Genomic DNA, 144,179 nt, shown 5'->3' with positions numbered 1-144,179 from the left:
GTGTGGCCTTCCGTTGTATCTGGGGGGCACCGTCCGGGTTCCCGCTATGTTTAGATGGCTACGTGGGGCCTCCCACTGTGTAAAGATGGCTACGAGTGGCCTCCCACTGTGAGTAGATGGCCATGTGCGGCCTCCTGCTGTGTATAGATGGCGCTTTGCGGCCTCCCGCTGTGTATAGATGGCGCCGTGCTGCCTCCCGCTGTGTATAGATGGCTACGTGCGGACTCCTGCTGTGTGTAAATGACTACATGCGGCGTCCCGCTGTGTATAGCTGGCTGCATGCGGCCTCCAGCTGTGTATAGATAGCTACGTGCGGCCTCCTGATGTATATAGATGTCTACGTGTGGCCTTCCTTTGTATCTGGGGTGCGTCGTCCGGCCTCCTGCTACGTAAAGATGGCTACGTGTGGCCTCCCACTGTGTATAGATGGCTATGTGCGGCAACTCGCCCTGTATAGATGGCGCCGTGCGGCCTTCTGCGGTGTATAGATGGCTACATATGGCCTCCAGCTGTGTATAGATGGCTTCGTGTGGCCTCTCGCTGTGTATAGATAGCTATGTGCGGCCTCCCGCTGTGTATAGATGGCTACATGCGGCCTCCTACTGTGTATGGATGGCTACATGTGGCCTCCTGCTGTGTATAGATGGCTACGTGCAGCCTTCCGCTGTTTATAGATGGATACTTGCGGCCTCCTGCTATGTATAGATGGCTATGTGTGGCCTCCTGCTGTGTATAGATGGCTACATACGGCCTCCCGCTGTGTATAAATAGCTACATGCGGCCTCCTGCTGTATATAGATTTCTACGTGCGGCCTTCTACTGTGTATAGATGGCTACGTGCGGCCTCTGGCTGTGTAAAAATGGCTACTTGCGGCTTCCTGCTGTGTATAGATGGCTATGTGCGGCCTCCTGCTGTGTCTAGCTGCCTACACGCGGCCCCCGCCGTGTATAGATGGCTCCTTGCGTCCTCCTGCTGTGTATAGATGGCTACTTGCGGCCTCCTGCTGTGTATAGATGGCGCCGTGTGGCCTCCCACTGTGTATAGATGGCTACGTGCGGCCTCCCGCTGTGTATATATGGGTACGTGCGGCCTCCCGCTTTGTACAGATGGCTACGTGCGGCCTCCTGCTGTGTATAGATGCTACAAGTGGCCTTCCGCCGTGTATAGATGGCTACTTGCGGCCTCCCGCTGTGTATAGATGGCTACTCGCAGCCACCCGCCCTTTATAGATGGTGCCGTGTGGCCTTCTGCTGTGTATAGATGGCTACATGCGGCCTCCCGCTGTGCATAGATGGCTACGTGCGGCCTACCGCTGCGTATAGATGGCTACGTGCGGCCTCCCACTGTGTATAGATGGCTACGTGCGGCCTCCCGCTGTGCATAGATGGCTATGTGCGGCCTACCGCTGCGTATAGATGGCTACATGTGGCCTCCTGCTGTGTATAGATGGCTACGTGCGGCCTCCTGCTGTGTATAGATAGGTACTTGCGGCCTCCTGCTGTCTATAGATGGCTACTTGCGGCCTCCTCCTGTGTATAGATGGCTATGTGCGGCCTCCAGCTGTGTATAGATGGCTGCGTACGGCCTTCTGCTTTGTATAGATGGCTATGTGCGGCCTCCTGCTGTGTTTACATGGCTACGTGTGGCCTCCTGCTGTGTATAGATGGCTATGTGGGGCCTCCTGCTGTGTATAGATGGCTACGTGCGGCCTCCTGCTGTATATACACTGTGTTCCAAATTATTATGCAAATAATATTTTCTCAGATTTTCCCAAATTACCTATATGAATTGCAGTTATTGTAATTTTCCAGTCAAGTAACTATTAGAGTACAATTGAAAGGTTTTTGTACAAACTGCCTATTATAAAAGTATATTTTTGCTGCACATAACACATCTGCATCTCTGGCTGTTATGGGCATAAAAGGGGACAAACTTATGGTGTGGCCCCCATGCTCCCCTGACCTCAACCCCATTGAGAACCTCTGGAGCATCATCAAAAGGAGTGTCTATGATGGCTGGAGGCAGTTCACATCTAAGCAACAGCTCTGGGAGGGTATTCTGTCCTCATGCAAAACAATTATAGCAGAAACCATCCAAAACCTGACAAATTCAATGGACGAGAGAGTTCAAAAGCTCCTTTCGAACAAGGGGTCCTATGTGCAAATGTAACATCACCTAGAATAAAGTTTTGGGTTGAAAACTGTTTGATTTCAGTTTGTAATAACCTGCTAATGCTTATAATTTCAAAAATGACCATTTTTTTGTTCTTTATTAAAATGAAAAGGTTGAAAACTCTGCTGTGCATAATAATTTGGAACATGCATTTTGAGTGCAGTTTGAGTTTTTTATTTTTTTTAAAATATACTGTTATCATAGGCAGCTTGTACAAAAACCTTTCAATTGTACTCTAAAAGTTATTTGACTAGAAAATTACAATGACTGCAATTCATATAGGTAATTTGGGAAAATCTGAGAAAATATTATTTGCATAATAATTTGGAACACAGTGTAGTTGGCTACGTGCGGCCTCCTGCTGTGTATAGATGGCTATGTGCGGCCTCCAGCTGTGTATAGATGGCTATGTACGGCCTTCTGCTGTGCATAGATGGCTATGTGCGGCCTCCTGCTGTGTATAGATGGCTACGTGCGGCCTCCTGCTGTGTATAGATGTCTACGTGCGGCCTCCTTCTGTATATAGATGGCTACTTGCGGCCTCCTGCTGTATGTAGATGGCTACGTGCGGCCTCCTGCTGTATGTAGATGGCTACGTGCGGCCTCCCGCTGTGTATAGATGTCTACGTGCGGCCTCCTGCTGTATATGTATAGCTACGTGCGGCGTTCCATTGTATCGGGTGGACGCTGTCCGGCCTCCCGCTATGTAAAGATGGCTAAGTGCGGCGTCCTGCTGTGTAAAGATAGCTACATGCGGCCACCCGCCCTTTATAGATGGCGCCGTGCGGCCTTCTGCTGTGTATAGATGGCTTCATATTGCATCCCGCTGTGTATAGATGGCTACGTACGGCCTCCCGCTGTGTATAGATGGCTAAGTGCCGCCTCTCACTGTGTATAGATGGATACGTGCGGCCTTCTGCTGTGTATAGATGGCTATGTGTAGCCTCCTGCTGTGTATAGATGGCTACATGTGGCCTCCTGCTGTGTATAGATGGCTATGTGAGGCCTCCTGCTGTGTATAGATGGCTACGTGCGGCCTCCCGCTATCTATAGATGGATACTTGCGGCCTCCTGCTGTGTATTGATGGCTATGTGTGGCCTCCAGCTGTGTATAGATGGCTACGTACGGCATTCTGCTGTGTATAGATGGCTTAGTGCGGCCTCCTGCTGTGTATAGATGGCTGCGTGCGGCCTCCTGCTGTGTATAGATGAGTTTGTGCAGCCTCCTGCTGTATATAGTTGGCTACGTGTGGCCTCCCGCTGTGTATAGATGGCTACGTGTGGCCTCCTGCTGTCTGTAGATGGCTATGTGCGGCCTCCTGCTGTTTGTAGATGACTCCTTGGGGCCTCCTCCTGTATATAGATGGCTACTTGTGGCCTCCTGCTGTGTATAGATGGCGCCGTGCGGCCTCCCACTGTGTATAGATGGCTACGTGCGGCCTCCCGCTGTGTATAGATGGGTACGTGCGGCCTCCCGCTTTGTACAGATGGCTACGTGCGGCCTCCTGCTGTTTATATATGCTACATGTAGCCTTCCGCCGTGTAAAGATGGCTACATGCGGCCTCCTGCTGTGTATAGATGGCCACTCGCAGCCCCCCGCCCTGTATAGATGGCGCCGTGTGGCCTTCTGCTGTGTATACATGGCTACGTGCTGACTCCCGCTGTGTATAGATGGCTTCGTGCGGCCTCCCGCTGTGTATAGATGGGTACATGCGGCCTCCTGCTGTGTATAGATGGCTACGTGCGGCCTCCTGCTGTGTATAGATGGTTACTTGCGGCCTCCCACTGTCTATAGATGGCTACTTGCGGTCTCCTGCTGTGCATAGATGGCTAGGTGCGGCCTCCAGCTGTGTTTAGATGGCTACGTATGGCCTTCTGCTGTGTACAGATGGCTATGTGCGGCCTCCTGCTGTGTATAGATGGCTACGTGCGACCTCCTTCTGTATATAGTTGGCTACGTGCGGCCTGCCGCTGTGTATAGATGTCTCCTTGCGGCCTCCTGCTGTAAATAGATTGCTACGTGCGGCCTCCTGCTGTATGTAGATGGCTATGTGCGGCCTCCCGCTGTGTATAAATGTCTACGTGCGGCCTCCTGCTGTATATAGATAGCTATGTGCGGCCTCCTGCTGTATATAGATGGCTGCGTCCGGCCTCCCGCTATGTATAGATGGCTACATGCGGCCTCCTGCTGTGTATAGATGGCTATGTGCGGCCTTCTGCTATGTGCAGATGACTACTTGCGGCCTCCCGCTGTGTATAGATGGCTACTTGCGGCCTCTTGCCGTGTATAGATGGCTATATGAGTCCTCCTGCTGTGTATACATGGCTGCGTACGGCTTCCCGCTGTATATAGATTGCTACGTGTGGCCTCCTGCTGTGTATAGATGGCTACGTGCGGCCTCCTGCTGTGTATAGATGGCTACGTGTGGCCTCCTTCTGTGTATAGATGGCTACGTACGGCCTCCCGCTGTGCATAGATGTCTATGTGTGGCCTCCCGCTGTATATAGATGACTACGTGCGGCCTCCTGCTGTATATAGATGGCTAAGTGCGACCTCCTGCTGTGTATAGATGTCTATGTGCGGTCTCCTGCTGTTTATAGATGGCTACGTGCGGTCTCCTGCTGTATAAAGATGGCTATGTGCGACCTTCCGCTATGCATAGATGTCTACGTGCGACCTTCTGCTGTACCTGGGGGGCACCGTCCGGCCTCCCGTTATGGCTACGTGCGGCCTCCCACTGTGTATAGATGGCTACGTGAGGCATCACACTGTGTTTAGATGGCTATGTGCGGCCTCCTGCTGTGTATAGATGGAGCCGTGCGGCCTCCCACTGTGTATAGATGGCGCCGTATTGTCTCCTGCTGTTTATAGATGGCTATGTGCAGCCTCCCGCTGTGTATAGATAGCTATGTGCGGACTCCTGCTGTGTATTATTGGCAACGTGCGGCCTCCCGCTATGTATGGATGGCACTGTGCAGCATCCCACTGTGCATAGATTGCTACATGCGGCCTCCTGCTGTGTATGGATGGCTAAGTGCGGCCTCCCTCTGTGTATAGATGGCTACGTGCGGCCTCCTGCTGTGTATAGATGGCGCCGTGCGGCCTCCTTCTGTTAATAGATGGCTACATGCGGCCTACTGCTGTGTATAGATGGCTACGCGCGGCATGCTGCTGTGTATAAATGGCTACGTGCGCCCTCCTGCTGTGTATAGATGGCTACATTCGGCCTACTGCTGTCTATAGATGGCTACTTGCGGCCTCCTGCTGTATATAGATTGCTATGTGCAGCCTCCTGCTGTGTATAGGTTGCAACGTGCGGCCTCCTGCTGTGTAGAGATGGCTACGTGCGGCCTCCAGCTGTGTACAGATTGCTACGTATGGCGTTCTGCTGTGCATAGATGGCTATGTGCGGCCTCCTGCTGTGTCTAGATGGCTACGTGCGGCCTCCTGCTGTGTATATATGGCTATGTGCGGCCTCCTACTGTGTATAGATCGCTACATACGGCTTACGGCTGTAAATAGATGGCTACGTGCAGCCAAATGCTGTGTATAGTTGGCTACGTGCAGCCTCCTGCTGTGTGTAGATGGCAACATGCGGTCTCCTGCTGTGTACAGATGGCTTCATGCGGCCTCCTGCTGTATGTAGATGGCTACGTGCGGCCTCCCGTTGTGTATAGATGTCTACGTACGGCCTCCCGCTGTATATAGATGGCTACTTGCGGCCTCCTGCTGTATATACAAGGCTAAGTGCGGCCTCCTGCTGTGTATAGATATCTATGTGCGGCCTCCTGCTGTTTATAGATGGCTACGTGCGGCCACCTGCTGTGCATGGATGGCTACGTGCGGCCTCCCGCTGTGTATAGATGGCTACGTGCGGCCTCCTGCTGTGTATAGATGGCGCTGTGCGGTCTCCCGCTGTGTATAGATGGCGCCCTGCAGCCTCCTTCTGTAAATAGATGGCTACATGCAGCCTGCTCCTGTGTATAGATGGCTACAAACGGCCTCCTGCTGTGTATAGATGGCTACGTGCAGCCTCCTGCTGTGTACAGATGGCTACATGCGGCCTAGTGCTGTGTATAGATGGCTACTTGCGGCCTCCTGCTGTGTATAGATGGCTATGTGCCGCCTCCTTCTGTGTAGATGGCTACGTGCGGCCTCCTGCTGTGTATAGATGGCTACATGCGGCCTCCTGCTGTATAGAGTTGGCTACGTGCGGCCTCCCGCTGTGTATAGATGTCTACGTGCGGCCTCCTGCTGCATATAGATGGCTACTTGCGGCCTCCTGCTGTATGTAGATGGCTACGTGCGGCATCCCGCTGTGTATAGATGTCTACGTGCGGCCTCCTGCTGTATATGTATAGCTACGTGCGGCGTTCCATTGTATCGGGTGGACGCTGTCCGGCCTCCCGCTATGTAAAGATGGCTAAGTGCGGCGTCCTGCTGTGTAAAGATAGCTACATGCGGCCACCCGCCCTTTATAGATGGCGCCGTGCGGCCTTCTGCTGTGTATAGATGGCTTCATATTGCATCCCGCTGTGTATAGATGGCTACGTACGGCCTCCCGCTGTGTATAGATGGCTAAGTGCCGCCTCTCACTGTGTATAGATGGATACGTGCAGCCTTCTGCTGTGTATAGATGGCTATGTGTGGCCTCCTGCTGTGTATAGATGGCTACATGTGGCCTCCTGCTGTGTATAGATGGCTATGTGAGGCCTCCTGCCTTGTATAGATGGCTACGTGCGGCCACCCGCTATCTATAGATGGATACTTGCGGCCTCCTGCTGTGTATTGATGGCTATGTGTGGCCTCCAGCTGTGTATAGATGGCTACGTACGGCATTCTGCTGTGCATAGATGGCTTATTGCGGCCTCCTGCTGTGTATAGATGGCTGCGTGCGGCCTCCTGCTGTGTATAGATGAGTTTGTGCAGCCTCCTGCTGTATATATTTGGCTACGTGTGGCCTCCCGCTGTGTATAGATGGCTACGTGTGGCCTCCTGCTGTCTGTAGATGGCTATGTGCGGCCTCCTGCTGTTTGTAGATGACTCCTTGGGGCCTCCTCCTGTATATAGATGGCTACTTGTGGCCTCCTGCTGTGTATAGATGGCGCCGTGCGGCCTCCCACTGTGTATAGATGGCTACGTGCGGCCTCCCGCTGTGTATAGATGGTACGTGTGGCCTCCCGCTTTGTACAGATGGCTACGTGCGGCCTCCTGCTGTTTATATATGCTACATGTAGCCTTCCGCCGTGTAAAGATGGCTACATGCGGCCTCCTGCTGTGTATAGATGGCCACTCGCAGCCCCCCGCCCTGTATAGATGGCGCCGTGTGGCCTTCTGCTGTGTATACATGGCTACGTGCGGCCTCCCACTGTGTATAGATGGCTACGTGCTGACTCCTGCTGTGTATAGATGGCTTCGTGCGGCCTCCTGCTGTGTATAGATGGGTACATGCGGCCTCCTGCTGTGTATAGATGGCTACGTGCGGCCTCCTGCTGTGTATAGATGGTTACTTGCGGCCTCCCGCTGTCTATAGATGGCTACTTGCGGTCTCCTGCTGTGCATAGATGGCTAGGTGCGGCCTCCAGCTGTGTTTAGAAGGCTACGTATGGCCTTCTGCTGTGTATAGATGGCTATGTGCGGCCTCCTGCTGTGTATAGATGGCTACGTGCGGCCTCCTTCTGTATATAGTTGGCTACGTGCGGCCTCCCGCTGTGTATAAATGTCTCCTTGCGGCCTCCTGCTGTAAATAGATTGCTACGTGCGGCCTCCTGCTGTATGTAGATGGCTATGTGCGGCCTCCCGCTGTGTATAAATGTCTACGTGCGGCCTCCTGCTGTATATAGATAGCTACGTGCGGCCTCCTGCTGTATATAGATGGCTGCGTCCGGCCTCCCGCTATGTATAGATGGCTACATGCGGCCTCCTGCTGTGTATAGATGGCTATGTGCGGCCTTCTGCTGTGTGCAGATGACTACTTGCGGCCTCCCGCTGTGTATAGATGGCTACTTGCGGCCTCTTGCCGTGTATAGATGGCTATATGAGTCCTCCTGCTGTGTATAGATGGCTGCGTACGGCTTCCCGCTGTATATAGATTGCTACGTGTGGCCTCCTGCTGTGTATAGATGGCTACGTGCGGCCTCCTGCTGTGTATAGATGGCTACGTGTGGCCTCCTTCTGTGTATAGATGGCTACGTACGGCCTCCCGCTGTGCATAGATGTCTATGTGTGGCCTCCCGCTGTATATAGATGACTACGTGCGGCCTCCTGCTGTATATAGATGGCTAAGTGCGACCTCCTGCTGTGTATAGATGTCTATGTGCGGTCTCCTGCTGTTTATAGATGGCTACGTGCGGCCTCCTGCTGTATAAAGATGGCTATGTGCGACCTCCCGCTATGCATAGATGTCTACGTGCGACCTTCTGCTGTACCTGGGGGGCACCGTCCGGCCTCCCGTTATGTATAGATGGCTACGTGCGGCCTCCCACTGTGTATAGATGGCTACGTGAGGCATCACACTGTGTTTAGATGGCTATGTGCGGCCTCATGCTGTGTATAGATGGAGCCGTGCGGCCTCCCACTGTGTATAGATGGCGCCGTATTGTCTCCTGCTGTTTATAGATGGCTATGTGCAGCCTCCCGCTGTGTATAGATAGCTATGTGTGGACTCCTGCTGTGTATTATTGGCAACGTGCGGCCTCCCGCTATGTATGGATGGCACTGTGCAGCATCCCACTGTGCATAGATTGCTACATGCGGCCTCCTGCTGTGTATGGATGGCTAAGTGCGGCCTCCCGCTGTGTATAGATGGCTACGTGCGGCCTCCTGCTGTGTATAGATGGCGCCGTGCGGCCTCCTTCTGTTAATAGATGGCTACATGCGGCCTACTGCTGAGTATAGATGGCTACGCGCGGCATGCTGCTGTGTATAAATGGCTACGTGCGGCCTCCTGCTGTGTATAGATGGCTACATTCGGCCCACTGCTGTGTATAGATGGCTACTTGCGGCCTCCTGCTGTATATAGATTGCTATGTGCAGCCTCCTGCTGTGTATAGGTTGCAACGTGCGGCCTCCTGCTGTGTAGAGATGGCTACGTGCGGCCTCCAGCTGTGTACAGATTGCTACGTATGGCGTTCTGCTGTGCATAGATGGCTATGTGCGGCCTCCTGCTGTGTCTAGATGGCTACGTGCGGCCTCCTGCTGTGTATATATGGCTATGTGCGGCCTCCTACTGTGTATAGATCGCTACATACGGCTTACGGCTGTAAATAGATGGCTACGTGCAGCCAAATGCTGTGTATAGTTGGCTACGTGCAGCCTCCTGCTGTGTGTAGATGGCAACATGCGGCCTCCTGCTGTGTACAGATGGCTTCATGCGGCCTCCTGCTGTATATAGATGGCTACGTGCGGCCTCCCGTTGTGTATAGATGTCTACGTACGGCCTCCCGCTGTATATAGATGGCTACTTGCGGCCTCCTGCTGTATATACAAGGCTAAGTGCGGCCTCCTGCTGTGTATAGATATCTATGTGCGGCCTCCTGCTGTTTATAGATGGCTACGTGTGGCCTCCTGCTGTGCATGGATGGCTACGTGCGGCCTCCCGCTGTGTATAGATGGCTACGTGCGGCCTCCTGCTGTGTATAGATGGCGCCGTGCGGTCTCCCACTGTGTATAGATGGCGCCCTGCAGCCTCCTTCTGTAAATAGATGGCTACATGCAGCCTGCTCCTGTGTATAGATGGCTACAAACGGCCTCCTGCTGTGTATAGATGGCTACGTGCGGCCTCCTGCTGTGTACAGATGGCTACATGCGGCCTAGTGCTGTGTATATATGGCTACTTGCGGCCTCCTGCTGTGTACAGATGGCTATGTGCCGCCTCCTGCTGTGTATAGGTTGCTATGTGCTGCCTCCCGCTGTCTATAGATGGATACTTGCAGCCTCCTGATGTGTATAGATGGCTACATGCAGCCTTCTGCTGTGTATAGATGACTACATGTGGCCTCCTGCTGTATATAGATGGTTTCGTGCGGCCTCCCGCTGTGTATATATGGCTACGTGCGGCCTCCTGCTGTGTATAGATGGCTATGGGCGGCCTCCTGCTGTGAATATATGGCTACGTGCGGCCCCCCGCCGTGTATGGATGGCTCCTTGCGGCCTCCTACTGTATATAGATGGCTACTTGCGGCCTCCTGCTGTGCATAGATGCGCTGTGCGGCCTCCCGCTGTGTATAGATGGCTATGTGCGGCCTCCTGCTGTATGTAGATAGCTATGTGTGGCTTCCCGCTGTGTCTAGATGGCTACGTGCGCCCCCCGCCATGTATAGATGGCTCCTTGCGGCCTACTGCTGTATATAGATGGCTACTTCAGGCCTCCTACTGTGTATAGATGGCTCTGTGTGGCCTCCCGCTGTGTATAGATGTCTATGTGCGGTCTCCTGCTGTATATATATGGCTACGTGCGGCCTCCTGCTGTATGTAGATGGCTACGTGCGGACTCCCACTGTGTATAGATGTCTACTTGCGGCCTCCTGCTGTGTATGGATAGCTACGTGCCGCCTCCTGCTGTATATAGATGGCAACATGCGGCCTCCCGCTGAGTATAGATGTAGACATGCGGCCTTTCTTTGTATCTGGTGGATGCCGTCTGGCCTCCCACTTTGTAAAAATGGCTACGCGCGGCCTACTGTGTATAGATGGCTACGCGCGGCCACCTGCCCTGTATAGATGACGCCGTGCGACCTTCTGCTGTGTATAGATGGCTACGTGCGGCCTCCCGCTGGGTATAGATGGCTATGTACGGCCTCTCGCTGTGAATAGATGGCTATGTGCGGCCTCCTGCTGTATATAGTTGGCTACGTGCGGCCTCCCGCTGGGTATAGTTGGCTACTTGCGGCCTCCTGCTGTGTATAATTGGCTACGTGCGGCCTCCTGCTGTATATAGATAGCTACGTGCGGCCTCCTGCTGTATATAGATGGCTACGTACGGCCTCCCGCTGTGTATAGGTGTCTATGTGTGGCCTTCCGTTGTATCTGGGGGGCACCGTCCGGGGTTCCCGCTATGTTTAGATGGCTACGTGGGGCCTCCCACTGTGTAAAGATGGCTACGAGTGGCCTCCCACTGTGAGTAGATGGCCATGTGCGGCCTCCTGCTGTGTATAGATGGCGCTTTGCGGCCTCCCGCTGTGTATAGATGGCGCCGTGCTGCCTCCCGCTGTGTATAGATGGCTACGTGCGGACTCCTGCTGTGTGTAAATGACTACATGCGGCGTCCCGCTGTGTATAGCTGGCTGCATGCGGCCTCCAGCTGTGTATAGATAGCTACGTGCGGCCTCCTGATGTATATAGATGTCTACGTGTGGCCTTCCTTTGTATCTGGGGTGCGTCGTCCGGCCTCCTGCTACGTAAAGATGGCTACGTGTGGGCTCCCACTGTGTATAGATGGCTATGTGCGGCAACTCGCCCTGTATAGATGGCGCCGTGCGGCCTTCTGCGGTGTATAGATGGCTACATATGGCCTCCAGCTGTGTATAGATGGCTTCGTGTGGCCTCTCGCTGTGTATAGATAGCTATGTGCGGCCTCCCGCTGTGTATAGATGGCTACATGCGGCCTCCTACTGTGTATGGATGGCTACATGTGGCCTCCTGCTGTGTATAGATGGCTACGTGCAGCCTTCCGCTGTTTATAGATGGATACTTGCGGCCTCCTGCTATGTATAGATGGCTATGTGTGGCCTCCATCTGTGTATAGATGGCTACGTACGGCCTACTGCTGTGTATAGATGGCTATGTGTGGCCTCCTGCTGTGTATAGATGGCTACATACGGCCTCCCGCTGTGTATAAATAGCTACATGCGGCCTCCTGCTGTATATAGATTTCTACGTGCGGCCTTCTACTGTGTATAGATGGCTACGTGCGGCCTCTGGCTGTGTAAAAATGGCTACTTGCGGCTTCCTGCTGTGTATGGATGGCTATGTGCGGCCTCCTGCTGTGTCTAGCTGCCTACACGCGGCCCCCCGCCGTGTATAGATGGCTCCTTGCGTCCTCCTGCTGTGTATAGATGGCTACTTGCGGCCTCCTGCTGTGTATAGATGGCGCCGTGTGGCCTCCCACTGTGTATAGATGGCTACGTGCGGCCTCCCGCTGTGTATATATGGGTACGTGCGGCCTCCCGCTTTGTACAGATGGCTACGTGCGGCCTCCTGCTGTGTATAGATGCTACAAGTGGCCTTCCGCCGTGTATAGATGGCTACTTGCGGCCTCCCGCTGTGTATAGATGGCTACTCGCAGCCACCCGCCCTTTATAGATGGTGCCGTGTGGCCTTCTGCTGTGTATAGATGGCTACATGTGGCCTCCCGCTGTGCATAGATGGCTACGTGCGGCCTACCGCTGCGTATAGATGGCTACCTGCGGCCTCCCACTGTGTATAGATGGCTACGTGCGGCCTCCCGCTGTGCATAGATGGCTACGTGCGGCCTACCGCTGCGTATAGATGGCTACATGTGGCCTCCTGCTGTGTATAGATGGCTACGTGCGGCCTCCTGCTGTGTATAGATAGGTACTTGCGGCCTCCTGCTGTCTATAGATGGCTACTTGCGGCCTCCTCCTGTGTATAGATGGCTATGTGCGGCCTCCAGCTGTGTATAGATGGCTGCGTACGGCCTTCTGCTTTGTATAGATGGCTATGTGCGGCCTCCTGCTGTGTTTAGATGGCTACGTGCGGCCTCCTGCTGTGTATAGATGGCTATGTGGGGCCTCCTGCTGTGTATAGATGGCTACGTGCGGCCTCCTGCTGTATATACACTGTGTTCCAAATTATTATGCAAATAATATTTTCTCAGATTTTCCCAAATTACCTATATGAATTGCAGTTATTGTAATTTTCCAGTCAAGTAACTATTAGAGTACAATTGAAAGGTTTTTGTACAAACTGCCTATTATAAAAGTATATTTTTGCTGCACATAACACATCTGCATCTCTGGCTGCTATGGGCATAAAAGGGGACAAACTTATGGTGTGGCCCCCATGCTCCCCTGACCTCAACCCCATTGAGAACCTCTGGAGCATCATCAAAAGGAGTGTCTATGATGGCTGGAGGCAGTTCACATCTAAGCAACAGCTCTGGGAGGGTATTCTGTCCTCATGCAAAACAATTATAGCAGAAACCATCCAAAACCTGACAAATTCAATGGACGAGAGAGTTCAAAAGCTCCTTTCGAACAAGGGGTCCTATGTGCAAATGTAACATCACCTAGAATAAAGTTTTGGGTTGAAAACTGTTTGATTTCAGTTTGTAATAACCTGCTAATGCTTATAATTTCAAAAATGACCATTTTTTTGTTCTTTATTAAAATGAAAAGGTTGAAAACTCTGCTGTGCATAATAATTTGGAACATGCATTTTGAGTGCAGTTTGAGTTTTTTATTTTTTTTAAAATATACTGTTATCATAGGCAGCTTGTACAAAAACCTTTCAATTGTACTCTAAAAGTTATTTGACTAGAAAATTACAATGACTGCAATTCATATAGGTAATTTGGGAAAATCTGAGAAAATATTATTTGCATAATAATTTGGAACACAGTGTAGTTGGCTACGTGCGGCCTCCTGCTGTGTATAGATGGCTATGTGCGGCCTCCAGCTGTGTATAGATGGCTATGTACGGCCTTCTGCTGTGCATAGATGGCTATGTGCGGCCTCCTGCTGTGTATAGATGGCTACGTGCGGCCTCTTGCTGTGTATAGATGGCTATGTGCGGCCTCCTGCTGTGTATAGATGGCTACATGCGGCCTCCTGTTGTATAGAGTTGTCTACATGCGGCCTCCCGCTGTGTATAGATGTCTACGTGCGGCCTCCTGCTGTATATAGATGGCTACTTGCGGCCTCCTGCTGTATGTAGATGGCTACGTGCGGCCTCCCGCTGTGTATAGATGTCTACGTGCGGCCTCCTGCTGTATATGTATAGCTACGTGCGGCGTTCCATTGTATCGGGTGGACGCTGTCCAGCCTCCCGCTATGTAAAGATGGCTAAGTGCGGCGTCCTGCTGTGTAAAGATAGCTACATGCGGCCACCCGCCCTTTATAGATGGCGCCGTGCGGCCTTCTGCTGTGTATAGATGGCTTCATATTGCATCCCGCTGTGTATAGATGGCTACGTACGGCCTCCCGCTGTGTATAGATGGCTAAGTGCCGCCTCTCACTGTGTATAGATGGATACGTGCGGCCTTCTGCTGTGTATAGATGGCTATGTGTAGCCTCCTGCTGTGTATAGATGGCTACATGTGGCCTCCTGCTGTGTATAGATGGCTACGTGCGGCCTCCCGCTATCTATAGATGGATACTTGCGGCCTCCTGCTGTGTATTGATGGCTATGTGTGGCCTCCAGCTGTGTATAGATGGCTACGTACGGCATTCTGCTGTGTATAGATGGCTTAGTGCGGCCTCCTGCTGTGTATAGATGGCTGCGTGCGGCCTCCTGCTGTGTATAGATGAGTTTGTGCAGCCTCCTGCTGTATATAGTTGGCTACGTGTGGCCTCCCGCTGTGTATAGATGGCTACGTGTGGCCTCCTGCTGTCTGTAGATGGCTATGTGCGGCCTCCTGCTGTTTGTAGATGACTCCTTGGGGCCTCCTCCTGTATATAGATGGCTACTTGTGGCCTCCTGCTGTGTATAGATGGCGCCGTGCGGCCTCCCACTGTGTATAGATGGCTACGTGCGGCCTCCCGCTGTGTATAGATGGGTGCGTGCGGCCTCCCGCTTTGTACAGATGGCTACGTGCGGCCTCCTGCTGTTTATATATGCTACATGTAGCCTTCCGCCGTGTAAAGATGGCTACATGCGGCCTCCTGCTGTGTATAGATGGCCACTCGCAGCCCCCCGCCCTGTATAGATGGCGCCGTGTGGCCTTCTGCTGTGTATACATGGCTACGTGCTGACTCCCGCTGTGTATAGATGGCTTCGTGCGGCTTCCCGCTGTGTATAGATGGCTACATGCGGCCTCCTGCTGTGTATAGATGGTTACTTGCGGCCTCCCGCTGTCTATAGATGGCTACTTGCGGTCTCCTGCTGTGCATAGATGGCTAGGTGCGGCCTCCAGCTGTGTTTAGATGGCTACGTATGGCCTTCTGCTGTGTATAGATGGCTATGTGCGGCCTCCTGCTGTGTATAGATGGCTACGTGCGACCTCCTTCTGTATATAGTTGGCTACGTGCGGCCTCCCGCTGTGTATAGATGTCTCCTTGCGGCCTCCTGCTGTAAATAGATTGCTACGTGCGGCCTCCTGCTGTATGTAGATGGCTATGTGCGGCCTCCCGCTGTGTATAAATGTCTACGTGCGGCCTCCTGCTGTATATAGATAGCTATGTGCGGCCTCCTGCTGTATATAGATGGCTGCGTCCGGCCTCCCGCTATGTATAGATGGCTACATGCGGCCTCCTGCTGTGTATAGATGGCTATGTGCGGCCTTCTGCTATGTGCAGATGACTACTTGCGGCCTCCCGCTGTGTATAGATGGCTACTTGCGGCCTCTTGCCGTGTATAGATGGCTATATGAGTCCTCCTGCTGTGTATACATGGCTGCGTACGGCTTCCCGCTGTATATAGATTGCTACGTGTGGCCTCCTGCTGTGTATAGATGGCTACGTGCGGCCTCCTGCTGTGTATAGATGGCTACGTGTGGCCTCCTTCTGTGTATAGATGGCTACGTACGGCCTCCCGCTGTGCATAGATGTCTATGTGTGGCCTCCCGCTGTATATAGATGACTACGTGCGGCCTCCTGCTGTATATAGATGGCTAAGTGCGACCTCCTGCTGTGTATAGATGTCTATGTGTGGTCTCCTGCTGTATAAAGATGGCTATGTGCGACCTTCCGCTATGCATAGATGTCTACGTGCGACCTTCTGCTGTACCTGGGGGGCACCGTCCGGCCTCCCGTTATGTATAGATGGCTACGTGCGGCCTCCCACTGTGTATAGATGGCTACGTGAGGCATCACACTGTGTTTAGATGGCTATGTGCGGCCTCCTGCTGTGTATAGATGGAGCCGTGCGGCCTCCCACTGTGTATAGATGGCGCCGTATTGTCTCCTGCTGTTTATAGATGGCTATGTGCAGCCTCCCGCTGTGTATAGATAGCTATGTGCGGACTCCTGCTGTGTATTATTGGCAACGTGCGGCCTCCCGCTATGTATGGATGGCACTGTGCAGCATCCCACTGTGCATAGATTGCTACATGCGGCCTCCTGCTGTGTATGGATGGCTAAGTGCGGCCTCCCGCTGTGTATAGATGGCTACGTGCGGCCTCCTGCTGTGTATAGATGGCGCCGTGCGGCCTCCTTCTGTTAATAGATGGCTACATGCGGCCTACTGCTGTGTATAGATGGCTACGCGCGGCATGCTGCTGTGTATAAATGGCTACGTGCGCCCTCCTGCTGTGTATAGATGGCTACATTCGGCCTACTGCTGTCTATAGATGGCTACTTGCGGCCTCCTGCTGTATATAGATTGCTATGTGCAGCCTCCTGCTGTGTATAGGTTGCAACGTGCGGCCTCCTGCTGTGTAGAGATGGCTACGTGCGGCCTCCAGCTGTGTACAGATTGCTACGTATGGCGTTCTGCTGTGCATAGATGGCTATGTGCGGCCTCCTGCTGTGTCTAGATGGCTACGTGCGGCCTCCTGCTGTGTATATATGGCTATGTGCGGCCTCCTACTGTGTATAGATCGCTACATACGGCTTACGGCTGTAAATAGAAGGCTACGTGCAGCCAAATGCTGTGTATAGTTGGCTACGTGCAGCCTCCTGCTGTGTGTAGATGGCAACATGCGGCCTCCTGCTGTGTACAGATGGCTTCATGCGGCCTCCTGCTGTATGTAGATGGCTACGTGCGGCCTCCCGTTGTGTATAGATGTCTACGTACGGCCTCCCGCTGTATATAGATGGCTACTTGCGGCCTCCTGCTGTATATACAAGGCTAAGTGCGGCCTCCTGCTGTGTATAGACATCTATGTGCGGCCTCCTGCTGTTTATAGATGGCTACGTGCGGCCACCTGCTGTGCATGGATGGCTACGTGCGGCCTCCCGCTGTGTATAGATGGCTACGTGCGGCCTCCTGCTGTGTATAGATGGCGCTGTGCGGTCTCCCGCTGTGTATAGATGGCGCCCTGCAGCCTCCTTCTGTAAATAGATGGCTACATGCAGCCTGCTCCTGTGTATAGATGGCTACAAACGGCCTCCTGCTGTGTATAGATGGCTACGTGCAGCCTCCTGCTGTGCACAGATGGCTACATGCGGCCTAGTGCTGTGTATAGATGGCTACTTGCGGCCTCCTGCTGTGTACAGATGGCTATGTGCCGCCTCCTGCTGTGTAGATGGCTACGTGCGGCCTCCTGCTGTGTATAGATGGCTACATGCGGCCTCCTGCTGTATAGAGTTGGCTACGTGCGGCCTCCCGCTGTGTATAGATGTCTACGTGCGGCCTCCTGCTGCATATAGATGGCTACTTGCGGCCTCCTGCTGTATGTAGATGGCTACGTGCGGCATCCCGCTGTGTATAGATGTCTACGTGCGGCCTCCTGCTGTATATGTATAGCTACGTGCGGCGTTCCATTGTATCGGGTGGACGCTGTCCGGCCTCCCGCTATGTAAAGATGGCTAGTTGCGGCGTCCTGCTGTGTAAAGATAGCTACATGCGGCCACCCGCCCTTTATAGATGGCGCCGTGCGGCCTTCTGCTGTGTATAGATGGCTTCATATTGCATCCCGCTGTGTATAGATGGCTACGTACGGCCTCCCGCTGTGTATAGATGGCTAAGTGCCGCCTCTCACTGTGTATAGATGGATACGTGCGGCCTTCTGCTGTGTATAGATGGCTATGTGTGGCCTCCTGCTGTGTATAGATGGCTACATGTGGCCTCCTGCTGTGTATAGATGGCTATGTGAGGCCTCCTGCCTTGTATAGATGGCTACGTGCGGCCTCCCGCTATCTATAGATGGATACTTGCGGCCTCCTGCTGTGTATTGATGGCTATGTGTGGCCTCCAGCTGTGTATAGATGGCTACGTACGGCATTCTGCTGTGCATAGATGGCTTATTGCGGCCTCCTGCTGTGTATAGATGGCTGCGTGCGGCCTCCTGATGTGTATAGATGAGTTTGTGCAGCCTCCTGCTGTATATAGTTGGCTACGTGTGGCCTCCCGCTGTGTATAGATGGCTACGTGTGGCCTCCTGCTGTCTGTAGATGGCTATGTGCGGCCTCCTGCTGTTTGTAGATGACTCCTTGGGGCCTCCTCCTGTATATAGATGGCTACTTGTGGCCTCCTGCTGTGTATAGATGGCGCCGTGCGGCCTCCCACTGTGTATAGATGGCTACGTGCGGCCTCCCGCTGTGTATAGATGGTACGTGTGGCCTCCCGCTTTGTACAGATGGCTACGTGCGGCCTCCTGCTGTTTATATATGCTACATGTAGCCTTCCGCCGTGTAAAGATGGCTACATGCGGCCTCCTGCTGTGTATAGATGGCCACTCGCAGCCCCCCGCCCTGTATAGATGGCGCCGTGTGGCCTTCTGCTGTGTATACATGGCTACGTGCGGCCTCCCACTGTGTATAGATGGCTACGTGCTGACTCCCGCTGTGTATAGATGGCTTCGTGCGGCCTCCCGCTGTGTATAGATGGGTACATGCGGCCTCCTGCTGTGTATAGATGGTTACTTGCGGCCTCCCGCTGTCTATAGATGGCTACTTGCGGTCTCCTGCTGTGCATAGATGGCTAGGTGCGGCCTCCAGCTGTGTTTAGAAGGCTACGTATGGCCTTCTGCTGTGTATAGATGGCTATGTGCGGCCTCCTGCTGTGTATAGATGGCTACGTGCGGCCTCCTTCTGTATATAGTTGGCTACGTGCGGCCTCCCGCTGTGTATAAATGTCTCCTTGCGGCCTCCTGCTGTAAATAGATTGCTACGTGCGGCCTCCTGCTGTATGTAGATGGCTATGTGCGGCCTCCCGCTGTGTATAAATGTCTACGTGCGGCCTCCTGCTGTATATAGATAGCTACGTGCGGCCTCCTGCTGTATATAGATGGCTGCGTCCGGCCTCCCGCTATGTATAGATGGCTACATGCGGCCTCCTGCTGTGTATAGATGGCTATGTGCGGCCTTCTGCTGTGTGCAGATGACTACTTGCGGCCTCCCGCTGTGTATAGATGGCTACTTGCGGCCTCTTGCCGTGTATAGATGGCTATATGAGTCCTCCTGCTGTGTATAGATGGCTGCGTACGGCTTCCCGCTGTATATAGATTGCTACGTGTGGCCTCCTGCTGTGTATAGATGGCTACGTGCGGCCTCCTGCTGTGTATAGATGGCTACGTGTGGCCTCCTTCTGTGTATAGATGGCTACGTACGGCCTCCCGCTGTGCATAGATGTCTATGTGTGGCCTCCCGCTGTATATAGATGACTACGTGCGGCCTCCTGCTGTATATAGATGGCTAAGTGCGACCTCCTGCTGTGTATAGATGTCTATGTGCGGTCTCCTGCTGTTTATAGATGGCTACGTGCGGCCTCCTGCTGTATAAAGATGGCTATGTGCGACCTCCCGCTATGCATAGATGTCTACGTGCGACCTTCTGCTGTACCTGGGGGGCACCGTCCGGCCTCCCGTTATGTATAGATGGCTACGTGCGGCCTCCCACTGTGTATAGATGGCTACGTGAGGCATCACACTGTGTTTAGATGGCTATGTGCGGCCTCATGCTGTGTATAGATGGAGCCGTGCGGCCTCCCACTGTGTATAGATGGCGCCGTATTGTCTCCTGCTGTTTATAGATGGCTATGTGCAGCCTCCCGCTGTGTATAGATAGCTATGTGTGGACTCCTGCTGTGTATTATTGGCAACGTGCGGCCTCCCGCTATGTATGGATGGCACTGTGCAGCATCCCACTGTGCATAGATTGCTACATGCGGCCTCCTGCTGTGTATGGATGGCTAAGTGCGGCCTCCCGCTGTGTATAGATGGCTACGTGCGGCCTCCTGCTGTGTATAGATGGCGCCGTGCGGCCTCCTTCTGTTAATAGATGGCTACATGCGGCCTACTGCTGAGTATAGATGGCTACGCGCGGCATGCTGCTGTGTATAAATGGCTACGTGCGGCCTCCTGCTGTGTATAGATGGCTACATTCGGCCCACTGCTGTGTATAGATGGCTACTTGCGGCCTCCTGCTGTATATAGATTGCTATGTGCAGCCTCCTGCTGTGTATAGGTTGCAACGTGCGGCCTCCTGCTGTGTAGAGATGGCTACGTGCGGCCTCCAGCTGTGTACAGATTGCTACGTATGGCGTTCTGCTGTGCATAGATGGCTATGTGCGGCCTCCTGCTGTGTCTAGATGGCTACGTGCGGCCTCCTGCTGTGTATATATGGCTATGTGCGGCCTCCTACTGTGTATAGATCGCTACATACGGCTTACGGCTGTAAATAGATGGCTACGTGCAGCCAAATGCTGTGTATAGTTGGCTACGTGCAGCCTCCTGCTGTGTGTAGATGGCAACATGCGGCCTCCTGCTGTGTACAGATGGCTTCATGCGGCCTCCTGCTGTATATAGATGGCTACGTGCGGCCTCCCGTTGTGTATAGATGTCTACGTACGGCCTCCCGCTGTATATAGATGGCTACTTGCGGCCTCCTGCTGTATATACAAGGCTAAGTGCGGCCTCCTGCTGTGTATAGATATCTATGTGCGGCCTCCTGCTGTTTATAGATGGCTACGTGCGGCCTCCTGCTGTGCATGGATGGCTACGTGCGGCCTCCCGCTGTGTATAGATGGCTACGTGCGGCCTCCTGCTGTGTATAGATGGCGCCGTGCGGTCTCCCACTGTGTATAGATGGCGCCCTGCAGCCTCCTTCTGTAAATAGATGGCTACATGCAGCCTGCTCCTGTGTATAGATGGCTACAAACGGCCTCCTGCTGTGTATAGATGGCTACGTGCGGCCTCCTGCTGTGTACAGATGGCTACATGCGGCCTAGTGCTGTGTATATATGGCTACTTGCGGCCTCCTGCTGTGTACAGATGGCTATGTGCCGCCTCCTGCTGTGTATAGGTTGCTATGTGCTGCCTCCCGCTGTCTATAGATGGATACTTGCAGCCTCCTGATGTGTATAGATGGCTACATGCAGCCTCCTGCTGTGTATAGATGACTACATGTGGCCTCCTGCTGTGTATAGATGGTTTCGTGCGGCCTCCCGCTGTGTATATATGGCTACGTGCGGCCTCCTGCTGTGTATAGATGGCTATGGGCGGCCTCCTGCTGTGAATATATGGCTACGTGCGGCCCCCCGCCGTGTATGGATGGCTCCTTGCGGCCTCCTACTGTATATAGATGGCTACTTGCGGCCTCCTGCTGTGCATAGATGCGCTGTGCGGCCTCCCGCTGTGTATAGATGGCTATGTGCGGCCTCCTGCTGTATGTAGATAGCTATGTGTGGCTTCCCGCTGTGTCTAGATGGCTACGTGCGCCCCCCGCCATGTATAGATGGCTCCTTGCGGCCTACTGCTGTATATAGATGGCTACTTCAGGCCTCCTACTGTGTATAGATGGCTCTGTGTGGCCTCCCGCTGTGTATAGATGTCTATGTGTGGTCTCCTGCTGTATATATATGGCTACGTGCGGCCTCCTGCTGTATGTAGATGGCTACGTGCGGACTCCCACTGTGTATAGATGTCTACTTGCGGCCTCCTGCTGTGTATGGATAGCTACGTGCCGCCTCCTGCTGTATATAGATGGCAACATGCGGCCTCCCGCTGAGTATAGATGTAGACATGCGGCCTTTCTTTGTATCTGGTGGATGCCGTCTGGCCTCCCACTTTGTAAAAATGGCTACGCGCGGCCTACTGTGTATAGATGGCTACGCGCGGCCACCTGCCCTGTATAGATGACGCCGTGCGACCTTCTGCTGTGTATAGATGGCTACGTGCGGCCTCCCGCTGGGTATAGATGGCTATGTACGGCCTCTCGCTGTGAATAGATGGCTATGTGCGGCCTCCTGCTGTATATAGTTGGCTACGTGCGGCCTCCCGCTGGGTATAGTTGGCTACTTGCGGCCTCCTGCTGTGTATAAATGGCTACGTGCGGCCTCCTGCTGTATATAGATAGCTACGTGCGGCCTCCTGCTGTATATAGATGGCTACGTACGGCCTCCCGCTGTGTATAGGTGTCTATGTGTGGCCTTCCGTTGTATCTGGGGGGCACCGTCCGGGTTCCCGCTATGTTTAGATGGCTACGTGGGGCCTCCCACTGTGTAAAGATGGCTACGAGTGGCCTCCCACTGTGAGTAGATGGCCATGTGCGGCCTCCTGCTGTGTATAGATGGCGCTTTGCGGCCTCCCGCTGTGTATAGATGGCGCCGTGCTGCCTCCCGCTGTGTATAGATGGCTACGTGCGGACTCCTGCTGTGTGTAAATGACTACATGCGGCGTCCCGCTGTGTATAGCTGGCTGCATGCGGCCTCCAGCTGTGTATAGATAGCTACGTGCGGCCTCCTGATGTATATAGATGTCTACGTGTGGCCTTCCTTTGTATCTGGGGTGCGTCGTCCGGCCTCCTGCTACGTAAAGATGGCTACGTGTGGCCTCCCACTGTGTATAGATGGCTGTGCGGCAACTCGCCCTGTATAGATGGCGCCGTGCTGCCTTCTGCGGTGTATAGATGGCTACATATGGCCTCCAGCTGTGTATAGATGGCTTCGTGTGGCCTCTCGCTGTGTATAGATAGCTATGTGCGGCCTCCCGCTGTGTATAGATGGCTACATGCGGCCTCCTACTGTGTATGGATGGCTACATGTAGCCTCCTGCTGTGTATAGATGGCTACGTGCAGCCTTCCGCTGTTTATAGATGGATACTTGCGGCCTCCTGCTATGTATAGATGGCTATGTCTGGCCTCCATCTGTGTATAGATGGCTACGTACGGCCTACTGCTGTGTATAGATGGCTATGTGTGGCCTCCTGCTGTGTATAGATGGCTACATACGGCCTCCCGCTGTGTATAAATAGCTACATGCGGCCTCCTGCTGTATATAGATTTCTACGTGCGGCCTTCTACTGTGTATAGATGGCTACGTGCGGCCTCTGGCTGTGTAAAAATGGCTACTTGCGGCTTCCTGCTGTGTATGGATGGCTATGTGCGGCCTCCTGCTGTGTCTAGCTGCCTACACGCGGCCCCCCGCCGTGTATAGATGGCTCCTTGCGTCCTCCTGCTGTGTATAGATGGCTACTTGCGGCCTCCTGCTGTGTATAGATGGCGCCGTGTGGCCTCCCACTGTGTATAGATGGCTACGTGCGGCCTCCCGCTGTGTATATATGGGTACGTGCGGCCTCCCGCTTTGTACAGATGGCTACGTGCGGCCTCCTGCTGTGTATAGATGCTACAAGTGGCCTTCCGCCGTGTATAGATGGCTACTTGCGGCCTCCCGCTGTGTATAGATGGCTACTCGCAGCCACCCGCCCTTTATAGATGGTGCCGTGTGGCCTTCTGCTGTGTATAGATGGCTACATGCGGCCTCCCGCTGTGCATAGATGGCTACGTGCGGCCTACCGCTGCGTATAGATGGCTACGTGCGGCCTCCCACTGTGTATAGATGGCTACGTGCGGCCTCCCGCTGTGCATAGATGGCTACGTGCGGCCTACCGCTGCGTATAGATGGCTACATGTGGCCTCCTGCTGTGTATAGATGGCTACGTGCGGCCTCCTGCTGTGTATAGATAGGTACTTGCGGCCTCCTGCTGTCTATAGATGGCTACTTGCGGCCTCCTCCTGTGTATAGATGGCTATGTGCGGCCTCCAGCTGTGTATAGATGGCTGCGTACGGCCTTCTGCTTTGTATAGATGGCTATGTGCGGCCTCCTGCTGTGTTTAGATGGCTACGTGCGGCCTCCTGCTGTGTATAGATGGCTATGTGGGGCCTCCAGCTGTGTATAGATGGCTACGTACGGCATTCTGCTGTGCATAGATGGCTTATTGCGGCCTCCTGCTGTGTATAGATGGCTGCGTGCGGCCTCCTGCTGTGTATAGATGAGTTTGTGCAGCCTCCTGCTGTATATAGTTGGCTACGTGTGGCCTCCCGCTGTGTATAGATGGCTACGTGTGGCCTCCTGCTGTCTGTAGATGGCTATGTGCGGCCTCCTGCTGTTTGTAGATGACTCCTTGGGGCCTCCTCCTGTATATAGATGGCTACTTGTGGCCTCCTGCTGTGTATAGATGGCGCCGTGCGGCCTCCCACTGTGTATAGATGGCTACGTGCGGCCTCCCGCTGTGTATAGATGGTACGTGTGGCCTCCCGCTTTGTACAGATGGCTACGTGCGGCCTCCTGCTGTTTATATATGCTACATGTAGCCTTCCGCCGTGTAAAGATGGCTACATGCGGCCTCCTGCTGTGTATAGATGGCCACTCGCAGCCCCCCGCCCTGTATAGATGGCGCCGTGTGGCCTTCTGCTGTGTATACATGGCTACGTGCGGCCTCCCACTGTGTATAGATGGCTACGTGCTGACTCCCGCTGTGTATAGATGGCTTCGTGCGGCCTCCCGCTGTGTATAGATGGGTACATGCGGCCTCCTGCTGTGTATAGATGGCTACGTGCGGCCTCCTGCTGTGTATAGATGGTTACTTGCGGCCTCCCGCTGTCTATAGATGGCTACTTGCGGTCTCCTGCTGTGCATAGATGGCTAGGTGCGGCCTCCAGCTGTGTTTAGAAGGCTACGTATGGCCTTCTGCTGTGTATAGATGGCTATGTGCGGCCTCCTGCTGTGTATAGATGGCTACGTGCGGCCTCCTTCTGTATATAGTTGGCTACGTGCGGCCTCCCGCTGTGTATAAATGTCTCCTTGCGGCCTCCTGCTGTAAATAGATTGCTACGTGCGGCCTCCTGCTGTATGTAGATGGCTATGTGCGGCCTTCCGCTGTGTATAAATGTCTACGTGCGGCCTCCTGCTGTATATAGATAGCTACGTGCGGCCTCCTGCTGTATATAGATGGCTGCGTCCGGCCTCCCGCTATGTATAGATGGCTACATGCGGCCTCCTGCTGTGTATACATGGCTATGTGCGGCCTTCTGCTGTGTGCAGATGACTACTTGCGGCCTCCCGCTGTGTATAGATGGCTACTTGCGGCCTCTTGCCGTGTATAGATGGCTATATGAGTCCTCCTGCTGTGTATAGATGGCTGCGTACGGCTTCCCGCTGTATATAGATTGCTACGTGTGGCCTCCTGCTGTGTATAGATGGCTACGTGCGGCCTCCTGCTGTGTATAGATGGCTACGTGTGGCCTCCTTCTGTGTATAGATGGCTACGTACGGCCTCCCGCTGTGCATAGATGTCTATGTGTGGCCTCCCGCTGTATATAGATGACTACGTGCGGCCTCCTGCTGTATATAGATGGCTAAGTGCGACCTCCTGCTGTGTATAGATGTCTATGTGCGGTCTCCTGCTGTTTATAGATGGCTACGTGCGGCCTCCTGCTGTATAAAGATGGCTATGTGCGACCTCCCGCTATGCATAGATGTCTACGTGCGACCTTCTGCTGTACCTGGGGGGCACCGTCCGGCCTCCCGTTATGTATAGATGGCTACGTGCGGCCTCCCACTGTGTATAGATGGCTACGTGAGGCATCACACTGTGTTTAGATGGCTATGTGCGGCCTCATGCTGTGTATAGATGGAGCCGTGCGGCCTCCCACTGTGTATAGATGGCGCCGTATTGTCTCCTGCTGTTTATAGATGGCTATGTGCAGCCTCCCGCTGTGTATAGATAGCTATGTGTGGACTCCTGCTGTGTATTATTGGCAACGTGCGGCCTCCCGCTATGTATGGATGGCACTGTGCAGCATCCCACTGTGCATAGATTGCTACATGCGGCCTCCTGCTGTGTATGGATGGCTAAGTGCGGCCTCCCGCTGTGTATAGATGGCTACGTGCGGCCTCCTGCTGTGTATAGATGGCGCCGTGCGGCCTCCTTCTGTTAATAGATGGCTACATGCGGCCTACTGCTGAGTATAGATGGCTACGCGCGGCATGCTGCTGTGTATAAATGGCTACGTGCGGCCTCCTGCTGTGTATAGATGGCTACATTCGGCCCACTGCTGTGTATAGATGGCTACTTGCGGCCTCCTGCTGTATATAGATTGCTATGTGCAGCCTCCTGCTGTGTATAGGTTGCAACGTGCGGCCTCCTGCTGTGTAGAGATGGCTACGTGCGGCCTCCAGCTGTGTACAGATTGCTACGTATGGCGTTCTGCTGTGCATAGATGGCTATGTGCGGCCTCCTGCTGTGTCTAGATGGCTACGTGCGGCCTCCTGCTGTGTATATATGGCTATGTGCGGCCTCCTACTGTGTATAGATCGCTACATACGGCTTACGGCTGTAAATAGATGGCTACGTGCAGCCAAATGCTGTGTATAGTTGGCTACGTGCAGCCTCCTGCTGTGTGTAGATGGCAACATGCGGCCTCCTGCTGTGTACAGATGGCTTCATGCGGCCTCCTGCTGTATATAGATGGCTACGTGCGGCCTCCCGTTGTGTATAGATGTCTACGTACGGCCTCCCGCTGTATATAGATGGCTACTTGCGGCCTCCTGCTGTATATACAAGGCTAAGTGCGGCCTCCTGCTGTGTATAGATATCTATGTGCGGCCTCCTGCTGTTTATAGATGGCTACGTGCGGCCTCCTGCTGTGCATGGATGGCTACGTGCGGCCTCCCGCTGTGTATAGATGGCTACGTGCGGCCTCCTGCTGTGTATAGATGGCGCCGTGCGGTCTCCCACTGTGTATAGATGGCGCCCTGCAGCCTCCTTCTGTAAATAGATGGCTACATGCAGCCTGCTCCTGTGTATAGATGGCTACAAACGGCCTCCTGCTGTGTATAGATGGCTACGTGCGGCCTCCTGCTGTGTACAGATGGCTACATGCGGCCTAGTGCTGTGTATATATGGCTACTTGCGGCCTCCTGCTGTGTACAGATGGCTATGTGCCGCCTCCTGCTGTGTATAGGTTGCTATGTGCTGCCTCCCGCTGTCTATAGATGGATACTTGCAGCCTCCTGATGTGTATAGATGGCTACATGCAGCCTCCTGCTGTGTATAGATGACTACATGTGGCCTCCTGCTGTGTATAGATGGTTTCGTGCGGCCTCCCGCTGTGTATATATGGCTACGTGCGGCCTCCTGCTGTGTATAGATGGCTATGGGCGGCCTCCTGCTGTGAATATATGGCTACGTGCGGCCCCCCGCCGTGTATGGATGGCTCCTTGCGGCCTCCTACTGTATATAGATGGCTACTTGCGGCCTCCTGCTGTGCATAGATGCGCTGTGCGGCCTCCCGCTGTGTATAGATGGCTATGTGCGGCCTCCTGCTGTATGTAGATAGCTATGTGTGGCTTCCCGCTGTGTCTAGATGGCTACGTGCGCCCCCCGCCATGTATAGATGGCTCCTTGCGGCCTACTGCTGTATATAGATGGCTACTTCAGGCCTCCTACTGTGTATAGATGGCTCTGTGTGGCCTCCCGCTGTGTATAGATGTCTATGTGCGGTCTCCTGCTGTATATATATGGCTACGTGCGGCCTCCTGCTGTATGTAGATGGCTACGTGCGGACTCCCACTGTGTATAGATGTCTACTTGCGGCCTCCTGCTGTGTATGGATAGCTACGTGCCGCCTCCTGCTGTATATAGATGGCAACATGCGGCCTCCCGCTGAGTATAGATGTAGACATGCGGCCTTTCTTTGTATCTGGTGGATGCCGTCTGGCCTCCCACTTTGTAAAAATGGCTACGCGCGGCCTACTGTGTATAGATGGCTACGCGCGGCCACCTGCCCTGTATAGATGACGCCGTGCGACCTTCTGCTGTGTATAGATGGCTACGTGCGGCCTCCCGCTGGGTATAGATGGCTATGTACGGCCTCTCGCTGTGAATAGATGGCTATGTGCGGCCTCCTGCTGTATATAGTTGGCTACGTGCGGCCTCCCGCTGGGTATAGTTGGCTACTTGCGGCCTCCTGCTGTGTATAAATGGCTACGTGCGGCCTCCTGCTGTATATAGATAGCTACGTGCGGCCTCCTGCTGTATATAGATGGCTACGTACGGCCTCCCGCTGTGTATAGGTGTCTATGTGTGGCCTTCCGTTGTATCTGGGGGGCACCGTCCGGGTTCCCGCTATGTTTAGATGGCTACGTGGGGCCTCCCACTGTGTAAAGATGGCTACGAGTGGCCTCCCACTGTGAGTAGATGGCCATGTGCGGCCTCCTGCTGTGTATAGATGGCGCTTTGCGGCCTCCCGCTGTGTATAGATGGCGCCGTGCTGCCTCCCGCTGTGTATAGATGGCTACGTGCGGACTCCTGCTGTGTGTAAATGACTACATGCGGCGTCCCGCTGTGTATAGCTGGCTGCATGCGGCCTCCAGCTGTGTATAGATAGCTACGTGCGGCCTCCTGATGTATATAGATGTCTACGTGTGGCCTTCCTTTGTATCTGGGGTGCGTCGTCCGGCCTCCTGCTACGTAAAGATGGCTACGTGTGGCCTCCCACTGTGTATAGATGGCTATGTGCGGCAACTCGCCCTGTATAGATGGCGCCGTGCGGCCTTCTGCGGTGTATAGATGGCTACATATGGCCTCCAGCTGTGTATAGATGGCTTCGTGTGGCCTCTCGCTGTGTATAGATAGCTATGTGCGGCCTCCCGCTGTGTATAGATGGCTACATGCGGCCTCCTACTGTGTATGGATGGCTACATGTGGCCTCCTGCTGTGTATAGATGGCTACGTGCAGCCTTCCGCTGTTTATAGATGGATACTTGTGGCCTCCTGCTATGTATAGATGGCTATGTGTGGCCTCCATCTGTGTATAGATGGCTACGTACGGCCTACTGCTGTGTATAGATGGCTATGTGTGGCCTCCTGCTGTGTATAGATGGCTACATACGGCCTCCCGCTGTGTATAAATAGCTACATGCGGCCTCCTGCTGTATATAGATTTCTACGTGCGGCCTTCTACTGTGTATAGATGGCTACGTGCGGCCTCTGGCTGTGTAAAAATGGCTACTTGCGGCTTCCTGCTGTGTATGGATGGCTATGTGCGGCCTCCTGCTGTGTCTAGCTGCCTACACGCGGCCCCCCGCCGTGTATAGATGGCTCCTTGCGTCCTCCTGCTGTGTATAGATGGCTACTTGCGGCCTCCTGCTGTGTATAGATGGCGCCGTGTGGCCTCCCACTGTGTATAGATGGCTACGTGCGGCCTCCCGCTGTGTATATATGGGTACGTGCGGCCTCCCACTTTGTACAGATGGCTACGTGCGGCCTCCTGCTGTGTATAGATGCTACAAGTGGCCTTCCGCCGTGTATAGATGGCTACTTGCGGCCTCCCGCTGTGTATAGATGGCTACTCGCAGCCACCTGCCCTTTATAGATGGTGCCGTGTGGCCTTCTGCTGTGTATAGATGGCTACATGCGGCCTCCCGCTGTGCATAGATGGCTACGTGCGGCCTACCGCTGCGTATAGATGGCTACGTGCGGCCTCCCACTGTGTATAGATGGCTACGTGCGGCCTCCCGCTGTGCATAGATGGCTACGTGCGGCCTACCGCTGCGTATAGATGGCTACATGTGGCCTCCTGCTGTGTATAGATGGCTACGTGCGGCCTCCTGCTGTGTATAGATAGGTACTTGCGGCCTCCTGCTGTCTATAGATGGCTACTTGCGGCCTCCTCCTGTGTATAGATGGCTATGTGCGGCCTCCAGCTGTGTATAGATGGCTGCGTACGGCCTTCTGCTTTGTATAGATGGCTATGTGCGGCCTCCTGCTGTGTTTAGATGGCTACGTGCGGCCTCCTGCTGTGTATAGATGGCTATGTGGGGCCTCCTGCTGTGTATAGATGGCTACGTGCGGCCTCCTGCTGTATATACACTGTGTTCCAAATTATTATGCAAATAATATTTTCTCAGATTTTCCCAAATTACCTATATGAATTGCAGTTATTGTAATTTTCCAGTCAAGTAACTATTAGAGTACAATTGAAAGGTTTTTGTACAAACTGCCTATTATAAAAGTATATTTTTGCTGCACATAACACATCTGCATCTCTGGCTGCTATGGGCATAAAAGGGGACAAACTTATGGTGTGGCCCCCATGCTCCCCTGACCTCAACCCCATTGAGAACCTCTGGAGCATCATCAAAAGGAGTGTCTATGATGGCTGGAGGCAGTTCACATCTAAGCAACAGCTCTGGGAGGGTATTCTGTCCTCATGCAAAACAATTATAGCAGAAACCATCCAAAACCTGACAAATTCAATGGACGAGAGAGTTCAAAAGCTCCTTTCGAACAAGGGGTCCTATGTGCAAATGTAACATCACCTAGAATAAAGTTTTGGGTTGAAAACTGTTTGATTTCAGTTTGTAATAACCTGCTAATGCTTATAATTTCAAAAATGACCATTTTTTTGTTCTTTATTAAAATGAAAAGGTTGAAAACTCTGCTGTGCATAATAATTTGGAACATGCATTTTGAGTGCAGTTTGAGTTTTTTATTTTTTTTAAAATATACTGTTATCATAGGCAGCTTGTACAAAAACCTTTCAATTGTACTCTAAAAGTTATTTGACTAGAAAATTACAATGACTGCAATTCATATAGGTAATTTGGGAAAATCTGAGAAAATATTATTTGCATAATAATTTGGAACACAGTGTAGTTGGCTACGTGCGGCCTCCTGCTGTGTATAGATGGCTATGTGCGGCCTCCAGCTGTGTATAGATGGCTATGTACAGCCTTCTGCTGTGCATAGATGGCTATGTGCGGCCTCCTGCTGTGTATAGATGGCTACGTGCGGCCTCCTGCTGTGTATAGATGGCTACGTGCGGCCTCCTGCTGTGTATAGATGGCTACATGCGGCCTCCTGTTGTATAGAGTTGTCTACATGCGGCCTCCCGCTGTGTATAGATGTCTACGTGCGGCCTCCTGCTGTATATAGATGGCTACTTGCGGCCTCCTGCTGTATGTAGATGGCTACATGCGGCCTCCCGCTGTGTATAGATGTCTACGTGCGGCCTCCTGCTGTATATGTATAGCTACGTGCGGCGTTCCATTGTATCGGGTGGACGCTGTCCGGCCTCCCGCTATGTAAAGATGGCTAAGTGCGGCGTCCTGCTGTGTAAAGATAGCTACTTGCGGCCACCCGCCCTTTATAGATGGCGCCGTGCGGCCTTCTGCTGTGTATAGATGGCTTCATATTGCATCCCGCTGTGTATAGATGGCTACGTACGGCCTCCCGCTGTGTATAGATGGCTAAGTGCCGCCTCTCACTGTGTATAGATGGATACGTGCGGCCTTCTGCTGTGTATAGATGGCTATGTGTAGCCTCCTGCTGTGTATAGATGGCTACATGTGGCCTCCTGCTGTGTATAGATGGCTATGTGAGGCCTCCTGCTGTGTATAGATGGCTACGTGCGGCCTCCCGCTATCTATAGATGGATACTTGCGGCCTCCTGCTGTGTATTGATGGCTATGTGTGGCCTCCAGCTGTGTATAGATGGCTACGTACGGCATTCTGCTGTGTATAGATGGCTTAGTGCGGCCTCCTGCTGTGTATAGATGGCTGCGTGCGGCCTCCTGCTGTGTATAGATGAGTTTGTGCAGCCTCCTGCTGTATATAGTTTACTACGTGTGGCCTCCCGCTGTGTATAGATGGCTACGTGTGGCCTCCTGCTGTCTGTAGATGGCTATGTGCGGCCTCCTGCTGTTTGTAGATGACTCCTTGGGGCCTCCTCCTGTATATAGATGGCTACTTGTGGCCTCCTGCTGTGTATAGATGGCGCCGTGCGGCCTCCCACTGTGTATAGATGGCTACGTGCGGCCTCCCGCTGTGTATAGATGGGTACGTGCGGCCTCCCGCTTTGTACAGATGGCTACGTGCGGCCTCCTGCTGTTTATATATGCTACATGTAGCCTTCCGCCGTGTAAAGATGGCTACATGCGGCCTCCTGCTGTGTATAGATGGCCACTCGCAGCCCCCCGCCCTGTATAGATGGCGCCGTGTGGCCTTCTGCTGTGTATACATGGCTACGTGCTGACTCCCGCTGTGTATAGATGGCTTCGTGCGGCCTCCCGCTGTGTATAGATGGGTACATGCGGCCTCCTGCTGTGTATAGATGGCTACATGCGGCCTCCTGCTGTGTATAGATGGTTACTTGTGGCCTCCCGCTGTCTATAGATGGCTACTTGCGGTCTCCTGCTGTGCATAGATGGCTAGGTGCGGCCTCCAGCTGTGTTTAGATGGCTACGTATGGCCTTCTGCTGTGTATAGATGGCTATGTGCGGCCTCCTGCTGTGTATAGATGGCTACGTGCGACCTCCTTCTGTATATAGTTGGCTACGTGCGGCCTCCCGCTGTGTATAGATGTCTCCTTGCGGCCTCCTGCTGTAAATAGATTGCTACGTGCGGCCTCCTGCTGTATGTAGATGGCTATGTGCGGCCTCCCGCTGTGTATAAATGTCTACGTGCGGCCTCCTGCTGTATATAGATAGCTATGTGCAGCCTCCTGCTGTATATAGATGGCTGCGTCCGGCCTCCCGCTATGTATAGATGGCTACATGCGGCCTCCTGCTGTGTATAGATGGCTATGTGCGGCCTTCTGCTATGTGCAGATGACTACTTGCGGCCTCCCGCTGTGTATAGATGGCTACTTGCGGCCTCTTGCCGTGTATAGATGGCTATATGAGTCCTCCTGCTGTGTATACATGGCTGCGTCCGGCTTCCCGCTGTATATAGATTGCTACGTGTGGCCTCCTGCTGTGTATAGATGGCTACGTGCGGCCTCCTGCTGTGTATAGATGGCTACGTGTGGCCTCCTTCTGTGTATAGATGGCTACGTACGGCCTCCCGCTGTGCATAGATGTCTATGTGTGGCCTCCCGCTGTATATTGATGACTACGTGCGGCCTCCTGCTGTATATAGATGGCTAAGTGCGACCTCCTGCTGTGTATAGATGTCTATGTGCGGTCTCCTGCTGTTTATAGATGGCTACGTGCGGCCTCCTGCTGTATAAAGATGGCTATGTGCGACCTTCCGCTATGCATAGATGTCTACGTGCGACCTTCTGCTGTACCTGGGGGGCACCGTCCGGCCTCCCGTTATGTATAGATGGCTACGTGCGGCCTCCCACTGTGTATAGATGGCTACGTGAGGCATCACACTGTGTTTAGATGGCTATGTGCGGCCTCCTGCTGTGTATAGATGGAGCCGTGCGGCCTCCCACTGTGTATAGATGGCGCCGTATTGTCTCCTGCTGTTTATAGATGGCTATGTGCAGCCTCCTGCTGTGTATAGATAGCTATGTGCGGACTCCTGCTGTGTATTATTGGCAACGTGCGGCCTCCCGCTATGTATGGATGGCACTGTGCAGCATCCCACTGTGCATAGATTGCTACATGCGGCCTCCTGCTGTGTATGGATGGCTAAGTGCGGCCTCCCGCTGTGTATAGATGGCTACGTGCGGCCTCCTGCTGTGTATAGATGGCGCCGTGCGGCCTCCTTCTGTTAATAGATGGCTACATGCGGCCTACTGCTGTGTATAGATGGCTACGCGCGGCATGCTGCTGTGTATAAATGGCTACGTGCGCCCTCCTGCTGTGTATAGATGGCTACATTCGGCCTACTGCTGTCTATAGATGGCTACTTGCGGCCTCCTGCTGTATATAGATTGCTATATGCGGCCTCCTGCTGTGTATAGATGGCACCGTGCAGCGTTCCGCTTTGTATAGATGGCTACGTGCGGCCTCTCGCTGTGTATAGATGGCTACGTGCGGACTCCTGCTGGGTATAGTTGGCTACGTGCGGCCTCCTGCTTTGCATAGATGTCTATGTGCGGCCTCCTGCTGTTTATAAATGGCTGCGTGCGGTCTCCTGCTGTATATAGACGGCTATGAGCGGCCTCTCGCTGTGTATAGATGTCTACGTGCTTTCTTCCGCTGTACCTGGGGGGCGCCGTCCGGCCTCCAGCTATGTATAGATGGCAACATGCGGCCTCCCACTGTGTATAGATGGCTACGTGTGGCATCCCACTATGTATAGAAGGCTATGTGCTGTCTCCTGCTGTTTATAGATGGCTATGTGCAGCCTCCCGCTGTGTATAGATAGCTACTTGCGGACTCCTGCTGTGTATAGTTGGCTACGTGCGGCCTCCCGCTGTGTATAGATGGCACAGTGCAGCCTTCCGCTTTGTATAGATGGCTACATGCGGCCTCTCGCTGTGTATAGATGGCTACGTGCGGACTCCTGCTGGGTATAGTTGGCTACGTGCGGCCTCCCGCTGTGTATAGATGGCACCGTGCAGCCTCCCGCTTTGTATAGATGGCTACGTGCGGCCTCTCGCTGTGTATAGATGGCTACGTGTGGTCTCCCGCTATGTAACGATTGACTGCATGTGGCCTCCTGCTGTGTATAGATGGCTACGTGCTGCTTCTCGCTGTGTATAGATGGCTACGTGCGGCCTCCCGCTGTTTATAGATGGCTACATGTGGCCGCCTGCTGTGTATAGATGGCTACGTGCGGCCTCCTGCTGGGCATAGATCGCTACGTGCGGCCTCCCGCTAACTATATATGGATACTTGCGGTCTCCTGTTGTGTATAGACCGCTATGTGCTGCCTCCTGCTGTATATAGATGGCTACGCGCGGCCTCCTGCTGTATGTGGATGGCTACGTGCGGCTTCCCGCTGTGTATAGATGTCTATGTGCGGCCTCCTGCTGTATGTAGATGGCTACGTGTGGCCTCCCGCTGAGTATAGATGTTTCCGTGCGGCCTTCCGTTGTATCTGGGGGACGCCGTCCGGCCTCTGCTCTGTATGGATGGCTGCATGCGGCCTCCTGCTGTGTATAGATGGCTACGTGCGGCCTTCTGCTGTGTATAGATGGCTACGTGCAGTCTCCTGCTGTCTATAGTTGGCTACGTGCGGCCTCCCGCTCTGTATAGATGTCTACGTGCGGCCTCCTGCTGTATGTTGATGGTTACGTGCGGCCTCCTGCTGTATATAGATGACTACGTGCGGCCTCCTGCTGTATGTAGATGGCTACGTGCGGCCTCCTGCTATGTAAAGATGGCTACGCGCGGCCTCCTGCTGTGTATAGATGGCTAGGCGCAGCCACCCACTCTGTATAGATGGCGCCGTGCGGCCTTCTGCTGTGTATAGATGGCTACATACGTCCTCCTGCTGTGTATGGATGGCTATGTGCAGCCTACTGCTGTGTATAGATGTCTACGTGTGGCCTCTCGCTGTCTATTGATGGCTACGTGCGGCCTTCCGCTGTGTATAGATGGCTACATACGGCCTTCTGCTGTGTATAGATGACTTCGTATGGCCTCTGCTGTGTATAGATAGCTACGTGCGGCCTCCTGCTGTGTATAGATGGTTACGTGCGGCCTCCTGCTGTGCATAGATTGCTACGTGCGGCCTCCTGCTGTATATAGTTGGCTACGTGCGGCCTCCCGCTGTGTATAGATGTCTGCGTGCGTCCTCCTGCTGTATATAGATGGCTACGTGCGGCCTCCTGCTGTATGTAGATGGCTACATACGGCCTCCCGCTGTGTATAGATGTGTATGTGTGGCCTCCTGCTGTATTTAGATAGCTACGTGTGGTCTCCTGCTGTATGTAGATGGCTACGTGCGGCATCCTGCTCAGTATAGATGTCTCCGTGCGGCCTTCCATTGTATATGGGGGACGCCGTCCGTACTCTGCTGTGTATAGATGGCTACGTGCGGCCTCCTGCTGTGTATAGATGGCTACGTGCGGCCTCCTGCTGTATATATTTGGCTACGTGCGGCCTCCCGATGTGTATAGGTGTCTACGTGCGGCCTCCTGCTGTCTATAGATGGCTACAGGCGGCCTCCTGCTGTGTGTAGATGGCTACGTGCGGCCTCCCGCTATGTAAAGATTGCTACGTGCGGCATCCTGCTGTGAATAGATGGCTAGGCACGGCCACCCACTCTGTATAGATGGCGCTGTGTGGCCTTCTGCTGTGTATAGATGGCTACATGCGGCCTCCCGCTGTGTATATATGTCTATGTGAGGCCTCCCGCTGTGTATAGATGGCTACGTGCGGCCTCTCCCTGTGTATAGATGGCACCGTGCGGCCTGCCGCTGTGTATAAATGGCTACATGCGGCCTCCTGCTGTGTATAGATGGCTCCGTGCAGCCTCCTGCTGGGTATAGATGGCTACGCGCGGCCTCCCGCTGTGTTTAGATAGATACTTGTGGCCTCCTGCTGTGTATAGATGGCTATGTGCGGCCTACAGCTGTGTATAGATGGGTACGTACGGTCTTCTGCTGTGTGTAGATGGCTATGTGCGGCCTCCTCCTGGGTATAGATGGCCATGTATGGCCTCTCGCTGTGAATAGATGACTACATGCGGCCTTCCGCTGTATATAGATGGCTACATGCGGCCTCCTGCTGGGTATAGATGGCTACGTGCGGCCTCCTGCTGTGTATAAATGGCTATGTGCGTCCTCCCGCTGTCTATAAATGGATACTTGCGGGCTCCTGCTGTGTATAAACGGCTATGTGTGGCCTCCAGCTGTGTATAAATGCCTACGTACAGCCTTCTGCTGTGTATAGATGGCTTCGTGCGGCCTCCTGCTGTGTATAGATGGCTATGTGCGGCCTCCTGCTGTGTATAGATAGCTATGTGCGGCCTTCCGCTGTCTTTAGATGGCTACTTGCAGAATCCTGCTGTGTATAGATAGCTATGTGGGCCTCCAGCTGTGTATAGATTGTTACGTATGGCTTTCTGCTGTGTTTAGACGGCTATGTGAGGCCTTCTGTTGTGTATAGATGGCTACGTGCGGCCTCCCGCTGTGTATAGATGGCGACTTGCGGCCTCCTGCTGTGTATAGATGGCTATGTGCGGTCTCCTACTGTTTATAGATCTCTACGTGCGGCCTCCCGCTGTAAATAGATGGCTACGTGCAGCCTCCTGCTGTGTATAGATGGCTACGTGCAGCCTCCTGCTGTGTATAGATGGCTATGTGCGGCCTCCTGCTGTATATAGATGGCTATGTGCGGCCTCCCGCTGTGTATAGATGTCTATGTGCGGCCTCCCGCTGTATATAGATGGCTACGTGAAGCCTCCTGCTGTATGTAGATGGCTAAGTGCGGCCACCTGCTGTGTATAAATGTCTATGTGTGCCCTCCTGCTGTTTATAGATGGTTACGTGCGGCCTCCTGCTGTATATAGATGGCTATGTGCGGCCTCCCGCTGTGTATAGATGTCTATGTGCGGCATTCCTCTGTACCTGGGGGGCACCGTCCGGCCTCCCGCTATGTATAGATGGCTACCTGCGGCCTCCCACTGTGTATAGATGGCTAGGTGTGGCATCCCACTGTGTATAGATGGCTATTTGCGGCCTCCTGCTGCATATAGATGGAGCCGTGCGGCCTCCCGCTGTGTATAAATGGCGCCGTGCTGTCTCCTGCTGTTTATAGATGGCTATGTGCAGCCTCCCGCTGTGTTTAGATAGCTACGTGCTGACTCCTGCTGTGTATAGTTGGCTACGTGTGGCCTCCCGCTTTATATGGATGGCACCGTGAAGCCTCCCGCTGTGTATAGATGGCTACAGGTGGCCTCCTGTTGTGTATGGATGGCTACGTGCGGCATCCCACTGTGTATAGATGGCTAAGTGCGGCCTCCTGCTGTGTATAGATGGCGCCGTGCGGTCTCCCGCTGTGTATAGGTAGTGCCCTGCGGCATCCTGCTGTTAATAGATGGCTACATGCAGCCTCCTGCTGTGTATAGATGCCTACGATCGGCCTCCACCTGTCTATAGATGGCTACGTGCGACCTACTGCTGTGTATAAATGGCTACGTGCGGCCTCCTGCTGTGTATAGATGGCTACGTGCGGCCTCCTGCTGTCTATAGTTGGCTACGTGCGGCCTCCTGCTGTGTATTGATGTCTACGTGTGGCCTCCTGCTGTATGTAGATGGCTACGTGTGGCCTCCTGATGTATATAGATAGCTACGTGCGGCCTCCTGCTGTATGTAGATGGCTACGTGCGGCCTCCCGCTATGTAAAGATGGCTACGCGCGGCCTCCTGCTGTGTATAGATGGCTAGGCGCAGCCACCCACTCTGTATAGATGGCTACGTGCGGCTTCCTGCTGTGTATAAATGGCTACGTGCGGCCTCCTGCTGTCTACAAATGGATACTTGCAGCCTCCTGCTGTGTATAGACGTCTATGTGTGGCCTCCAGCTGTGTATAGATGCCTAAGTGCGGCCTCCTGCTGTGTACAGATGGCTACGTGCGGTCTCCTGCTGTATATAGTTGGCTTCGAACGACCTCCCGCTGTCTATACATGGATACTTGTGGCCTCCTGCTGTATATAGATAGCTATGTGCGGCGTCCTGCTGTGTATAGATGGCTACGTGCGGCCACCTGCTGTGTTTAGATGGCTACGTGCGGCCTCCTGCTTAGTATAGATGGCTTCGTGCGGCCTCCTGCTGTATATAGTTGGCTACGTGCGGCCTCCCACTGTGTATAGATGGCTATGTGCGGCCTCCCGCTGTGTATAGATGGCTACATGCGGCCTACTGCTGTGTATAGATGGCTACGTGCGGCTTCCGCTGTGTGCAGGTGGCTACATGTGGCCTCATGCTGTCTATAGATGGATACTTGTGGCCTCCTGCTGTGTATAAATGGCTACGTGCGGCCTCCTCCTGTATATAGATAGCTACGTGCGGCCTCCTGCTGTATATAGATGGTTACTTCCAACGTCCCGCTATGTATAGATGGCTACATGCGGCCTCCTGCTGTGTATAGATGGCTACGTGCGGCCTCCTGCTGTGTATAGATGATTGTGTGCGGCCTCCCACTCTGTATATATGGCTACTTGCGGCCTCCTGCTGTGTATAGATGGCTATATGCGACCTCCTGCTGTGTATAGATGGCGACGTACGGCTTCCCGCTGTATATAGATGGCTACGTGCGGCCTCCTGCTGTGTATAGATGGCTACTTGCGGCCTCCTGCTGTGTATAGATGGCTACGTACGGACTCCCTCTGTATATAGATGGCTATGTGTGGCCTCCTGCTGTGTAGAGATGCCTACGTGCGTCCTCCTGCTGTGTATATATGGCTACGTGCGGCCTCCTGCAGTGTATAGATGTCTACGTGCGGCCCCCTGCTATATATAGATGGCCACGTGCGGCCTCCTGCTGTGTATAGATGTCTATGTGCTGCCTCCTGCTGTATATAGATGGCTGCCTGTGGCCTCCTGCTGTGTATAGATGTCTATGTGTTGGCTCCGGCTGTTTATAGATGTCTACGTGCGGCCCCCTGCTATATATAGATGGCCACGTGCGGCCTCCTGCTGTGTATAGATGTCTATGTGCTGCCTCCTGCTGTATATAGATGGCTGCCTGTGGCCTCCTGCTGTGTATAGATGTCTATGTGCTGCCTCCTGCTGTATATAGATGGCTGCCTGTGGCCTCCTGCTGTGTATAGATGTCTATGTGTTGGCTCCGGCTGTTTATAGATGTCTATGTGCGGCCTCCTGCTGTTTATAGATGGCTACGTGCGGCCTCCTGCTGTATATACATGGCTAAGTGCGGCCTCCTGCTTTGCATAGATGTCTATGTGCGGCCTCCTGCTGTTTATAGATGGCTACGTGCGGTCTCCTGCTGTATATAGACGGCTATGAGCGGCCTCTCGCTGTGTATAGATGTCTACGTGCTTTCTTCCGCTGTACCTGGGGGGCGCCGTCCGGCCTCCAGCTATGTATAGATGGCAACATGCGGCCTCCCACTGTGTATAGATGGCTACGTGTGGCATCCCACTATGTATAGATGGCTATGTGCTGTCTCCTGCTGTTTATAGATGGCTATGTGCAGCCTCCCGCTGTGTATAGATAGCTACTTGCGGACTCCTGCTGTGTATAGTTGGCTACGTGCGGCCTCCCGCTGTGTATAGATGGCACCGTGCAGCCTTCCGCTTTGTATAGATGGCTACGTGCAGCCTCTCGCTGTGTATAGATGGCTACGTGCGGACTCCTGCTGGGTATAGTTGGCTACGTGCGGCCTCCCGCTGTGTATAGATGGCACCGTGCAGCTTCCCGCTTTGTATAGATGGCTATGTGCGGCCTCTCGCTGTGTATAGATGGCTACGTGCGGTCTCCCGCTGTGTAACGATTGGCTGCATGTGGCCTCCTGCTGTGTATAGATGGCTAAGTGCTGCCTCCCGCTGTGTATAGATGGCTACGTGCTGCCTCTCGCTGTGTATAGATGGCTACGTGTGGCCTCCCGCTGTGTATAGATGGCTACATGTGGCCTCCTGCTGTGTATAGATGGCTACGTGCGGCCTCCTGCTGGGTATAGATCGCTACGTGCGGCCTCCCGCTAACTATATATGGATACTTGCGGTCTCCTGTTGTGTATAGACCGCTAAGTGCGGCCTCCTGCTGTATTTAGATGGCTACGCGCGGCCTCCTGCTGTATGTGGATGGCTACGTGCGGCCTCCCGCTGAGTATAGATGTTTCCGTGCGGCCTTCCGTTGTATCTGGGGGACGCCGTCCGGCCTCTGCTCTGTATGGATGGCTGCATGCGGCCTCCTGCTGTGTATAGATGGCTACGTGCGGCCTTCTGCTGTGTATAGATGGCTGCGTGCAGTCTCCTGCTGTCTATAGTTGGCTACGTGCGGCCTCCCGCTCTGTATAGATGTCTACGTGCGGCCTCCTGCTGTATGTTGATGGCTACGTGCGGCCTCCTGCTGTATATAGATGACTACGTGCGGCCTCCTGCTGTATGTAGATAGCTACGTGCGGCCTCCCGCTATGTAAAGATGGCTACGCGCGGCCTCCTGCTGTGTATAGATGGCTAGGCGCAGCCACCCACTCTGTATAGATGGCGCCGTGCGGCCTTCTGCTGTGTATAGATGGCTACATACTTCCTCCTGCTGTGTATGGATGGCTATGTGCGGCCTCCTGCTGTGTATAGATGTCTACGTGCGGCCTCTCGCTGTCTATTTATGGCTCCGTGCGGCCTTCCGCTGTGTATAAATGGCTACATACGGCCTTCTGCTGTGTATAGATGACTTCGTATGTCCTCTGCTGTGTATAGATAGCTACGTGCGGCCTCCTGCTGTGTATAAATAGTTACGTGCGGCCACCTGCTGTGCATAGATTGCTACGTGCGGCCTCCTGCTGTATATAGTTGGCTACGTGCGGCCTCCCGCTGTGTATAGATGTCTGCGTGCGGCCTCCTGCTGTATATAGATGGCTACGTGCGGCCTCCTGCTGTATGTAGATGGCTACATGCGGCCTCCCGCTGTGTATAGATGTGTATGTGCGGCCTCCTGCTGTATTTAGATAGCTACGTGCGGCCTCCTGCTGTATATAGATGGCTACGTGCGGCATCCTGCTCAGTATAGATGTCTCCGTGCGGCCTTCCATTGTATATGGGGGACGCCGTCCGGCCTCTGCTGTGTATAGATGGCTACGTGCGGCCTCCTGCTGTGTATAGATGGCTACGTGCGGCCTCCTGCTGTATATAGTTGGCTACGTGCGGCCTCCCGATGTGTATAGGTGTCTAGGTGTGGCCTCCTGCTGTCTATAGATGGCTACAGGCGGCCTCCTGCTGTGTGTAGATGGCTACGTGCGGCCTCCCGCTATGTAAAGATTGCTACGTGCGGCATCCTGCTGTGTATAGATGGCTAGGCACGGCCACCCGCTCTGTATAGATGGTGCTGTGTGGCCTTCTGCTGTGTATAGATGGCTACATACGGCCTCCCGCTGTGTATATATGTCTATGTGAGGCCTCCCACTGTGTATAGATGGCTACGTGCGGCCTCTCCCTGTGTATAGATGGCACCGTGCGGCCTGCCGCTGTGTATAAATGGCTACATGCGACCTCCTGCTGTGTATAGATGGCTCCGTGCGGCCTCCTGCTGGGTATAGATGGCTACGTGCGGCCTCCCGCTGTGTATAGATAGATATTTGCGGCCTCCTGCTGTGTATAGATGGCTATGTGCGGCCTCCAGCTGTGTATAGATGGGTACGTACGGTCTTCTGCTGTGTGTAGATGGCTATGTGCGGCCTCCTCCTGGGTATAGATGGCTATGTACGGCCTCTCGCTGTGAATAGATGACTACATGCGGCCTTCCGCTGTATATAGATGACTACATGCGGCCTCCTGCTGGGTATAGATGGCTACGTGCGGCCTCCTGCTGTGTATAAATGGCTACGTGCGTCCTCCCGCTGTCTATAAATGGATACTTGTGGGCTCCTGCTGTGTATAAACGGCTATGTGTGGCCTCCAGCTGTGTATAAATGCCTACGTACAGCCTTCTGCTGTGTATAGATGGCTTCGTGCGGCCTCCTGCTGTGTATAGATGGCTACGTGCGGCCTCCTGCTGTGTATAGATAGCTATGTGCGGCCTTCCGCTGTCTTTAGATGGCTACTTGCAGAATCCTGCTGTGTATAGATAGCTATGTGGGCCTCCAGCTGTGTATAGATTGTTACGTATGGCTTTCTGCTGTGTTTAGATGGCTATGTGCGGCCTTCTGTTGTGCATAGATGGCTACGTGCGGCCTCCCGCTGTGTATAGATGGCGACTTGCGGCCTCCTGCTGTGTATAGATGGCTATGTGCGGTCTCCTGCTGTTTATAGATCTCTACGTATGGCCTCCCGCTGTAAATAGATGGCTACGTGCAGCCTCCTGCTCTGTATAGATGGCTACGTGCAGCCTCCTGTTGTGTATAGATGGCTATGTGCGGCCTCCCGCTGTATATAGATGGCTATGTGCGGCCTCCCGCTGTGTATAGATGTCTACGTGCGGCCTCCCGCTGTGTATAGATGTCTTGCTGCGGCCTCCCGCTGTATATAGATGGGTTCGTGCAGCCTCCTGCTGTATATACATGGCTAAGTGCGGCCTCCTGCTTTGCAGAGATGTCTATGTGCGGCCTCCTGCTGTTTATAGATGGCTACGTGCGGTCTCCTGCTGTATATAGACGGCTATGAGCGGCCTCTCGCTGTGTATAGATGTCTACGTGCTTTCTTCCGCTGTACCTGGGGGGCGCCGTCCGGCCTCCAGCTATGTATAGATGGCAACATGCGTCCTCCCACTGTGTATAGATGGCTACGTGTGGCATCCCACTATGTATAGATGGCTATGTGCTGTCTCCTGCTGTTTATAGATGGCTATGTGCAGCCTCCCGCTGTGAATAGATAGCTACTTGCGGACTCCTGCTGTGTATAGATGGCTTCGTGCGGCCTCCTGCTGTGTATAGATGGCTACGTGCGGCCTCCTGCTGTGTATAGATAGCTATGTGCGGCCTTCCGCTGTCTTTAGATGGCTACTTGCAGAATCCTGCTGTGTATAGATAGCTATGTGGGCCTCCAGCTGTGTATAGATTGTTACGTATGGCTTTCTGCTGTGTTTAGATGGCTATGTGCGGCCTTCTGTTGTGTATAGATGGCTACGTGCGGCCTCCCGCTGTGTATAGATGGCGACTTGCGGCCTCCTGCTGTGTATAGATGGCTATGTGCGGTCTCCTGCTGTTTATAGATCTCTACGTACGGCCTCCCGCTGTAAATAGATGGCTGCGTGCAGCCTCCTGCTCTGTATAGATGGCTACGTGCAGCCTCCTGTTGTGTATAGATGGCTATGTGCGGCCTCCCGCTGTATATAGATGGCTTTGTGCGGCCTCCCGCTGTGTATAGATGTCTACGTGCGGCCTCCCGCTGTATATAGATGGGTACGTGCAGCCTCCTGCTGTATGTAGATGGCTAAGTGCGGCCTCCTGCTGTGTATAGATGTCTTTGTGTGCCCTCCTGCTGTTTATAGATGGCTACATGCGGCCTCCTGCTGTATATAGATGGCTATGTGCGGCCTCCCGCTGTGTATAGATGTCTATGTGCGGCATTCCTCTGTACCTGGGGGGCACCGTCCGGCCTCCCGCTATGTATAGATGGCTACCTGCGGCCTCCCACTGTATATAGATGGCTAGGTGTGGCATCCCACTGTGTATAGATGGCACCGTGCAGCCTCAAGCTGTGTATAGATGGCTACAGGCGGCCTCCTGTTGTGTATGGATAGCTACGTGCGGCATCCCACTGTGTATAGATGGCTAAGTGCGGCCTCCTGCTGTGTATAGATGGCGCCGTGCGGTCTCCCGCTGTGTATAGGTAGTGCCCTGCAGCCTCCTGCTGTGTATAGATGGCTACCAGCGGCCTCCACCTGTCTATAGATGGCTACGTGCGACCTCCTGCTGTGTATAAATGGCTACGTGCGGCCTCCTGCTGTGTATAGATGGCTACGTGCGGCCTCCTGCTGTCTATAGTTGGCTACGTGCGGCCTCCCGCTGTGTATAGATGTCTACGTGCGGCCTCCGGCTGTATGTAGATGGCTACGTGCGGCCTCCTGCTGTATATAGATGGCTACGTGCGGCCTCCTGCTGTATGTAGATGGCTACGTGCGGCCTCCCGCTATGTAAAGATGGCTACGCGTGGCCTCCTGCTGTGTATAGATGGCTAGGCGCAGCCACCCACTCTGTATATATGGCGCCGTGCGGCCTTCTGCTGTGTATAGATGGCTACATACGGCCTCCTGCTGTGTATGGATGGCTACGTGCGGCCTCCTGCTGTGTATAGATGTCTACGTGCGGCCTCTCGCTGTGTATTGATGGCTACGTGCGGCCTTCTGCTGTGTCTAGATGGATACATATGGCCTCCCGCTGTGTATTGAAGGCTACATGCGGCCTCTTGCAGTATATAGACGGCTACGTGCGGCTTCCTGCTGTGTATAAATGGCTACGTGCGGCCTCCCGCTGTCTATAGATGGATACTTGCATCCTCCTGCTGTGTATAGACGGCTATGTGTGGCCTCCAGCTGTGTATAGATGCCTAAGTGCGGCCTCCTCCTGTATATAGTTGGCTTCGTGCGACCTCCCGCTGTCTATAGATGGATACTTGCGGCCTCCTGCTGTATATAGATAGCTATGTGCGGCCTCCTGCTGTGTATAGATGGCACCGTGCAGCGTTCCGCTTTGTATAGATGGCTACGTGCGGCCTCTCGCTGTGTATAGATGGCTACGTGCGGACTCCTGCTGGGTATAGTTGGCTACGTGCAGCCTCCCGCTGTGTATAGATGGCACCGTGCAGTCTCCCGCTGTGTATAGATGGCTACATGTGGCCTCCTGCTGTGTATAGATGGTTAAGTGCGGCCTCCCGCTGTGTATAGATGGCTACGTGCTGCCTGTCGCTGTGTATAGATGGCTACGTGCGGCCTCCCGCTGAGTATAGATGGCTACATGTGGCCTGCTGTGTATAGATGGCTACGTGCGGCCTCCTGCTGGGTATAGATGGCTACGTGCGGCCTCCCACTGTGTATAGATGGCTAGGTGTGGCATCCCACTGTGTATAGAAGGCACCGTGCAGCCTCCCACTGTGTATAGATGCCTAAGTGCGGCCTCCTGCTGTGTATAGATGGCTACGTGCGGTCTCCTGCTGTATATAGTTGGCTCCGTGCGACCTCCCGCTGTCTATAGATGGATACTTGCGGCCTCCTGCTGTATATAGATAGCTATATGCGGCCTCCTGCTGTGTATAGATGGCACCGTGCAGCGTTCCGCTTTGTATAGATGGCTACGTGCGGCCTCTCGCTGTGTATAGATGGCTACGTGCGGACTCCTGCTGGGTATAGTTGGCTACGTGCGGCTTCTCGCTGTGTATAGATGGCTACGTGCGGTCTCCCGCTGTGTATAGATGGCTACATGTGGCCTCCTGCTGTGTATAGATGGTTAAGTGCGGCATCCCGCTGTGTATAGATGGCTACGTGCTGCCTCTCGCTGTGTATAGATGGCTACGTGCGGCCTCCCGCTGTGTATAGATGGCTACATGTGGCCTCCTGCTGTGTATAGATGGCTACGTGCGGCCTCCTGCTGGGTATAGATGGCTACGTGCGGCCTCCCATTATCTATATATGGATACTTGCGGTCTCCTGTTGTGTATAGACGGTTATGTGCGGCCTCCTGCTGTATACAAACAGCTACGTGCGGCCTCCTGCTGTATGTAGATGGCTACGTGCGTCCTCCCGCTGAGTATAGATGTTTCCGTGCGGCCTTCCGTTGTATCTGGGGGACGCCGTCCGGCCTCTGCTCTGTATGGATGGCTGCATGCGGCCTACTGCTGTGTATAGATGGCTACGTGCGGCCTCTGCTGTGTATAGATGGCTACGTGCGGCCTCCTGCTGTCTATAGTTGGCTACGTGCGGCCTCCCGCTGTGTATAGATGTCTACGTGCGGCCTCCTGCTGTATGTAGATGGCTACGTGCGGCCTCCTGCTGTATATAGATGGCAACGTGCGGCCTCCTGCTGTATGTAGATGGCTACGTGCGGCCTCCCGCTATGTAAAGATGGCTACGCGCGGCCTCCTGCTGTGTATAGATGGCTAGGCGCAGCAACCCACTCTGTATAGATGGTGCCGTGCGGCCTTCTGCTGTGTATAGATGGCTACATACGGCCTCCTGCTGTGTATGGATGGCTACGTGCGGCCTCCTGCTGTGTATTGATGGCTACGTGCGGCTTTCCGCTGTGTATAGATGGCTACGTACGGCCTTCTGCTGTGTATAGATGACTTCGTATGGCCTCTGCTGTGTATAGATAGCTACGTGCAGCCTCCTGCTGTGTATAGATGGTTACGTGCGGCCTCCAGCTGTGCATAGATTGCTACGTGCGGCCTCCTGCTGTATATAGTTGGCTACGTGCGGCCTCCCGCTGTGTATAGATGTCTGCGTGCGGCCTCCTGCTGTGTATAGATGGCTACGTGCGGCCTCCTGCTGTATGTAGATGGCTACGTGCGGCCTCCCCCTGTGTATAGATGTGTATGTGCGGCCTCCTGCTGTATTTAGATAGCTACGTGCGGCCTCCTGCTGTATGTAGATGGCTTCGTGCGGCATCCTGCTGAGTATAGATGTCTCCGTGCGGCCTTCAGTTGTATCTGGGGGACGCCGTCCGGCCTCTGCTGTGTATAGATGGCTACGTGCGGCCTCCTGCTGTGTATAGATGGCTACGTGCGGCCTCCTGCTGTATATAGTTGGCTACGTGCGGCCTCCCGATGTGTATAGGTGTCTACGTGCGGCCTCCTGCTGTCTATAGATGGCAACAGGCGGCCTCCTGCTGTATGTAGATGGCTACGTGCGGCCTCCCGCTATGTAAAGATGGCTATGCGCGGCATCCTGCTGTGTATAGATGGCTAGGCGCGGCCACCTGCTCTGTATAGATGGCGCCGTGCGGCCTTCTGCTGTGTATAGATGGCTACATACGGCCTCCCGCTGTGTATATATGGCTATGTGCGGCCTCCCGCTTTGTATAGATGGCTACGTGCGGCCTCTCGCTGTGCATAGATGGCACCGTGCGGCTTGCCGCTGTGTATAATTGGCTACATGCGGCCTCCTGCTGTGTATAGATGGCACCCTGCAGCCACCCGCTTTGTATAGATGGCTACGTGCGGCCTCTCACTGTGTATAGATGGCTACGTGCGGTTTCCCGCTGTGTATAGATGGCTACATGTGGCCTCCTGCTGTGTATAGATGGCTAAGTGCTGCCTCCCGCTGTGTATAGATGGCTACGTGCGGCCTCTCGCTGTGTATAGATGGCACCGTGCGGCGTGCCGCTGTGTATAATTGGCTACATGCGGCCTCCTGCTGTGTATAGATGGCACCCTGCAGCCACCCGCTTTGTATAGATGGCTACGTGCGGCCTCTCACTGTGTATAGATGGCTACGTGCGGTTTCCCGCTGTGTATAGATGGCTACATGTGGCCTCCTGCTGTATATAGATGGCTAAGTGCGGCCTCCCGCTGTGTATAGATGGCTACGTGCTGACTCTCGCTGTGTATAGATGGCTACGTGCGGCCTCCCGCTGTGTATAGATGGCTACATGTCGCCTCCTGCTGAGTATAGATGGCTACGTGCAGCCTCCTGCTGGGTATAGATGGCTACGTGTGGCCTCCCGCTATCTATATATGGATACTTGCGGTCTCCTGTTATGTATAGACGGCTATGTGCGGCCTCCTGCTGTATATAGATGGCTACGTGCGGCCTCCTGCTGTATGTAGATTGATACGTGCGGCCTCCCGCTGTGTATAGATGTCTATTTGCGGCCTCCTGCTGTATGTAGATGGCTACGTGCGGCCTCCCGCTGAGTATAGATGTTTCCGTGTGGCCTTCCGTTGTATCTGGGGGACGCCGTCCGGCCTCTGCTCTGTATGGATGGCTGCATGCGGCCTCCTGCTGTGTATAGATGGCTACGTGCGGCCTCCTGCTGTGTATAGATGGCTACGTGCGGCCTCCTGCTGTCTATAGTTGGCTACGTGCGGCCTCCCGCTGTGTATAGATGTCTACGTGCGGCCTCCTGCTGTATGTAGATGGCTACGTGCGGCCTCCTGCTGTATATAGATGGCTACGTGCGGCCTCCTGCTGTATGTAGATGGCTACGTGCGGCCTCCCGCTATGTAAAGATGGCTATGCGCGGTCTCCTGCTGTGTATAGATGGCTAGGCGCAGCCACCCACTCTGTATAGATGGCGCCGTGCGGCCTTCTGCTGTGTATAGATGGCTACATACGGCCTCCTGCTGTGTATGGATGGCTACATGCGGCCTTCCGCTGTGTATAGATGGCTACGTACGGCCTTCTGATGTGTATAGATGACTTTGTATGGCCTCTGCTGTGTATAGATGGTTACGTGCGGCCTCCTGCTGTGCATAGATAGCTACGTGCGGCCTCCAAATGTCTATACATGGCTACGTGTGGCCTCCTGCTGTGTATAGATAGCTACGTGCGGCCTCCCGCTGTGTATAGATGGCTGTGTGCGGCCTCCAGCTGTGTAAAGATGGCTAAGTACGGCCTTCTGCTGTGTATAGATGGCTACGTGCGGCCTCCTGATGTATATAGTTGTCTACGTGCGGCCTCCCGCTGTGTATAGATGTCTACATCTGGCCACCTGCTGTATATAGATGTCTATGTGCGGCCTCCTGCTGTATATAGTTGGCTATGTGCGGCTTCCCGCTGTGTATATTTGCCTACGTCCGGCATCCCGCTGTATATAGATGTCTATGTGCGGCCTCCTGCTGTGTGTAGATTTCTACATGCGGCCTCCCGCTGTGTATAGATGTCTACGTGGGGCCTCCTGCTGTATATAGATGGCTACGTGCGGCCTCACGCTGTGTATAGATGCCTACGTGCGGCCACTCACTGTGTATAGATGGCTACGAGTGGCCTCCCATTGTGTGTAAATGGCTATGTGCGGCCTCCTGCTGTGTATAGATGGCTACGTGCAGCCTCTCACTGTGTATAGATGGCTACGAGTGGCCTCCCACTGTGTGTAAATGGCTATGTGCGGCCTCCTGCTGTGTATAGATTGCTACGTGCAGCCTCCCACTGTGTATAGATGGCTACGTGCGGCCTCCTTCTGTGTATAGATGGCCACGTGTGGCCTCCTGCTGTGTATAGATAGCTACGTGCGGCCTCCCGCTGTATATAGATGGCTACATCTTGCCTCACGCTTCATATAGATGACTATGTGCGGCCTCCAGCAGTGTATAGATGGCTAAGTATGGCCTTCTGCTGTGTATAGATGGCTACGTGCAGCCTTCTGCTGTGTATAGATGGCTTCGTGCGGCCTCCTGCTGGGTATAGATGGCTACGTGCGGCCTCCTGCTGTATATAGTTGGCTACGTGCGGCCTCCTGCTGTATGTATATGGCTACATGCGGCCTCCCGCTGTGTATAGATGTCTACGTGCGGCCTCCTGCTGTATATAAATAGCTACTTGCGGCCTCCTGCTGTATAAAGATGGCTACGTGCGGCCTCCCGCTGTGTCTAGATGTCTACGTGCTGCCTTCAGTTGTATCTGGGGGGCGCCGTCCGGTCTCCCGCTATGTATAGATGGCTACGTGCGGCCTCTCACTGTGTATAGATAGCTACGAGTGGCCTCCCACTGTGTGTAGATGGCTACGTGCGGCCTCCTGCTGTGTATAGATGGCGCCGTGCGGCCTCCCGCTGTATATAGATGTCTACGTGCGGCCTTTCGTTGTATCTGCGGAGCGCCGTCCGGCCTCCCGCTATGTATAGATGGCTACGTACGGCCTCTCACTATGTATAGATAGCTACGAGTGGCCTCCCACTGTGTGTAGATAGCTAAGTGCGGCCTCCTGCTGTGTATAGATGGCGCCGTGCGTCCTCCCGCTGTGTATAGATGGCGCAATGCTGCCTCCTGCTGTTTATAGATGGCTATGTGCAGCTTCCCGCTTTGTATACATGGCTACGTGCGGACTCTTGCTGTGTATAAATGGCTACGTGCAGACTCCCCCTTTGTATAGATGGCTACGTGCCGCCTACTGCTGTGCATAGATGGCGCCGAGCGGCCTCCCGCTGTGTGTAGATGGCGCCTTGCGGCCTCCTGCTGTTTATAGTTGGCTACATGTTGCCTCCTGCTGTGTGTAGATGGCTATGTGGAGACTCCTGCTGTGTATAGATGGCTAAGTGCAGCCTCCTGCTGTGTATAAATGGCTTCGTGCGGCCTCCTGCTGTGTATAGATGGCTACATGCAGCCTCCTGCTTTGTATAGATGGCTACGTGCGGCCTCCTGCTGTGTATAGATGGTTTAGTGCGGCCTTCCGCTGTGTATAGATGGCTACGTGCGGCCTCCTGCTGTGTAAAGATGGCTATGTGCAGCCTCCTGCTTTGTATAGATGACTACGTGCGCCCTCCTGCTGTGTATTAATGGTTTCGTGCGGCCTCCCGATGTGTATAGATGGCTACGTGCGGCCTACTGCTGTGTATAGATGGCTATGAGCAGCCCACTGCTGTGTATAGATGGCTACGTGCGGCCTCCTGCTGTGTATAGATGGCTACACACGGCCTCCCGCTGTTTACAGTTGGCTTCATGTGGCCTCCGGCTCTGTTTACATGGCTACGTGTGGCCTCCCGCTGTATATAGATGGCTACGTGCGGCCTCCCGCTGTGTATACATGGCGCCGTATGGCCTCCCGCTGTATATAGATGGCTATGTGGGTCCTCCCGCAGTGTACAGATGGCTACGTTCGGCCTCCCGCTGTGTTTAGATTGCTACGTGTGGCCTCCAGAATTGCATAGATGGCTACGTGTGACCTTCCGCTGTGTATTGATGGCTACGTGTGGCCTCCCGCTGTCTGTAGATGCCTACGTGTGGCCACCCGCTGTGTATAGAAGGCTACGTGCGACCGCCTGGTTTGTATAGATGGCTCCTTGAGGCCTCCTGCTGTGTATAGATGGATACCTGCGGCCTCCAGCTGTGTATAGATGGTGCTGTGCGGCCTCCCGCTATGTATAGATTGGTACGTGCGGTCTACCACTGTGTATAGATGGGTACATGATGCCTCCCGCTATGTATAGATGGCTACGTGCGGCCTCCTGCTGTGTATAGATGCTATGTGCGGCCTCCCGCCGTGTATAGATGGCTACGTGCTGCCTCCCGCTGTGTATAGATGGCTACACACGGCCTCCCGCTGTTTACAGTTGGCTTCATGTGGCCTCCGGCTGAGTTTACATGGCTACGTGTGGCCTCCCGCTGTATATAGATGGCTACGTGCGGCCTCCCGCTGTGTATACATGGCGCCGTATGGCCTCCCGCTGTATATAGATGGCTACGTGGGTCCTCCCGCAGTGTACAGATGGCTACGTTCGGCCTCCCGCTGTGTTTAGATTGCTACGTGTGGCCTCCCGAATTGCATAGATGGCTACGTGTGACCTTCCGCTGTGTATTGATGGCTACGTGTGGCCTCCCACTGTCTGTAGATGCCTACGTGTGGCCACCCGCTGTGTATAGAAGGCTACGTGCGACCGCCTGGTTTGTATAGATGGCTCCTTGAGGCCTCCTGCTGTGTATAGATGGATACCTGCGGCCTCCAGCTGTGTATAGATGGCGCTGTGCGGCCTCCCGCTATGTATAGATGGCTACGTGCGGTCTACCACTGTGTATAGATGGGTACATGATGCCTCCCGCTATGTATAGATGGCTACGTGCGGCCTCCTGCTGTGTATAGATGCTATGTGCGGCCTCCCGCCGTGTATAGATGGCTACGTGCTGCCTCCCGCTGTGTATAGATGGCTACGTGTGGCCCCCCGAATTGCATAGATAGCTACGTGTGAGCTTCCGCTGTGTATTGATGGCTATGTGTGGCCACCCGCTGTGTATAGAAGGCTACGTGCGACCGCCTGCTTTGTATAGATGGCTCCTTGAGGCCTCCTGCTGTGTATAGATGGATACGTGCGGCCTCTTGCTGTGTATAGATGGCGCTGTGTGGCCTTCCGCTATGTATAGATGGCTACGTGCGGTCTCCCACTGTGTATAGATGGGTACCTGATGCCTCCCGCTATGTATAGATGGCTACGTGCGGCCTCCTGCTGTGTATAGATGCTACGTGCGGCCTCCCGCCGTGTATGGATGGCTACATGCGGCCTCCCGCTGTGTATAGATGGCTACGTGCGGCCACTCGCCCTGTATAGGTAGTGCCGTGCGGCCTGATGCTGTGCATAGATGGCTACGTGTGGCCTCCTGCCGTGTATAGATGGCTACGTGTGGCCTCCCGCTGTGTATAGATGGCTACATTTGGCCTCCTGCTGTGTATGGATGGCTACTTGCGGCCTCCCACTGTGTATAGATGGCTACGTGCGGCCTCCCGCTGTGTGTACATGGCACCGTGTAGCCTCCCGCTGTGTATAGATAGATACGTGCGGTCTGCTGCTCTGTATAGATGGCGCTGTGCGGCCTCCCGCTGTGTATAGATGGCTACATCCCGCCTCCCACTGTGTATAGATGGGTACCTGATGCCTCCCGCTAGGTAGAGATGGCTACGTGTGGCCTCCTGCTGTGTATAGGCACTACGTGCGGCCTCCCGCCGTGTATAGATGGCTACGTGCGGCCTCCCGTTGTGTATAGATAGCTACGTGCGGCCACCCGCCCTGTATATGTAGCGCCGTGCGGCCTGATGCTGTGCATAGATGGCTACGTGTGGCCTCCTGCTGTGCATGGATTGCTTCGTGCGGCCTCCCGCTGTGTGTAGATGGCTATGTGCAGCCTCCCGCTGTGTATAGATGGCTATATGCGGCCTCCCGCTGTGTATAGAGGGCTACGTGCGGCCTCCCGCTGTGTATAGATGGCTATGTGCGGCCTCCCGCTGTGTATATATGGCTACATATGGCCTCCTGCTGTGTATGGATGGTTATGTGCGGCCTCCCGCTGTGTATAGATGGCACCGTAAGGCCTCCCACTGTATATGGATCGCTACGTACGGCCTTCCGCTGTGTATAGATGGCTACATGCGGACTCCCGCTGTGTATAGATGGCTACGACCGGCCTCACGCTGTGTGTAGATGGCACCGTGTGGCCTCCCGCTGTGTATAGATGGCTATGTGTGTCCACCCGCTGTATATCGATGGCTACGTGCGGCCTCGTGCTGTGTATAGATAGGTGCGTGCGGCCTCCCGCTATGTATAGATGGCTGCGTGTGGCATCCAGCTGTGTATAAATGCTACGTGCGCCCTCGCGCCATGTATAGATGGCAACCTGCGGCCTCCCGCTGTGTATAGATGGCTACGTGCGGCCTCCCGCTGTGTATAGATGGCTACGAGCGGCCACCCGCCCTATAAAGTTGGCGCCGTGCGGCCTTCTGCTGTGTAGAGATGGCGTCGTGCGGCCTCCCACTGTGTATAGATGGTTACTTGCGGCCTCTTGCTGTGTATAGATGGCTACGTGCGGCCTCCCGCTGTGTATAGATGGCTACGTGCGGCCTCCCTCTGTATATAGAGGGCTACGTGCGGCCTCCCACTGTACATAGATGGCTACTTGCGGCCTCCCGCTGTGTATAGATGGCTACGTGCGGCCTTCTGCTGTGTATAGATGGCTACGTGCGGCCTCCCAATGTCTATAGATGGCTACTTGCGGCCTCCCGCTGTGTATAGATGGCTATGTGCGGCCTCCAGCTGTGTTTAGATGCTATGTACGGCCTACTGCTGTGTATAGATGGCTACGTGCGGCCTCCTGCTTTGTATAGTTGGCTACGTTCATCCTCCTGCTGTGTATAGATGGCTATGTGCGGCCTACTTCTGTGTATAGATGGCTACGTGCGGCCACCTGCTGTATATAGTTGGTTACGTGCGGCCTCCCTCTGTGTTTAGATGTCTACGTCCGGCCTCCTGCTGTATATAGATGTCCACATGCGACATCCTGCTGTATGTAGATGGCTACGTTCGGCATCCCGCTGTGTATAGATGGCTACGTGCGGCCCTCTGCTGTATATAAAGAGCTGCGTGTGGCCTCCTGCTTTATATAGATGGCTACGTGCGGCCTCCCGCTGTGTATAGATGTCTACGTGCGGCCTTCCGTTGTTTCTGGGGGGCGCCTTCTGGCCTCCTGCTGTGTATAGATGAGTACGTGCGGCATCTCACTGTATATAGATGGCTATGAGTGGCATCCCACTGTGTGTAGATGGCTACGTGCGGCCTCCTGCTCTGTATAGATGGCGCCGTGCGGTCTCCCGCTGTGTATAGATGGCTACGAGCGGACACCCGCCCTATATAGATGGTGCCGTGCGGCCTTCTGCTGTGTAGAGATGGCGTCGTGCGGCCTCCCACTGTGTATAGATGGCTACTTGCGGCCTCCTGCTGTGTATAGATGGCTACGTGCGGCCTCCCTCTGTGTATAGATGGCTACGTGCGGCCTCCCGCTGTATATAGATGGCTACGTGCGGCCTCCCACTGTCTATAGATGGCTCCTTGCGGCCTCCCACTGTCTATAGATGGCTTCTTGCGGCCTCCTGCTGTGTATAGATGGCTATGTGCGGCCTCCAGCTGTGTATAGATGCTATGTATGACCTACTGCTGTGTATAGATGGCTACGTGCGGCCTCCTGCTTTGTATAGTTGGCTACGTTTGGCCACCTGCTGTGTATAGATGGCTATGTGCGGCCTTCTTCTGTGTATAGATGGCTACATGTGGCCACCTGCTGTATATAGTTGGTTACGTGCGGCTTCCCTCTGTGTTTAGATGTCTACATCCGGCCTCCTGCTGTATATAGATGTCTACGTGCGACCTCCTGCTGTATGTAGATGGCTACGTTCGGCATCCCGCTGTGTATAGATGTCTACGTGCGGCCTTCCGTTGTTTATGGGGGGCGCCTTCTGGCCTCCCGCTGTGTATAGATGGCTACGTGCGGGATCTCACTGTGTACAGATGGCTATGTCAAGCCTCCCGCTTTGTATAGATGGCTACATGCGTACTCTTGTTCTGTATAAATGGCTACGTGCTGCCTCCCCCTGTGTATAGATGGCTACGTGCGGCCTCCTGCTGTGTATAGATGGCTACGTGCGGCCTTCCGCTGTGTATAGGTGGCTACGTGCGGCCTCCTTCTGTTTATAGATGGCTACGTGCGGCCTCCTGCTGTGTATAAATGGATACGTGCGGCCTCCCTCTGTGTGTAGATGGCTATGTGCGGCCTCCCGCTCTGTATAGATGGATACGTGCGGCCTCCCGCTGTTTATAGATGGCGACGTGCAGCCTCCCGCTTTGTACAGATGGCTATGTGCTGCCTCCCGCTGTGTATAGATGTCTCCGTGCGGCCTCCTGCTGTGTATAGATGGCTACGTGCGGCCTTCTGCTGTGTATAGGTGGCTACGTGCGGCCTCCTGCTGTTTATAGATGGCTACATGCGGCCTACTGCTCTGTATAAATGGCTACGTGCGGCCTCCCTCTGTGTGTAGATGGCTATGTGCGGCCTCCCGCTCTGTATAGATGGCTATGTGGGGCCTCCCGCTGTTTATAGATGGCGACATGCAGCCTCCCGCTGTGTATAGATGGCTATGTGCTGCCTCCCGCTGTGTATAGATGGCTACGTGCGGCCTCTCGCTGTGTACAGATGGCGCCATATGGCCTCCCGCTGTATATAGATGGCTACGCGCGGCCTCTCACAGTGTATAGATAGCTACGTGCAGCCTCCCACTGTGTATAGGTGGCTACATGTGGCCCCCCGAATTGCATAGATGGCTACTTGCGGACTTCCGCTTTGTAAAGATGGCTACGTGCGACCCCCCGCTGTATATAGATGGCTATGCTCGGCCTCCTGATTTCTATAGATGGCTACGTGCGGCTTCCTCCTGTGTGTAGATGGCTACGTGCGGCCTCCCACTGTGTATAGATATCTACGTTTGGCCTCCTTCTGTGTATAGATGGCACCGTGCAGCCTCCTGCTGTGTATAGATGGGTATGTGTGGCCTCCTGCTGTGTATAGATGCCTACGTGAGGCCCCCCGCCGTGTAAAGATGGCTCATTGCGACCTCCTGCTGTGTATAGATGGCTAAGTGAGGCCTCCGGCTGTGTATAGATGGCTACGTGTGGCCTCCCGTTGTGTATAGAAGGCTACGTGCGGCCTCCTGCTGTGTATATACAGCACCCTGCGGCCTCCTGCTGTGTTTAGATGGCTACGTGCGGCCCCCTGCTGTATATAGATGGCTACGTGCAGCCTCCTACTGTGTATAGATGGCTACGTGCGGCCTCCTGCTGTGTATAGATGTCTACGTGAGGCTTCCTGCTGTGTATAGATGTCTACGTGCGGCCACCTGCTGTGTATAGATGGCACCGTGCGGCCTCCTGCTATGTATAGATGGAGCAGTTAAGCCTCCCGCTGTGTATAGATGTCTACGTGTGGCCCCCCACGTGTATAGATGGCTCATTATGGCCTCCTGCTGTGTATAGATAGCGCCGTGCGGCCTACTGCTGTGTATATATAGCTATGTGTGGCCTCCCGCTGTATATAGATGGGTACGTGCGGCCTCCTGCTATGTATAGATGGCATAATGCATCCTCCTACTGTATATAGATGTCTACGTGCGGCCTCCTGCTGTGTATAGATGGCTACGTGCGGCCCCCCGCCATGTATAGATTGCTCATTGCGGCCTCCTGCTGTGCATAGATGGCTGCGTGCGACCCCCGCTGTGTATAGATGGCTACGCGCGGCCTCCTGATTTGTATAGATGGCTACGTGCGGCTTCCTCCTGTGTGTAGATGGCTACGTGCGGCCTCCCGCTGTGTATAGATATCTACGTATGGCCTCCTTCTGTGTATAGATGGCACTGTGCGGCCTCATGCTGTGTATAGATGGGTACGTGTGGCCTCCTGCTGTGTATAGATGCCTACGTGAGGCCCCCCGCCATGTAAAGATGGCTCATTGCGACCTCCTGCTGTGTATAGATGGCTAAGTGAGGCCTCTGGCTGTGTATAGACGGCTACGTGCGGCCTCCCCCTGTGTATAGATGTCTATGTGCGCCCCCTCGCCGTGTATAGGTGGCTCATTACGGCCTCCTGTTGTGCATAGATGGCTGCGTGCGGCCCCCCGCAGTGTATAGATGGCCACACGCGGCCTCCTGCTGCGTATAGATGGCTACGTGCGGCCTCCTGCTGTGTATAAATGGCACCGTTTGGCCTCCTGCTGTGTGTTGATGGCCACGTTTGGCCTCCTGCTGTGTATAGATGGCGCCGTGCGGACTCCCGTTGTGTATAGATGGCGCCGTTCTACCTCCTTCTGTTTATAGATGGCTATGTGCAGCCTCCTGCTGTGTATAGATGGCTTCGTGCGGACTCTTGCTGTGTAAAAATGGCTACGTGCGGCCTCCCGCTTTGTATAGATGGCACCGTGCGGCCTCCCGCTGTGTATAGATGGCTACGTTTGGCCTCCTGCTGTGGATAGATGGCGCTGTGCGGCCTCCCGCTGTGTAGAGATGGCGCAGGGCGGCCTACTGCTCTTTATGGATGGCTACATGCGGCCGCCTGCTGTGTATAGATGGCTACGTGCGGCATCCTGCTGTGTATAGATTGCTACATGCGGCCTCCTGCTGTGTATAGATGTCTATGTTCAGACACCTCTTTTGTATTGATGGCTTTGTGCGGCATTCTGCTGGGTATAGATGGCTACGTGCGGTCTCCCGCTGTGTATAGATTGCTACTTGCGGCCTCCTGCTGTGTATAGATGTCTATGTTCAGACACCTCTTTTGTATAGATGGCTATGTGTGGCCTCCTGCTATGTATAGATGGCTACGTGCGGCCTCCTGCTGGGTATAGATGGCTACATGCGGCCTCCTGCGTTCTATGGATGGCTACGTGCGGCCTCCTGCTGTGTATAGATGGTTTCGTGCGGGCTCCTGCTGTGTATACATGGCTATGTGGGGCCTCCTGCTTTGTATAGATGGCTATTTGTGGCCTCTTGCTGTATATGGAGGGCGCTGTGAAACCTCCTGCTGTGTATAGATGGCTATCTGTGGCCTCCCGTTGTGTATAGAAGGCTACGTGCGGCCTCCTGCTGTGTATATATAGCACCCTGCGGCCTCCTGCTGTGTTTAGATGGCTACGTGCGGCCTCCTGCTGTGTATAGATGTCTACGTGAGGCTTCCTGCTGTGTATAGATGTCTACGTGCAGCCACCTGCTGTGTATAGATGGCACCGTGCGGCCTCCTGCTATGTATAGATGGAGCAGTTAAGCCTCCCGCTGTGTCTAGATGTCTACGTGCGGCCCCCCACCGTGTATAGATGGCTCATTGTGGCCTCCTGCTGTGTATAGATAGCGCCGTGCGGCCTACTGCTGTGTATATATAGCTATGTGTGGCCTCCCGCTGTATATAGATGGGTACGTGCGGCCTCCAGCTGGGTATAGATGGTTACGTGCGGCCTCCAGCCATGTATAGATGGCATCATGCATCCTCCTGCTGTGTATAGATGTCTACATGCGGCCTCCTGCTGTGTATAGATGGCTATGTGCGGCCCCCCGCCATGTTTAGATTGCTCATTGCAGCCTCCTGCTGTGCATAGATGGCTGCGTGCGACCCCCCTCTGTGTATAGATGGCTACGCACGGCCTCCTGATTTGTATAGATGGCTAAGTGCGACTTCCTCCTGTGTGTAGATGGCTACGTGCGGCCTCCCGCTGTGTATAGATATCTACGTATGGCCTCCTTCTGTGTATGGATGGCACCATGTGGCCTCCTGCTGTGTATAGATGGGTACGTGTGGCCTCCTGCTGTGTATAGATGCCTACGTGAGGCCCCCCCGCCGTGTAAAGATGGCTCATTGCGACCTCCTGCTGTGCATAGATGGCTAAGTGAGGCCTCCGGCTGTGTATAGACGGCTACGTGCGGCCTCCTCCTGTGTATAGATGTCTATGTGCGCCCCCCCGCCGTGTATAGGTGGCTCATTACGGCCTCCTGCTGTGTATAGATGCCTACGTGAGGCCCCCCGCCGTGTAAAGATGGCTCATTGCGACCTCCTGCTGTGTATAGATGGCTAAGTGAGGCCTCCGGCTGTGTATAGATGGCTACGTGTGGCCTCCCGTTGTGTATAGAAGGCTACGTGCGGCCTCCTGCTGTGTATATATAGCACCCTGCGGCCTCCTGCTGTGTTTAGATGGCTACGTGCGGCCTCCTGCTGTATATAGATGGCTACGTGCGGCCTCCTACTGTGTATAGATGGCTGCGTGCGGCCTCCTGCTGTGTATAGATGTCTACGTGAGGCTTCCTGCTGTGTATAGATGTCTACGTGCGGCCACCTGCTGTGTATAGATGGCACCGTGCGGCCTCCTGCTATGTATAGATGGAGCAGTTAAGCCTCCCGCTGTGTATAGATGTCTACGTGTGGCCTACTGCTGTGTAAATATAGCTATGTGTGGCCTCCCGCTGTATATAGATGGGTACGTGCGGCCTCCTGCTATGTTTAGATGGCATCATGCATCCGCCTGCTGTGTATAGATGTCTACGTGCGGCCTCCTGCTGTGTATAAATGGCTACGTGCGGCCCCCCGCCATGTATAGATTGCTCATTGCGGCCTCCTGCTGTGCATAGATGGCTGCGTGCGACCCCCCGCTGTGTATAGATGGCTATGCGCGGCCTCCTGATTTGTATAGACGGCTACGTGCGTCTTCCTCCTGTGTGTAGATGGCTACGTGCGGCCTCCCGCTGTGGTTAGATATCTGCGTATGGCCTCCTTCTGTGTATAGATGGCACCGTGCGGCCTCCTGCTGTGTATAGATGGGTACGTGTGGCCTCCTGCTGTGTATAGATGCCTACGTGAGGCCCCCCCGCCGTGTAAAGATGGCTCATTGCGACCTCCTGCTGTGCATAGATGGCTGCGTGCGACCCCCCGCTGTGTATAGATGGCTATGCGCGGCCTCCTGATTTGTATAGACGGCTACGTGCGTCTTCCTCCTGTGTGTAGATGGCTACGTGCGGCCTCCCGCTGTGTATAGATATCTGCGTATGGCCTCCTTCTGTGTATAGATGGCACCGTGCGGCCTCCTGCTGTGTATAGATGGGTACGTGTGGCCTCCTGCTGTGTATAGATGCCTACGTGAGGCCCCCCCCGCCGTGTAAAGATGGCTCATTGCGACCTCCTGCTGTGCATAGATGGCTAAGTGAGGCCTCCGGCTGTGTATAGACGGCTACGTGCGGCCTCCTCCTGTGTATAGATGTCTATGTGCGCCCCCCCGCCGTGTATAGGTGGCTCATTACGGCCTCCTGTTGTGCATAGATGGCTGCGTGCGGCCCCCGCAGTGTATAGATGGCTACGCGCGGCCTCCTGCTGCGTATAGATGGCTACGTGCGGCCTCCTGCTGTGTATAAATGGCACCGTTTGGCCTCCTGCTGTGTGTAGATGGCCACGTTTGGCCTCCTGCTGTGTATAGATGGCGCCGTGCGGACTCCCGTTGTGTATAGATGGCGCCGTTCTACCTCCTTCTGTTTATAGATGGCTATGTGCAGCCTCCTGCTGTGTATAGATGGCTTCGTGCGGACTCTTCCTGTGTAAAAATGGCTAAGTGCGGCCTCCCGCTTTGCATAGATGGCACCGTGCGGCCTCCCGCTGTGTATAGATGGCTACGTTTGGCCTCCTGCTGTGGATAGATGGCGCTGTGCGGGCTCCCGCTGTGTAGAGATGGCACAGTGCGGCCTCCTGCTGTTTATGGATGGCTACATGCGGCCGCCTGCTGTGTATAGATGGTTACGTGCGGCATCCTGCTGTGTATAGATGGCTATGTGCGGCATTCTGCTGGGTATAGATGGCTACGTGCGGTCTCCCGCTGTGTATAGATTGCTACTTGCGGCCTCCTGCTGTGTATAGATGTCTATGTTCAGACACCTCTTTTCTATAGATGGCTATGTGTGGCCTCCTGCTGTGTATAGATGGCTACGTGTGGCCTCCTGCTGGGTATAGATGGCTACATGCGGCCTCCTGCTTTCTATAGATGGCTACGTGCGGCCTCCTGCTGTGTATAGATGGTTTCGTGCGGGCTCCTGCTGTGTATAGATGGCTATGTGGGGCCTCCTGCTTTGTACAGATGGCTATTTGTGGCCTCTTGCTGTATATGGAGGGCGCTGTGAAGCCTCCTGCTGTGTATAGATGGCTACGTGTGGCCTCCCGTTGTGTATAGAAGGCTACGTGCGGCCTTCTGCTGTGTATATATAGTACCCTGCGGCCTCCTGCTGTGTTTAGATGGCTACGTGCGGCCTCCTGCTGTATATAGATGGCTACGTACGGCCTCCTACTGTGTATAGATGGCTACGTGCGGCCTCCTGCTGTGTATAGATGTCTACATGAGGCTTCCTGCTGTGTATAGATGTCTACGTGCGGCCACCTGCAGTGTATAGATGACACCGTGCGGCCTCCTGCTATGTATAGATATAGCAGTTAAGCCTCCCGCTGGGTCTAGATGTCTACGTGCGGCCCCCCACCGTGTATAGATGGCTCATTGTGGCCTCCTGCTGTGTATAGATAGCGCCGTGCGGCCTACTGCTGTGTATACATAGCTATGTGTGGCCTCCTGCTGTATATAGATGGGTACGTGCGGCCTCCAGCTGGGTATAGATGGTTACGTGCGGCCTCCTGCCATGTATAGATGGCATCATTCATCCTCCTGCTGTGTATAGATGTCTACGTGCGGCCTCCTGCTGTGTATAGATGGCTACGTGCGGCCCCCCGCCATGTATAGATTGCTCATTGCAGCCTCCTGCTGTGCATAGATGGCTGCGTGCGACCCCCCGCTGTGTATAGATGGCTACGCACGGCCTCCTGATTTGTATAGATGGCTACGTGCGACTTCCTCCTGTGTGTAGATGGCTACGTGCGGCCTCCCGCTGTGTATAGATATCTACGTATGGCCTCCTTCTGTGTATAGATGGCACCGTGCGGCCTCCTGCTGTGTATAGATGGGTACGTGTGGCTTCCTGCTGTGTATAGATGCCTACGTGAGGCCCCCCCGCCGTGTAAAGATGGCTCATTGCGACCTCCTGCTGTGTATAAATGGCTAAGTGAGGCCTCCGGCTGTGTATAGATGGCTACATGTGGCCTCCCGTTGTGTATAGAAGGCTACGTGCGGCCTCCTGCTGTGTATATATAGCACCCTGCGGCCTCCTGCTGTGTTTGGATGGCTACGTGCGGCCTCCTGCTGTATATAGATGGCTACGTGCGGCCTCCTACTGTGTATAGATGGCTACGTGCGGCCTCCTGCTGTGTATAGATGTCTACGTGAAGCTTCCTGCTGTGTATAGATGTCTACTTGGGGCCACCTGCTGTGTATAGATGGCACCTTGCGGCCTCCTGCTATGTATAGATGGAGCAGTTAAGCCTCCCGCTGTGTATAGATGTCTACGTGCGACCCCCTGCCGTGTATAGATGGCTCATTGTGGCCTCCTGCTGTGTATAAATAGCACCGTGCGGCCTACTGCTGTATATAGATGGCTACGTGTGGCCTCCTGCTGTGTATAGATGGCTACGTGCGGCCTCCTGCTGGGTATAGATGTCTACATGCGGCCTCCTGCTTTCTATAGATGGCTACGTGTGGACTCCTGCTGTGTATAGATGGTTTCGTGCGGGCTCCTGCTGTGTATAGATGGCTATGTGGGGACTCCTGCTTTGTATAGATGGCTATTTGTGGCCTCTTGCTGTATATGGAGGGCGCTATGAAGCCTCCTGCTGTTTACAGATGGCTACATGCAGCCTCCCGCTGTGTTTAGATGGATAAGTACGGCCTCACGCTGTGTATAGATGTCTACGTATGGCCTCCCACTGTGTATAGATGGCTATGTGCGGCCTCCCGCTGTATATAGATGGCGCCGTATGGCTTCCCGCTGTATATAGATGGCCAGGCGAGGCCTGCCGCAGTGTATAGATGGCTACGTGCGGCCTCCCGCTTTGTATAGATGGCTAAGTATGCCCCACCGAATTGCATAGATGGCTACGTGCGGCCTTCCACTGGGTATTGATGGCTACGTGCAGCCTCCCTCTGTGTGAAGATGGCACCGTGCGGCCTCCCGCTGTGTATATATGGCTACGGCTGGCCACACGCTGTGTATAGATGGCTACGTGCGACCTCCTGCTGTGTACAGATGGCTCCTTGCGACCTCCTGCTCTGTATAGATGGCTATGCGCCATCTAAACTTCTACTGAAGTTTAAAAATGCTTTTGAACTCTCCCATTGTTCTCAGACTTCTGCTGAAGTTTAAAAATGCTTTGGAGCTCTCCCATTGTCCTCGGATTTCAGCTGAAGTTTTAAAATGCTTTGGAACTTTCCCCTTGTTCTCGGAATGTTATTTTAAATAAGTCTGTAGAACTCTCCCATTGTTCTCGGAAATCTGCTGAAGTTTAGAAATGCTTTGTAAGTCTCCCATTGTTCTCGGAATTCTGCTGAAGTTTTAAGATTGCTTTGTAACTCTCCCATTGTTCTCGGAATTCTACTGAAGTTTAAAAATGCTTTGTAACTCTCCCATTGTTCTCGGAATTCTGCTGAAGTTTTAAGATTGCTTTGTAACTCTCCCATTGTTCTCGGAATTCTGCTGAAGTTTAAAAATGCTTTGTAACTCTCCCATTGTTCTTGGAATTCTGCTGAAGTTTAAAAATGCTCTGGAACTCTGCAATTGTTCTCGGAATTCTGCTGAAGTTTTAAAATTGCTTTGGTACTCTCCCATTGTTCTCGGAATTCTGCTGAAGTTTAAAAATGCTTTGGAACTCTCCTATTGTTCTCGGAATTCTGCTGAAGTGTAAAAATGCTTTGTAGCTCTCCCATGGTTCTTGGAATTCTGCTGAAGTGTAAAATTGCTTTGGAACTCTCCCATTGGTCTCGGTATTCTACTGAAGTTTAAAAATGCTTTGTAACTCTCCCATTGTTCTTGGAATTCTGCTGAAGTTTAAAAATGCTTTGAAACTTTCCCATTGTTCTCGGAATTCTGCTGAAGTTTTAAAAATGTTTGTAACTCTCACATTGTTCTCGGAATTTCTGCTGAAGTTTAAAAATGCTTTGAAACTCTTCTATTGTTCTCGTAATTCGGCTGAAGTGTAAAAATGCTTTGTAGCACTCCCATTGTTCTGGGAATTCTTCTGAAGTTTAAAAATGCTTTGGAACTCTCCCATTGTTCTCGGAATGTTATTGTTTTTTTAAATAAGTCTGTAGAACTTTTCCATTGTTCTCCGAATTCTGCTGAAGTTTAAAATGATTTGGAGCTCTCCCATTGTTCTCGGAATTCTGCTGAAGTTTAAAAATGCTTTGGAACTCTTCCATTGCTGTCGGAATTCTGTTGAAGTTTAAAAATGTTTTGGCACTCTCTCATTGTTCTCCGAATTCTGCTGAAGTTTAAAAATGCTTTGGAACTCTCGCATTGTTCACAGAATTCTGCTGAAGTTTATTAAATGTTTGGAACTCTCCCATTGTTCTCGGAATTCTGCTGAAGTTTAAAAATGCTTTGGAACTCTCCCATTGTTCTCGGAATGTTATTGTTTTTTTTAAATAAGTCTGTTGAATTTTCCCATTGTTCTTGGAATTCTGATGAAGTTTAAAAATGCTTTGGAACTCTCCCATTGTTCTCGGAATGTTATTGTTTTTTTAAATAAGTCTGTAGAACTTTTCCATTGTTCTCCGAATTCTGCTGAAGTTTAAAATGATTTGGAGCTCTCCCATTGTTCTCGGAATTCTGCTGAAGTTTAAAAATGCTTTGGAACTCTTCCATTGCTGTCGGAATTCTGTTGAAGTTTAAAAATGTTTTGGCACTCTCTCATTGTTCTCCGAATTCTGCTGAAGTTTAAAAATGCTTTGGAACTCTCGCATTGTTCACAGAATTCTGCTGAAGTTTATTAAATGTTTGGAACTCTCCCATTGTTCTCGGAATTCTGCTGAAGTTTAAAAATGCTTTGGAACTCTCCCATTGTTCTCGGAATGTTATTGTTTTTTTTAAATAAGTCTGTTGAATTTTCCCATTGTTCTTGGAATTCTGATGAAGTTTAAAAATGCTCTGGAACTCTGCAATTGTTCTCGGAATTCTGCTGAAGTTTTAAAATTGCTTTGGTACTCTCCCATTGTTCTCGGAATTCTGCTGAAGTTTAAAAATGCTTTGGAACTCTCCTATTGTTCTCGGAATTCTGCTGAAGTGTAAAAATGCTTTGTAGCTCTCCCATGGTTCTTGGAATTCTGCTGAAGTTTAAAATTGCTTTGGAACTCTCCCATTGGTCTCGGTATTCTACTGAAGTTTAAAAATGCTTTGTAACTCTCCCATTGTTCTTGGAATTCTGCTGAAGTTTAAAAATGCTTTGAAACTTTCCCATTGTTCTCGGAATTCTGCTGAAGTTTTAAAAATGTTTGTAACTCTCACATTGTTCTCGGAATTTCTGCTGAAGTTTAAAAATGCTTTGAAACTCTTCTATTGTTCTCGTAATTCGGCTGAAGTGTAAAAATGCTTTGTAGCACTCCCATTGTTCTGGGAATTCTTCTGAAGTTTAAAAATGCTTTGGAACTCTCCCATTGTTCTCGGAATGTTATTGTTTTTTTAAATAAGTCTGTAGAACTTTTCCATTGTTCTCCGAATTCTGCTGAAGTTTAAAATGATTTGGAGCTCTCCCATTGTTCTCGGAATTCTGCTGAAGTTTAAAAATGCTTTGGAACTCTTCCATTGCTGTCGGAATTCTGTTGAAGTTTAAAAATGTTTTGGCACTCTCTCATTGTTCTCCGAATTCTGCTGAAGTTTAAAAATGCTTTGGAACTCTCGCATTGTTCACAGAATTCTGCTGAAGTTTAATAAATGTTTGGAACTCTCCCATTGTTCTCGGAATTCTGCTGAAGTTTAAAAATGCTTTGGAACTCTCCCATTGTTCTCGGAATGTTATTGTTTTTTTTAAATAAGTCTGTTGAATTTTCCCATTGTTCTTGGAATTCTGATGAAGTTTAAAAATGCTTTGGAACTCTCCCATTGTTCTCGGAATTCTGCTGAAGTTTAAAACTGCTTTGGAACTCTGTCATTGTTCTGGGAATTCTGATGATGTGTAAAACTGCTTTGGAACTCTCCCATAGTTCTCGGAATGTTATTGTTTTTCTAAAAAGTCTGTAGAATATTCCCATTTTACTCGGAATTCTGCTGAAGTTTAAAAATGCTTTGGAACTCTCCCATTGTTCTCGGAATTCTGCTAAAGCTTTAAAATTGCTTTTTTAAGTCTCCAATTGTTCTCGGAATTCTTCTGAAGTTTAAAAATGCTTTTGAACTTTCCCGTTGTTCTCAGAATGTTATTGTTTTTTTAATTAAGTCTGTAGAACTTTTTTATTGTTCTCGGAATTCTGCTGTAGTTTAGAAATGTTTTTGAACTGTCCCATTGTTCTCGGAATTCTGCAGAAGTTTAAAAATGCTTTATAACTCTACCATTGCTCTCAGAATTCTGCTGAAGTTTAAAAATGCTTTGGAACTCTCGCATTGTTCTCGGAATTCTGCTGAAGTTTAAAAATGCTTTGAAACTCTCCCATTGTTCTCGGTATTCAGCTGAAGTTTAAAAATGCTTTAGAACTTTCCCCTTGTTCTTGGAATGTTATTATTTTTTTAAATAAGTCTGTAGAACTATCCCATTGTTCCTGGAATTCTGCTGAAGTTTAAAAATGCTTTGGAACTTTCCCATTGTTCTAGGAATTCTGCTGAAGTTTAAAAATGCTTTGGAACTGTCCCTTTTTTCTCAGAATGTTATGGTTTTTTTAAATAAGTTTGTAGAACTATCCCATTGTTCTTGGAATTCTGCCTAAGTTTAAAAATGCTTTGGAACTCTCCCATTGTTCTCGGAATTCTACTGAAGTTTAAAATTGCTTTGTAACTCTCCCATTGTTCTTGGAATTCAGCTGAAGTTTAAAAATGCTTTGAAACTCTCCCATTGTTCTCAAAATTCTGCTGAAGTTTTAAAAATGCTTTGGAACTCTCCTATTGTTCTCGGAATTCTGCTGAAGTTCAAAAATGGTTTGGTACTCTCCTATTGTTCTCGTAATTCGGCTGAAGTGTAAAAATGCTTTGTAGCTCTCTATTGTTCTCGGAATTCTGCTGAAGTTTAAAAATGCTTCATAACTCTCCCATTGTTCTCGGAATTCTACTGAAGTTTAAAAATGCTTTGTAACTCTCCCATTGTTCTTGGATTTGAGCTGAAGTTTAAAAATGCTTTGAAACTCTCCCATTGTTCTTGGAATTCAGCTGAAGTTTAAAAATGCTTGTAACTCTCCCATTGTTCTCGGAATTCTGCTAAAGTTTAATAATGCTTTGGAACTCTCCCATTGTTCTTGGAATTCAGCTGAAGTTTAAAAATGCTTTGTAACTCTCCCATTGTTCTTGGATTTCTGCTGAAGTTTAAAAATGCTTTGGAACTCTCCTATTGTTCTCGTAATTCGGATGAAGTGTAGAAATGCTTTGATGCTTTGTAGCTCTCCCATAGGTCTGGGAATACTGCTGAAGTTTAAAAATACTTTGGAACTGTCCCTTTGTTGTCAGAATGTTATTGTTTTTTTAAATAAGTCTGTCGAACTATCCCATTGTTCTCGGAATTCTACTGAAGTTTTAAAAATGCTATGGATCTCTCCCTTTGTTCTCGGAATTTTGCTGAAGTTTAAAAATGCTTTGGAACTCTCCTATTCTCGTAATTCGGCTGAAGTGTAAAAGTGCTTTGTAGTTCTCCCATTGTTCTAGGAATTCTGCTGAAGTTTAAAAATGCTTTGGAACTGTCCCATTGTTCTTGCAATGTTATTTTATTTTTAAATAAGTCTGTAGAACTTTTCTACTGTTCTCGGATTTCTGATGAAGTTTAAAAATGCTTTGGAACTATCCCATTGTTCTTGGAATTCTGCTGAAGTGTAGAAATGCTTTGGAACTCTCCTATTGTTCTCGGAATTCTGCTGAAGTTTAAAAATGATTGGAACTCTCCTATTGTTCTCGTAATTCGGCTGAAGTGTAAAAATGCTTTGTAGCTCTCCCATTGTTCTAGGAATTCTGCTGAAGTTTAAAAATGCTTTGAAACTGTGCCATTGTTCTCAGAATGTTATTGTTTTTATAAATAAGTCTGTAGAACTTTTCCATTGTTCTCGGATTTATGATGAAGTTTAAAAATGTTTTGGAACTCTCACATTGCTCTTTGAATTCTGCTGAAGTCTAAAAATGCTTTGGAACTTTCCCCTTGTTCTTGGAATGTTACTGTTTATTTAAATAAGTCTGTAGAACTTTCCCACTGTTCTCGGAATTCTGCTGAATTTTAAAAATGCTCTGGAACTATCCCATTGTTCTCAGAATTCTGCTGAAGTTTAAAAATGCTTTGGAACTCTCCTTTTGTTCTCGGAATTCTGCCGAAGTTTAAAAATGCTTTGGAACTCTCCCATTGTTCTAGGATTTCAGAAGATGTGTAAAAATGCTTTGGAACTCTCCCATATTTCTTGGAATGTTATTGTTTTTTTAAAAAAACGTCTGTAGAAATTTCCCATTTTTCTCGGTATTCTGCTGAAGTATAAAAATACTTGGAACTCTCCCATTGTTCTCGGAATGTTATTGTTTTTTGTAAAGAAGCCTGAAGAACTATCCCATTGTTCTCAGAATTCTGCTGAAGTTTAAAAATACTATGGAACTCTCCCATTTTTCTCGGAATTCTGCTGAAGTTTAAAAATGCTTGGGAACTCTCCCATTGTTCTCAGAATTCTGCTTAAATTTTAAATTGCTTTGGAACTCTCCCATTGTTCTTGGAATTCCACTGAAGTTTAAAAGTGCTTTGCAACCCTCCCATTGTTCTTGGAATTCTGCTGAAGTTTAAAAATGCTTTGAAACTCTCCCATTGTTCTCGGAATTCTGCTGAAGTTTTAAAAATGCTTTGTAACTCTCCCATTGTTCTTGGATTTCTGCTAAATTTTAAAATTGGTTTGGAACTCTCTTATTGTTCTCGGAATTCGGCTGAAGTGTAAAAATGCTTTGTAGCTCTCCCATTGTTCTTGGAATTCTGCTGAAGTTTAACAATGCTTTGGAACTCTCCCATTGTTCTCGGAATGTTATTGTTTTGTTAATTAAGTCTGTAGAACTTTCCCATTGTTCTGGGAATTCTGCTGAAGTTTAAAAATGTTTTGGAACTCTCCCATTGTTCTCGGAATTCTGCTGAAGTTTAAAAATGCTTGGGAACTCTCCCATTGTTCTCGGAATTCTGCTTAAGTTTTAAAATTGCTTTGGAACTCTCCCATTGTTCTTGGAATTCTACTGAAGTTTAAAAATTGTTTGCAACTCTCCCATTGTTCTTGGAATTCTACTGAAGTTTAAAAATGCTTTGAAACTCTCCCATTGTTCTCGGAATTCTGCTGAAGTTTTAAAAATGCTTTGTAACTCTCCCATTGTTCTTGGAATTCTGCTGAATTTTAAAAATGGTTTGGAACTCTCCTATTGTTCTCGGAATTCGGCTGAAGTGTAAAAATGCTTTGTAGCGCTCCCATTGTTCTCGGAATTCTGCTGAAGTTTAAAAATGCTTTGGAACTCTCCCATTGTTCTCGGAATGTTATTGTTTTGTTAATTAAGTCTGTAGAACTTTCCCATTGTTCTCGGTATTCTGCTTAAGTTTAAAAATGTTTTGGAACTCTCCCATTGCTCTCGGAATTCTGCTGAAGTTTAAAAATGCTTTGGAACTCTTCCATTGCTGTCGGAATTCTGCTGAAGTTTAAAAACGTTTTGGCACTCTCTCATTGTTCTCGGAATTCTTCTGAAGATTAAAAATGCTTTGGAACTCTCCTGTTCTTCTGCGAATTTTGCTGAAGTTTAAAAATGCTTTGGAACTCTCGCATTGTTCTCAGAATTCTGCTGAAGATTAATAAATGCATTGGAACTCTCCCATTGTTCTCGGAATTCTGCTGAAGTTTAAAAATGCTTTGGAACTCTCCCATTGTTCTTGGAATGTTATTGTTTTTTTTAACTAAGTCTGTAGAATTTTCCCATTGTTCTCGGAATTCTGATGAAGTTTAAAAATGCTTTGGAACTCTCCCATTGTTCTCGGAATTCTGCTATAGTTTTAAAATGCTTTGGAACTCTCCTATTGTTCTCAGAATGTTATTGTTTTTTTAAATAAGGCTGTAAAACTTTCCCATTGTTCTCAGAATTCTGCTGAAGTTTAAAAATGCTTTGGAACTCTCCCAATGTTCTCGGAATTCTGCTGAAGTTTAAAAATGCTTTGGAACTTTCCCATTGTTCTCGGAATGTTATTGTTTTTTAAATAATCTGTAGAACTTTCCCATTGTTCTCGGTATTCTGCTCAAGTTTAAAAATGCTTTGGAACTTTCTCATTGTTCTCGGAATGTTATAGTTTTTTTTAAATAAGTCTGTAGAATTTTCCAATTGTTCTCGGAATACTGATGAAGTTTAAAAATACTTTGGTACTCTCCCATTGTTCTTGGAATGTTATTGTTATTTTAAATAAGTCTGCAGTACTTTCCCATTTTACTTGGAATTCTGCTGAAGTTTAAAAATGTTTTGGAACTCTACCATTGTTCTCGGAATTCTGCTGACGTTTAAAAATGTTTTGGAACTCTCCCATTGCTCTCGGAATTCTGCTGAAGTTTAAAAATGCTTTGGAACTCTCCCATTGTTCTCGGAATTCTGCTGAAGTTTAAAAATGCTTGGGAACTTTCCCATTTTTCTCGGAATTCTACTTAAGTTTTAAAATTGCTTTGGAACACTCCCATTGTTCTCGGAATTCTACTGAAGTTTAAAAATGCTTTGTAACTCTCCCATTGTTTTTGGAATTCTGCTGAAGTTTAAAAATGCTTTGAAACTCTCCCATTGTTCTCGGAATTCTGCTGAAGTTTTAAAAATGCTTTGCAACGCTTCTCTTGTTCTTGGAATTCTGCTGAAGTTTAAAAATGGTTTGGAACTCTCTTATTGTTCTCAGAATTCAGCTGAAGTGTAAAAATGCTTTGTAGCTCTCCCATTGTTCTCAGAATTCTGCTGAAGTTTAAAAATGCTTTGAAACTCTCCCATTGTTCTCGGAATGTTATTGTTTTTTTAATTAAGTCTGTAGAACTTTCCCATTGTTCTCGGAATTCTGCTGAAGTTTAAAAATGTTTTGGAACTCTCCCATTGTTCTCGGAATTCTGCTGAAGTTTAAAAATGCTTTGGAACTCTTCCATTGCTGTCGGAATTCTTCTGAAGTTTAAAAATGTTTTGGTACTCTCTCATTGTTCTCGGAATTCTTCTGAAGAATAAAAATGCTTTGGAACTCTCCCATTCTTCTCTGAATTTTGCTGAAGTTTAAAAATGCTTTGGAACTCTCGCATTGTTCTCAGAATTCTGCTGAAGTTTAAAAATGCTTTGGAACTCTCCCATTGTTCTCGGAATTCTGCTGAAGTTTAAAAATGCTTTGGAACTGTCCCATTGTTCTCGGAATGTTATTTTTTTTTTAAATAAGTCTATAGAATTTTTCCATTGTTCTCGGAATTCTGCTGAAGTTTAAAAATGCTTTGGAACTCTCCCATTGTTCTCGGAATTCTGCTATAGTTTAAAAATGCTTTGGAACTTTCCCATTGTACTTCGAATACTGCTGACGTTTAAAAATGCTTTGGAACTCTGTCATTGTTCTCAAAATTCTGATGAAGTGTAAAAGTGCATTGGAACTCTCCCATATTTCTCGGAATGTTACTGTTTTTCTAAAAAGTCTGTAGAATATTCCCATTTTTCTCAGAATTCTGCTGAAGTTTAAAAGTGCTTTGGATCTCTTCCATTGTTCTCGGAAATCTGCTGAAGTTTTAAAATTGCTTTTTTAAGTCTCCCATTGTTCTCGGAATTCTGCTGAAGTTTAAAAATGCTTTGGAACTCTCCCATTGTTCTTGGAATTCTGATGAAGTGTAAAAATGCTTTGGAACTCTCCCATAGATATTAGAATGTTATTGTTTTTTTTCAAAAGTCTGTAGAACTTTCCCATTGTTCTCAGAATTCTGCTGAAGTTTTAAAATGCTTTGGAACTCTCCCCTTGTTCTCGGAATGTTATTGTTTTTTTTTAAATAAGTCTGTAGAACTATCCCATTGTTCTCGGAATTCTGCTGAAGTTTAAAAATGCTTTGGAACTCTCCCATTGGTCTTGGAATTCTGATGAAGTGTAAAAATGCTTTGGAACTCTCCCATAGATCTTAGAATGTTTTTTTTTTTTTAAAAAGTCTGTAGAACTTTCCCACTGTTCTCAGAATTCTGCTGAAGTTTTAAAATGCTTTGGAACTCTCGCCTGGTTCTTGGAATGTTATTGTTTTTTTAAATAATCTGTAGAACTTTCACTTTGTTCTCGGAATCTGCTGAAGTCTAAAAATGCTTTGTAACTCTTCCATTGTTCTTTGAATGTTATTGTTTTTTTTAAATAAGTCTGTAGAACTTTCCCATTGTTCTCGGAATCCTGCTGAAGTTTAAAAATACTTTGGAACTCTCCCATTGTTCTAGGAATTCTGCTGAAGTTTAAAAATGCTCTGGAACTCTCCCATTGTTCTCGTAATTCTGCTGAAGTTTAAAAATGCTTTGGAACTCTCCCATTGTCCTCATAATTCAGCCGAAGTTTAAAAATGCTTTGGAACTCTCCCATTGTTCTCAGAACATTACTGTTTTTTTAAATAAGTCTGTAGAACTATACCATTGTTCTCGGAATTTTGCTGAAGTTTAAAAATGCTTTGGAACTGTCCATTTGTTCTCAGAATGTTATTGCTTTTTTAAATAAGTCTGTAGAACTATCACATTGTTCTCGGAATTCTGCCTAAGTTTAAAATGCTTTGGAACTCTCCCATTGTTCTCGGTATTCTGCTGAAGTTTGAAAAATGCTTTGGAACTCTCCTATTGTTCTCGGAATTCTGCTGAAGTTTAAAAATGCTTTGGATCTCTCCTATTGTTCTCGTAATTCGGCTGAAGTGTAAAAATGCTTTGTAGCTCTCCCATTGTTCTCGGAATTCTGCTGAAGTTTAAAAATGCTTTGGAATTCTCCCATTGTTCTCGGAATTCTTCTGAAGTTTAAAAATGCTTTGGAACTCTCCCATTGTTCTTGAAATTCAACTGAAGTTTAAAAATGCTTTGAAATTCTCCCATTGTTCTTGGAATTCAGCTGAAGTTTAAAAATGCTTTGTAACTCTCCCATTGTTCTCGGAATTCTGTTGAAGTTTAAAATGCTTGGAACTCTCTCATTGTTCTTGGAATTCAGCTGAAGTTTAAAAAAGTTTTGTAACTCTCCCATTGTTCTCGGAATTCTGCTGAAGTTTAAAAATGCTTTGGAACTCTACTATTGTTCTCGTAATTCGGATGAAGTGTAAAAATGCTTTGTGGCTCTCCCATTATTCTAGGAATACTGCTGAAGTTTAAAAATGCTTTGGAACTATCCCTTTGTTCTCAGAATGTTATTGTTTTTTTAAATAAGTCTGTAGAACTATCCCATTGTTCTCCGAATTCTGCCCAAGTTTAAAAATGCTTTGGAACTCTCCCATTGTTCTCAGAATTCTACAGAAGTTTAAAATTGCTTTGGAACTCTCCCATTTTTATGGGAATTCTGCTGAAGTTTAAAAATGATTTGTAACTCTCCCATTGTTCTTGGAATTCAGCTGAAGTTTAAAAATGCTTTGAAACTCTCCCATTGTTCTCGGAATTCTGCTGAAGTTTTAAAAATGCTTTTGAACTCTCCAATTGTTCTCGGAATTCTGCTGAAGTTTAAAAATGCTTTGAAACTCTCCTATTGTTCTCGTAATTAAGCTGAAGTGTAAAAATGCTTTGTACCTCTCCCATTGTTCTCGGATTTCTGCTTAAGTTTAAAAATGCTTTGGAACTCTCCCATTGTTCTCGGAACTCTACCGAAGTTTAGAAATGTTTTGGAACTCTCCCATTGTACTCGGAATTCTGCTGAAGTTTAAAAATGCTTTGGAACTCTCCCATTGCTCTCGGAATTCTGCTGAAGTTTAAAAATGCTTTGGAACTCTCCCATTGTTCTCGGAATTCTGCTGAAGTTTAGAAATGCTTTGGAACGTTCCCCTTGTTCTTGGAATGTTATTTTTTTTTTACCTCTCCCATTGTTCTCGGATTTCTGCTTAAGTTTAAAAATGCTTTGGAACTCTCCCATTGTTCTCGGAACTCTACCGAAGTTTAGAAATGTTTTGGAACTCTCCCATTGTAATCGGAATTCTGCTGAAGTTTAAAAATGCTTTGGAACTCTCCCATTGCTCTCGGAATTCTGCTGAAGTTTAAAAATGCTTTGGAACTCTCCCATTGTTCTCGGAATTCTGCTGAAGTTTAAAAATGCTTTGGAACTCTCCCATTGCTCTCGGAATTCTGCTGAAGTTTAAAAATGCTTTGGAACTCTCCCATTGCTCTCGGAATTCTGCTGAAGTGTAAAAATGCTTTGTACCTCTCCCATTGTTCTCGGATTTCTGCTTAAGTTTAAAAATGCTTTGGAACTCTCCCATTGTTCTAGGATTTCTGCTGAAGTTTAAAAATGCTTTGGAACTGTCCATTTGTTCTCAGAATGTTATTGCTTTTTTAAATAAGTCTGTAGAACTATCACATTGTTCTCGGAATTCTGCCTAAGTTTAAAATGCTTTGGAACTCTCCCATTGTTATCGGAATTCTACTGAAGTTTAAAATTGCTTTGGAACTCTCCCATTGTTCTCGGAATTCTACTGAAGTTTAAAAATGCTTTGTAACTCTCCCATTGTTCTGGGAAATCAGCTGAAGTTTAAAAATGCTTTGGATCTCTCCTATTGTTCTCGGAATTCGGCTGAAGTGTAAAAATGCTTTGTAGCTCTCCCATTGTTCTCGGAATTCTGCTGAAGTTTAAAAATGCTTTGGAATTCTCCCATTGTTCTCGGAATTCTTCTGAAGTTTAAAAATGCTTTGGAACTCTCCCATTGTTCTTGGAATTCAACTGAAGTTTAAAAATGCTTTGAAACTCTCCCATTGTTCTTGGAATTCAGCTGAAGTTTAAAAATGCTTTGTAGCTCTCCCATTGTTCTCGGAATTCTGCTGAAGTTTAAAAATGCTTTGGAATTCTCCCATTGTTCTCGGAATTCTTCTGAAGTTTAAAAATGCTTTGGAACTCACCCATTGTGCTCAGAATTCTACAGAAGTTTAAAATTGCTTTGGAACTCTCCCATTTTTATGGGAATTCTGCTGAAGTTTAAAAATGATTTGTAACTCTCCCATTGTTCTTGGAATTCAGCTGAAGTTTAAAAATGCTTTGAAACTCTCCCATTGTTCTCGGAATTCAGCTGAAGTTTTAAAAATGCTTTTGAACTCTCCAATTGTTCTCGGAATTCTGTTGAAGTTTAAAAATGCTTTGAAACTCTCCTATTGTTCTCGTAATTAAGCTGAGGTGTAAAAATGCTTTGCACCTCTCCCATTGTTCTCGGATTTCTTCTGAAGTTTAAAAATGCTTTGGAACTCTCCCATTGTTCTCGGAACTCTACTGAAGTTTATAATAGCTTTGGAACTCTCCCATTGTTCTCGGAATTCTGCTGATGTTTTAAAAATGTTTGGAACTCTTCCATTGTTCTCGGAATTCTGCTGAAGTTTAAAAATGCTTTGGATCTCTCCTATTGTTCTCGGAATTCGGCTGAAGTGTAAAAATGCTTTGTAGCTCTCCCATTGTTCTCGGAATTCTGCTGAAGTTTAAAAATGCTTTGGAATTCTCCCATTGTTCTCGGAATTCTTCTGAAGTTTAAAAATGCTTTGGAACTCTCCCATTGTTCTTGGAATTCAACTGAAGTTTAAAAATGCTTTGAAACTCTCCCATTGTTCTTGGAATTCAGCTGAAGTTTAAAAATGCTTTGTAGCTCTCCCATTGTTCTCGGAATTCTGCTGAAGTTTAAAAATGCTTTGGAATTCTCCCATTGTTCTCGGAATTCTTCTGAAGTTTAAAAATGCTTTGGAACTCTCCCATTGTTCTTGGAATTCAACTGAAGTTTAAAAATGCTTTGAAACTCTCCCATTGTTCTTGGAATTCAGCTGAAGTTTAAAAATGCTTTGTAACTCTCCCATTGTTCTCGGAATTCTGCTGAAGTTTAAAAATGCTTTGGAACTCTACTATTGCTCTCGTAATTCGGATGAAGTGTAAAAATGCTTTGTGGCTCTCCCATTATTCTAGGAATACTGCTGAAGTTTAAAAATGCTTTGGAACTATCCCTTTGTTCTCAGAATGTTATTGTTTTTTTAAATAAGTCTGTAGAACTATCCCATTGTTCTCCGAATTCTGCCTAAGTTTAAAAATGCTTTGGAACTCACCCATTGTGCTCAGAATTCTACAGAAGTTTAAAATTGCTTTGGAACTCTCCCATTTTTATGGGAATTCTGCTGAAGTTTAAAAATGATTTGTAACTCTCCCATTGTTCTTGGAATTCAGCTGAAGTTTAAAAATGCTTTGAAACTCTCCCATTGTTCTCGGAATTCAGCTGAAGTTATAAAAATGCTTTTGAACTCTCCAATTGTTCTCGGAATTCTGTTGAAGTTTAAAAATGCTTTGAAACTCTCCTATTGTTCTCGTAATTAAGCTGAAGTGTAAAAATGCTTTGCACCTCTCCCATTGTTCTCGGATTTCTTCTGAAGTTTAAAAATGCTTTGGAACTCTCCTATTGTTCTTGGAACTCTACTGAAGTTTATAATAGCTTTGGAACTCTCCCATTGTTCTTGGAATTCTACTGAAGTTTAAAAATGCTTTGTAACTCTCCCATTGTTCTCGGAATTCTGCTGATGTTTTAAAAATGCTTTGGAACTCTTCCATTGTTCTCGGAATTCTGCTGAAGATTAAAAATGCTTTGGAACTCTCCTATTGTTCTCGAAATGTTATTGTTTTTATAAATAAGTTTGTAGAACTTTTCCATTGTTCTCGGATTTCTGATGACGTATAAAAATGTTTTGGAACTCTCCCATTGTTCTCGGAATTCTTCTGAAGTTTAAAAATGCTTTGAAACTCTCCTACTGTTCTCGTAATTAAGCTGAAGTGAAAAATGCTTTGTAGCTCTCCCATTGTTCTTGGAATTCAGCTGAAGTGTACAATTGCTTTGAAACTCTACCATTGTTCTCGGAATTCTGCTGAAGTTTTAAAAATGCTTTAGAACTCTCCCATTGTTCTCGGAATTCTGCTGAAGTTTAAAAATGCTTTGAAACTCTCCAATTGTTCTCGTAATTAAGCTGAAGTGTAAAAATGCTTTGTAGCTCTCCCATTGATCTCGGAATTCTGCTGAAATTTAAAAATGCTTTTAAACACTCCCATTGTTCTCGGTATTCTACTGAAGTTTATAATTGCTTTGAAACTCTCCCATTGTACTTGGAATTCTACTGAAGTTTAAAAATGCTTTGTAACTCTACCATTGTCCTTGGAATTCAGCTGAAGATTAAAAATGCTTTGAAACTCTCCCATTGTTCTCGGAATTCTGCTGACATTTTAAAAATGCTTTGGAACTCTCCCATTGTTCTCAGAATTCTGCTGAAGATTAAAAATGCTTTGGAACTCTCCTATTGTTCTCGTAATTCAGAAGCAGTGTAAAAATGCTTTGAGGCTCTCCCATTGTTCTCGGAATTCTGCTGAAGTTTAGAAATGCTTTGAAACTCTCCTATTGTTCTCATAATTAAGCTGAAGTGTAAAAATGCTTTGTAGCTCTCCCATTGTTCTCGGAATTCTGCTGAAGTTTAAAAATGCTTTGGAACTCTCCCATTGTTCTCGGATTTCTACTGAAGTTTAAAAATGCTTTGTAACTCTACCATTGTTCTTGGAATTCAGCTGAAGATTAAAAATGCTTTGAAACTCTCCCATTGTTCCCGGAATTCTGCTGACGTTTGAAAAATGCTTTGGAACTCTCTCATTGTTCTCGGAATTCTGCTGAAGATAAAAAATGCTTTGGAACTCTCCTATTGTTCTCGTATTTCGGCTGAAGTTTAAAAATGCTTTGGAATAGAGATGAGCGGTGTTCGACTAGAACTGTTCGCCAATCTCAAATTCGAGCTGTTTTGGGCGGTGTTCGAGTTGTTCGACGAACCCGAACGATTTGCAAAAAATTCGGCTGTTCGAGGTTATGTTCGATAACTGTTCGTGCACCAAAAGCGTGTCCTGCATGTCTGGCGCTATTTAGAGCACCAATGATGCAGGGATTGTCTGCCACTCACTGTAATGTCACAGCCATGGTGGTTGTGGCATTACAGTGATTGCCCAAATCGATGGGAACAGTGCCAACAGTGAAACATGAAAAGCCGGCAATTCAGCAGCGGCATACACCTGTACCTGACAATTTAGAACCGAAAGAATAGAGCTTCACACATAGATTAGATAGATATAAACATGTCAGCCACATATATACGAAGTACAGTGAAAGTGCTGCTTACTGTACTTGTCATTTAGCGTAAAGGATTTATCAAAAAAAATAATAGTGTTTTCATGCACCGTCTCTTTAAGAAAGCCGGCCGGCAATTCAGCATCTGTACCCGACAATTTATAACAGACAGAATAGAGCTTCACACATAGATTAGATAGATAGAAACATGTCAGTCACATATATATGAAGTACAGTGACAGTGTTGGTTACTGTACTTGTCATTTAGTATTAAAATAAAGGATTTATTATTAAAAAAATTGGCGTGGGGTTCCCCTTAATTTTAGGCTCTAGCGGAGGTTAAGCAGACGGCTGGGGCAAATGTTTGAAGCCTGGGAAGGGGGTAATACCCACGGAGCTTCCCAGGCTACTAATATCAGCCCCCAGCTGAATACATAGCCTTTACTAGCTATTAAAATGGGGGACACCCCAAAAAAAATGACGTGGGGTCCCCCCTAATTTAATAGCTAGCAAAGGCTAGGCAGACAGCTGGGGGCTGATATTAATAGCCCAGGAAGGGAGCCATGAATATTGGCCCCCTCCCAGGCTAGAAACACCAGCCGTCAGCCGCCCCAGAAATGGCGCATTCATAGGATGCGCCAATTCTGGCACTTAGCCTCGCTCTTCCACGCTGCCCTGGTGCGATGGCAGGGGGTAATAGGGTTGGGGTTGATGTCAGCTTATAATGCCAGCTGACATCAAGCCCAGGTTAGTAATGGAGAGGCGTCTATAAGACACCCCCATTACTAACCCCATAGTCAAAGTTAAAAAAAACACAAACACCCAGAATAAAATCCTTTAATTGAAATAAAGACACAATCCTTTATTGTTCTAAATTAAACCATACTTAGCGTCACGCCCATTCCAGCTGAAGCCAACGATCTCCTGCAATAAAAGAAAAATAATAAAGCAACCTCATCCTTACCTTTCCATGGTTCCCACGACAGCTTCAGCTCTGCTACATCGAGATGACAGGCTGGACCGCAGCAGAACGCTGCCATCCAGCCTCTCATCCCGCAGACACTGAGAAGCGCAGGCATGCTTGCGCTCCACATTGTCTCTCTGTGACGACATCCAGATGAGCCGAGTTCATGTCCAATGAACTCGGCTCACCTCATGCACGTCACTGACAGCGTGGGAAAATTCTCACGCTGAAGCGGTGAGTGCAGGAGAATTCTCCCACGCTGTCAGTGACGTGCATAAGGTGAGCTCATGTCCAATGAACTCAGCTCACCTCCTGCACGTCACTGACAGCGTGGGAGAATTCTCCTGCACTCAGCGCTTCAGCGTGAGAATTCTCCCACGTTGAAGCGCTGAGTGCAGGAGAATTTTCCCACGCTGTCAGTGACGTGCATAAGGTGAGCTCATGTCCAATGAACTCAGCTCACCTCCTGCACGTCACTGACAGCGTGGGAGAATTCTCCTGCACTCAGCGCTTCAGTGTGAGAATTCTCCCACGCTGAAGCGCTGAGTGCAGGAGAATTTTCCCACGCTGTCAGTGACGTGCATGAGGTGAGCCGAGTTCATTGGACATTAACTCGGCTCATCTGGATGCCCTCACAGAGAGACACTGTGGAGCGCAAGCAAGCCTGCGCTTCTCAGTGTCTGCGGGATGAGAGGCTGGATGGCAGCGTTCTGCTGCGGTCCAGCCTGTCATCTCGATGTAGCAGAGCTGAAGCTGTCATGGGAACCATGGAAAGGTAAGGATGATGTTGCTTTATTATTTTTCTTTTATTTCAGGAGATCGTTGGCTTCAGCTGGAATGGGCGTGATGGTAAGTATGGTTTAATTTAGAACAATAAAGAATTGTGTGTTTATTTCAATTAAAGGACTTTTTTCTGGGTGTTGTGTTTTTTTTAAATACTTTACTAGAAATTCATGGTGGTCATGTCTAATATTGGCGTGACCCCATGAATTTCGGGCTTAGGGCCAGCTGATAATGCCAAGCTGGCCCTAACCCCTTTATTACCCAGTGAGCCACCGCATCAGGGCCCTGGATGAGTTGGGTACAGCGCCAGAAGATGGCGCTTCTATGAACGCGCCATTTTCCGGGGTGGCTGCGGACTGCAATTTGCAGCGGGGGTGGCCCAGAAAGCTTGGGCCTCCCTGCGCTGCGGATTCCAGCCCCCAGCTGCCTAGTTGTACCTGGCTGGACACAAAAACAGGGCGAAGCCCCACGTCAATTTTCTTTAAATTATTTCATGAAATAATTAAGAAAAAAAGGGCTTCCCTATATTGTTGTGTCCGGCCAGGTACAAATAGGCAGCTGGTGGTTGGGGGCAGCCCGTTCCTGCCTGCTGTACCTGGCTGGACACAAATATAGTGCAAAGCCCCACGTCAATTTTTTTAAAATTATTTCATGAATTTCCTGAAATAATTTAAAAAAATTGAAGTGGGGCTTCGCACTATATTTGTGTCCAGCCAGGTACAGCAGGCAGGAACGGGCTGCCCCCATCCACCAGCTGCCTATTTGTACCTGGCCGGACACAACAATATAGGGAAGCCCTTTTTTTCTTAATTATTTCATGAATTTCATGAAATAATTAAAAAAAATTGAAGTGGGGCTTCGCACTATATTTGTGTCCAGCCAGGTACAGCAGGCAGGAACGGGCTGCCCCCAACCACCAGCTGCCTATTTGTACCTGGCCGGACACAACAATATAGGGAAGGCCTTTTTTTCTTAATTATTTCATGAATTTCATGAAATAATTAAAAAAAAAGTACGTGGGGCTTCTCCTTATTTTTGTGTCCAGCCAGGTACAACTAGGCAGCTGGGGGCTGGAATCTGCAGCGCAGGGAGGCCCAAGCTTTCTGGGCCACCCCCGCTACAAATTGCAGTCCGCAGCCACCCCGGAAAATGGCGCGTTCATAGAAGCGCCATCTTCTGGCGCTGTACCCAACTCATCCAGGGCCCTGGTGCGGTGGCTCACTGGGTAATAAAGGGGTTAGGGCCAGCTTGGTATTATCAGCTGGCCCCAAGCCCAAAATTCATGGGGTCACGCCAGTATTAGACATGACCGCCATGAATTTCTAGTAAAGTATTTAAAAAAAACACAACACCCAGAATAAAGTCCTTTAATTGAAATAAAGACACAATTCTTTATTGTTCTAAATTAAACCATACTTACCATCACACCCATTCCAGCTGAAGCCAACGATCTCCTGCAATAAAAGAAAAATAATAAACCAACCTCATCCTTACCTTTCCATGGTTCCCACGACAGCTTCAGCTCTGCTACATCGAGATGACTGGCTGGACCGCAGCAGAACGCTGCCATCCAGTCTGTCATCCCGCAGACACTGAGAAGCGCAGGCATGCTTGCGCTCCTCACTGTCTCGCTGTGACGGCATCCAGATGAGCCGAGGTCATGTCCAATGAACTCGGCTCACCTCATGCACGTCACTGACAGCGTGGGAAAATTCTCACGCTGAAGTGCTGAGTGCAGGAGAATTCTCCCACGCTGTCAGTGATGTGCATGAGGTGAGCTCATGTCCAATGAACTCAGCTCACCTCCTGCACGTCACTGACAGCGTGGGAAAATTCTCCTGCAATCAGCGCTTCAGCGTGAGAATTTTCCCACGCTGTCAGTGACGTGCATGAGGTGAGCCGAGTTCATTGGACATGAACTCGGCTCATCTGGATGTCGTCACAGAGAGACGCTGAGCAGCGCAAGCAAGCCTGCGCTTCTCAGTGTCTGCGGGATGACAGGCTGGATGGCAGCGTTCTGCTGCGGTCCAGCCTGTCATCTCGATGTAGCAGAGCTGAAGCTGTCGTGGGAACCATGGAAAGGTAAGGATGAGGTTGCTTTATTATTTTTCTTTTATTGCAGGAGATCGTTGGCTTCAGCTGGAATGGGCGTGATGGTAAGTATGGTTTAATTTAGAACAATAAAGGATTGTGTCTTTATTTCAATTAAAGGACTTTATTCTGGGTGTTTGTGTTTTTTTTAACTTTGACTATGGGGTTAGTAATGGGGGTGTCTTGTAGACGCCTCTCCATTACTAACCTGGGCTTGATGTCAGCTGGCATTATAAGCTGACATCAACCCCAACCCTATTACCCCCTGCCACCGCACCAGGGCAGCGTGGAAGAGCGAGGCTAAGTGCCAGAATTGGCGCATCCTATGAATGCGCCATTTCTGGGGCGGCTGACGGCTGGTGTTTCTAGCCTGGGAGGGGGCCAATATTCATGGCTCCCTTCCTGGGCTATTAATATCAGCCCCCAGCTGTCTGCCTAGCCTTTGCTAGCTATTAAATTAGGGGGGACCCCACGTCATTTTTTTTGGGGGGTCCCCCATTTTAATAGCTAGTAAAGGCTATGTATTCAGCTGGGGGCTGATATTAGTAGCCTGGGAAGCTCCGTGGGTATTACCCCCTTCCCAGGCTTCAAACATCTGCCCCAGCCGTCTGCTTAACCTCCGCTAGAGCCTAAAATTAAGGGGAACCCCACGCCAATTTTTTTAATAATAAATCCTTTATTTTAATACTAAATGACAAGTACAGTAACCAACACTATCACTGTACTTCATATATATGTGACTGACATGTTTCTATCTATCTAATCTATGTGTGATGCTCTATCTTTCTGTTCTAAATTGTCGGGTACCGCTGCTGAATTGCCGGCCGGCTTTTTTAAAGAGACAGTGCATGAAAACACTATTATTTTTTTAAATAAATCCTTTACACTAAATGACAAGTACAGTAAGCAACACTATCACTGTACTTATTATATATGTGACTGACATGTTTCTATCTATCTAATCTATGTGTGAAGCTCTATTCTTTCTGTTCTAAATTGTCGGGTACTGATGCTGAATTGCCGGCCGGCTTTTTTAAAGAGACAGTGCATGAAAACACTAATATTTTTTTTAATAAATCCTTTACACTAAATGACAAGTACAGTAACCAACACTGTCACTGTGCTTCTTATATGTGTGACTGACATGTTTCTATCTATCTAATCTATGTGTGATGCTCTATTCCTTCTTGTCTAAATTGTCGGGTACCGGTGTATGCCGCTGCTGAATTTGCCGGCCGGCTTTTTTAAAGAGCGTGTCTTCTGAGCAGTTTGTCAGCTTTTGGACACCTTTGCAGGTGTTTTCTATGTGTTTCTATGTGTTTTTGTTTGCCTGCCATTGGTTTTAACGGTGTTCGACGGTGTTCTAAGGTGTTCGACGAACAGTTCCACGAACAGTTCCTCGAACATCCCCGTGTTCGACGAACCGAACCGAACCCGAACACTACGGGGGTGGCTCAACACTACTTTGGAACATTCCCCTTGTTCTTGGAATGTTATTGTTTTTTTAAATAAGTCTGTAGAACTTTCCCCTTGTTCTCGGAATTCTGCTGAAGTTTAAAAATGCTTTGGAACTGTCCCATTGTTCTTGGAATGTTATTGTTTTTATAAATAAGTCTGTAGAACTTTTCCATTGTTCTCGGATTTCTGATGAAGTTTAAAAATGTTTTGGAACTCTCCCATTGTTCTCGGAATTCTGCTGAAGTTTAAAAATGCTTAGGAACATTCCCCTTGTTCTTGGAATGTTATTGTTTTTTTAAATAAGTCTGTAGAACTTTCCCCTTGATCTCGGAATTCTGCTGAAGTTTAAAAATGCTTTGGAACTATCCCATTGTTCTCGGAATTCTGCTGAAGCTTAAAAATCCTTTGGAACTCTCCTTTTGTTCTCGGAATTCTGCTGAAGTTTAAAAATGCTTTGGAACTCTCCCATTGTTATCGGATTTCTGAAGAAGCGTAAAAATGCTTTGGAACTCTCCCATATTTCTCGGAATGTTATTGTTTTTTTAAAAATGTCTGTAGAACTTTCCCATTTTTCTCGGTATTCAGTTGAAGTATAAAAATACTTGGAACTCTCCCATTGTTCTCGGAATGTTATTGTTTCTTTAAATAAGCCTGTAGAACTTTCACATTGTTCTCAGAATTCTACTGAAGTTTAAAAATGCTTTGGAACTCTCCCATTGTTCTCGGAATTCTGCTGAAGTTTAAAAATGTTTTGCAACATTCCCATTGTTCTCGGAATGTTACTATTTTTTAAATAATCTGTAGAACTTTCCCATTGTTCTCGGAATTCTGCTGAAGTTTAAAAATGCTTTGAAACTCTCCCATTGCTCTCGGAATGTTATAGTTTTTTTAAATAAGTCTGTAGAACTTTCCCATTGTTCTCGGAATTCTGATAAAGTTTAAAAATGCTTTGGTACTCTCCCATTGTTCTCGGAATTCTGCTGAAGTTTAAAAATGCTTTGGAACTCTCCCATTATTCTCGGAATACTGCTGAAGTTTAAAAATGCTTTAGAGCTCTCCCATTGTTCTCGGAATTCTGCTGAAGTTTAAAAATGCTGTTGAACTTTCCCATTGTTTTTGGAATGTTATTGTTTTTAAAATAATCTGTAGAACTTTCCAATGTTCTCGGAATTCTGCTGAAGTTTAAAAATGCTTTGGAACTCTTCCATTGTTTTCGGAATGTTATAGTTTTTTTTAAACACGTCTGTAGAACTTTCCCATTGTTCTTCGAATTCTGATAAAGTTTAAAAATGCTTTGGAACTCTCAACTTGTTCTCGGAATGTTATTTTTTTTTTAAATAAGTCTTCAGAACTTTCCCATTGTTCTCGGTATTCTGCTGAAGTTTAAAAATGCTTTGGAACTATCCCATTTTTCTCGGAATTCTGGTGAAGTTTAGGAAAGCTTAGGAGCTCTCCTATTGTTCTCGGAATTCTGCTGAAGCTTAAAAATGCTTTGGAACTCTCCTATTGTTCTCGTAATTCGGCTGAAGTGTAAAAATGCTTTGTAGCACTCCCATTGCTCTAGGAATTCTGCTGAAGTTTAAAAATGCTTTGGAACTGTCTCATTGTTCTCGGAATGTTATTGTTTTTATAAATAAGTCTGTAGAACTTTTCCATTGTTCTCGGATATCTGATGAAGTTTAAAAATGTTTTGGAACTCTCCCATTGTTCTCGGAATTCTGCTGAAGTCTAAAAATGCTTTGGAACTTTCCCCTTGTTCTTGGAATGTTATTGTTTTTTTAAAATAAGTCTGTAGAACTACCTCCTTGTTCTCGGAATTCTGCTGAAGTTTAAAAATGCTTTGGAACTCTCCTTTTGTTCTCGGAATTCTGTTGAAGTTTAAAAATGCTTTGGAACTCTCCCATTGTTCTCGGATATCTGAAGAAGTGTAAAAATGCTTTGGAACTCTCCCATATTTCTCAGAATAATATTGTTTTTTTTTAAAAAGTCTGTAGAACTTTCCCATTTTTCTCGGTATTCTGTTGAAGTATAAAAATACTTGGAATTCTCCCATTGCTCTCGGAATGTTATTGTTTTTTTAAGTAAGCCTGTAGAACTTCCCATTGTTCTCAGAATTCTGCTGAAGTTTAAAAATGCTTTGGAACTCTCCCATTGTTTTCGGATTCTACTGAAATTTAAAAATGCTTGGAACTTTCCCATTGTTCTCGGAATGTTATTGTCTTTTAAATAATCTGTAGAACTTTCCCATTGTTCTCGGAATTCTGCTGAAGTTTAAAAATGCTTTGGAACTCTCCCGTTGTTCTCGGAATGTAATATTTTTTTTAAATAAGTCTGTAGAACTTTCCCATTGTTCTCGGAATTCTGATTAAGTTTAAAAATGCTTTGGTACTCTCCCATTGTTCTCGGAATTCTGCTGAAGTTTAAAAATGCTTTGGAACTCTTCCATTATTCTCGGAATACTGCTGAAGTTTAAAAGTGCTTTGGAACTCTGTCATTGTTCTGGGAATTCTGATGAAGTGTAAAAATGCTTTGGAACTCTCCCCTAGTTCTCGGAATGTTATTGTTTTTTTTTTAAATATTCTGTAGAACTTTCCCATTGTTCTCAGAATTCTGCTGAAGTTTAAAAATGCTTTGGAACTCTCCCATTGTTCTCGGAATTCTGCTGAGGTTTTAAACTTGCTTTTTTAACTCTCCCATTGTTCTCGGAATTCTGATGAAGTTTAAATATGCTTTGGAACTCTCCCAATGTTCTTGGAATTCTGATGAAGTGTAAAAATGCTTTGGAACTCTCCCATAGATCTCAGAATGTTATTGCTTTTTTTTTAAAAGTCTGTAGAACTTTCCCATTGTTCTCGGAATTCTGCTGAAGTTTAAAAATGCTTTGGAACTCTCCCATTGTTCTTGGAATTCAACTGAAGTTTAAAAATGCTTTGAAACTCTCCCATTGTTCTTGGAATTCAGCTGAAGTTTAAAAATGCTTTGTAACTCTCCCATTGTTCTCGGAATTCTGCTGAAGTTTAAAAATGCTTTGGAACTCTACTATTGTTCTCGTAATTCGGATGAAGTGTAAAAATGCTTTGTGGCTCTCCCATTATTCTAGGAATACTGCTGAAGTTTAAAAATGCTTTGGAACTATCCCTTTGTTCTCAGAATGTTATTGTTTTTTTAAATAAGTCTGTAGAACTATCCCATTGTTCTCCGAATTCTGCCTAAGTTTAAAAATGCTTTGGAACTCACCCATTGTGCTCAGAATTCTACAGAAGTTTAAAATTGCTTTGGAACTCTCCCATTTTTATGGGAATTCTGCTGAAGTTTAAAAATGATTTGTAACTCTCCCATTGTTCTTGGAATTCAGCTGAAGTTTAAAAATGCTTTGAAACTCTCCCATTGTTCTCGGAATTCAGCTGAAGTTTTAAAAATGCTTTTGAACTCTCCAATTGTTCTCGGAATTCTGTTGAAGTTTAAAAATGCTTTGAAACTCTCCTATTGTTCTCGTAATTAAGCTGAAGTGTAAAAATGCTTTGCACCTCTCCCATTGTTCTCGGATTTCTTCTGAAGTTTTAAAATGCTTTGGAACTCTCCCATTGTTCTCGGAACTCTACTGAAGTTTATAATAGCTTTGGAACTCTCCCATTGTTCTTGGAATTCTACTGAAGTTTAAAAATGCTTTGTAACTCTCCCATTGTTCTCGGAATTCTGTTGATGTTTTAAAAATGCTTTGGAACTCTTCCATTGTTCTCGGAATTCTGCTGAAGTTTAAAAATGCTTTGGATCTCTCCTATTGTTCTCGGAATTCGGCTGAAGTGTAAAAATGCTTTGTAGCTCTCCCATTGTTCTCGGAATTCTGCTGAAGTTTAAAAATGCTTTGGAATTCTCCCATTGTTCTCGGAATTCTTCTGAAGTTTAAAAATGCTTTGGAACTCTCCCATTGTTCTTGGAATTCAACTGAAGTTTAAAAATGCTTTGAAACTCTCCCATTGTTCTTGGAATTCAGCTGAAGTTTAAAAATGCTTTGTAACTCTCCCATTGTTCTCGGAATTCTGCTGAAGTTTAAAAATGCTTTGGAACTCTACTATTGTTCTCGTAATTCGGATGAAGTGTAAAAATGCTTTGTGGCTCTCCCATTATTCTAGGAATACTGCTGAAGTTTAAAAATGCTTTGGAACTATCCCTTTGTTCTCAGAATGTTATTGTTTTTTTAAATAAGTCTGTAGAACTATCCCATTGTTCTCCGAATTCTGCCTAAGTTTAAAAATGCTTTGGAACTCACCCATTGCGCTCAGAATTCTACAGAAGTTTAAAATTGCTTTGGAACTCTCACATTTTTATGGGAATTCTGCTGAAGTTTAAAAATGATTTGTAACTCTCCCATTGTTCTTGGAATTCAGCTAAAGTTTAAAAATGCTTTGAAACTCTCCCATTGTTCTCGGAATTCAGCTGAAGTTTTAAAAATGCTTTTGAACTCTCCAATTGTTCTCGGAATTCTGTTGAAGTTTAAAAATGCTTTGAAATTCTCCTATTGTTCTCGTAATTAAGCTGAAGTGTAAAAATGCTTTGCACCTCTCCCATTGTTCTCGGATTTCTTCTGAAGTTTAAAAATGCTTTGGAACTCTCCCATTGTTCTTGGAACTCTACTGAAGTTTATAATAGCTTTGGAACTCTCCCATTGTTCTTGGAATTCTACTGAAGTTTAAAAATGCTTTGTAACTCTCCCATTGTTCTCGGAATTCTGCTGATGTTTTAAAAATGCTTTGGAACTCTTCCATTGTTCTCGGAATTCTGCTGAAGATTAAAAATGCTTTGGAACTCTCCTATTGTTCTCGAAATGTTATTGTTGTTATAAATAAGTTTGTAGAACTTTTCCATTGTTCTCGGATTTCTGATGACGTATAAAAATGTTTTGGAACTCTCCCATTGTTCTCGGAATTCTGCTGAAGTTTAAAAATGCTTTGAAACTCTCCAATTGTTCTCGTAATTAAGCTGAAGTGAAAAATGCTTTGTAGCTCTCCCATTGTTCTTGGAATTCAGCTGAAGTGTACAATTGCTTTGAAACTCTACCATTGTTCTCGGAATTCTGCTGAAGTTTTAAAAATGCTTTAGAACTCTCCCATTGTTCTCGGAATTCTGCTGAAGTTTAAAAATGCTTTGAAACTCTCCAATTGTTCTCGTAATTAAGCTGAAGTGTAAAAATGCTTTGTAGCTCTCCCATTGATCTCGGAATTCTGCTGAAGTTTAAAAATGCTTTTAAACACTCCCATTGTTCTCAGTATTCTACTGAAGTTTATAATTGCTTTGAAACTCTCCCATTGTACTTGGAATTCTACTGAAGTTTAAAAATGCTTTGTAACTCTACCATTGTCCTTGGAATTCAGCTGAAGATTAAAAATGCTTTGAAACTCTCCCATTGTTCTCGGAATTCTGCTGACATTTTAAAAATGCTTTGGAACTCTCCCATTGTTCTCAGAATTCTGCTGAAGATTAAAAATGCTTTGGAACTCTCCTATTGTTCTCGTAATTCAGAAGCAGTGTAAAAATACTTTGAGGCTCTCCCATTGTTCTCGGAATTCTGCTGAAGTTTAGAAATGCTTTGAAACTCTCCTATTGTTCTCATAATTAAGCTGAAGTGTAAAAATGCTTTGTAGCTCTCCCATTGTTCTCGGAATTCTGCTGAAGTTTAAAAATGCTTTGGAACTCTCCCATTGTTCTCGGATTTCTACTGAAGTTTAAAAATGCTTTGGAACTCTACCATTGTTCTTGGAATTCAGCTGAAGATTAAAAATGCTTTGAAACTCTCCCATTGTTCCCGGAATTCTGCTGACGTTTGAAAAATGCTTTGGAACTCTCTCATTGTTCTCGGAATTCTGCTGAAGATAAAAAATGCTTTGGAACTCTCCTATTGTTCTCGTAATTCGGCTGAAGTTTAAAAATGCTTTGGAACATTCCCCTTGTTCTTGGAATGTTATTGTTTTTTTAAATAAGTCTGTAGAACTTTCCCCTTGTTCTCGGAATTCTGCTGAAGTTTAAAAATGCTTTGGAACTGTCCCATTGTTCTTGGAATGTTATTGTTTTTATAAATAAGTCTGTAGAACTTTTCCATTGTTCTCGGATTTCTGATGAAGTTTAAAAATGTTTTGGAACTCTCCCATTGTTCTCGGAATTCTGCTGAAGTTTAAAAATGCTTAGGAACATTCCCCTTGTTCTTGGAATGTTATTGTTTTTTTAAATAAGTCTGTAGAACTTTCCCCTTGATCTCGGAATTCTGCTGAAGTTTAAAAATGCTTTGGAACTATCCCATTGTTCTCGGAATTCTGCTGAAGCTTAAAAATCCTTTGGAACTCTCCTTTTGTTCTCGGAATTCTGCTGAAGTTTAAAAATGCTTTGGAACTCTCCCATTGTTATCGGATTTCTGAAGAAGCGTAAAAATGCTTTGGAACTCTCCCATATTTCTCGGAATTGCGAGGCAAACACCGACAGGACGGTACTACAAATAGAGGTGACCCGGAGCCTCATTAATTACACGCTTAATCTTGGTTGTGTAGACGTACACAACCTTCACAGGTGAGTGTACTGGCATTTTTTAAATTAAGCAAATAGCCCTGTGAGTCTACACATGCGCACTTTCTTTTCTTTTCACATATTTCTCGGAATGTTATTGTTTTTTTAAAAATGTCTGTAGAACTTTCCCATTTTTCTCGGTATTCAGTTGAAGTATAAAAATACTTGGAACTCTCCCATTGTTCTCGGAATGTTATTGTTTCTTTAAATAAGCCTGTAGAACTTTCACATTGTTCTCAGAATTCTACTGAAGTTTAAAAATGCTTTGGAACTCTCCCATGTTTTGCAACATTCCCATTGTTCTCGGAATGTTACTATTTTTTAAATAATCTGTAGAACTTTCCCATTGTTCTCGGAATTCTGCTGAAGTTTAAAAATGCTTTGAAACTCTCCCATTGCTCTCGGAATGTTATAGTTTTTTTAAATAAGTCTGTAGAACTTTCCCATTGTTCTCGGAATTCTGATAAAGTTTAAAAATGCTTTGGTACTCTCCCATTGTTCTCGGAATTCTGCTGAAGTTTAAAAATGCTTTGGAACTCTCCCATTATTCTCGGAATACTGCTGAAGTTTAAAAATGCTTTAGAGCTCTCCCATTGTTCTCGGAATTCTGCTGAAGTTTAAAAATGCTGTTGAACTTTCCCAATGTTTTTGGAATGTTATTGTTTTTAAAATAATCTGTAGAACTTTCCAATGTTCTCGGAATTCTGCTGAAGTTTAAAAATGCTTTGGAACTCTTCCATTGTTTTCGGAATGTTATAGTTTTTTTTAAACACGTCTGTAGAACTTTCCCATTGTTCTTCGAATTCTGATAAAGTTTAAAAATGCTTTGGAACTCTCAACTTGTTCTCGGAATGTTATTTTTTTTTTAAATAAGTCTTCAGAACTTTCCCATTGTTCTCGGTATTCTGCTGAAGTTTAAAAATTCTTTGGAACTATCCCATTTTTCTCGGAATTCTGGTGAAGTTTAGGAAAGCTTAGGAGCTCTCCTATTGTTCTCGGAATTCTGCTGAAGCTTAAAAATGCTTTGGAACTCTCCTATTGTTCTCGTAATTCGGCTGAAGTGTAAAAATGCTTTGTAGCACTCCCATTGCTCTAGGAATTCTGCTGAAGTTTAAAAATGCTTTGGAACTGTCTCATTGTTCTCGGAGTGTTATTGTTTTTATAAATAAGTCTGTAGAACTTTTCCATTGTTCTCGGATATCTGATGAAGTTTAAAAATGTTTTGGAACTCTCCCATTGTTCTCGGAATTCTGCTGAAGTCTAAAAATGCTTTGGAACTTTCCCCTTGTTCTTGGAATGTTATTGTTTTTTTAAAATAAGTCTGTAGAACTACCTCCTTGTTCTCGGAATTCTGCTGAAGTTTAAAAATGCTTTGGAACTCTCCTTTTGTTCTCGGAATTCTGTTGAAGTTTAAAAATGCTTTGGAACTCTCCCATTGTTCTCGGATATCTGAAGAAGTGTAAAAATGCTTTGGAACTCTCCCATATTTCTCAGAATAATATTGTTTTTTTTTAAAAAGTCTGTAGAACTTTCCCATTTTTCTCGGTATTCTGTTGAAGTATAAAAATACTTGGAATTCTCCCATTGCTCTCGGAATGTTATTGTTTTTTTAAGTAAGCCTGTAGAACTTCCCATTGTTCTCAGAATTCTGCTGAAGTTTAAAAATGCTTTGGAACTCTCCCATTGTTTTTGGAATTCTACTGAAATTTAAAAATGCTTGGAACTTTCCCATTGTTCTCGGAATGTTATTGTCTTTTAAATAATCTGTAGAACTTTCCCATTGTTCTCGGAATTCTGCTGAAGTTTAAAAATGCTTTGGAACTCTCCCGTTGTTCTCGGAAAGTAATATTTTTTTTAAATAAGTCTGTAGAACTTTCTCATTGTTCTCGGAATTCTGATTAAGTTTAAAAATGCTTTGGTACTCTCCCATTGTTCTCGGAATTCTGCTGAAGTTTAAAAATGCTTTGGAACTCTTCCATTATTCTCGGAATACTGCTGAAGTTTAAAAGTGCTTTGGAACTCTGTCATTGTTCTGGGAATTCTGATGAAGTGTAAAAATGCTTTGGAACTCTCCCCTAGTTCTCGGAATGTTATTGTTTTTTTTTTAAATATTCTGTAGAACTTTCCCATTGTTCTCAGAATTCTGCTGAAGTTTAAAAATGCTTTGGAACTCTCCCATTGTTCTCGGAATTCTGCTGAGGTTTTAAACATGCTTTTTTAACTCTCCCATTGTTCTCGGAATTCTGATGAAGTTTAAATATGCTTTGGAACTCTCCCAATGTTCTTGGAATTCTGATGAAGTGTAAAAATGCTTTGGAACTCTCCCATAGATCTCAGAATGTTATTGCTTTTTTTTTAAAAGTCTGTAGAACTTTCCCATTGTTCTCGGAATTCTGCTGAAGTTTAAAAATGCTTTGGAACTCTGCCATTATTCTCGGAATACTGCTGAAGTTTAAAAATGCTTTGGAACTCACCCATTGTTCTCAGAATTCTGCTGAAGTTTAAAAATGCTTTGAAACTTTCCCATTGTTCTCAGAATGTTATTGTTTTTAAAATAATCTGTAGAATTTTCCAATGTTCTCGGAATTCTGCTGAAGTTTAAAAATGCTTTGGAACCCTCCCATTGTTTTCTAAATGTTATAGTTTTTTTTAAACACGTCTGTAGAACTTTCCCATTGTTCTCGGAATTCTGCTGAATTTTAAAAATGCTTTGGAACTCTCCCGTTGTTCTCGGAATGTAATATTTTTTTTAAAATAAGTCTGTAGAACTTTCTCATTTTTCTCGGAATTCTGATGAAGTTTAAAAATGCTTTGGTACTCTCCCATTGTTCTCGGAATTCTGCTGAAGTTTAAAAATGCTTTGGAACTCTCCCTTTATTCTCGGAATACTGCTGAAGTTCGAAAGTGCTTTGGAACTCTCTCATTGTTCTGGGAAATCTGATGAAGTGTAAAAATGCTTTGGAACTCTCCCATAGTTCTCGGAATGTTATTGTTTTTTTTTAAATATTCTGTAGAACTTTCCCATTGTTCTCGGAATTCTGCTGAAGTTAAAAATGCTTTGGAACTCTCCCATTGTTCTCGGAATTCTGCTGAGGTTTTAAACTTGCTTTTTTAACTCTCCCATTGTTCTCGGAATTCTGCTGAATTTTAAATATGCTTTGGAACTCTCCCATTGTTCTTGGAATGCTGATGATGTGTAAAAATGCTTTGGAACTCTCCCATAGATCTCAGAATGTTATTGCTTTTTTTAAAAAGTCTGTAGAACTTTTCCATTGTTCTCGGAATTCTGCTGAAGTTTAAAAATGCTTTGGAACTCTCCCATTATTCTCGGAATACAGCTGAAGTTTAAAAATGCTTTGGAACTCTCCCATTGTTCTCGGAATTCTGCTGAAATTTAAAAATGCTTTGGAACTTTCCCATTGTTCTCGGAATGTTATTGTTTTTAAAATAATCTGTAGAACTTTCCAATGCTCTCGGTATTCTGCTGAAGTTTAAAAATGCTTTGGAACTCTCCCATTGTTTTCTAAATGCTATAGTTTTTTTTAAACACGTCTGTAGAACTTTCCCATTGTTCTCAGAATTCTGTTGAAGTTTAAAAATGTTTTGGAACTTTCCCATTGTTCTCGGAATTCTACTGAAGTTTAGAAAAGCTTTGGAGCTCTCCTATTTTTCTCGGAATTCTGCGGAAGCTTAAAAATGCTTTGGAACTCTCCTATTGTTCTCGTAATTTGGCTGAAGTGTAAAAATGCTTTGTAGCACTCGCATTGTTCTAGGAATTCTGCTGAAGTTTAAAAATGCTTTGGAACTGTCCCATTGCTCTCGGAATGTTATTGTTTTATAAATAAGTCTGTATAACTTTTCAATTGTTCTCGGATTTCTGAAGAAGTGTAAAAATACTTTGGAACTCTCCCATATTTCTCGGAATGTTATTGTTTTTTTTAAAAAAAGCCTGTAGAACATTACCATTTTTCTCGGTATTCTGTTGAAGTATAAAAATACATGGAACTCTCCCATTGCTCTCGGAATGTTATTGTTTTTTTAAATAAGCCTGTAGAACTTTCCCATTGTTCTCAGAATTCTACTGAAGTTTAAAAATGCTTTGGAACTCTCCCATTGTTTTCGGAATTGTGCTAAAGTTTAAAAATGCTTTGGAACTTTCCCATTGTTCTCGAAATGTTATTGTTTTTTAAATAATCTGTAGAGCTTTCCCATTGTTCTCGGAATTCTGCTGAAGTTTAAAAATGCTTTGGAACTCTCCCGTTGTTCTCGGAATGTTACAGTTTTTTTTAAATAAGTCTGTAGAACTTTCCCATTGTTCTCGGAATTCTGATGAAGTTTAAAAATGCTTTGGTACTCTCCCATTGTTCTCGGAATTTTGCTGAAGTTTAAAAATGCTTTGGAACTCTCCCATTATTCTCGGTATATTGCTGAATTTTTAAAATGCTTTGGAACTCTCTCATTGTTCAGGGAATTCTGATGAAGTGTAAAAATGCTTTGGAACTCTCCCATAGTTCTCGGAATGTTATTGTTTTTATTTAAATACTCTGTAGAAATTTCTCATTGATCTCGGAATTCTGCTGAAGTTTAAAAATGCTTTCGAACTCTCCCATTGTTCTCGGAATTCTGCTGAGGTTTTAAAATTGCTTTTTTAACTCTCCCATTGTTCTCGGAATTCTGCTGAAGTTTAAATATGCTTTGGAACTCTCCCATTGTACTTGGAATTCTGATGAAGTGTAAAAATGCTTTGGAACTCTCCCATAGATCTCAGAATGTTATTGCTTTTTTAAAAAAAGTCTGTAGAACTTTCCCATTGTTCTCGGAATTCTGCTGAAGTTTAAAAATGCTTAGGAACTCTCACCTTGTTCTCGGAATGTTATTGTTTTTTTAGATAAGTCTGTAGAACTATCCCATTGTTCTCGGAATCCTGCAGAAGTTTAAAAATGCTTTGGAACTCTCCCCTTGTTCTCGGAATGTTATTGTTTTTTTTAAAATAAGTCTGTAGAACTATCCCATTGTTCTCGGAATTCTGCTGAAGTTTCAAAATGCTTTGGAACTCTTCCCTTGTTCTCAGAATTTTATTATTTAAATAAGTCTGCAGAACTATCCCAGTGTTCTCAGAATTCTGCTGAAGTTTAAAAATGCTTTGGAACTCTCCCCTTGTTCTTGGAATGTTAATGTTTTTTTAAATAAATCTGTAGAGCTTTCCCATTGTTCTCAGAATTCTGCTGAAGTTTAAAAATGTTTTGGAACTCTCCCATTGTTCTCGGAATTTAGATGAAGTTTTAAAATGCTCTGGAACTCTCCCATTTTTCTCGGAATTCTGCTGAAGTTTAAAAATGCTATGGAGCTCTCCCATTGTCCTCGGAATTCTGCTGAAGTTTAAAAATGCTTCGGCGCTTTCCCCTTGTTCTCAGAATGTTATTGTTTTTTTAAATAAGCCTGCAGAACTATCCCAGTGTTCTCCGAATTCTGCCTAAGTTTAAAAATGCTTTGGAACTCTCCCATTGTTCTCGGAATTCTGATGAAGTTTTAAAATTGCTTTGGAACTCTCCCAATGTTCTCGGAATTCTGCTGAAGTTTAAAATTCCTTTGGAACTCTCCTATTGTTCTCTTAATTCGGCTGAAGTGTAAAGATGCTTTGAAGCTCTCCCTTTGTTCTAGGAATTCTGCTTAAGTTTAAAAATGCTTTGGAAATCTCCCTTTGTTCTTGGAATGTTAATTTTTCTTTTAAATAAGTCTGTAGAACTTTCCCATTGTTCTCGGAATTCTTCTGAAGTTTAAAAATGTTTTGGCACTCTCTCATTGTTCTCGGAATTCTTCTGAAGATTAAAAATGATTTGGTACACTCCTATTGTTCTCGGAACTCTGCTTAAGTTTAAAAATGCTTTGGAACTCTCCCACTATTCTCAGAATTCTGATGAAATGTATAAATGCTTTGGAATTCTTCGATATGTCTTGGAATGTTATTGTTTTTTTAAAAAAAGTCTGTAGAACATTCCCATTTTTCTCGGTATTCTGTTGAAGTATAAAAATACTTGGAACTCTCCCATTGTTCTCGGAATGTTATTGTTTTTTAAATAAGCCTGTAAAACTTTCCCCTTGTTCTCAGAATTCTGCTGAAGTTTAAAAATGCTTTGGAACTCTCCCATTGTTCTCGGAATTCTGCTGAAGTTTTAAAAATGCTTTGGAACTCTCCCAATGTTCACGGAATTCTGCTGAAGTTTAAAATTCCTTTGGAACTCTCCTATTGTTCTCTTAATTCGGCTGAAGTGTAAAGATGCTTTGAAGCTCTCCCATTGTTCTAGGAATTCTGCTTAAGTTTAAAAATGCTTTGGAAATCTCTCTTTGTTCTCGGAATGTTATTTTTTTTTTAAATAAGTCTGTAGAACTTTCCCAATGTTCTCGGAATTCTTCTGAAGTTTAAAAATGTTTTGGCACTCTCTCCTTGTTCTCGGAATTCTTCTGAAGATTAAAAATGATTTGGTACACTCCTATAGTTCTCGGAACTCTGCTTAAGTTTAAAAATGCTTTGGAACTCTCCCACTATTCTCATAATTCAGATGAAATGTATGAATGCTTTGGAATTCTCCCATATATCTTGGAATGTTATTGTTTTTTTCAAAAAAGTCTGTAGAACTTTCCCATTTTTCTCGGTATTCTGTTGAAGTATAAAAATACTTGGAACTCTCCCATTGTTCTCGGAATGTTATTGTTTTTTTAAATAAGCCTGTAAAACTTTCCCCTTGTTCTCAGAATTCTGCTGAAGTTTAAAAATGCTTTGGAACTCTCCCATTATTCTCGGAATTCTGCTGAAGTTTAAAAATGCTTTGGAACTTTCCCATTGTTCTCGGAATGTTATAGTTTTTTTTAAATAAGTCTGTAGAACTTTCCCATTGTTCTCGGAATTCTGATGAAGTTTAAAAATGTTTTGGTACTCTCCCATTGTTCTCGGAATTTTGCTGAAGTTTAAAAATGCTTTGGAACTCTCCCATTATTCTCGGAATACTGCTGAATTTTTAAAATGCTTTGGAACTCTCTCATTGTTCAGGGAATTCTGATGAAGTGTAAAAATGCTTTGGAACTCTCCCATAGTTCTCGGAATGTTATTTTTTTTTTTAAATAGTCTGTAGAACTTTCCCATTGATCTCGGAATTCTGCTGAGGTTTTAAAATTGCTTTTTTAACTCTCCCATTGTTCTCGGAATTCTGCTGAAGTTTAAATATGCTTTGGAACTCTCCCATTGTACTTGGAATTCTGATGAAGTGTAAAAATGCTTTGGAACACTCCCATAGATCTCAGAATGTTATTGCTTTTTAAAAAAAAGTCTGTAGAACTTTCCCATTATTCTCGAAATTCTGCTGAAGTTTAAAAATGCTTAGGAACTCTCCCCTTGTTCTCGGAATGTTATTGTTTTTTTAAATAAGTCTGTATAACTATCCCATTGTACTCAGAATCCTGCAGAAGTTTAAAAATGCTTTGGAACTCTCCCCTTGTTCGCGGAATGTTATTGTTTTTTTTAAATAAGTCTGTAGAACTATCCCATTGTTCTCAGAATTCAGCTGAAGTTTAAAAATGCTTTGGAACTTTCCACTGGCTCTTGGAATGTTTTTGTTTTTTTAACTAAGACTGTAGAGCACTCCCATTGTTCTCGTAATTCTGCTGAAGTTTGAAAATGCTTTGGAACTCTCCCCTTGTTCTCAGAATTTTATTATTTAAATAAGTCTGTAGAACTATCCCAGTGTTCTCAAAATTCTGCTGAAGTTTAAAAATGCTTTGGAACTGTCCCCTGGTTCTTGGAATGTTAATGTTTTTTTAAATAAGTCTGTAGAGCTTTCCCATTGTTCTCAGAATTCTGCTGAAGTTTATAAACGTTTTGGAACTCTCCCATTGTTCTCGGAATTTAGATGAAGTTTTAAAATGCTCTGGAACTCTCCCTTTTTTCTCGGAATTCTGCTGAAGTTTAAAAATGCTATGGAGCTCTCCCATTGTCCTCGGAATTCTGCTGAAGTTTAAAAATGCTTTGGCGCTTTGCCCTTGTTCTCAGAATGTTATTGTTTTTTAAAATAAGTCTGCAGAACTATCCCATTGTTCTCGGAATTCTGACTAAGTTTAAAAATGCTTTGGAACTCTCCCATTGTTCTCGGAATTCTACTGAAGTTTTAAAATTGCTTTGGAACTCTCCCATTGTTCTTGGAATTCTACTGAAGTTTAAAAATGCTTTGTAACTCTCCTATTGTTCTTGGAATTCTGCTGAAGCTTAAAAATGCTTTGAAATTCTCCCATTGTTCTTGGAATTCAACTGAAGTTTAAAAATGCTTTGTAACTCTCCCATTGTTCTCGGAATTCTGCTGAAGTTTAAAAATGCTTTGGAACTCTACTATTGTTCTCGTAATTCGGATGAAGTGTAAAAATGCTTTGTGGCTCTCCCATTATTCTAGGAATACTGCTGAAGTTTAAAAATGCTTTGGAAATCTCCCTTTGTTCTCGGAATGTTATTTTTTTTTTAAATAAGTCTGTAGAATTTTCCCAATGTTCTCGGAATTCTTCTGAAGTTTAAAAATGTTTTGGCACTCTCTCCTTGTTCTCGGAATTCTTCTGAAGATTAAAAATGATTTGGTACACTCCTATAGTTCTCGGAACTCTGCTTAAGTTTAAAAATGCTTTGGAACGCTCCCACTATTCTCAGAATTCTGATGAAATGTATAAATGCTTTGGAATTCTCCCATATATCTTGGAATGTTATTGTTTTTTTCAAAAAAGTCTGTAGAACTTTCCCATTTTTCTCGGTATACTGTTGAAGTATAAAAATACTTGGAACTCTCCCATTGTTCTCGAAATGTTACTGTTTTTTTAAATAAGCCTGTAAAACTTTCCCCTTGTTCTCAGAATTCTGCTGAAGTTTAAAAATGCTTTGGAACTCTCCCATTGTTCTCGGAATTCTGCTGAAGTTTAAAAATGCTTTGGAACTTTCCCATTGTTCTCGGAACGTTATAGTTTTTTTAAATAAGCCTGTAAAACTTTCCCATTGTTCTCAGAATTCTGCTGAAGTGTAAAAATGCTTTGGAACTCTCCCATTGTTCTCAGAATTCTGCTGAAGTTTAAAAATGCTTTGGAACTTTCTCATTGTTCTCGGAATGTTATTGTTTTTTAAATAATCTGTAGAACTTTCCCATTGTTCTCAGAATTCTGCTGAAGTTTAAACATGCGATGGAACTCTCCCATTGTTCTCGGAATGTTATACTTTTTTTTTAAATAAGTTTGTAGAACTTTCCCATTGTTCTCGGAATTCTGATGAAGTTTAAAAATGCTTTGGAACTCTTCTAATGTTCTCGGAATTCTGCTGAAGTTTAAAAATGCTTTGGAACTCTCCCATTGATCTCGGAATGTTATTGTTTTTTTAAATAAGCCTGTAGTACTTTCCCATTCAACTCGGAATTCTGCTGAAGTGTAAAAATGTTTTGGAACTCTACCATTGTTCTCGGAATTCTGCTGAAGTTTAAAAATGCTTTGGAACTCTGCCATTGCTCTCGGAATTCTGCTGAAGTTTAAAAATGCTTTGGAACTCTCCCATTGTTCTCGGAATTCTGCTTAAGTTTTAAAATTGCTTCAGAACTCTCCCATTGTTCTCGGAATTCTGCTTAAGGTTTAAAAATGCTTTGTAACTCTCCCATGGTTCTTGGACTTCTGCTGAAGTTTAAAAATGCTTTGAAACTCTCCCATTGTTCTCGGAAATCTGCTGAAGTTTTAAAAATGCTTTGTATCTCTCCCATTGTTCTTGGAATTCTGCTGAAGTTTAAAAATGGTTCGGAACTCTCCTATTGTTCTCGGAATTTTGCTGAAGTGTTAAAATGCTTTGTGGCTCTCCCATTGTTCTCGGAAATCTGCTGAAGTTTAAAAATGCTTTGGAACACTCCCATTGTTCTCGGAATTCTGGTGAAGTTTAAAAATGCTTTGGAACTCTTCCATTGCTGTCGGAATTCTGCTGAAGTTTAAAAATGTTTTGGCACTCTCTCATTGTTCTCGGAATTCTTCTGAAGATTAAAAATGCTTTGGAACTCTCCCATTCTTCTCCGAATTTTGCTGTGGGTTTTAAATGCTTTGGAACTCTCCCATTGTTCTCAGAATTCTGCTGTAGATTAAAAATGCTTTGGAACTCTCCCATTGTTCTCGGAATTCTGCTGAAGTTTAAAAATGCTTTGGAACTCTCCCATTGTTCTCGGAATTCGGCTATAGTTTAAAAATGCTTTGGAACTTTCCCATTGTACTCGGAATACTGCTGAAGTTTAAAAATGCTTTGGAAATGTGTCATTGTTCACGCAATTCTGATGAAGTGTAAAAGTGCATTGGAACTCTCCCATATTTCTCGGAATGTTATTGTTTTTCTAAAAAGTCTGTAGAATATTCCCATTTTTCTCGGAATTCTGCTGAAGTTTAAAAATGCTTTGGAACACTCCCATTGTTCTCGGAATTCTGCTGAAGTTTTAAAATTGCTTTTTTAAGTCTCCCATTGTTCTAGGAATTCTGCTGAAGTTTAAAAATGCTTTGGAACTCTCCCATCGTTCTTGGAATTCTGATGAAGTGTAAAAATGCTTTGGAACTCTACCATTGATCTCGGAATGTTATTGTTTTTTTTCAAAAGTCTGTAGAACTTTCCCATTGTTCTCAGAATTCCGCTGAAGTTTTAAAATTCTTTGGAACTCTCCCCTTGTTCTCGGAATGAGATTGTTTTTTTAAATAAGTCTGTAGAACTTTCTTATTGTTCTCGGAATTTTGCTGAAGTTTAAAAATGCTTTGGAACTCTCCCCTTGTTCTCGGAATGTTATTGTTTTTTTTAAATAAGTCTGTATAACTATCCCATTGTTAACGGAATTCAGCTGAAGTTTAAAAATGGTATGGAATTTTCCCCTGGTTCTTGGAATGTTATTGCTTTTTTAAATAAGTCTATAGAACTTTCACATTGCCCTCGGAATCTGCTAAGGTATAAAAAAGCTTTGTAACTCTTTCATTGTTCTTTGAATGTTATTGTTTTTTTTAATAAGTCTGTAGAACTATCCCATTGTTCTTGGAATTCTGCTGAAGTTTTAAAATGCTTTGGAACTCTCCTATTGTTCTCGTAATTCGGCTGAAGTATAAAAATGCTTTGTAGATCTCCCATTGTTCTCGGAATTCTGCTGAAGTTTAAAAATGCTTTGGAACTCTCCCATTGTTCTCGGAATTCTACTGAAGTTTATAATTGCTTTGGAACTCTCCCATTGTTCTTGGAATTCTACTGAAGTTTAAAAATGCTTTGTAACTCTCCCATTGTTCTTGGAATTCAGCTGAAGTTTAAAAATGCTTTGAAACTCTCCCATTGTTCTCGGAATTCTGCTAACGTTTTAAAAATGCTTTGGAACTCCCCCATTGTTCTTGGAATTCTGCTGAAGATGAAAAATGCTTTGGAACTCTAGTATTGTTCTCGTAATTCGGCTGAAGTGTAAAAATGCTTTGTAGCTCTCCCATTGTTCTAGGAATTCTGCTGAAGCTTAAAAATGCTTGGGAACTGTCCCATTGTTCTTGGAATGTTATTGTTTTTTTAAATAAGTCTGCAGAACTATCCCATTGTTTTCGGAATTCTGCCTAAGTTTAAAAATGCTTTGGAACTCTCCCATTGTTCTCGGAATTCTACTGAAGTTTTAAAATTGCTTTGGAACTCTCGCATTGTTCTTGGAATTCTACTGAAGTTAAAAAATGCTTTGTTACTCGTCTTTTGTTCTTGGAATTCTGCTGAAGCTGAAAATTGCTTTGAAACTCTCCCATTGTTCTCGGAATTCTGCTGAAGTTTTAAAAATGCTTTGGAACTCTCACAATGTTCTCGGAATTCTGCTGAAGTTTAAAATTCCTTTGCACCTCTCCTATTGTTCTCTTAATTCGGCTGAAGTGTAAAGATGCTTTGAAGCTCTCCCATTGTTCTCGGAATTCTGCTTAAGTTTAAAAATGCTTTGGAAATCTCCGTTTGTTCTCGGAATGTTATTTTTTTTTAAATAATTCTGTAGAACTTTCCCATTGTTCTCGGAATTCTTCTGAAGTTTAAAAATGTTTTGGCACTCTCTCATTGTTCTCGGAATTCTTCTGAAGATTAAAAATGATTTGGTACACTCCTATTGTTCTCAGAACTCTGCTTAAGTTTAAAAATTCTTTGGAACTCTCCCATAGATCTCAGAATGTTATTGCTTTTTTAAAAAAGTCTGTAGAACTTTCCCATTGTTCTCGGAATTCTGCTGAAGTTTAAAAATGCTTAGGAACTCTCCCCTTGTTCTCGGAATGTTATTGTTTTTTTAAATAAGTCTGTAGAACTATCCCATTGTTCTCGGAATCCTGCAGAAGTTTAAAAATGCTTTGAAACTCTCCCCTTGTTCTCGGAATGTTATTGGTTTTTTTTAAATAAGTCTGTAGAACTATCCCATTGTTCTCGGAATTCAGCTGAAGTTTAAAAATGCTTTGGAACTTTCCCCTGGCTCTTGGAATGTTTTTGTTTTTTTAAAAAAGACTGTAGAGCTCTCCCATTGTTCTTGGAATTCTGCTGAAGTTTCAAAGTGCTTTGGAACTCTCCCCTTGTTCTCAGAACTTTATTATTTAAATAAGTCTGTAGAACTATCCCAGTGTTCTCAGAATTCTGCTGAAGTTTAAAAATGCTTTGGAACTCTCCCCATGTTCTTGGAATGTTAGTGTTTTTTAAATAAGTCTGTAGAGCTTTCCCATTGTTCTCAGAATTCTGCTGAAGTTTTAAAATGCTCTGGAACTCTCCCATTGTTCTCGGAATTCTGCTGAAGTTTAAAAATGCTATGGAGCTCTCCCATTGTCCTCAGAATTCTGCTGAAGTTTTAAAATGCTTTGGAGCTTTCCCCTTGTTCTCAGAATGTTATTGTTTTTTTAAATAAGTCTGCAGAACTATCCCATTGTTCTCGGAATTCTGCCTAAGTTTAAAAATGCTTTGGAACTCTCCCAATGTTCTCGGAATTCTACTGAAGTTTTAAAATTGCTTTGGAACTCTCCCATTGTTCTTGGAATTCTCCTGAAGTTTAAAAATGCTTTGTAACTCTCCTACTGTTCTTGGAATTCTGCTGAAGCTTAAAATTGCTTTGAAACTCTCCCATTGTTCTCGGAATTCTGCTGAAGTTTTAAAAATGCTTTGGAACTCTCTCAATGTTCTCGGAATTCTGCTGAAGTTTAAAATTCCTTTGGAACTCTCCTATTGTTCTCTTAATTCAGCTGAAGTGTAAAGATGCTTTGAAGCTCTCCCATTGTTCTAGGAATTCTGCTTAAGTTTAAAAATGCTTTGGAAATCTCACTTTGTTCTCGAATGTTATTTTTTTTTAAATAAGTCTGTAGAACTTTCCCATTGTTCGCGGAATTCTTCTGAAGTTTAAAAATGTTTTGGCACTCTCTCATTGTTCTCGGAATTCTTCTTAAGATTAAAAATGATTTGGTACACTCCTATTGTTCTTGGAACTCTGCTTAAGTTTAAAAATGCTTTGGAACTCTCCCACTATTCTCAGAATTCTGATGAAATGTATAAATGCTTTGGAATTCTCCCATATATCTTGGAATGTTATTGTTTTTTTTAAAAATGTCTGTAGAACTTTCCCATTTTTCTCGGTATTCTGTTGAAGTATAAAAATACTTGGAACTATCCCATTGTTCTCGGAATGTTATTGTTTTTTTTAAATAAGCCTGTAAAACTTTCCCCTTGTTCTCAGAATTCTGCTGAAGTTTAAAAATGCTTTGGAACTAGTGTTGAGCCACCCCCGTAGTGTTCAAGTTCGGTTCGATTCGTCGAACACCCGTGTGTTCGCCAAACTGTTCGTCGAACTGTTCGTCGAACACCTTCGAACACCGTTAAAACCAATGGCAGGCAAACAAAAACACATAGAAACACATAGAAAACACCTTCAAAGGTGTCCAAAAGCTGACAAACTGCTCAGAAGACACAACTAACACATGGAAAAGTGACAAGTACATATAGTCATGAGAAAAGAAAAGAGGTGGAGGAGTAAAAGGAGGGGGAGACACAGATATAGGCATGTCATGCCCTTCTAAAATCCAAAAAGTGAGAAGCCGACACGTTCAGTCCGCTCCTGCTCGTGCCACCTCCGTGTCGCCGGGTTTGTGCCAGAGCCACGGTGAACCCTGACGGCCAGCCCCCCTCTCCCAATACTGGTGCCTGTCCGCTGGTTGGTCGAGCGAGCCCCCCTGTGGTGGAGGCAGCTCTAAGCTTTTTAATTTAAATTGTCTCTCTAATTTGAATGAATACACTTTAAATCCATTTACAAGGATCTATTGGAGGGCAAGTCTCATGCCAGCAGCCGCGTAATTCCAGCTCCAGTAGCGTCCACTAAAGCTGCTGCAGTTAAAAAGCTTTTATAAGGATCGAGCTCGGCTGTCCACCGCAAGGCATCCTACTGCCAGTCCCAGCCCCTATGCCTTGGGGTGCCTCCTAATGCTCTTCACTGAGTATCCCGTGGTCCCGAAGCATTTCCTTTGAAAAAATTAAGTGTCCAAACTACAGGTGGTGTAGCTTGCTTAACAGCCGGGATAATCCGCTGACTAGCAGACACTGCTACTAGGCACAAAGCATTTCCTGGGCTAGATGCAGTTAAAAATTTGTAATTGGATACTCTCGTTGGATGCTGAGAAAGCATTCCATAGAGTCTCCTGGCACGCCATATATGATTCTCTTAAAAAGCTTGGGGTAGGGGTCTAGGGGACCCTTTTATAGCCAAAATCACGGCCCTGTATCGCAATACGTCACCTAGGCTGAAGATAAATGGAACTGTAGCACCCTGAGGGCTCGGTTGCTACAGAGGTATTGCACCTCACCCAGAGGTGTGATATCTCACTCTCAGGTAAGGATGGAGTGTGGATCAGGACCCGACACCTGCATGCATTACACCACATTGCCGTGGGGCAGGGCGACCAATATGCCCCTGAGATGGGCACGACAGTCCCTGTCCCTGGCTGGAGTGGGGGGAGGGAACACTGAGGAATGGGAACCCTGTAGTGCAGGAGCAGGGAGGAAGCAGTTCCTGGGTGCATTGAGAAGGGAGTATAAAAGGTGGGCACCATCTTAGTTCAGTGCAGAGAAGTCTGAGCAGAAGTGGCAGGGAGCAGGGGCTCTGCATGAGCTCTGCTCCGGAGACAGGCCTAGTAACAGAGGCCCAGGCCTGCAAGAGGGAGAAGGGAGGAAGAGGAGCGGAGAAGGCTCCAGGAATGAGGAACGAAGGGATCCCAGGGGTGCGGACGGGCGAGTCGCCACCTCACGCCCGAATCCACCTGCATGGAGGGGTCAGGCCAAAGGGGGAGACCGGTCCCCGAAACTAGTGGAGGCAGGAAACGACCCTCAGCTAGAAACCGGAGGCTGTGACATTTTATGTGGCGCAGCCCCTCGCTACACCCGCTAGGAGGGCAGCACATAGGGTCGGGGAAACTGGCGCCAAGTTTACCAAGAGGAGGCCCGAGGCAGCCGGACAGAAGGGTTGGTAAGAAAGGCCAGACAAAGGACACACAAAGGGGGTCCTGTGAAGCGCTCCAAAGTTATCTGGGAGTTGTCTGAGCCCCTCACCTGGTGAGCACAGTATGACGTGGGCAGCCGTTACCTGCAGATGTGGTCTGGATAATAAGAACTGTGAGTTAAGGCCCTGGACTGCATCACTGACTCCGTGTCGTTACTGCTGCTGCCCTGCACCATCACCCCCATCCTCCGCATACACTGCCCTGAGGCTATACTCCTCCCGTGGGGAGTTATGCTACGCTCTGCTACACCTACAACACCAGCCTCAGCGGTCTGCCCTGCAGCGGCGGTTCACTCTGACCGCAATCCACGGGTGGCGTAGTCGGACATTTAAACATCAAAACCACATAAATAGTTCCGCCACTGGTTTGACCACCCTGAGCCACGGAACCGGGTCGCCGCCATGAAGACTACAACCACCAGCATCCACCAAAAAGGGTCCGGCTCCGGGTGTCCCAAGGCCCAGGGGGTGCATCAGAACATTTTCATCACCTTTCACAATCACCAATGGGACAAGGCAGGGATGTCCTCTGTCCCCTCTCTTATACATCCTAGTGATGGAGCACCTGCTCTCATCAATTCGCCATAACCCCAATATTAGGTGGATTGAGGTGGGAGGCACCGAGTACAAGTGCTCTCTATTTGCTGATGATGTCCTAGTATATATCACTCAATCACATATATCCATCCATGCTGTTATGGCTGAAATAGATCACTTTGTTACATGGTCAAATTTTAAAATCAATGCAGCGAAGTCTGAGGCCCTCGATGTCTCCCTCCCCAAATCCATATAGGATTCCATCCAGTCCAACTTTCCCTTTGCCTGGCCCTCACAGGGTATCAAATACTTAGGAATTCCTATTCATAGAGACCTCTCCCATCTATGTTATCTTAATTTTGGGCCCTTTATTGAACAACTCCATACAGACCACGGTTGGCAAGTTAGAACTGTAAGATTCACTACGTGAACCACTGGTGTTTTGTGGAAAAGCACATGTACACTGTGTTCCAAATTATTATGCAAAAAGTGTTTAGGAGTGATAAGGGAAGAATTTGTTTGTTTGTCAGTTAAACTCATTGATGGTGATGTGTGTCAGGGCTCTTTATATCACTGTAAGCAATTGCAGACACCTGTGCTAATTAGTTTGACAGGTGTGTCCAATGAAAGGCAAGACTACTTAAGAAGGCTGTCTCACATTATTAAGCAGCCTACATTTTCTGCCAAAATGGGAAAGAAAAAGGATATGTCGGCTGCTGAGAAGCAACAAATTGTGGAGTGTTTAGGTCAAGGCATGACTACAATCAACATTGTGCGATGATCAGGATGAAGTGTCTTGGCAATCAAGAAGTATGTAGCTGATTCACAGTACACACGTGTGCGTGCTGATAAGGTCAAATTGAGGACTCTTTCCTACAGGCAATTACGTCAGGTTACAAGAGCAGCGGCAAAAAAGCCTTGTCATAGCAGCAGACAAGTTTTTGAAGCTGCTGGTGCCTCCAACGTCCCCCGAACAACAAGATGCAGGGTCCTTCAGAGGTTTGCAGCTGTGCATATGCCATCCTGTCGACCTCTTCTATCCACTTCACACAAGCAGAAACGGCTCCAGTGGGCCAAACATTACATGAAGACTGATTTCAAAACTGTTTTGTTCACGGATGAGTGCCGTGCAGCGCTCGATGGTTCAGGTGGATGGAGTGGAGGATGGCTGGTTGATGGACACCCCACGCAAACACGGCTACAGCGCCAACAAGGAGGAGGTGGAGTAATGTTTTGGGCTGGAATCATGGGGAGAGAGATTGTCGGCCCCTTTAGGATCCCTGAAGGCGCTAAAGATGAACTCCATAATGTATGTGGATTTTCTCAAACAGCACTTCCTGCCATGGTTCAAGAAGAAGAACCATGTATTTCACAGCAAGATCATTTTTTTGCATGATAATGCACCATCTCATGCTGCACATAAAACATCTGCATCTCTGGCTGATATGGGCATAAAAGGGGACAAACTTATGGTGTGACCCCCATGCTCCCCTGACCTCTACCCCATTCAGAACCTCTGGAGCATCATCAAAAGGAGTGTCTATGATGGCGGGAGGCAGTTCACATCTAAGCAACAGCTCTGGGAGGGTATTCTGTCCTCATGCAAAACAATTGAAGCAGAAACCATCCAAAACCTGACAAATTCAATGGACGAGAGAGTTCAGAAGCTCATTTCGAACAAGGGGTCCTATGTGAAAATGTAACATCACCTAGAATAAAGTTTTGAGTTTAAAACTGTCTGATTTCAGTTTCTAATAACCTGCTAATGCTTATAATTTCAAAAATGACCATTTTTTTGGTCTTTATTAAAATGAAATGGTTGATCGAAAAGTTTGGGGGATCTAAGAGTGTGGCAACCCAGTAGTCATGATTACTTTGAATTCTGACAATATGAGGGTCATGTTGCAGGTAGTGCAGCAAGAAGGCACTTATGTGTCTTGCGCATCTCGGAGCCCCAAAATTATTTTCCGGGCTAGATGCAGCTACAAATTATTATTAATTTTAAATCTGGTGGAGCTTAGTATAGATGGGCTAATAGGATCAGTGCTGCACACTGCTACAAAGCCCAAATTATTTTCCAGTCAAGATACAGATAAACATGATTAGTAATTTGAAAGCTTAAAACGGTTGGTAGGGTGATTTTAACCAATCATCAAGCTTTTACTCTCCCCAGGATGACACAAGGGTAGAAAAGTCGTTTCGGATCCATGATTTGTTCATCTTTATGAACGTGAGTCTGTCTACATTATCTGTCAGCACACCACCAGCAGCGCTGAACACACGTTCAGACAGAACGCTGGCTGCGGGGCATGACAAGATCTCCAAGGCGTAAGTGGCTAGCTCCGGTCATTTATCCAGATTGGAAGCCCAAAAAGAGCAAGGGTCCAGTGACACAGTCATGGCTTCAATGTTTACTTGGAGATACTCCTGTACCATTGTCTCTAGGCGTTGACTATGTGTCAGACTTCTTGTCTCCTGTGGCCTTGCAAAGGATGGGCTAAAAAAGTGGTGAAATGATTCCGCAAAATTGATGTTACCAGCAGATACTGTGGTTCTGTTACGGTTTGAGTGCTGAATACTTGACGGTCCCACGGTTGGCAAGTTGGAACTGTGAGATTCACTACGTGCACCACTGGTGTTTTGTGGAAAAGCACATGTAAGATTCTGCAACAGTCTCTGCTGATACTCCTGCATGCGTGCATCCCTTTCTATGGCAGGAATAATTTCTGCAAATTTACTTTTGTACCAGGGATCTAACAGTGTGGCAACCCAGTAGTCAGAATTATTTCTAATTCTCACAATTCGAGGGTCATGTTGCAGGTAGTGCAGCAAGAAGGCACTCATGTGTGTTGCGCATCCAGGAGCACCAAGTCCCTGTTGTGTTGGTGGCGAGGTAACAATCATGCTTCCTTCCTCTGTCCTCTCCCCCCAACCTCGCACAACAGAAATGTGATCAAAGTCTCCCTCATCTGATGAGTCTTCCATCAGTTCGTCCTCCACTTCTTCCTGGGCTCCTGCACCTTCCTCACTAGTTTGGCTGCTACCATGCGCCCTGGTAAAACCATCTCCCCCACCCTCACATGCCTGCCGCCTTGGTGCTGCCGACCGTCTGGACCTTGCAGATGTTAGCCCTTCCGCATACAACTCCTCCTCCTCTACTTCCTCCACCTCCTCTTGTGCCACCACCTGACTCCGAATTCTGTTTAACATGTGCTCCAGCATGTAAATCACTGGAATAGTCATGCTGATAATGGCATCGTCAGCACTAAACATCTTCGTCGCCATTTCAAAACTGTGCAGAAGGGTGCATAGGTCCCTGATCTGAGACCACTCCTCCAGCGTGATTTGCCCCACCTCCGGATCTCGTTGGCCCAGGCTATACGTCAGAACGTATTGCACCAGGGCTTGTCGGTGCTGCCACAGTCGCTGCAACATGTGCAGAGTTGAATTCCACCGGGTAGGCACATCGCATTTTAGCCGTGAAGTGGCAGGCCCAACGACTTCTGTAGAGATGTAAGTCGCTGAGCTGCGGGATGCGAACGGCGGAAGCGAGCACACAGCGACCGTGCCCTCTGCAGAAGGCCATCTAGTCTGGGATAGTGGGCTAAAAATTGCTGGACAACCCAGGTTCAACACGTGAGCCATACAAGGCACGTGTGTGACATTGCCCCGGCGAAGGGCCGCACCCAGGTTTGCAGCATTGTCGCACACGGCCTTCCCTGGTTTCAGGTCCAGTGGAGACAACCATTCATGAAATTGGTTCTCCAGAGCTGACCACAACTCCTCAGCTGTGTGACTCACATTTCCCAGACATTTCAAAGTAAAAACCGCCTGATGACGTTGAGCCCTACTGCCAGCATAGTAAGGAGGTGTGCAGGATCCCTTCTGCGCAGTTAGAAAGCTTGTGGCATGACCAGACAGGCTTTGGGTGCAGGTGGAAGACCGAGAGGAGGTTGAGGAGGCAGAAGCAGTGGAGGAACTTTGACATAAAGAGGATTGACGCACAACTCGTGGGGACGGCAAGACTTGGACAGCAGCCCCTTGTCCTGCTGTCACCATAGTTACCCAGTGCCCAGTCAGCGACATGTAACGCTCCTGTCCATGCCTACTCGTCCAAATGGACACAGAGGATTTTCGAGACCTTTTGTCCGTCGCAGTGCCCCGGTACCAGATGCCCAGTCGGCACTACTTCTCAAAGAAAGGTGTGCCTGCGCTCCACCAGCATGTCGCACAAAACATCACCGCTTCTTTGAGAAACTCTGTGTGTGACAGGGTGCATTTCACCACAGACACTTGGACGAGTAGGCATGGACAGGGGCATTACATGTCGCTGACTGGGCACTGGGTAACTATGGTGACAGCAGGACAAGGGGCTGCTGTCCAAGTCTTGCCGTCCCCACGAGTTGTGCGTCAATCCTCTTTATGTCAAAGTTCCTCCACTGCTTCTGCCTCCTCAACCTCCTCTCGGTCTTCCACCTGCACCCAAAGCCTGTCTGGTCATGCCACAAGCTTTCTAACTGCGCAGAAGGGATCCTGCACACCTCCTTACTATGCTGGCAGTAGGGCTCAACGTCATCAGGCGGTTTTTACATTGAAATGTCTGGGAAATGTGAGTCACACAGCTGAGGAGTTGTGGTCAGCTCTGGAGAACCAATTTCATGAATGGTTGTCTCCACTGGACCTGAAACCAGGGAAGGCCGTGTGCGACAATGCTGCAAACCTGGGTGCGGCCCTTCGCCGGGGCAATGTCACACACGTGCCTTGTATGGCTCACGTGTTGAACCTGGTTGTCCAGCAATTTTTAGCCCACTATCCCAGACTAGATGGGGTTCTGCAGAGGACACGGTCGCTGTGTGCTCACTTCCGCCGTTCGCATCCCGCAGCTCAGCGACTTACATCTCTACAGAAGTCGTTGGGCCTGCCACTTCACCGGCTAAAATGCGATGTGCCTACCCGGTGGAATTCAACTCTGCACATGTTGCAGCGACTGTGGCAGCACCGACAAGCCCTGGTGCAATACGTTCTGACGTATAGCCTGGGCCAACGAGATCCAGAGGTGGGGCAAATCACGCTGGAGGAGTGGTCTCAGATCAGGGACCTATGCACCCTTCTGCACAGTTTTGAAATGGCGACGAAGATGTTTAGTGCTGACGATGCCATTATCAGCATGACTATTCCGGTGATTTACATGCTGGAGCACATGTTAAACAGAATTCGGAGTCAGGTGGTGGCACAAGAGGAGGTGGAGGAAGTAGAGGAGGAGGAGTTGTATGCGGAAGGGCTAACATCTGCAAGGTCCAGACGGTCGGCAGCACCAAGGCGGCAGGCATGTGAGGGTGGGGGAGATGGTTTTACCAGGGCGCATGGTAGCAGCCAAACTAGTGAGGAAGGTGCAGGAGCCCAGGAAGTAGTGGAGGACGAACTGATGGAAGACTCATCAGATGAGGGAGACCTTGATCACATTTCTGTTGTGCGAGGTTGGGGGGAGAGGACAGAGGAAGGAAGCATGATTGTTACCTCGCCACCAACACAACAGGGACTTGGTGCTCCTGGATGCGCAACACACATGAGTGCCTTCTTGCTGCACTACCTGCAACATGACCCTCGAATTGTGAGAATTAGAAATAATCCTGACTACTGGGTTGCCACACTGTTAGATCCCCGGTACAAAAGTAAATTTGCAGAAATTATTCCTGCCATAGAAAGGGATGCACGCATGCAGGAGTATCAGCAGAGACTGTTGCAGAATCTTACATGTGCTTTTCCACAAAATACCAGTGGTGCACGTAGTGAATCTCACAGTTCCAACTTGCCAACCGTGGGACCGTCAAGTGTTCAGCACTCAAACCGTAACAGAACCACAGTATCTGCTGGTAACATCAATTTTGCGGAATCATTTCACCACTTGTTTAGCCCATCCTTTGCAAGGCCACAGGAGACAAGAAGTCTGACACATAGTCAACGCCTAGAGACGATGGTACAGGAGTATCTCCAAGTAAACATTGAAGCCATGACTGTGTCACTGGACCCTTGCTCTTTTTGGGCTTCCAATCTGGATAAATGGCCGGAGCTAGCCACTTCCGCCTTGGAGATCTTGTCATGCCCCGCAGCCAGCGTTCTGTCTGAACGTGTGTTCAGCGCTGCTGGTGGTGTGCTGACAGATAAGCGCACGCGGCTCTCCACTGATAATGTAGACAGACTCACGTTCATAAAGATGAACAAATCATGGATCCGAAACGACTTTTCTACCCCTGTGTCATCCTGGGGAGAGTAAAAGCTTGATGATTGGTTAAAATCACCCTACCAACCGTTTTAAGCTTTCAAATTACTAATCATGTTTATCTGTATCTTGGCTGGAAAATAATTTGGGCTTTGTAGCAGTGTGCAGCACTGATTCTATTAGGCCATCTATACTAAAGCTTCACCAGATTTAAAATTAATAATAATTTTTAGCTGCATCTAGCCCGGAAAATAATTTTGGGGCTCCGAGATGCGCAAGACACATAAGTGCCTTCTTGCTGCACTACCTGCAGCATGACCCTCATATTGTCAGAATTCGAAGTAATCATGACTACTGGGTTGCCACACTCTTAGATCCCCCAAACTTTTCGATCAACCTTTTCATTTTAATAAAGACCAAAAAAATGGTCATTTTTGAAATTATAAGCATTAGCAGGTTGTTAGAAACTGAAATCAAACAGTTTTCAACTCAAAACTTTATTCTAGGTGATGTTACATTTTCACATAGGACCCCTTGTTCGAAAGGAGCTTCTGAACTCTCTCGTCCATTGAATTTGTCAGGTTTTGGATGGTTTCTGCTTCAATTGTTTTGCATGAGGACAGAATACCCTCCCAGAGCTGTTGCTTAGATGTGAACTGCCTCCCGCCATCATAGACACTCCTTTTAATGATGCTCCAAAGGTTCTGAATGGGGTAGAGGTCAGGGGAGCATGGGGGTCACACCATAAGTTTGTCCCCTTTTATGCCCATATCAGCCAGAGATGCAGATGTTTTATGTGCAGCATGAGATGGTGCATTATCATGCAGAAAAATGATCTTGCTGTGAAATACACGGTTCTTCTTCTTGAACCATGGCAGGAAGTGCTGTTTGAGAAAATCCACATACATTATGGAGTTCATCTTTAGCGCCTTCAGGGATCCTAAAGGGGCCGACAATCTCTCTCCCCATGATTCCAGCCCAAAACATTACTCCACCTCCTCCTTGTTGGCGCTGTAGCCGTGTTTGCGTGGGGTGTCCATCAACCAGCCATCCTCCACTCCATCCATCTGGACCATCGAGCGCTGCACGGCACTCATCCGTGAACAAAACAGTTTTGAAATCAGTCTTCATGTAATGTTTGGCCCACTGGAGCCGTTTCTGCTTGTGTGAAGTGGATAGAGGAGGTCGACAGGATGGCGTATGCACAGCTGCAAACCTCTGAAGGACCCTGCATCTTGTTGTTCGGGGGACGTTGGAGGCACAAGCAGCTTCAAAAACTTGTCTGCTGCTATGACAAGGCTTTTTTGCCGCTGCTCTTTCAACCTGACGTAATTGCCTGTAGGAAAGAGTCCTCAATTTGACCTTATCAGCACGCACACGTGTGTACTGTGAATCAGCTACATACTTCTTGATTGCCAAGACACTTCACAATTTGTTGCTTCTCAGCAGCCGACACATCCTTTTTCTTTCCCATTTTGGCAGAAAATGTAGGCTGCTTAATAATGTGAGACAGCCTTCTTAAGTAGTCTTGCCTTTCATTGGACACACCTGCCAAACTAATTAGCACAGGTGTCTGCAATTGCTTACAGTGATATAAAGAGCCCTGACACACATCACCATCAATGAGTTTAACTGACAAACAAACAAATTCTTCCCTTATCACTCCTAAACACTTTTTGCATAATAATTTGGAACGCGGTGTACATGTGCTTTTCCACAAAACACCAGCGGTTCACGTAGTGAATCTTACAGTTCTAACTTGCCAACCGTGGTCTGTATGGAATTGTTCAATAAAGGGCCCAAAATTAAGATAACATAGATGGGAGAGGTCTCTATGAATAGGAATTCCTAAGTATTTGATACCCTGTGAGGGCCAGGCAAAGGGAAAGTTGGACTGGATGGAATCCTATATGGATTTGGGGAGGGAGACATCGAGGGCCTCAGACTTCGCTGCATTGATTTTAAAATTTTACCATGTAACAAAGTGATCTATTTCAGCCATAACAGCATGGATGGATATATGTGATTGAGTGATATATACTAGGACATCATCAGCAAATAGAGAGCACTTGTACTCGGTGCCTCCCACCTCAATCCACCTAATATTGGGGTTATGGCGAATTGATGAGAGCAGGTGCTCCGTCACTAGGATGTATAAGAGAGGGGACAGAGGACATCCCTGCCTTGTCCCATTGGTGATTGTGAAAGGTGATGAAAATGTTCTGACGCACCCCCTGGGCCTTGGGACACCCGGAGCCGGACCCTTTTTGGTGGATGCTGGTGGTTGTAGTCTTCGTGGCGGCGACCCGGTTCCGTGGCTCAGGGCGGTCAAACCAGTGGCGGAACTATTTATGTGGTTTTGATGTTTAAATGTCTGACTATGCCACCCGTGGATTGCGGTCAGAGTGAACCGCCGCTACAGGGCAGACCGCTGAGGCTGGTGTTGTGGGTGCAGCAGAGCGTAGCATAACTCCCCACGGGAGGAGTATAGCCTCAGGGCAGTGTATGCGGAGGATGGGGGTGATGGTGCAGGGCAGCAGCAGTAACGACACGGAGTCAGTGATGCAGTCCAGGGCCTTTACTCACAGTTCTTATTATCCAGACCACGTCTGCAGGTAACGGCTGCCCACGTCGTACTGTGCTCACCAGGTGAGGGGCTCAGACAACTCCCAGATAACTTTGGAGCACTTCACAGGACCCCCTTTGTGTGTCCTTTGTCTGGCCTTTCTTACCAACACTGCTGTCCGGCTGCCTCGGGCCTCCTCTTGGTAAACTTGGCGCCAGTTTCCCTGACCCTATGTGGTGCCTTCCTAGCGGGTGTAGCGAGGGGCTGTGCCACATAAAATGTCAGAGCCTCCGGTTTCTAGCTGAGGGTCGTTTCCTGCCTCCACTAGTTCGGGGACCGGTCTCCCCCTTTGGCCTGACCCCTCCACGCAGGTGGATTCGGGCGTGCGGTGGCGACTTGCCCGTCCGCACCCCTGAGATCCCTTCGTTCCTCGTTCCTGGAGCCTTCTCCGCTCCTCTTCCTTCCTTCTCCCTCTTCCAGGCCTGGGCCTCTGTTACTAGGCCCGCCTCCGGAGCAGAGCTCATGCAGAGCCCCTGCTCCCTGCCACTTCTGCTCAGACTTCTCTGCACTGAACTAAGATGGTGCCCACCTTTTATACTCCCTTCTCAATGCACCCAGGAACTGCTTCCTCCCTGCTCCTGCACTACAGGGTTCCCCTTCCTCAGTGTTCCCTCCCCCCACTCCAGCCAGGGACAGGGACTGTCGTGCCCATCTCAGGGGCATATTGGTCACCCTGTCCCACGGCAATGTGGTGTAATGCATGCAGGTGTCGGGTCCTGATCCACACTCCATCCTTACCTGAGAGTGAGATATCACACCTCTGGGTGAGGTGCAATACGTCTGTAGCAACCGAGCCCTCAGGGTGCTACAGTTCCATTTATCTTCAGCCTAGGTGACGTATTGCGATACAGGGCCGTGATTTTGGCTATAAAAGGGTCCCCTAGACCCCTACCCCAAGCTTTTTAAGAGAATCATATATGGCGTGCCAGGAGACTCTATGGAATGCTTTCTCAGCATCCAACGAGAGTATCTAATTACAAATTTTTAACTTCATCTAGCCCAGGAAATACTTTGTGCCTAGTAGCAGTGTCTGCTAGTCAGCGGATTATCCCGGCTGTTAAGCAAGCTACACCACCGGTAGTTTAGACACTTAATTTTTTCAAAGGAAATGCTTCGGGACCATGGGATACTCAGTGAAGAGCATCAGGAGGCACCCCAAGGCATAGGGGCTGGGACTGGCAGTAGGATGCCTTGCGGTGGACAGCCGAGCTCGATCCTTATAAAAGCTTTTTAACTGCAGCAGCTTTAGTGGACGCTACTGGAGCTGGAATTACGCGGCTGCTGGCATGAGACTTGCCCTCCAATAGATCCTTGTAAATGGATTTAAAGTGTATTCATTCAAATTAGAGAGACAATTTAAATTAAAAAGCTTAGAGCTGCCTCCACCACAGGGGGGCTCGCTCGACCCACCAGCGGACAGGCACCAGTATTGGGAGAGGGGGGCTGGCCATCAGGGTTCACCGCGGCTCTGGCACAAACCCGGCGACACGGAGGTGGCACGGGCAGGAGCGGACTGGCCGTGTCGGCATCTCACTTTTTGGATTTTAGAAGGGCATGACATGCCTATATCTGTGTCTCCCCCTCCTTTTACTCCTCCACCTCTTTTATTTTCGCATGACTATATGTACTTGTCACTTTTCCATGTGTTAGTTGTGTCTTCTGAGCAGTTTGTCAGCTTTTGGACACCTTTGAAGGTGTTTTCTATGTGTTTCTATGTGTTTTTGTTTGCCTGCCATTGGTTTTAACGGTGTTCGAAGGTGTTCGACGAACAGTTCGACGAACAGTTCGGCGAACACACGGGTGTTCGACGAACCGAACCGAACTCGAACACTACGGGGGTGGCTCAAGTCTTCACTGGATTTTTTTTTTCAACTCGTAAATTGCAAGCACTGTATACAATGAATGATATTTAAAGGGGTTTTCCCACGAACACAAAATCATTTTAAACAACAGATCTTGGAAGAATAATAATTTCCACAATTGGATGTGTTTAAAACAAATGTTCCTGTGCTGAGATAATCTTATAAATGTTCCCCTGCTGTGTACTGTGTAATGGCTGTGTCTGACTGTGCAGGAACATGGTCTGATCATACCACATCTCCTGGGCGGGGGAGAACGGAAAAGAGTATACAGACATTACAGCACTGGCTGTGTAATGGCTGTGTCTAACTGTGCAGGAACATGGTCTGATCATACCACATCTCCTGGGCAGGCGAGGAAGCAAAAGAGTATACAGACATTACAGCACTGGATCACATCTTATATTTTTTGTGAGGTAAAACATTTCTCTGCCTGTATTTAAACAATGTTTTACTTCAAAGAAAGAATCAGCTGTGATCCCCTGCTGTAATGTCTGTATACTCTTTTGCTTCCTCGCCTGCCCAGGAGATGTGGTATGATCAGACCATGTTCCTGCACAGTTAGACACAGCCATTACACAGTACACAGCAGGGGAACATTTATAAGATTATCTCAGCACAGGAACATTTTATTTAAACACATTCAATTGTGAAAGTTATTATTATTCCAAGATCTATTGGTTAAAATCAACTTTTGTTCGTGGGAAAACCCCTTTAATGGTGGCACAATCACTTTAAAATTACCATTTATTTTATCTACTAGCAGCCTTTGTGAAAATGAAGTGCTGGAGTGTAAATAATTTAATTGGGAGGAAATGTCAGCCCTTTCCTCTTGATTGTCAGTAAAGCTGAAAAAAATATTCTATGACATGCTATTGGAGTCGTCAGGGCTGCCACCAGGAATTTCAGGGCCACATACTGGCAAAATTTTCAGGCCCCTGTGAGACTACACCCAGGCTCTGCCCCAGCTGCCCCTCCACCCCAGCTTCGCCTCCACCCCAGCTCCACCTCCAACCCTCAAACCTTCCACAGTCCCACCGCCCACTTTGGAAAAACTCCACTTCTGCACCACGTCCTCACCAATCACACATTAATAGTTTCCATTGAACACCATATCACATACATAGCCATCAGGATTTGTTTTGACCAAAAGATTTTTTAAGCCTGCCACCACGACAAGGTAGACTCTTTCGGCAGGGCCCTACTCTACTCTAACCTATTAAACATTTCTTATAATATCTAATAATCTTTTTATGTATATTTTTTCTTTATTTTTCTCTAAGGGAATCTGTCAAATAAATATTTTTAAACTAATTGAAACCAGATTGTGATAATTTTTTTTATAACCTGTATTTCTGATTGCAGATTACTTTTTTTTTTTGTACATTTATGAAAGCTGCTCTCTTGCCTGTTTGGAGATTGGACATAGACATCTATCTATCTATCTCTCTATCTATCTATCTATCTATCTATCTATCTATCTATCTATCTATCTATCTATCTCTCTATCTATCTATCTATCTATCTATTTATCTCACAAGACAATATAGGGGACTTTATTTCGTTCCTTGGGAGAGTTTTATATAGAGGTTCTCATGTTTAGTGACATGAAGATGTCATTGTGCAAGAAGGGGGAAGAGGTGAGCTGTGACACTACCTACTGTGAATGGTGGATTCTGCTATCTCTCATTGTAATCCTGCTTGTTATGATAATGCGGTGACTGCTGAAATGGGATCTCTTCTGGACGTATCAATCTATCAAAAAAGTAATTTCTGTTTATTTGTTATTTCATGATATAAGGGGTGACAAACGTAAAGTTTATTCTTTCCAAATCTTTAAGCTATGATTAAAAGCAATGGCCATTTTCTGTTTTTTTGTTGACTCATGTGTTTGAGATGATGATAAGGCTCTTACTAATATGGCCTATCTTGAATTGTGGCACCAAATATGAAATATGGGAAATAGTGCAGAATAGCCTATATTTCTAAGGGCCTTTTAATCATCTCACAAACACATTATTTAACAATAATCAGAAAGTGGTCAATGCCTTAACATAAAAGCTTCCTAATACATTACTAAACATTTCGCTAACTAAATCTACTTTTTATAAGAGACATTTAGTTAAATCCTTTGGTCAATTATGTAAAGTGCAAATTATAGTGTTATTAGGCGGCCATCACGTACCTTTTTCCCCTCACCTACAGCTCTATCATGGATAAGAGGAAATCCTATTACCGGTCAGTTTTAGAATTTACTATACACAGTGGATACATCTGTATATAGTAATAAATATGTCATAGGCATGTGCTAGATGTTACTAAAAAAAATAAAATAAAAAATCCGGCCTCCTCCACCCTTAAGTAGCCGGCCATCACTCACATTTTTCCCCTCACCTATGACAGCTCTGTCATGAATCAGAGGAAATCCTATTACCGGTCAGTTTTAAAAATTACTATACACAGTGGATACATCTGTATATAGTAACACTTTTAAGTGTCATAGGCATGTGGGAGATGTTACTTACAAAAAAAAATAAAAAATCCGGCCTCCTCCACCTCTAAATAGCCGGCCAACACTCACCACTTGGTTTCTTCCAACCCAAGACAGCACAATATGGTGGTGCTGTCATGAATGTGAGGAAATCCACTTACCGGTAGATACATTTTGAAGTGTTTTTCACATGCCTATGAGTGGAAAGGAGCGCAGATGATCTGGCGCCACCACTTACAACCATCGGCTCTGCTGGTCTTCTGCTGTCTTTTTGTCGGGTCCCTCGACATCTCCACTGACAGGTGTTTTCACTGTCAGTTTTGTCCTCATCGCTGATCAATTCTTGGGAAGATGATGTGCTTCGGTCCTGTGCCAATTGTAGGTGTTATTAGACGTTCCAGTTCTTCGATGCCTGGGTCCACTCTTCTACACGTCAGTAGATCTTCTTCCAGGAGCTCAGGAGGACAACTCACTCTGGTGACATTAGAGCTGGTGTCTAGAGGATTCACCAGGTGACAAGCGATAAACCTCTGAACATGGCCGTAGAGTTCACTGGTAAAGGTCCCTTCTCGGCCTCTGCTCTCTCCATAATGTTCAGGTTGAATTTTCTGGCACGGCGTTGAGGTATAGGTGGCTGTAAGAGAGAAATAAAAATAAATTATGATGTTCTGATGATCAGACGATACGTCCTAATGGCATCCTAGCATGTAACTTACATGATAGCATATATTTTGTGCTTTTCTCTCCCCATTATGCACACAAATCTCTGAAGGTTCACAAGCATATTTGAATTTAGAATGAAGTGGCTGAATCATAGGGATATCATGCCCTATCACTACTGCAGATGCGAACACTGAGAATTAAAGGCCCTTGTCTGAGAATTCTGTATTGACCCCCTCACTTAAAGGGTTATCCACTGCTCGGACAATGCTTTTTCAGTGTCCCCTAAGTGTCCCCTCAGTAAAATAACACTTACAGTATAGTCACTACTAGCAGCGGCTGCACTTACTTCCTCCGAAAGTCAATTATGTCCATAGGAGAGGAGAGTGAAGCCAGCGCTGATTGGCTGCAGGGATTGCATGACATAACAATGCCTCACGAGCCGCAGGAGAGCCAGTGCTGACACTGCTGGAACGGCACCGGCAACAGAGGGGAGTATAAGTGTTATTATTTTACTGGGGGGAAACATAGGGATTAAGAAAGGTTTGTCTGAGGCAGTGGGCGAACCCTATGAGTACAATAAAACATTATAGAACGAAAACATGATAAGAACACATCACACAAGCACAGCGCACAACTTACACAGCACAGTGCACACATCATAAAAGCACAGCACACACATGCACAGTCCACATATTACACAAGCACAAGACAAGCACTTGACACGTACATCAGACAAACGCAAGTACACAGGTTATACACACATCAGTAAATCATGTCAATCACATTGGTATAAATACTTTCCACATTTAGCACTGACCTCCAACAAGATCAAACCAAACAGAAGAAAAAGTCCTCCCCGATCATTAACACTTGCATCTTTTTTGGTCAAACCTCAGAGTTTGTGAAGGCCCCCTCCTCACTATGCCTGTGTGTAACTACTCTGGCTGCACAGGATATATGTCCACACTACTGCTGAATGGCATCCACACCTTCCTCTGCAGCCCCTGGGCACATCCCTCTTCATCTACCTCCTAACATTAGGCAGCATATATTGTCTATAAAATGTGTCCAGAATGTAGAATGTTTGTGTATATACTTACTACAGGGATGTGTGGTGGGGGCATCCGAAGGGCTTCCACAGAGTCCCAGTCAATATGCTGGAACAATTGATGACCTCTGATGTTTCCGTGGACTCCTAAGCGCTTGGCAGGATCTCTCTGGAGGAGCTGAAATAGAGAAACATCAATAGAAACATCATTTAGTGAAGACCTAAACAAGAAGATTGCACATGGAGGCTTCTAGGTGTGAAAAGATGCCTACCGTACATCTGCTACCAGACTGATACTGTAAAGGGAAACTCTCACCCTTATTATTCATTAGGTCAGTAAAATTTTGTCCCTTAAAGGGGATATCCGGGATATTGTGAAAAACAAAGACAGGCAGGTGGCCGTCACTGCTCTTTCCCAGTACAGGTGATTCAGCTGCCTCTGCTGACGTCACGTCGACGGAGCGACGGCTTCTTTTCCGCCTTGCTCTGTTGACGGAGCATGACTTCTGACGTCATTCTGATTGACAGCCTTATTCCCGCTGCCTAACTGGAGGAGCCGACTGTGAATCAAAATGATGGCAGAAGTTACGCTCCGTCAATAGAGCATGGCGGAAAAGAAGCCGCTACAACGTGACAACAGCAGAGACAGTTGAATCGCCGGCAGGAGCAATCTGTGCCGGCAATGAATAGTGTCAGGTACAACAGGCAGATAGGTAGCAACTCCCTGCCTGTTAGTCCTTAGCTACATTTTTTGTTTTCACTACGTCCTCGATATCCCCTATAATGGTGCAGTCTGGGGTGTAGTAGAGGGGGGATGTCTTGCTGTAGGAGGTTTTCATGTAATATGGTATAAAATACAGTGGTGTCTTATTAAAGTGCCATACTCACCTTTTTGATGAGGTCTTCAGCGCTGGAGGATAATTGATTAAATAGTGCAGGATGGTAAGTGCACTTACTGGTAATCATTTTATTTAAGATGATGCCAAATGAATACCAGTCCACTCCAGCGCCATACTCCTCCTCAGCCAGCATCTGCCAAAGAGGAGAGAACAGTTACTGCACAGAAAATACTAAGGAGCCAACATTGTGGACTGACCAGACTTGATGACCGGACGCTACTATTTAGAGGGGACATTCACCCCTATGTAACAGATGGGGTAACACTTTCCCTAATCTTGTATTGTCCATGTTCCTAATCTCTCCACCTCTCCATTGTCTGTGATGTAAAATTATTACTATAATTGCATCAGTAAAAAGAGGAAAATTCTCTTCTTCTCACCTCAGGAGCCACAAATTCCTTGGTCCCAGCATATTCGGTGGCTGTGCGGTCTCCAAGCATGTTCTCAAGTGCGAGACCGAAATCTGTGATCTTAACATGGCCCGACTCAGCCACCAGGATGCTCTCGGGCTTGAGGTCTCTGTGGACGATGCCCTTAGAATGGAGATACTGGATGCCACACACGAGCTCCGCGGCATAGAATCTGGCACAAAAGAAAATGGAAAGATGTAATGTGAGGAGACCCTTAGAAACCCACACTAATCTATAGACTGACAGGTGAATGTTATATCTTATTACCTTGCACTGGGGATGTTAAGCCGCCCCTTCATCTGTAGGAAGTGGTGGAAGTCCCCACACCTCATGTATTCCAGACCAAGTAGCACAAACATCTGTGTCATGGAAGAAACACGGCAAAGAGAAGATATAATTACTGAATCATCCTAACATCTACACATTTACTATACAGAATACATTAGCTGCTTCTCTAATGCTTGAAGGGATATTCCAGCTTTAGGAAGAAAAAAATATTATTTTTTTAAAGAGAATCTGACAGTTCCTCCACCATGTATTTATTCTTATGATAATACCCTTCCTAACAAGCCCTTTGTACTGAATATTTGATTGTAGTTGGCTTCACCAGACTAGTCGTCCCATCAAATATACAAAGGTCTTGTTATAAAGTGGTATAACTACAGAAAAGCAAATCAGACAAAATCCAAGGACAGGTGGCGGTGGGTAGTAGAGGGGCCTGAGATGTGAGCGGTAAGATGAGGATTTTTTTAACCTTTGAATGGCCCTTTTATGATTAAAAAAATGTAGCATTTTGTTGAATCCAAGCAGAAGTGAATTACAAAAAAATCACCATTTTGGAAAATTTGGATTTTTGAAAAATTTTAGTAAAATTTGAATTTATTTGCTCACCTTTAGTATTAACAAAATAATAAATGCATGGTGGTTTGGAGGGCATGGGGACCTGTCAGGTTTTCCTTAAAGAGGTTTTCCTGTACTATTTTTTTCACTATGGGCCTAAGAACTAACAGTCAGATAGTTGCTAACTACCTGGCTTTTCTACCCAGCGCCTGCTCTGTCGACGAGGCATGACTGCTGGCTTCATGCTGATTGACAGCCAGTTTCCTGCAGTTACACAGTGAGGAGCCGGCTGTCAATCAGCATGACATCAGCAGTCACACTCCATCAACAGAGCAAAGTAGAAGAGAAGCCGCTGCTCTGTTGATGTGATGTCAGTGGAGGCCGCAGAATCACTGGCAGGAGCGGTCTGTGACTGCTCTAAGCCGGCAGAGATCAGCGCCAGGCACAACAGGCAGGTCATTAACAATCACCTGCCTGTCAGCTTTTAGGCCCATAGCCAAAAAAAATAATTAGTCATGGATAAACCCATTAATGATTAGTTATACAATTTTCCACTTTGCTTTTTATATCCATTCCTCAAACTTTCTAAGATCTCTGCTTTCAGTCACTGTGTAGGAACCTACATTGTTCGCCTCCAGTGGCTACAAACCCTCTCCTGATCATGTAGTGGACACACAGGTCACTTTACAAGAAACAGATCCAGTAACTGTCCTGCAATGAGCCATGCGCCTGAGCGTCCATCACATGATCAGGAAAGGGTTCTCACAAATGGAGGAAAACAATGGAGATTACTAACTGACTGAAAGCAGAGATCTTAGAGACGGCGATGAATTGATATAGAAAGTAGATTATGTGTAGTATCCATGAACCTGTGTCCGGTACTGCAGCGCATTCCCATTCTCAGTGCCAGATAATTTGCTCACACATGGCCGGCATTGTCAGGTAGTGCAGTGAATCGACCAGAGTAACCCAGTAAGCGCTGCTGCCCTCCTGATCTGCTGATTTCCTATGGGGATAGTAATAAAGTAGTAGTCAGTATTATACCTTGGTCTGGAATGCAAAGTCTGCGTGGACGAGGAAGGGGCTCCCAGATGCCAGCTGTAACACTCGGTGCTCCACCATCACATCCACCTCATTGCCAGTAGAGAGCAGGGATCTCTTGCTGATGATCTTCACAGCATACTTCTGGTGGTTAGAAGCATCCTCCGCCAGGACAACCTTCCCATAACGCCCCTGCCCGAGCACATGATGGAATATTAATCTCTGCCTGATGTTATCTGAGATTGTGCTACTAGTGCAGGTCGGCCGAACACCGCTGTCCTCTACTAGGGTGAAGAATTACAGAACAGGAGACATTTACAAGGATGTTCCCATCTTAGGCATTTCTGACATTTGCATTTATTTGGCTCTTTCTATAACCCTCATGGACATTAATGAAGAGGGTCACATGCACATGCGGCCTCCTCACGATTGAAGTGTATGGAGAATGTCAGGAGTTGACTTTTGGGAGCCTCAGGCAAGAGACGATACTTATGGTTTATTCTGGGAATGGGAAAATCCCTTTTGCATTTCACAAAGTGTTCAAAGTATTTTCAGAAAGTGGATTCCTAGTTTTACAATATGAATGAATGTCCTATCCTTAGAATAGGCCATCAATAACAGATCGTGGGAGGTCCGACTCTTATCACCTCCACCATCAGCTGTTCTGCTGGTTTCCTCTGTCTAGATAGTAGCGACTGTGTTTGGTATTTCAGTGTCCCATTCAGTTCAATGGAACAATGTTGCAAAATCCATCAGTTGCTGTAGTATGTAGCCAGCCTGCAGGTAAGCGGGACAGAAGAGGCTGCAGCACTTACTAAGTTCTGAGACCCCTTAAAAAAGTAATGAAGGTGTTACTGGGAGTTGGTTGGAAATATCCCTTTTAATGTCTCTCGTTATCAAGTAAGGATAAGCACCTTAAATGGAACCTCTCATGCGCAAAACCACTATTTACCAGCAGATATAAGGTTAATCTGCAGATTAACCTTATATAACCCCGGAAGACAGATTGACAGCTTTCTCTGCACATACACGCTGCAGAGAAAGCTGTCAATCAAAATGCAGAGCAGTGATTACAGCCCCCGCCCACAGTATAGTCAGTGATGACCGCTCCGTGCACGCCCCAGGGACTGAGACGAGTCGCTCCTGGGAGAATGTAAAGTCATCTCCTCCTGGTAGCCGTGCTGTCATTTAGGCAGCTGGCCAGGATTATAATGCTGCTTACCTGCATATACACTCCATTTCTGCTGACAAATAGCATTTTTGCACATGACAAGTTCTGTTTAAAGGGGTTGTCCGGGCTGTCAGGATTCACTGGCGCCAAAAGTGGTCAGAAACATGACTACAAGTGTGTAATTTGTATACATGCGGTCACGTGACGACTAGAGGGCCGCGGCCTCGCTCAATACAAGTGAATAGACAAAGGCTGATCATGTCTAGACGGAATGTGGCCGGGAGTATGCAAATCACATACTTGCACCCACTCCTGGCGCCGGCACAGGAGAAATCTGATAGCGCTACTGTGCGCACTGTGAGGTTCACAAGTCCGCAATCATATACAGTGACTGCAGACTTTAGCCCCAAGCCTGGAGATCCCCTTTACAGTTCAGAACCTAGAAAACCCTTTAACCCCTTACTCACATGTATGTCACATGACTGTTGAGCATGTAAAAGTCAGATCCTTCAAATGTGACATTATTTCTCTCATTCAATGAATACTGTAAAAGAAAAGAAAAAACACCTGGGTTGCTGTTTTTCATTCATCCCACATACCCCCAAAAATGTAACAAATGTTGTTTGTATCCCAAAAGTGGTACCAATAAAAGCTAAAGCTCAGCAAGAAACAAGTTATGGATCTTACATAATAATAATAACACAAACTAAATAAAAAAAAGTTTTTAATGTTTTAAAGGGAACCTGTCACATCCCAAAGCACTATTTAACTTCAGATATGGGGTTAATCTGCTGGGTAATAGCGTTCTGAAGCCGTGCAGCCACTGATTTTAAATTTGGCTATCGGGGGTGAATTAATTGTATTCCTCCCGTCAGTCTCCGGCTTTCAGTCATGAAGGCGAGGCCGGCCACGCAGTACATAGTGACCTGCGGCAGTAACCACGCCACAGCACTGACTGACAGCCGGCTCACCAGTGCATCAGTACAGAGCTGGCTGTCAGTCAGTACTGGGGAGTGGTTGCAGCCGTCACTCATTGTGTACTAAGCAGTAACTAAAGCCACATCGGCCGCCTCTGTGACTGAAAACCGGAGTCTGCCAAGAGGAATAATCTTCACTTCCTTCTGGTAGCCGAGGCTCTCAGTACGGTGGTCGCATGGCTTTAGAAAGTTATTAACCCGCAGGTTAACTCCATATCAGCCGGTTAATAGCATTTTGGGATGTGAGAGGTTCACTTTAAAAGCAATAAAATAAAAAAAGTCCATATAAGCTTGGTATCAGTGTAATTATAGTGACCCGTAGAATTAAGTCACCAGCTCATTGCACTGTAAGGGTATGTGCACACGATGCAGAAATGCTCAGGATTTTTTCCTGAGCGTTTCTGCATCTCTCTGGCAGGAAAAAACGCATGCGGATTGTGCATGCGGTTTCCTGCCAGGGACATGCGGAAATGAAGCGGTCTTCACTTTCATTTCCGCATGCGGGTTGACAAGCGCTTCCCAAGCGATTTTAGCATCACTTGGAAAGTGCTTGTCAACTTCACACTATATAAATCCATGCAACCGGCATGGATTTATATAGTGTGTGAATGTCAAAAAATAAAAAATAAATATATACTTTACCCTCTGATGGCCCCCGATGTCCTGCTTCGCTCGGTCCCGGCTGCCGGCAGTGAAGACTTTAGGACCTTCCGACGTCAGCGTCACGTGACCCGTCACATGACTCTGACGTCAGCGAAGGTCCTTCTTCATTCAACCGCGAAGTGCGGGGAATCAAGCAGGAGCGCTGCGCGGGCCGTCAGAAGGTGAGAATATATATATTTTTTATTTTATTCTTTTTTTTTTAATGGTACCTGGGTCTGGATGAGAGTCCTTTCATCCACACCCGGGTACCATCCGCACATTAGACCGCATGAAAAGCGCATCAACATATACAGTGATGCGGATTCCATGCGGTCTAATGCAAGTCAATGGCGGCAAAAGAGCAGCGTTTCCGCAAAATTAATTGACACGCTGCGGATTTTTGACCGCAGCATTTACGCTGCGGAAAAATCCGCATCATGGGCACAGCACATGCGGATTTCAATTGGGGAACATTGCTGCCCTTCTACCATGCATTTTTCATGCATGAAAAACGCATCGTGTGAACTCAGCCTAAAAGCGAAACCCCAGCAACAACAGTGGTTGTTTTTCCTGTTTGCAGCACATTATATGGTTAATTTAAAGGCGCAATTCAAAGCTATAGCTCGTCTTGTAAATAAAGCAAGCTCTAATACGGCTATGGCAATGAAAAAACTAAAAGGTTATGGCTCTTGAACTATGGGGAAGAAACACTGACCATAGCAGTAAGGTGTTAAAGGGAACGTGTCATGTGATCCATTGTGCCCAAACTGCGGGCAGCGTGAATCAGAGCCAGCTGCACAATTGCAGTCAGGAATATTTTCCCTGAAATGCTCCAGTATTTCAGAGAACATACAGTTTGAAGACGCTGCTGGGATCATAGGATGTGACGTGACCAGTCCGGTGCTGCCACCCAGCCGCCTTCTCCCAGTGCCGCTCCAGGTGATTAACAGGTCTCTCACCATTGAGGAGAGCAGTGCGGGATGGACACTTTATCGCTGCGGCCAAATTTGTTTCCCCATAGTTCAAGAGCCATAATGTTTTTATTTTTTCATTGACAGCCATATTAGGCCTTGTTTTTTTACGAGACAAGTTATAGCTTTAAATTGCACCATTCAGTTTGCCATATAATGGACTAAAAAGCAGAACATTTTTTTTATTTAAGATAAAATGGTTAAAATGTTTTCATTTTGCTGTTGTTGCCAAGGCTTTGTTTTTACAGTGAAATGACCTGACCAGGTTACCTTTAATTACTAGTTTGTATCCAGTAATAATTTAAAGGGGTATTCCCATCTCCAAGATCCTATCCCAATATGTAGTAGGTGTAATAATAATAATATTAACATGAACAACTAAAGTTAAAGCCAGCACCAAAACCTGTGTGTTTCCTTACACAATTGTATTTAGACAGAGCAATCACGCCTAGAAATACCGGGTGCACACCTGATAAAGTCCATGAACATTTCAAAAACAGAAAAACACAGTGGCATTCTCCGGTCCTATTAAAATCCAACGTTTATATTCAATACATTGTATTAAAACTGGCTGCAGGGGAGAGTGAAGCACATGGGATGGACGACAGCCATTTCGCTCCTTTCTGCGCTTCAACTAGTCCTGGAAACTGCCGTCGTCCATCCCATGTGCTTCACTCTCTCCTGCAGCCAATTTTTATATGATGTCTTGAATAAAAACGTTGGAATTTAATAGGACCGGTGAGTGGTTCTTTTTTTCAATAATGATATTAGCAATTGGAAATGTAGTATAGTTCTTCTGATTAGCTATGTCACTTTCCCTATGTGAAGGGCATTACAGTAGCTAGCTTAGATATCATAGATTACATTCACTAACAACTAACTAACTGTCGCTATAGAGCTTGTGACCACCAACAGGGAACTCAGCACCCAGGGCACATGCCATGCTACTAACCCCCCTGCCATGCAATAAATATATCTGCAATAATGTCACTTGTGTTTGTCCCAAATCTCAGTACAATAGAGGAGACTTCATATAAAATGCTTGTGTAGGGCATGTCACTATGACTCCTATGTTAGTGTGTGTATTTATATATCTACCTGAGTCTTTTGGGACATCCAGACGGTCTTCTCGCATCTGGATGTCATCTTCTTTCTCGATCAGCGGCTTCTTTGCATCTTTTGAAGCGACCAGGATGAGTTTTCTCTTCTTGGCACATTTTTTCACCATTGGCACATCTTCATCTGCTTGAATGATGTTTTGGTTGGAAGACATCTTCATAGAGGAGCTGGATGTTGTCTGTCTCTTTTTCCTCTTCTTGGGCATCTTTTCTTCATCAGATGAGGTGTGGATGGCACGTCGTCTCTTTGGTCCTTTCCTCTTTAAGGTAACCTCTTTTTCCTCTATCATATTCTGCTCATCAGCCGATAAGTCAGAAATTGGTCTTAGCTTCTTCCCTCTTCTCTTCCTCACAACAACTTCTTCTTTATCCTTCATCATATTCTGCTCATCAGCCGATGAGTCAGAAATTAGACATCTTTTCTGTCCTCTTCTCCTCTTCACTACAATCTCCTTGTTGTCCTCACTATCCATTTTAGCGCTTTGTTTGGGGCTAGCAGAGTTCTCCACCATCTCCAGTCACTGACCAACTGCCAACTGCCGCTCACATAGAACTACCCTGGCCGCACGGGCAGCACTGGTCATGTGATCACTAATTGACCAATAGAGCTCAGCCTTAAGTGCCATCCATATATATGGCATAATCTTATATGTATCTTATTTGTATATGTATCTTTTCTTTAACAAATATTATAATGAATTTTATTTTTCATTCCAATAATTAAGAAATACATTGGGGACTTTTATCAATAAAATGTGCCAGGAAGTGGAGTAATAATGTTCTAGAAATGTGTGCTGTAGAAAAGACAGAAGAAACGGGTTTATGAAAAGTTTTGAAGTGACATACTGTAAATGACAACTCTAAATAAATGCATCATATATGGTGAACACTCCCTAAATCGGTATCAGATGGCGCGGACAATATTTTATGCAGTGATACTTTTGATACAATTTACTCCACATTTTCCTTTGTAAAGTAAAACTCTCACATTATTGATCACTAGACTTAGTTTATTTAGAGAGAAAATGTTACTTTCAAAGGTTTTCTCACAACTATTAACCACTTAATGACCAGACCTGGAAGGCTGAGGCGTAGCTTAAGGCTTGTGTGTCCAAAATCTCCAACAAAGACCCCATCTATCACAGCTCATTAATAGTATTTGTATTTTCATGTGGGGCAAAGGTATCTTTTGGGCCCCTTTAGGCTCAAGAGCCCAGATGTGACTGTGACTCTTCCATCAACTATAGTTACCACCCTGCTGGAAGGGCTTTAATAACTGGCCATGTTTTTCCCTTTCTGCTTTTTAGCAGCCATATATTTATTATTTTTTAAGTGGCATAGCTGTATGAGGCTTTGATGTATGCAGGACACATTGCATTTCTTTTCAGCACCATTCTGGTGTAGGGTTGTATTTGCTACAAGGCAGTGAAGGTCCAGTGCCCAGGGCGGCAGGTGGCAGGACGGCATCAGTCACAGCTAATAGAAATAACATATTTTTATTTTTATGTTAAACACCCTCCTCAACCTTCTGTCCAACTCAGGCTTTATAGGATAGGTAAAGAGGGGGGACTAAACAGTCACAGCAGTTAGTGGGCCCCTCATCCCCTTCCTAATCTCGGGTAAGTGTGCACGGCGCTGATAGGCAGAGCAACAGTCTGCAAGCAGGGCTGCTCCACCAATCAGTGAGCTTATTGCACACTATCACATTGTCAGCAGCAGCAGGAAGTAAAAGCAGCGGCTGCGTGCCACCATATAGGACCCTGAACTAAAGCTGCCTGAGTGTAAGTAGAGCAGTTACACGGGGCAGGTATCTTTGTATATGTGGAAAATGTGAAATGACATTCTGAAAGGAAAACAGAGGTGTCGGGAAAGGGGAAGAGGGAAATAGAACTCCTAGGTACCCTGAGAGAGATAGGAAGAGATATACACTGTCTGCACAATTATTATGCAATTTGTAGTTTTGATGATTCATTTTATAATTATTACATTGCTGACTATTAATCCAAAAGTTTAATAACCCTGAAACCCGAATATTTAAGAAAGTAAAAGTGAGGTTTCATCTTTCTTAGAAGATCTATGTGTATAGGACAATTAGAGCAGAATTATTATACAAATAAATGAAAAACTTAAAATTTCCAATATCAATTGTTTATTTTCATCTGTTAATGTGAAAATAAGAACCAAACAACTTAAAATGTACAAAAACACATCTTTGACATTTCAAAAAAAAATATATGAGTTCCCAACATAGTCGCCCTTTGTTACGCTCACACCTGGATCTTCTGGCGTTAGCGTGGTTTGTGGTCCCACTGGGCCACAAACCGAGGAGTCCCTGGAGGGGCATGACTAGGGGCCTCGCCAGATCCGACCCCGGACGCACAGCTGCTTAATCGACTCCGCGGTCTGAGGATGGACTAGGGAGGTGGCCCAGGTGCTACTCCAGGGAAGACCTCGGTCACACAGATATTAACCCACACCGGGGTATGCAGAAACTGGCAGGTTTGGCTGGTGTGTAGATAAGCACCGGCAGGTGCGGTAGGTCCAACGGGAATGCAGATAGGCAGGCAATTACTGGCAAGCATGGCTGGTATGCAGGCAGGCAGACAGGTACTGGGAGGCTTGGGAGTTGATTTTTAGTCCATCTTAAACCCAAAAAGGTCCAACTAGCTCATCTTTAATATTAGCAGCCCATAGCAGTACCCTACCCCCTTGCTGGCATCTGAGTGAAAGTCAAGGTCTTTGCCCAACACTGATCCAGCTATGGGCCCATCAATCTGGTTTGTTAGGAGTCATTCTCATCTCATAAGTCCATAAACCTTTCTCTGTCTTCAGACAATTCTTGGCCCGGTCTTGACATTTCAACATCTCTGTCTTCTTTAGTGGTGGTCAGGTTCCAGCCTTCCTTACCTCAGCCATGTCTCTGAGCACTGAACACCTTGTACTTCTGGGCCTCCAGGAAGATTGTAGTTCTGGAATATGTCAGCACAATTATTATACAATTTGTATTTTTGATGATTAATTCTATTATTATTACATTGCTGTCTGTCAATCCAAAAGTTTAATAACCCTGAAACCCGAATATTTAAGAATAGTGTATAATAATGGAAAATAATGGGTCCCTGGTCGCTTCATGATTCATTCTTCCCAAATATTTGGCAGTAAATGTACGTCTTTATTTTTCAATACATTTTTGTGACCCTGTTGATTATTTGCAACTAAACTTTTGATGGTTCTCTGTTCACACCCCAATATTTTAGCAATTTCAAGAGTGCTGCATCCCTTTGTAAGACTTGTAACAATTTTTGACTTTTTAGAATCAGTTAAATCTAATTTTTGGTCCATTTTGCATGAGGACAACAAGCTGCCTAATAATTCTGCACACTGTGATAAAGGGTGTTGTATATTTGGGTAACATCCTCCTTCATTACACAAACACACATCACCTGATGTGCTTCATTCAGTAAGCATACAAGTTTATACGGTTTGGAATTGGAAAATCTGCATAAAAATTATGATATGGTCAAAATACTAATTTGCCTAATAATTGTGCACACAATGTACAGCGCCCACAGATTTTTATTTTTAATCAGGTCTGGGCTCTGGCTGGGCTGTTCCTAAGCTTTGATTTTCTTCTGGTGAAACCATTCTTTTGTTGATTTGCAAGTACATTGGATGTAAAATGTCTCTACACCCCAGGTAAAACGTTCTGTTTTTTTTTCCAGCTGTTGAAAAACAACCCCAAAGCATAATGCTGCCTCCACCACTGTGGTTATGGTGTTCTTTTAGTGATGCACAGTGTACGCTTTGCACCAAACATGCCTTAGAGAATTATGGCCAAAAAGCCTTGGTCTCATCAGATCATAACATATTTTCCCACATTCTTTTGGCATTCTAGGTTTTGCCAAAACATAGCTGGGCTTGGTGTTTTTTTCTACTTTCCTACCCCACAGGCCAGACAAATGAACAATATATGTGTTGTCACTTGTAGTACACAACCAATGATTGCCAGAAATTTCTGCAGCTCTTTTAATGTTGCTGTAAGCCTCTTAGCAGCTTCCTGGAACAATTTTCTTGACCATTTTTTCAGGTATGTCCTGTTCTAGATACACACAGCACTGAATATAGTAGCACAAGTTATTGGCCATGTTCAGACCCACAGATCCATAGGCCTACCAAACATTATGTGCTTATTATATGGACCAATAGGGAATGGCAGACCATTCGGTAAGACACATGAAACAAGGAGAACCACCGAATGATAGGTCCAATCAAGTAGACGAAGGAGACGAAGGACGTGGGTCCGAAACGCGCGTCGGGGTTCGCCGCGTGGTGCCATTCACATACACTGAACCAGTGTGCAGGTACTTTATTTTATACTCCTATATTGAATCAGCATTTCTTTAACTTCAATTATTATATGTCTGGATATGGTGCACATGAGCGGCAGTTACACGAAGTACATGATCATTCTCCTACATAATATCTCTATATATAGGTTATGACCACCCATGTTTTGCCCCATATCTGATAGACTGTTGGTTTATGTCAGAAATGATGTTACTGTGAAATAGCTGATTACCAGTTCCATATATACCTGCCTCTGTGATATAATAATATATGTTGAATCTAGTATACATTTGTCTTGTAATAACTCTGTTTGGTTACTACAGTGCGGCTTTCCATGTGCATGTAGTGCCACTTAAACCATAGTATTAATAAAGGTTTTTTAATTGAATCCTTCTACTTGATTGGACCTATCATTCGGAGGTTCTCCTTGTTTCATGTCCTGTTCTAGGTAATGCCACTGTTGTACCAAATTTAAAGGGAACCTGTGATGTAAAAGAAATGCTAATAATCTGCAGATATGTGGTTAATCTGTAGGTTAATAGCATTCTAAAGCCGTGTGGCCGCCACACTGGATTCCCGGCTACCAGGAAATGAACTTTATTCCTCCCAGCAGTCTCTGGTTTTCAGCCACAGAGGTGCGGCCGGCACGGCTTCAGCCTCCGCTCAGTACATAGTGAGCGGTGGCTGTAACCACGCCCCAGCACTGACTGACAGCCGGCGTTCTACTGATGCACCGCTAAACTGGCTGTCAGTTAGTGCCGGGCGTACTTACAGCCGCCACTCACTATCTACTGAGCGATGACTGAAGCAGCAATGGCTGCGCATCTTTGACTGAAAGCCGGATGCTTCTGAGGGGAATAAAATTAATTTCCTCCTGGCAGCCGGGCTTTCAGTGCAGCGGCTGCACGAACTCAGAACACTATTAACCTGCAGATTAACCCCCTATCTGCAGATTAATAGTGTTTTTTGACATGACAGGTACCCCTTAAAGAGAATCTGTCATCACATTTGACCTATCTAAACTATTAATATGGGCATACAGGTTATAGACTGCTGAGGAGAGTGATCCCTGTATACCTTATATCAGATGCCTTGTTGAGAAATCTTCTTTTATCACTTTATATAAATGACCTCTTCCAGGCTGTGGGGAGGACGCTGCCTGAAAGATAACTCTGACTACAGAGATTATTTTACATGAAGGAGGAGTTAGCAGTGTGATGTGTAATGGCCGCTCTCTGCTCTCCTGATCTCACTGCAGAGCTGTGTGTGATTATACCTGACACATCTGCAGGTTCCTCTCAACTTACATCTTACAGGGAGATAGGGCTGCTATATTGTTACAATACAGCAGAGCTCAGAGAGCTGCAAAAATTTTATTTGCAAGAAGCCGAATTTCATTTCTTCCATTCTTCGCTAGTTTCTTGTCTCACACTGGTAACTCCCCCTTTTATATAAAATAAGCTTTGGAGGCAGAGTTATCTTCCAGGCAGTGTCCTCCCCAGAGCTTGAAAGAGGTCATTTTCATAAAGTGATAAAAGATGATTTATTAACAACAAGGCATCTGATATGAGGCATACATGTATCACTTTTTTCACCAGTCTATAACCTGTATGCCCATTTTAATAGTTTAGATAGGTCAAATGTGGTGACAGATTCCCTTTAAGCCACTTCTTGATGGCCTTCTTCGCAGTGTTCCATGGTATATCTAATACCTTGTAAGTTTTTTGTACCTTTTTCCTCATTGATAACTTTCAACAATGAGATCATTTTGCTGTGTTGTAGCTGTTTATGGATCATGGCTTTTGTTGTAAAATGGAACTAATAAAACATCATGAAAATTGTAATTAAACAGCTTAATGTTATATGAGGTTAATCAGAATCACTGTAAATGATGGCAGCTGTGTACTGACCATAGGCGGATTATAATGAGGGCAATCTGGGCTACCGCCCGGGGCCCGAGGCCCTAGGGGGGCCCACGGCCAGATTGCCCTCACTATAATGTTTTGTGCGCCATCATTGTTGGTGCAAGTGGTGTCGCGCCTCAGCCCCGGATCTCCCCGATCAGCTGTTGAGGGGTCTGCAGTCTTAGCAGCCGCGGCTACGTCATGCACCACGCTATGCGCAGCCGTCAGCCTTCATGACACAGAGCGCGGGAGATCCAAAGAAGGGTCCTGTCTGCGGCGCTTTGGCGGGCGTCGGTGGGACCTGTCTGCGACGCTGTGTTCAAGGCGGCGGATGGCCCTGTCTGCGGCACTGTGTCCCGGCGGTGGTGGAGAGCCCTATCTGTGGCGCTGTGGCGGGCGGCGGAGGGCCCTGTCTACGGCACTGTGTCCCGGCGGTGGAGTGCCCTGTCTGCAGCGCTGTGTCCTGAGCGGCGGTGGAGGGCCCTGTCTGCAGCGCTGTGTCCCGGGTGGCGGAGGGCCCTGTCTGCAGCGCTGTGTCCTGAGCGGCGGCGGAGGGCCCTGTCTGCGGCGCTGTGTCCCGGGTGGCGGAGGGCCCTGTCTGCAGCGCTGTGTCCCGGGTGGCGGAGGGCCCTGTCTGCAGCACTGTGTCCCGGGTGGCGGAGGGCCCTGTCTGCAGCGCTGTGTCCCGGGTAGCGGAGGGCCTTGTCTGCAGCGCTGTGTCCTGAGCGGCAGAGGAGGGCCCTGTCTGCAGCGCTGTGGCGGGCCTTGCATTAAACTCTACTCACCTGAGTCCTGACCAATCCCAGGGATCCACTAATGCACACCTGGAGCTCTTCATCCTCCTCCATCTCAGGGATCTGGTGAGTGAGTGCCAACATGGAAACTTTTTAAATGTGTATATACAGTTGTTGTATATTCAATATATAGATGATACTGCTTAATATATATTATGTATGTGATATTACAATGGCTGTATATAATCACAGTATCACCTGTATATTGTATGTACAGCAGTCTATATACATTATATTGGTGATACTGTGATTGCTGTATATATATTACGTAGTTGATACTGTATATATGTTACATAGCTGATACTGTGATTCCTGTGAATAATTGCAATATCACGTATATAATGTATTCACAGCAGTAATATTTATCACAGAGACTGCTGCATATATATTATATAGGTGATACTGCAGCTATACACAGTTGCAGTATCACTTATATATTGTGTGTATATATAGCAGTCGAAGTATCACCAATATAATGTATATACTGTTGTATATACATTATATAGGTGACACTGTGACTGCTGTGTATACACTGTATATACTGCAGTCTCACTATCACCTATATAATATATAAGTGATACTGTGTTTGCTGTGTATAATTGCAGCATCACCTTTGTGACATATATACAGCACTATCACATACATAATGTATATACAGCAGTCTGTATACAATATATATGTGATAATGTGACTGCTGTGTATACATTATATACGTGATACTGCTGTATATATGTCACAAAGGTGATGCTGCAATTATACACAGCAAACACAGTATCACTTATATATTATATAGGTGATAGTGAGACTGCAGTATATACAGTGTATACACAGCAGTCACAGTGTCACCTATATAATGTATATACAACAGTATATACATTATATTGGTGATACTTCGACTGCTATATATACACACAATATATAAGTGATACTGCAACTGTGTATAGCTGCAGTATCACCTATATAATATATATGCAGCAGTCTCTGTGATATATATTTAGCAGTCATGGTGTCTCCTACGTGATGTATAGTATATAGTATAATGCGGTCTTAATTATAACGTAGAGTTGTGTGTGTGTGTATATATATATATATATATATATATAATATATATATATATAGTGTAGAGAAGTTTATATAGTATGATGCTGTGTATATACTATAGTAAATAGTGTGGAATCCCCACTATATATACTGGCACATCTCTACACTATATATGATGTAGTATACACACAGCTCCACTCTATATTCTTTTGTACAGTATATATTTATATGTATATAACTGATTATAGTATATACTGTCGAGCTGTGTATATTTCTCCTGTCCTGTATACTTGGGGTAATTCTTAGTATCTGCTCTTATATATGTAGATATATAAGCACTCCGATTAATTGTCAAAAAAGTGGAGGACTCCTTATTAGCCCATGTGATAATGTTTCGGATCCACAACAGAACATTTCTCTGTTATGGAACTGAAATGTCGTCACATGGGCTAACTATTAGAGTCCACTAATGAAGATTTGGTTCTGCTCCGAGTACCACTTCTCCTGTCCTATATATATATACACTGCACAGTACCACTTCTCCTGTCCTGTATATATACACTGCACAGTACCACTTCTCCTGTCCTGTATATATACACTGCACAGTACCACTTCTCCTGTCCTGTATATATACACTGCACAGTACCACTTCTCCTGTCCTATATATATACACTGCACAGTACCACTTCTCCTGTCCTGTATATATACACTGCACAGTACCACTTCTCCTGTCCTGTATATATACACTGCACAGTACCACTTCTCCTGTCCTGTATATATACACTGCACAGTACCACTTCTCCTGTCCTGTATATATACACTGCACAGTACCACTTCTCCTGTCCTATATATATACACTGCACAGTACCACTTCTCCTGTCCTGTATATATACACTGCACAGTACCACTTCTCCTGTCCTGTATATATACACTGCACAGTACCACTTCTCCTGTACATGTTTTGTTCAAACCAAGTCTAAGAGTGCAGGTAGCGCTCAAACATGTCTGGTGATGAGACCCCCAAGTTCCCCCCTCACATCTTAGATTGTTGGTATGCATTTCTTCATCTTTTTGTAAAATATTTCTAACTTTTTGCCAATATACTTGGATCGGAAGCCGGATCCTTCCAACCTCTCATGAATATTAATATTGAGCAGAATTAATTTCGGCCTATTGGTTCGGCCACCACAACAGTCACGGTCTCATGTGGCCCCTTGGGAAAATTAATCTATTCCCCACTCTATTATGTATAGTGCTGTACACAAGGTGTACAAGATCACCTGTGTATTACTCACATGACCTACAGTGCATTGTGAAAGTATTTGGCCCCCTTGAACTTTTCTACCTTTTGCCACATTTCTGGCTTCAAACATAAAGATATAAAATTCTATTTTTTGGGGGAAGAATCAACAACCAGTGGGACACAATCTTGAAGTGGAACGAAATTTATTGGATATTTGAAACTTTTTTAACAAATTAAAAACTGAAAAGGGGGGCGTGCAATATTATTCGGCCCCCTTGCGTTAATACTTTGTAGCGCCACCTTTTGCTGCGATTACAGCTGCAAGTCGCTTGGGGTATGTCTCTATCAGTTTTGCACATCGAGAGGCTGAAATTCTTGCCCATTCTTCCTTGCAAAACAGCTCGAGCTCATTGAGGTCGGATGGAGGGCATTTGTGAACAGCAGTTTTCAGCTCTTTCCACAGATTCTCGATTGGATTCAGGTCTGGACTTGGCCATTCTAACACCTGGATACGTTTATTTTTTAACCATTCCATTGTAGATTTTGCTTTATGTTTGGGATCATTGTCTTGTTGGAAGATAAATCTCCGTCCCAGTCTCAGGTCTTTTGCAGACTCCAACAGGTTTTCTTCCAGAATGGTCCTGTATTTGGCTCCATCCATCTTCTTATCAATTTTAACCATCTTCCCTGTCCCTGCTGAAGAAGAGCAGGCCCAAACCATGATGCTACCACCAAGTTTGACAGTGGGGATGGTGTTTTGAGGGTGATGAGCTGTGTTGCTTTTACGCCAAACATATCGATTTGCATTGCGGCCAAAACGTTTGATTTTGGTTTCATCTGATCAGAGCATCTTATTCCACATGTTTGGTGTGTCTCCCAGGTGGCTTGTGGCAAATTCAAACAAGACTTTTTATGGATATCTTGAGTGATCATGGGCTTTTCGGCTGCATCTCTGATCAGTCTTCTCCTTGTTCGAGATGAAAGTTTAGAGGGACGGCCGGGTCTTGGTAGATTTGCAGTCGTCTGATACTCCTTCCATTCAATATGATCGCTTGCACAGTGCTCCTTGACATGTTTAAAATTTGGGAAATCTCTTTGTATCCAAATCTGGCTTTAAACTTTGCCACAACAGTATCTCGGACCTGCCTGGTGTGTTCCTTGGTCTTCATGATGCTCTCTGCACTTGAAACAGAACCCTGAGGCTATCACAGAGCAGGTGCATTTATACGGAGACTTGATTACACACAGGTGGATTCTATTTATCATTACCAGTCATTTAGGAGAACATAGGATCATTCAGAGATCCTCACTGAACTTCTGGAGTGAAAGTAAAGGGGCTGAATAATATTGCACGCCCCACTTTTCAGTTTTTAATCTGTTAAAAAATTTTAAAATATCCCAAAAATTTCGTTCCACTTCACGATTGTGTCCCACTTGTTGATTCTTCCCAAACAAATTAGAATTTTATATCTTTATGTTTGAAGACAGAAATGTGGCAAAAGGTAGAAAAGTTCAAGGGGGCCAAATACTTTCAAACTGCACTGTATTAAAGGGGATCGTGTGACAGGTCACATGATACATCGGGTACCTGGGGGGGGGGGGGCCCGCGCCTTCTAAAATGCCCCGGGGCCCTGGCTACTCTTAATCCACCCCTGGTACTGACTACTATTTAACATGAGTTTTAATATGATTGGCACATTCTGAACACAACCACATCCCCAATTTTAAGAGGGTGGTAACACTTATGCAACCATTTACTTTTAGTTTTCTTATTTTTATTTCCCCCCTCAAAATTATTTCATCTTGTTTTTCAATGGATTACTACAGATTATGGGTGACATTATAGGTGGAAAAAGTTCTGAAATGATACCTCTTATTTTAACGTGGCAAAACCCTGGGATTTTACCAGGGATGTGTAGACTTATATCCACTGTATGTAAGTGATTCACAAATATTTTATATTTTACTGCAACATTTCATTTCACTCAGTTGCCTACCATAATGACCCAAATGTAGAGACTCAGCCATTTGATTTGCTCAGCCTGATAAATTCATCAAAAGTTGTGGCCTAACTTACGCAAGAAATGTTATTTCAGTCCCTGACTAGTGTAACAATTCTGGGTGAGGTGCATGCCAGTGATAAGATAAGAGGTGCCCCTTAACAAATTAGGTGCATTTTACTTCTGCACGCCGATGATTAAGATTGGAACAACACCAGTCTTAATGAATCGGACCCTAAGGCCATGGTCACACGTTGAGTATTTTGTCAGTATTTTGCATCAGTATTTGAAAATCAAAACCAGGAGTGGATGAAAAATGCACAAGTGGTGACATGTTTCTATTATACTTTTCCTCTGATGCAGTTGCTAAATATAAAAGGCCAGGACGATGGCGCAAGAGTTCAGTTGGCACCAGGGTGTGAAAGAGAGAGTGTATGCGTGAGCAGCGGACTGTGCTCAAGGCTGTCACTGCAGTAGAAGCTTTAGAGAGTGACCTGATCCCAGAGAGGACCTGGCTTCGTGGATCAAGTACCAAAGACCTGACTTCGTCGGTCAAGTATCAAAGACGAGGCTTCGTTGGTCAACCCACAAAAGCAGATGCTGATCACTGGGCAGAGAGAAACGCTTGCCGCCTGTGGAGGAAGTTTTGAGTGTACTGGGCCATAGCTTCCTGTGCAGACGTACGGTACTACTTGGAAAGAGTTGCTAACTAGAATTGGACTCTGGCCAGCAGCAGATTGTACTATGGCTGTAATACGCCCTGTATTCTAGAGTTGTGAAATCAGCCAACCATACAGTCATGGCCAAAAGAGTTGACACCCTTGAAATTGCTCCAGAAAATGAAGTATTTCTCCCACAAAATTATTGCAATTACACATGTTTTGTTATAGCCATGTTTATTTCCTTTGTGTGTATTGGAACCACACAAAAAAAACAGAGAAAAAAAAGCAAATTGGACATAATTTCATACAAAACTCCAGAAATAAGCCGGATAAAATTGTTGGCACCTTCAACTTAATATTTGGTTACACACTCTTTGGAATAAATATCTGCAATCAATAGCTTCCTGTTGTCATCAACAAGATTCTTACACCTCTCAACTGGAATTTTGGACCACTCTTCTTTTGCAAACTGTTACAGGTCTCTCATATTTGAAGGGTGCCTTCTCCCAACCGCAATTTTAAGATCTCTTCACAGGTGTTCAATGGGATTTAGAGCCTGACTCATTGCTGGCCACTTCAGAACTATCCAGCGCTTTGTTTCTGTTATGCGCGTTGCAGAGAGACCCAACAAGACTGGCACCAACCCAGCAAAGGCACAGCCACAGATGCTCTTGGCACAAGCTGCCAAGCTAGGCAACCCCCTGAAGGCTGGGAATACACTTCACTCAGCTTCCAGTAAATCGAAGGGGGACTTTGGCAGAGCCCTTCCCAGGTTCATTGTCGCTGGAGAGCTGTCGTCTGGTGACGTGGCTGGTGCCTAGTCAAGAACCAGGTGAGTACCTCTGCAACAACCCCAGGAAGTGAAGCCAGAAGAGAAAATGTGAAAACCCCTGAAAAGCTAACAACACTAGTACTAGTACCACTAACCACCACTGCACATAGGAACTGCAATGAACAGCAAAGCACTGAGCAGGGAGCATGATTAAATAGCCAGCCTAATTTTCAGGTGTTGAATACCTCTCAATCATCCTCAGACAGCCACTCCCTGCTAGCTTGCACAGCAGAATGAACATAATTGCACCACAGCTTAGTGTCAGACAAAGCAGCGTCCAGCGTATCCTGGCAACCTGGGAAATCAGTGAGAGACACGGCGTCCCATGTCCTCACACATCCTACAACACCAGAATGCGATGCTCCATAAGATTGGGACAGTCTCCGTGCATGCGTAGTAGCTCCGCCTCCAGGGTCAGGGCAATGGCGGCGCCTGTGACTGGAGTAGCATAGCACCAGGCCTGCTCCATTCCCAGGTGTGAGCACAGAATCACGATTCCTAACAGTACCCACCTCCCTAGGAGAGACCTCCGGCCTCTCACCACCCACCTTGTCCGGAAACCTCTTATTGGACTCAGCGATGAGACGATTGGCATGTATATTACCTCTTGAGACCCAGGACCTCTCCTCAGGACTGTTCCCTTCCAATGATTCAAATACTGAAAGGAGTTTTGAACTCTATGAGAGTCCACAATACTTTCTATCTCAAATTCATCAGTATTATCTACCATAATAGAAGGAGGAGGATCCTGGGTCAAAAACTACCTTATTGACAACCTCGATAATGGGAAATGGACCTATAAACCATATACAAGCTTAGAAGATGGTACCTTAAATTTCAGATTCTTAGTAGACACCCAAACTCTGTCCCCCACTCTGAGTTCGCAACCTTGTTGACGACGCTTATCAGCCTGCTTCTTCATGCTCTCCCCTGCTTTCTTCAGATGGATACAGGCTTCCCCCCAAACCTTCCGGAGGCGGTGGATAGTAGCAGAGACCGCTGGAAGTACATTGTCCCCTCCATCAAAACAAGGAGACCTAGGATGGAATCCTAGATTACAGAAGAAGGGAGACATTCCCAAGCCCTTGTGGTGTCTATTGTTTAGGGCGAACTCTGCCAAGACTAAGTATGATCCTCAATCATGCTTAAAATGGGAGCAAAAACATCTTAGATAGGACAAAAAACACTGGTTGGTTCGCTCCGTTTGCCCATTAGTTTGAGGATGGTATGCAGATAAAAACGAGAGTTCCGACCAGAAGCGTTTACAGAAAACCCTCCAGAATCTGGAGACAAACTGGGACCCACGATTGGAGACAATATTCATAGGAACCCCATGTAATCTTACCACCTGAACAAGGAACTAATCTACCAAGTCCTGCACACTGGACTGAGCCAAAGGAACCAAATATCATTGTTTAGAAAATTGGTCCACAATGACCCACACTATAGTCATACCCTTGGAGTCAGGGAGATGCGTAATCAAGTCCATGGATATGTGGGACCAGGGACATACAGGAATAGGCAAAGGGAGAAGTTTACCTGCCGGGGCGATGTGAGGCACTTTGTTCTTGGCACAGATCTCGTATGCAAGCTTCAATATCCTTACCCAAGGACTGCC

The sequence above is a fragment of the Phyllobates terribilis genome, unplaced genomic scaffold (assembly GCF_046119375.1).
Source record: "Phyllobates terribilis strain yellow unplaced genomic scaffold, ASM4611937v1 Scaffold_2__4_contigs__length_985480577, whole genome shotgun sequence".
Taxonomy (NCBI): Eukaryota; Metazoa; Chordata; class Amphibia; order Anura; family Dendrobatidae; genus Phyllobates; species Phyllobates terribilis.
The sequence above is the reverse complement of the archived record's forward strand: the minus strand, read 5'-3'. Positions refer to the sequence as shown.